At 41.7% G+C, this 144,179-nt stretch overlaps 2 protein-coding genes across 4 annotated transcripts; one reads left to right on the forward strand and one right to left on the reverse strand.

The window, feature by feature from the left end:
* Positions 1-7,874: 7,874 nt before the first annotated feature.
* Positions 7,875-32,260, reverse strand: Mterf3 (mitochondrial transcription termination factor 3). Of its 2 annotated transcripts, XM_028893770.2 has the most exons (9): positions 32,092-32,260; positions 30,464-30,524; positions 28,626-28,962; positions 26,883-27,035; positions 20,628-20,817; positions 15,545-15,692; positions 15,103-15,174; positions 10,662-10,823; positions 7,875-8,169 (listed from the first exon to the last, which is right to left on the reverse strand). In XM_028893770.2, the coding sequence occupies exons 3-9, from the start codon at positions 28,948-28,950 to the stop codon at positions 7,975-7,977; spliced, it is 1,245 nt and encodes a 414-aa protein (XP_028749603.1). In that variant the 5' UTR covers positions 28,951-28,962; positions 30,464-30,524; positions 32,092-32,260; the 3' UTR covers positions 7,875-7,974. The 2 variants fall into 2 exon arrangements, with proteins under 2 accessions (XP_028749603.1, XP_028749604.1); XM_028893771.2 differs by lacking the exon at positions 30,464-30,524.
* A 267-nt stretch (positions 32,261-32,527) lies between these two features.
* On the forward strand, positions 32,528-103,659 carry Ptdss1 (phosphatidylserine synthase 1). Of its 2 annotated transcripts, XM_028893768.2 has the most exons (13): positions 32,530-32,865; positions 44,475-44,566; positions 50,866-50,910; positions 53,870-53,994; positions 58,870-59,028; positions 66,534-66,685; positions 70,562-70,703; positions 72,946-73,058; positions 75,230-75,295; positions 90,603-90,702; positions 97,308-97,376; positions 98,404-98,473; positions 100,043-103,659. In XM_028893768.2, the coding sequence occupies exons 1-13, from the start codon at positions 32,687-32,689 to the stop codon at positions 100,150-100,152; spliced, it is 1,422 nt and encodes a 473-aa protein (XP_028749601.1). In that variant the 5' UTR covers positions 32,530-32,686; the 3' UTR covers positions 100,153-103,659. The 2 variants fall into 2 exon arrangements, with proteins under 2 accessions (XP_028749602.1, XP_028749601.1); XM_028893769.2 differs by lacking the exon at positions 97,308-97,376 and having other exon boundaries at positions 32,528-32,865.
* Positions 103,660-144,179: the final 40,520 nt, after the last annotated feature.

Genomic DNA, 144,179 nt, shown 5'->3' on the forward strand with positions numbered 1-144,179 from the left:
GCTCATCTAATTCCCCTTCCTAGGGCAATCCATGCGTCCCTTTTAGGGTAATCCTTGTAAGCTACCTTCTCTAGAGCAGTGGGCTGTAGTTTGGTTATCCTTCTTACCAGCTTTTCATAACTTTAAATTAACCCATCTGTCTTTTGCCTCTGAGCTTTTACCGTTCTCTATTCCTGTATACCCTTCTTTCTTATTCTGTTGCTGGTTGTATAGCTGGGTGGCTGGTCTCTGATGTCTCCGCTTTCTCTCACTCCTAGATCTCTTTTCTCCCAGATTTCTCCTTCTATTAATTCTTTCTGCCTGCCAGCACTGGCTATCCTTTCTCCATGCTATTGGCTGTTCAGCTTTTTATTAGACCAATCAGGTGTTTTAGACAGGCACAGTAACACAGCTTCACCGAGTTAAGCAAATGCAACATAAACCAAAGTAACACACCTTAAAATAATATTCCCCAATAGTTGAATGTCTTTCTCAACTACTCTTCACCTTAGCTTTTGAGATAGAATCTTTCACTGTATTTAGTGTTCACCAATTTGGACAAGATTGGCTGGCCAGCAAACCTGAGGGATTCTTCTGCTTCCATCTCCCCAGCATTGGAATTACGTGTGAACTGTAGCCCTCAGTTATTACATGGGTTCTGGGGATTAAACTGAGGTTCCTGTATGTGAGCAGCACTTGGCTGACTAAACCATAGCCTTAGTTAGCTTCAAGCTAGCCTATTCTGAGTAGATTGTTCATAAAGGCAAATGAAGTCCCCAGACATAGACAGACCAGGTAGGTCTGTGCCTTCTTAGCTGTTTTTTGTTTGTTTGTTTGTTTGTTTATTCATTTGGAGAACTGATGGAAACACACAACTGTGTCACAGTAACCAATGTATTTTTAGAACCTTAAATGTCAAATTAATAAGTAATAGGAAAGATACTATATCTGGTCCTGAGCAATCACCCACTTAGTCACTCACAGTAGTCTTTCAGGATATCCAATACAACATAGAACTCTGGTGTAAAGTAAACCACATCCTAGTTAAAACTCATTATGTCCCAACTTTGACTTGGCTGGGTGTTTCTGCAAAGACTGAAATACTCACACTGCTGGCTTTCCTACCTCACATCACTTGACATGCTGAAATGGCTGGATTTTTTTTTTAATTGTTATTTTGCCAGCCATCTTCCTCTCCACCCAGTTTCTCCGGCAATTGGTCTTCTTTATAGTTCCAATAATTATTCTAAGACTAGCCCTAATATATAAATGGTTTTCAAGGCACTGCTTAATAATGTTCAATGAGCCAAACCATATTGGCCCAGAGTCACCGTGGAAGGAAACTTTTTGAGCAAAGACATAGGGACCAAGTCACTTGCCCTGGTTAACATATAAATAGTAATTGGGGAAAATGTACCAGCTCATGCTATAAATCTTGCTGGTGCTAAGCCCAAGGTTTCTTATGGCCATCACTATGTCTCATTGCTTATCTTCAGATTTTCCTGATTCCCAGTAACTAACTGTGGACAATTTTAAATACTCATGCTCAGAGAAGGTGACATGATGGATAATCCCAAATGGTCTGTTAGAGTAGAGCAGGAGATACTGGATGAGTGACATTTCATGCTCTAGCAACTCATAACATTTCAAAATAAAAAAAAAAATCTGTAACAAAACTATTTTCAAAGACCAGTGAATGCAAAAGGAGAAAATCCTCCACTATTCTCAAAGCTTCCCAGGAATGATACATTATTGGCCTGTAGTAAATTTACTCCTTTTCTATAAGCTCACTATATTTTAGTTCTTCCTAGGAAGGATGATTAAATCAAACATAAATTAATTTACTGGAAATTTGTAAGAAATCCCTACCAAGGTATATGTCTACAAATAGACAACATCAAGAAATCATTTCTGGGATTAGAGAGAAGGATTAGTGGTTAAGAGCACTGGCTGCTCTTCTAGAGTTCCTGAGTTCATTCCCAGCACCCACAAGGCAGCCCACAACTGTCTATGACTGTAGTCCGAGTCATAGGATCAGATGCCCTCTTCTAGTGTGCACACATGCAGACAAACACCCATACATATAAAATACATAAATAAATCCTTAAAAGAAATCATTTCTAATGAAACCATCAGCTTACAGTAATAAAAATTTAAATCAGCTGGAATGATGGCTCAGCTAGTTAAGGGCCTGCTGCACAAGAATGAAGAACTGAATTCAAATTCCCAGCACCCATATAAAAAAGCTACCCACAGTGATACCACTAATAACCTTAGCTCTGGGGAAACAAAGGAAAGAATGTCCTTGGGGCTTGCTGGCCATATAGTCTTGTGGAATTGGTGAGCTCTGGGTACAGTGAGAGACTCTGTCTCAAATAAGTAGGTGGACAGAAAAGATATGACTTTGACCCCTGGCATTCACACACACACACACACACACACACACACTTTAAAGATTTTATATTCTACTATAGACACTTGCTTAGTTATGTTCATTGCCACTCTATTAAGTAGCTAGGAAATGGAAACAATGTCAATGTCCTTTAACTCATAGATAATTAAAATGTATATAACCACAACGAAATTATATTCAGCTGTAAAGCAAAATGAAATAATAAAATTTGTAGGCAAGTGGATGGAACTGGGAAATAATATACTGATTGAGGTGATCCCAACCCAGAAGACAGATTCTGTTCTGTTACTTGTGAATCCTAACTTTGAATCTTTAGGTTTGAGTGTACAGCCTGTAGTAAAAGCAGGAGCCAGGAAAAGAGAAAGGCATCCTGGGGCAATCAGCAAAGAAGGAGCTCTAGAGAGGGGATGGTAGGACAGAGATGCATGGAATGGGAATGGGGGACACTTTAACTGGGGAGGAAAGAGGAATTATATAAAATGGAGTTATTGCACATGGGCTGATAATGCTTTCAAGAGCCATAGACTACAAAAAAAAAAAAAAATTAGTGTCAGCCATAGAAAACCTCCCTTCAAGTTGTTGGTCAGGAGCCAGGAGACTACCCACAAAACAAAGGCTATTGCTGTTGCCCTAGGTTGCCTCCCATACTTGGTGGATTTTCCCTGTGATAAATATGTAATGTCCTTCCTGATCTCTTTCAAATGATTTTAGTTTGAAGTCTATTTTATTAGATATTAGGATAGCTACACCAGCTTGCTTCTTAAGTCCATTTGGTTGGAAAGCCTTTTCCCAGCCTGTTACTCTGAGGTAGTGTCTGTCTTTGAGGTTGAGGTGTGTTTCTTGTATGCAACAGAAGGGTGGATCCTGTTTTCGTATCCATTCTGTTAGCCTGTGTCTTTTTATAGGTGAGTTGAGACCATTGATTGATGGATATTAATGGTCAGTGATTGTAACTCCTGTTATTTTTTTGTGGTAGTGTTGTTTTTCTTCTTTGGTATTGGTTGGTGTGGGATTATCTATTGCCTGAGTTTTTCATGAGTGTGTCTAATTTCCTTAGGTTGGATTTTTCCTTCTAGTGCTTTCTGTAGGACTGGATTTGTGGATAGGTATTGTTTAAATCTGGTTTTATCATGGAATATTTTGTTTACTCCATCTATGGTGATTGAGAGTTTTGCTGGGTGTAATAGTCTGGGTTGGCATCCGTGGTCTCTTAGTGTCAGCATAATGTTTGTCCAGGACCTTCTAGCTTTCATATTCTCTATTGAGAAGTCTGTGTTATTCTGATGGGTCTGCCTTTATGTTACTTGGCCTTTTCCTTTTCGGCTCTTAATATTTTTCTTTATTCTTTATGTTTAGTGGTTTGATTATTATGTGGTGAGGGGACTATTTTTTTTTTTTTTTTTTTTTTTTTTTGGATCCAGCCTATTTGGTGTTCTGTAAGCTTCTACCTTCATAGGTATTTCTTTTTTTAGGTTGGAAAAGTTTTCTTTTATGTTTTTGTTGAATATATTTTCTGTGCCTTTGAATTGATATTCTTCTTCTTCTATACCTATTATTCTTAGGTTTGGTCTTTTCATGGTGTCCCAAATTTCCTGGATGTTTGTGTTAATGACATTTTTTGCTTTAGTGTTTTCTTTGGCGAACAGATCTATTTTTTCTATTGTGTCTTCAACATCAGAGATTCTCTGTTCCATCTCTTGCATTCTGTTGGTTATGCTTGCATCTGTAGTTCCTGTTTGTTTAGTCACATTTTCTATTTCCAGCATTCTCTCAGTTTGTGTCTTCTTTATTGTCTCGATTTCAACTTCTAAATCTTGAATTGTTTCCTTCATCTGTTTATTTGCTTTTTCTTGGCTTTCTTTGATTTCTTCCAATTTTTGTTTGTTTTTTCTTCCATTTCTCTTAAGGGAATTTTTCATTTCCTCTTTAAGGGAATTTTTCATTTCCTCTTTAAGGGCCTCTATCATCTTTTTAAAGTCATTTTTAGGATTGATTTCTTGTGCTTCTGCGTTAGTATGTTCAGGTCTTGCAGGTGTAGAAACACTAGGTTCTGATGTTGTCATATAGGTTTTTATGTTGTTGCCTATATATTGCACTGGCATCTATCTACTCATCTCTTCCTCTGCTTGGTGCAGGCAGTGTCTGTGTCTGAGGGTGCCTCTCTTGTTCCAGTTGGTATTCTTGGTCCACTGGGAGTTTTTGGTCAAATCGTTGCTGATGGGCTCTGTTTCTCCAGGAGCAGCTTAGTCCAATTGGTGTTAATGGGTTGTGTCTCAGGGAGCAGTTGTTCCCAATCAGTGCAGGGTGGGCTTATGGCTCCGCTGGTTGTTGGTGTCACATGGGATGGTTTTCTTGGCGAGGGGCAGGGAAAGAGGCCGTTGTCTGGTCCCTGGGGCTCCACTGGCAGGGACCAGGCAGCTGCTAGAGGGGCTAGAGATCTGGTCTGCCAGATGGGAGATAGGGCCTTACCTGTTCCCAGTCAAAGTAGGGTGTGCTTATGACTCTGGTGACTCAGTCTGGTGGCTGGACGGCTCCTTCTCTTGTGTTCTTGGGTCGTGCTTTGCCAACTCCTCAGCTGATCTTGTTTCCTCAGACTGCAGGCTTCTGAGACCTCTTCCTAATTGCCTTGCATCTTCTAGGTGATCTGTATGCAGGTTGCACTTAAAAAATGAAGGATTCACTTGACACCCTCTTCTGACTTCGTGTGCCAGGGTCATACAGCACCTCCCATACTTGAAAGAAAGCCTGTTGCCAGAGACACCACATGCTTTGGACATAAGACTTAGAGTAATGGAGCTGCAACTGACCTGGAAGCCTCCTCCCTAAGGACTGGTTCTTAACATACTGGAAGGTGCAATGAGATCTGTCAAGGGACAAACGCAATCAATAGTCCTACCCAGGTATAAAGCCTATGACTACAAAAATGATGGGCCTAGGAAAACACCCACAACTGTGGAATAGTGGGGATATCTTTAAGGGTAACCAATAACTTTCTATTTGGACTTAATTGTCCAATCAGCCTGCTCAATAGGCGGGAATGCATGCTTGCTACTGTAAACCTGCCAACTACCTGTTGTTGGAGACGACACAGAACCTAGAGAATCTACTATTGCCATTTTCCCAAACCAACATAATTTCTAACTGTATTCTAAATACTTATCCACAATCTATTATCACCACTTTACTAGAGCAGCATAACTACTTAACTTTCTAAATCTTATCCTTATACCTAGAGATAAATCTAGCTACTACCTTTCATCAGAAAAGCTTGTCTTTACCGTAAATGGAGACCATCACAGAAAACCACAACTGGATACAATGCAAAGATCAATGGATTGTGGCAAGTTCAGTCCCAATGGATACATCTACATCACAGCTCTTGCATGTATGACTCAGAGAAGATAGAGGAAGACAGGGCAGAAATATTTAAGAGCCAGTGTGGTGATATTTTGTTTGTGATCTAATCAATAAAGCTTACCTGAAGATCAGAGTGTAGAGCTAGGCCACTAGTTAGCCATAGAGGCCAGGCAGTGGTGGCACACACCTTTAATCCCAGCACTTGGGAGGAAGCAGGAAGTTCAGGAGTTCAAGGCCACCCTGGGCTATACAAGATTGATCCAGTCTAAAAGAGAAACACAGCCAGGGAGTGGTGGCACATACCTTTAATCCCAGCACTAGGTAGGTAGACACAGGAAGTGATATGGCTGGACAGAGAGAGGACTATAAGGTGGGAGGATACAGGAGCTCAGTCTTTCAGGCTGAGAAGTTCTCTGAGTTAAGAGGTGGTAGTTGTGGCTTGCTTCTTTTTCTCTCTGATCTTTCAGCATTTACCCCTACATCTGACTCTGGGTTTTTATTATTCAGACCAAATAAGATTCATGCTATAAGCCAGGACACTAAGAAGTCTACTATGAAACAATCTCTCTTAGAAATGGCTGCATAAATAAGACTGAAATGAATGGCAATACCAATGGACATGCCAAACATGGAAGGGAGAAATTTTTGAGGGGTCCCATCCCTAGACAAATAACTATAGGCAACTAATGACTACTGGCAGAAAAATTTAGCCTCTCTCTGTGATGAGCTTCTATATTGGTTGGTGTAGTATTTGAGTAAGATTAGTTACCAGGGAGTGGCACTATTTGAGAAGAATTATGCTATGGGATGATCCTTCTGTACACTGTTTATAAGTATTACTGTCATTGGTTAATAATAAAGCTGATCTGTAGCTGGAAAGCTTTTCTCTCTGGGTTCCACCAAGTCCTGCCAGTCCCAGAGCCCACTTATAAAATAAACACACAGATGCTTACATTATTTAAACTGCTTGGCCATTAGCTCAGGCCTATCATTGTCTAGCTCTTACTCTTTTCTCTTAATCTATACTTTGCCACGTGGCTCGTGGCTTACTGGTACCTTACATCTTGCTTGTCCTGGCAGTAGCTCCAGGCAGTCTCCCTCTCTGCCTTCCTGTTCCCTCAATTCTTCTATTAGTACATACTTCCTGTCTGGCTACCAGCCAATCAGTGTTTATTTATACAGAGCGATATCCACAGCACTGATCAACCTCCAGCAAGGCAGGATAAAGTTAGGTGGACAATCAAACTGAGGACTGGGAGGAAGAAGGGGGAGTCAGGAGAGACCCAAGCAAGCAGCCCAAGAAGCAAGACACCAGAGGATCAGTAAAGCCATGGCCACATGGCAATACATAGAAATAGGTTAATTTAAATGTAAGAGCTAGTTGGCAATAAGACTGAACTACTGGCCGAGCATTCTGTAATTAATATAAGCTTTTGTGTATTTGGGACCAGGAGGTCCGGACAGAAAAGCTCCACCTCCATTTACAGGATTAGGAGGTATGGACATATTGGCCCATGCCAGGCCCAGTCTTTTCCTCTCTGCCTATAGATTAGGATGTAGAACGCACAGCTACTGCTCCAGCACATATCTCCTTGGCCCATGCCAGGCCCAGTCTCTTCCTCTCTGCCTATAGATTAGGATGTAGAACGCACAGCTACTTCTCCAGCACATATCTCCTTGGGTGCTGCTATACTCCCTGTCATGATGATAAGGACTAATCTCTGAAACTGTAAAACATCCTCCAATGAAATGCTTTGTTTTATAAGAGTTGCCTTGGTCATGGTATCTCTTCATAGCAACAGAAAAGTGACTAAGACAGTTAGCCAATGCAGAATGATGAACCCTGAAACCGTATACACACAAGCAACAAAAAGACTCAGCAGACTGTATTTATATATTTGTGCATGCACATATATACATGTATACTTGCACTTAACAGTAATAAAAGGGAGCTATCAACTTGAGGGAGTACCTATGGGAAGTAGGGGAGAAAGTACCTGAGAGAATCTGGAGAGAGGGAAGGAAAGGGGGAAAGTGATATAATTTCTTCTAATAAAATTAATAATAAATGTAAAAAGCCAACCAAACCAAAACATTACCAAAAATGAGAATTATGAGAAAAATGTTTTCAATATTAAAAACTGAGGCATTTATTTTTAAAAATACACTGATTTATTCATGTATACATTTATTTTACAAGAATATATTTACACTTTCATAAAAAACTAAAGCGTTTTTAAGAATTTTTCAAAATCTTTTACTGAAGCTTTGGCAATCTCTTTGCAGAATACTTCATCAGGAACAGATACGAACTTGTCTAAAGAGACATAGTTAGGTTTTGCTGGATCATACTGCACTTTTCCCAAGTAGGTAAGAAACAAGTGTCTTTCTTTAATTTTAAATACTCTTGTATTAAATACCTGGAAAAAAAAGGAATTTACAATAAAAAGCTGAGGGGGTAGCTCGATTGAAAGATAAATGTCTAGGAGAGGCTCTGAGTTTGAGCCCCAGCACACACGTTAAGTATTAATAGATAAGAAATTATGAGTTGAGCATAGTGGTGTTCACCTGCAATCACAGCACTTGGTAAACTGAAGCAAGAGTAGAAGGTGTAGTGGTAGCCTAGGTCGTGTAGGAAGTTCCAGAGTAAGCCTGACATATTGAGCAGAAATCCTGGGCCATAGGGCAAAAGCCCATCTTTCAGAAAAATGAAGGAGAAGAAGGTAAATTATAATTTAAGAGGGACTAAAAACCAACACAGAATGATAATGAAAGAAAGCCTTTGCTGTGCAATGGTGGCACATGCCTTGAATCCCAGCACTTGGGAGGCAGAGGCAGGTGGATCTCTGTGAATTTGAGGCCAGCCTGGTCTACAGAGCTAGTTCCAGCACAGTTAGGGCAACACAGGGAAATCTTCCGTGTCTCAGGGAAGAAAAAAAAAGCCTTCAAGAAATACAGCCAACATGATGACTCTAGAGACCCAGGAGAGCATTGGAAGAGCAAATCCTCAGGTCTCACCCCCAAACCACTTCATCTGAAACTTGGAAATGAGGCCCAGAAATCTGTTTTAACTAGCTTTTTAGATTCTAGATTATCTGCCAAGTGTGAGAACCAACATTAGAGACCAAGATCTATGTCAGCACAAAGGAACTCATCATCTGTGTAGTGTTAAAGTGTCTCTGTTTTGATCTTTAAATTCTGTTACCCAACAAGAATCAAAGTAAAATAAGGCTGCCACTTTGGGGGGGAGAGGGTAAAAAGGGAAAGCATGCCTTTTCCTATTAAAATCCCCACTGTTGAAAAGTAACTTGCTTTGAGAACAGTGACCAAAGAAAGTACATGCTGCTAACTTGGAGTGACATTGGTATGCTTCTGGAACAATCCCTTTGTGTCTCTGCACTGATGGTCATGAGGTCCACAGAAAAAGAAACGTGAGACCGAATAACACGTAGCAAAAGGAGGCCTGTGTGGACTGGCATAAACCATCAGTGCTGGACTTGCAGACAAGATACTGGACTAGAAGCCCCCGTGTGATGTTATGGAGAAGAGTTAGAATAAGAAAAAAATAGACTTGACTGCAAAGAGACTGAGAGAACTACTGCTGGAAATTAACTACTATCAAGAGAGGCAGACTGGTACCCTCCAGACACACCTACAGCCTACAGATCTTCAAAACCCACTGCAGGTTTTAGTGAGACAGTGATTCCTGAACCAGTGGTAGACAGGAATCTCATTTTGTCCCTTTGTTTTCCTCTTTTGTCAAATAGGGATAATTGTTGGAAGATAATTGTTGGAAGAACTCAATAGGTATTATTATATCTATGATTTTCTCTCTCCTTCATACCAAATTAATTGCCCCATGAGCCCTCTACTAATATGTAAGCTTACTTTAAACCTCTGCCTCTCACATTAGATTACAAGCCACGTATGACTGAGTTCTGTAATCTTAAGTGCTCACACACATTCTAGCCCAGGGTAGATTGTCCATTTTATAATGAATTTCTGGACCCCACTTGTGGGATAACCTTTCTATACACTGTAAAGATGTGTCTCTGCCTAAATCACCTTTCGATTGGTTTAATAAAGAGCTGAACAGCCAATACCTAGGCAGGAGAAAATAGGTGGGACTTCTGGGGAGAGAAATGAATCTGAGGCAGGCAGGAGATGCCAGTGAGATGCAGAGCAAGTTGGGCATACAGAATGGGAGAGAGGTAAAAGCCATGTGGCCAAACATAGATTAATAAAAACAGGTTAATTTGAATTATAAGAACTAGTTGGGAACAAGCCTAAGCTAAAGGCCAAGGTTTCATAATTAATAATAAGTCTCTGTGTCATTACTGGGGAGCTGGTAGTCTCAAGGAAAATCCAACAAGAAAGATAGTTATATCCAATGGGAAGGTAGGAAGAGGTCAGATTCTCATATAACCCACTCTCAATTATCTAACGGTCTAGAAGACAACAAACTGTCACTGCTTTTTCATAGATTACTTATAATTATTCCATAAGCTGAAGTCCCACAATTCTAGGCCTCCTATACTTTATTATAATGAGCCAGCATCATCCTATATTAAAGGCCATTCAGAGTATGATGGGCAAATACACATCACTCCATGTGAAGGAAGTGAACTACATGTAATCTAGTTTTGAGAATTATTAAGATTATATATCTTTTCATATCTCTACACCATGAACAAAGGACTTAATATTTTTAAACTTAATGGAAAAAACCCCAAGAGACTGAGTTTTTTCCTGATTCCAACAGTCAAAGGTAGGAGTAGGTAAAAGCTACAGGGGTAGAGACAAACCTCAGGAGCCCTACAGCTGTGAACTTTCTACAAATACACAGCACCACACCTGGAAGCCTGAGAGCAGGGCAAGGGCAGCTGTCTGTGAGGGCCGGGAGATGTGTTACCTGTGGGAACTTGACAATGATGTGGTGGGGAATATTCATCACATTGTGTACATAATCAAAAGTCTCCGTAAGTTTCCTTTTGTTTGCAGTTAGCATCTTTGGGATTCTGGTGACCATATGTTGAATTTCATTATGTTTAAAACCAAGTTCAAGGCGATAAACCTACAAGAAAGTAAATTCCTGGGAGTTAGGAGTAGAAATGGTCTTTTGGTACTATGCTGGAGGACAAATTGATTCTTCTGAAGGTTAAAGTAATAACCTTTTAAAATTCAGGGGCATTTATACCAGTATGCCTCAAGGGATTACAGTTCACTTGTTGGGGTCACGCAAATTTCAAACCCCTTATCTGAGCAAGAGCTTTTCTGCACTGATGGTCATGAAGTCCACAGAAAAAGAAACGTGAGACCGAATAACATGTAGCAAAAGGAGGCCTGTGTGGACTGGCATAAGCCATCAGTGCTCACTTGCAGACAAGATGCTGGATTAGAAGCCCCCATGTGATGTTATGGAGAAGAGTCATAATAAGAAAAAAATAGACTTGACTGCAAAGAGAATGAGAGAATTACTGCTGGAAATTAACTACTATCAAGAGAGGCAGACTGGTACCCTCCAGACACACCTACAGCCTACAGCTCTTCAAAACCCACTGCAGGTTTTAGTGAGACAGTGATTCCTGGGCCAGTGGTGGACAGTAATCTCACTCTGTCCATCTGCACACTGTTATGCAGGGATTGTGCCATCTTGAGTGATAACCTATTATTTGAAACTGAGATATACTGGAGGCCTGAATTTGGGGAACAACAGGGTGCTTTAATCCAATCTGCAATAGCCTCAGGGTGAGAGAAAGCCTGGGGAGGTAGTTGGGGAGGCAGAAGATGAAAAGTACAGGTGGCAGGAGGCCTACATGGTGAAATGCATAGGGAAAAGTAACCCTGCCCTTGGTTGCCAGGAGCACGTCGGCCTCTGGAGGACCCATCTCTCGCTCACTGCTGTAAAGCCTGAAAATTGAAGCTTCTGTGGTGTACCTTGTAGCAGGAATCTTAGAAGTTTTTATTAATAAAATCAAACCTGTAAGCCAGGTATTGGGGTGAAGCTGGAAGATCAGAGATACAGAACAAGCCACAGCTACCTCACCTCACTGGATCCTCAGCTGGTTTTGTCTCCTCACACTGGAGGCCTCTGAGTCCTCATCCAGAATGGGTGTCAGCTGAATTGCTGCTCAAAAGCCTGAATGCTTAACCAGTCAAATGCTTAACCAGCCAAATGCTTCTAGTTTCTGATCCTCACGCCTTATATACCTCTCTGCTTTCTACCACCACCTCCTTAGATTAAAGGCTCGCTTTCTGAGATTAAAGGCGTGAGTCACCATGCTTGGCTGTATCCTTGAACACATGGATTTCTGCCTCTGGAATGCTAGGATTAAAGGCGTGTGCTATCACTGCCTATCTTAAGTATCTAGTGGCTTTTCTGTTCTCTGACCCCAGGTAAGTTTATTAAGGTACACAATATTTTGGAGAATACAATACCACCACAGTACCTGACATCTACTGCTATATCTCTCCAGCTAGCTGAATAAAACTTAGAGAAAAGTGTGAAGACAGGTTCACTGCCTGAACAGATCTCAATGTTGTGACTGCTTCCCACACTTCTAGTGAAATTGGGAGATAGGTCCAGCTGGAAAGTAGTCAACATAGGGATTATTAGCTGGGGAGTTTTCTGAGGGTAAGGGGACCTGCCCAGCTTATAGACTGCAGAGCTAAGTGAATAGAGCTATGGTGGAGCTTCCAAACAAGCTAAATCAAAACCAACACAGGACCAAGCTATACTACTCTTGAGTCTATACATGAAGAAATTAAGTCAACATACTGCAGATACTTGCATATCCATTTTTGTTGCAGCAGTAATCACAATAGCTAAAACATGGACTCAGTCTAGATGCCTATGAACAAAGGTAATGGGTAAAGAAAATGTGGTACATATATACAACAGAATTTACTTCACCTCTGAAGAAAAATGACATTAAAGGAAAATGAGGCTGGGTGGTGGTGGCCCACACCTTTAATCCCAGCACTCAGGAGGCAAAGGCAGGTAGATCTCTTGTGAGTTTGATGCCAGTCTGGTCTACAAAGTGAGTTTGTGTCAGGATGGCCAGATACACAGAGAATCCCTATCTCAAAAAACTGAAAAAAATAAAAAAAAAAAAAAAAGAGTAAAATTGGAGACCACTGTGTTAAGTGAAATAAGCCACACTAAGAAAGTCAAATACCACATGATTTCTCATATACAGACTTCAGACTTAAATTTAGACATAAATGTATCTATACCAGTGTAGATGCATGTAGGTCATGAAAGTAGAAAGGGGACTGTGAAGGGGTGGAAGAGATCTTAAAGGGGGAGGGAGGGGAAAAAAGAGAGCAATGGAATTCATGTTGACTTGCAGGCACAAGGGGAGCTACTTGGAGAAAGCAGAGTACCAACAAAAGGGGTGTAAGGAGATGGGGAGGGCAGCAGAGGGGAGTGAATAAGAACAAAGTAAAATAGCACATATATAGGAAACCATGATTTTATATGATAACTTAAGAAAATAAAACAAAATAAGATTTCCAAGGCAGTTTTTGAGCTTTTGCTCCCAAGCATATACACATAGTTGTCATGGGATAGAAATCCAAATTCTGGATAGAAATGATAGATGAAACGAAACATCCAAATATCATAGGTCCTCTCTATATGCTTTTACACTCTCTGAAACTGTCACTACACCCTACCCCACCCTGGCCAATCAATCCACATCATCACTTTTGACTATACTCCTTTAAATTCTAAGAGCCACGAGAACAGGGACTCCCTCCTCAGAACAGCACCTAGGTGGGAGGTTATAATAACACTTAAATGACTGAGTATGAAATACTTCAGCATCCCAGAGAATAGGCCTTACCTAACAATTTCTACTCCTAGTGCTGTTCTATGCAAACCACTGAACTGCTATTGGTGTCATACTACTCTTTTGAAAGAGAAACAGGAAAGTGTACTTGGCATGTTCTGTCATAGAAGTGGAGCTGACAAGTGACAACTTCACAGAAGTTTCCTTGAGTCAGCCTCTGTACTTGATACAAGGTAGAGTCATCAGAGGAAGGAGCCTCAGTTGAGGAAAGGTCTTGAGATCCAGCTCTAAGTCATTTTCTCATTTAGTGATCTGTTGAAGAATATTACTTTAACTATGTAAATATGTTACATTTGTTATGGTGTGGAATATTACTTTAACTATGTAAAGGTGCGTTCCATTTGTTTATGCTCCATTTGTTTAATTATGTAAAGATGTATTGCTTTGCCTGCCTAAGGCACTAGGTTGGTCTAATAAAAAGCTGAATGGCCAGGGCCAGTGGGCAGAGAGAATAAATAGGAGGAGGAACCTAGGCTCAGGAGGAGAGAGAAGAGAACGAGGGAGAAGATGCCTGGGGCCAGCCAGGCAGCTCAGACAGACATGGAAGAAGCAGGAAAGTAGGACATACAGAATGAAAGAAAGGTAAAAAGCTCCAAGGCAAAACATAGATGAAGAGAAACAGGTTAAAATAAATTATAAGAGCTAGTGGGGTAAGCATAAGATAAGGCCAAGCCTTCCTTCATAACTAATAATAAGTGTCTGTGTCATGATTTGGGAACTAGCTGGTGGCCCCAAAGAAAGCCTGAAAGTGATTAAAGGGCTGCTGGTCCTGTGTTCTATAAGGTGGGCTGAGCAAGCCATGGGGAGCAAGCCATTAAGCAGTACCCCTCCATGGCCTCTGCATCAGCTCCTGCCTCCAGATTCTGCCCTGTTTGAGTTCCTGTCCTGACTTCCTTTGTAATGAACAGCAATGCTGACGTGTAAGCCTAATAAATACTTTTCTCCTCAACTTGCTTTTTGGTCATTGTGTTTTGTAGCAGCAACAGAAACCCTAACTAAGACAGCCTTCAACATTCTCAAAACATAAATTCTCATGATAGTCAAAAGTGGTTTGTTTCACAGAATGAAAACACAGGCCAGGAAGCACAGACATTGCCTGTCACACCAAGTAATGAAAAGCCGTTTCCAGGTCCCAATTATACCTTACTGCTTCAGGATCATGGGTCCTAATGTCTACCAGTTATTGACTTAGGTAGAGTGGGTAGGTAGCATATGCAAGACAACTGGATAAAATAAACTGTCATTTCTGTCCTTGAGAAATAACTTCCGTTAAAAATCTGTTTTTTTCTTTTTTCTTTTTGCATGATGACAACAGCAATATTTAGTCTCTTATGAAAACTTGGCCAGGTGGTGATGACGCATGTACCTAATCCCAGCACTCAGGAGGCAGAGGCAGGACAGCCAGGATTACACACAGAAAAACCCTGTCTCGAAAAAAACCAAAAAAGAAAACTTAAGTACATAAAGAAATTAGCTTCTTATAGCTTGAAGATATGTTACCTTCATATTTTCTTTCACAGGCTCCAGACTTCCCGTCAGTAGCCTTGGAAGTCGAACAACCAGATCTCTAGTCTACAGTTAAAACATAATAGTTATCATCACTATACATGCACATTTAACTAGCTTGGAAAACTAAGGCATTACAAGGAATACCAAGCTAAAATTTAAAATATGACCCAATCAAATAACAGAAAGCTTGGAAATATGTATGAACTTAACATTATTTGATGAGAAATCCAACATGGAAACAGAATTTAAGGAAGCTATTTGATAGTCTATTATAAAGTGGTAGAGCCTCTTTTTTAATCTATCAGGCTTATTCATTTTTGTACACAAAGTATCATGCATTTACAGGATCTGCGTGGGTCAGGCACTTAGAAACATGACACTTAGAGGTTACTAAAAGAGGGAATACATTTCCTTACACTTTTTTCTTTTTTACCTTCTTCGTACTCAGTTCAAGTTCTTTCTGAAAAAATCCCAGTCTGTTATCCAGTCTTTCCACCGAGAAGCTCAAGAGAAATGGTGCCTGTCTGACCATCCGTGCGATATCTGCATTACTGAAATGTTTTGACTGTAGATAAGCTACTCTGGAGAAATAATAAAAAACAAACATATGCATGATAAACACTTCCTAGAGCAATAAAGCATATTATGTTACTTTCTGAAGTAATATCTAAAATTTTTTTGAGGCTTTGAGTACATACAGGAGTACTATTATTTACATAATTTCCATCCCTACCCTACTCCTGTGTCCCGCCCTCATCTCTTTACAATTTTTACTTTTACACATATATATTCACAATATGTATATATTAATAGAAACTTCTGAGTCTACTCAGGGCTAAAGTAACATTTTTTTTAAAGGATTCTATAACTTCCCCATAAAAAAGATCAATAAAAGTACTCTGTAAGCTGGGTAGTAGTGGTGAATGACTTTATCCCAGTACAGATAGGTGGATCCCTGAGTTTCAGGCAAGCCTGGTCTACAGAGTGAGATCCAGGACAGCCAGGGCTACACAGAGCAACTGTCTCAAAAACGTCACCCTTCCCCCCACAAAAAAAACCTCTGTAATAGCTAAAATATGGGTACATTTTCAGGAGAAGCACCTGATACATGTTTTACTGGTTTCCATTTACTTTGAATCAGAAAACAATTCTAATATACTTCTGGGTGGATCTTTAAATTAAATAAATTATTATTATATGCATATCATGGGAGACAGGGGACATGCACATGCCTTGGTGAACAAGTGGAATTCAGAGGGCAATCTTAGGGGTTGGCCCTAGCCTTCCACCTTGTTTTGGGACAAGATCTCCTATTGTTCATGGCCACATAAGCCAGTTTAGCTATGGTCTGAGCTCAGAAGATTATACTCTCTGCCTCCCATCACCAAAAGCCTGCTGAGATGGCATCTGGCTTTTTGTGGGTTTTGGTTTTGAGACAGGGTCTTATTACCTACCCCAGGCTGCCCTTGACCTTTTCATTTTCTGGGCTTAGTTTCCCAAGTGCTGGAATTACAGGTATGCATTTCCATACCTCACACAAAACAATATATATTTATATAAACTATATGCAGTTTATTCATTTGGAAATTCTACAAAGGACTTGCAATTTTACACTCTAAGTTATCTGCATTGAAAAGAAAATGAGTACATAAAATTAGTGCTATTATGGATATTGTAGAAAATAAGCCTACTATATCTAGCAAAGACAAAAACCAAGTTTTAATTAAATATTTTTATATTCTTGCCTATTCAGTAGAAACTCACTGTTTATCATATACCTTTTTGAGTCTATACAGACAAAATATCTACAAAGATTCTAATAAACATTTCTCTAGAAGTCAAGAGCATGTGGCGACTTGAACAAGAAACTTTGCTTCCTTCAAACAGGTTTCTTTCACAGAATTAAATGTAGGAAGATGCTATGTACAGTAAGCATCAAGACTCTGGAGTTTGGCCAACTTAGTTGGGATCCTAGTTCTGCCGTTTATACTGTGTATCTTGGTTAAATAACGTAAACTTTCTATACCTCATGCAATAATTACGGTGAAACCTCTCAAGTGATTCCTACTGCCTGACATTCATGCTTTCCTAGAATAAATCTGGACTAATGAGGTGCACTGGCTTTTAAATGAAGGAATCTGTACCTGAAGCCAGGATGCTGGGTCTGAGTTTCTTAGAATCACTCTTTCCCTGTGCCACATGATAGTTTGTATTATAGGACTCTATAAATCTCATGATGAGACAGCATCAGTCTTTTAAGTCTGATGCCTGGTCCAGCACCTTAACTATGTAAGATGGTGATATAAGAAATGCAGATTATTGAGTTTCATTTTTTTCCCTTCATTTTTTTCCCTAAGTCACAGAAAAGGAATTAGTGTATTAGCCAAGGAACTGCCAAGCCCTTAGCAGATCAATCCCAATGTGGAGAACAATCTACAGCAGTGGTTCTCAACCTGTGGGTTGAAATCTCTTTGGGAAAGGGTCAAAAGACCCTTCTACAGGGGTGGCATATCAAATATTTACATTATGAATCATAACAGTAGCAAAATTACAGTTATGGAGTAGTAATGAAAATAATTTTATGGTTGGGGATGACAACATAAGGAACCATATTACATGGTAAGCATTAGGAAGGTTGAAAACCACTGGTCTATAGGGTTTGGAACTGGGCAACAAGAGACAAGTGTGATCTTGGCAGGACCAGAGACAAAGTATCCTAGGCAGAGATTGAGAGAAATGTGTAGGCAGAAGTTTCTGTGTCCAGCCAGCAACTCCCAAATAGCCGGCAGCCACTTCCCAAATAATTGACTCTGAGGCTTATTATTTATGAATGCTCAGCTGGTAACTCAGGCTTATTACTAACTAGCTCCTGTGCTTAAATTAACCCATAATTCTTATCTATGTTTAGCCATGTGGCTTGGTACCTTTTCTCAATATGACATTCTTATCTTGCTTCCTCTGTGTCTGGCTGGCGACTCCTGAATCCACCCTTCATTTTCTCAGCATTGTTAGTTTGGTCGCCCTGCCTACACTTCCTACCTGGTTACTGGCCAATCAGCGTTTTATTAAACCAATTCGAGTGACAAATCTTTACAGTGTACAGGAAAATTATTCCACAGCAGAAATGTCCAACTGATGTGACAGGTGATTAAGGTTGAACTGAGGGGTCTTGGTGTTTCACTGGAGGTGGATTATTGTAGAATATTATTTTAAGGTGTGTTATTTTTGTTTATGTTGCATTTGTTTAACTCTGAGAAGCTGTGTTACTGTGCCTGTCTAAAACACCTTGACTGGTTTAATAAAGAAGTGGATAGCCAATAGCAAAGCAGGAGAGAGAGATGGGCTGGGCTGGCAGGCAGAGACAATATATCGGAGAAATCTGAGAGGAGGGGAAGAAAAAGATGGAGGAGTGAAGGAAGAAGTAGCCAGAGCAGTAGGAAGACTCCAGGGGCTAGCCACCCAGATACACAGCAAGACATGGAGTAAGAGTAAGATTTACAGAAGAGAATGCGAAAAGCCGTGAGGCAAAAGGTAGATGGGATAATTTAAATAAAGGAGAACTGGCAAGAAACAAGCCAAGCTAAGGCTGGGCATTTGTAAGTAAAAATAAGCCTCCATATGTGATTTATTTGGGAGCTCGGTGGTGGACCCCCAAAAAAGCAAGAGTAAAATCCCCCAAATAACAACAATGGATGCCAAAAGTTATGAGTGATAGTTGTGATTTGGGTAATAAGGTAAATAGAATAGTACTTCCACTCAGTGTGTCTGAGAATACACACGAACACATGGGAGACAAATGGTGAAATGAGAGTTAACCTAAGAACAGGGCCCTGTCTTGCTCTGTTATTCTTAATGTCTAACACATTAACATCTTATAGTAAACGTTTCCACAGATTAATAACTCTTTGATGAATGAAGTGCAAAGATGTTTATAAATGTCTATTTAAAGAAACGATCATCAACTAATCTTGGTTGTCAACTTGACTACACCTGGAATCAATTAAACCCAAGTTGTTGGATGCACCTGTGAGGGATTTTTCTTAATCAGGTTATTTGAAGGGTGAAGACCTACCTTAAATCCAGGTCACACCTTCTGGTGGCAGCCTGTAGTGCAAATTCTAATAGGTCTTAACAATAAAAATCCTGAGTCAGATATAGGGGTAAATGCTGAAAGATCAGAGAGACAAAGGAGCAAGCCACAGCCACTTCTTACCTCACCAACTCCTCAGCATGAAAGGACCGAGCTCCTGTCTCTGCCTCGCCTTATCACTTCCTCTCTCCACCCAGCCATATCACGTTTTTGTTTCCTCCTCCCAAGTGCTGAGATTAGTGTTGTATGCCACCACTGCCTGGCCTCTATGGTTAGAGTGGCTAGCTCTGCCCTCTGATCTCTAGGCAAGCTTTATTTGTTAGATTTGTTTGATATTTTGTTGTTACAAACAAAATATCACAGCACCCACATAAAAAGACCTCCAAGAAGGAAGCTTTTGGTTTTTGTCTGTTACCTTCAGTCTAGTTGACAAGAAGTTCATTTATTGTGTTGCTTTGGCTTTCCTTTGATGATATCAGTACCAACTTCTTGGGGTTTCTAACATATGCTGAGGACCACCTACACGCCAGGAATTCTTTGAGGTTCAGCAGCAATCTAGGTCTGCTGAGACTGAACAACTAGAGCATTCTTGGCCTTTTGGTCATGAGACAATCATTGTTGAACTAGCTGAATTACAGCCTGTAATCCATTCTAATAAATATATATTAAAAGGCTACCAGTTTTCTTCTTTAGAGAACCATGACTACAACAGTGGGAATAACCTTTCAATTTACAGAAAAGTATATTATAAACAATTTGTTCAAAGAATGCTAAATGTCTCCTATCAAAAATCAGAAATGCAGCCGGGTGGTGGTGGCGGCGGCGGCGGCGGACGCCTTTAATCCCAGCACTCGGGAGGCAGAGGCAGGCGGATCTCTGTGAGTTCAAGGCCAGCCTGGGCTACAGAGAGTTCCAGGAAAGGCACAAAGCTACACAGAGAAACCCTATCTTGAAAAACCAAAAAAAAAATTAGAAATGCTGGGTATTGTGGCACACATCTATAATTCCAGTACTTAGCAAGCAAAAGTAGGAGGGTTATGAGTTCAAGGCCAGTCAGGGCTACATAGTGAGATCATGTCTCCAAATATGAAAAAGTACGGAAAAACAGTAACAATCTGCCAGGCTTTTAAGTCTGCTTTTAGATAATTCAACTTCTTGTTAATAGAAACTTAAGAGAAAAATTTTCAGGTTCTGAAGAGAAATATTTCAATATTAACTTATCAATAAGTTGAAAAGAGAAATAATTGACAGTTGACAAAACAAATACTTAAAATATTCTATTTAGATTAAAAGTCCACAGCTAGAAGAACCATTCATACTCACTCAGCAGATCCTTGAATAGCAGACTAGAAAATTTCTCACACATACATAAGTAATTCTTCCATAAGCACTTCTTAGGTTATGTGGGAATCATTTCAAACTTTACCTTGTCTTAAGATTTTCAAGGTCTTCTGAGAAAATAGTATAATTTTTTGTCAGGAATGGTCCCAGGTGGTTATCTTCTAAACCCAAATCTTTAAGAAATAGGAGTATTTGCTTAATGTCCTTTTCAAAATCCAGTCTTAGAAGGAGGTTGGCTACATCTGGATGTCTTTCTATCTTAGACAAATCCACTCCTATAACAAATGAAAAGGATTAGTTAGAACTCAATTTGCTATTCAGCCATTAATTTCATACAGGAAAAAGTACTGACAATAATCTATTTAAGGGAGAAAAGACATAGACAAATGGAAACTTAAGGTATTTTTAAATAAAACTGTTTGCAGAAATAAATTTAAATCAATAATAGTATTTATGTCAAAGGTCAATGTAGAGAGGAAGACAAAACATTTGTGTTTAAATTTCCACCAAAGAGAAAGCCACTAAATCACACGGACAGCTACTTGGGAGGCTGAGTCAGGAGGATCATAAGTTTGAGGCCTATTTGGGTTATACAGTGAGCTCATGATCAATGGTCAAACTTGAAGAGACAAATATTTTAAACACAAAAATTAAATTAAATTAAAAAAGGCTAGAGAGGGTAGTTCAGTAATAGAGTGTTTGTTTAGTATACATAAGACTGTAAGTTCAATCCTTAGGACCACAAAACAAAAACCCATTTTCTAAAATTATTTCTAGAGGTACTTTTATATAAGTCTTATTTATAAAAGCAATGAAATAACATTTTTACCTAAAAGTATTCACACTCAAAAAAATCATCATATTCTCTCTTTGAGTTTGATTGAGGCCAGCCTGGTCTACAAAGTGAGTTCCAGGACAGACAGGGCTGTTAGAGAGAGAAACCCTGTCTTGAAAAACCAAATAAAATAAAATAAAAAATCATCACATTTACTCACCAGTTTTAGAAACAAATGCACACCTACCCACACCACACATGGAACAGAGACCAGAAACTAAAACAATTTTTCTACACACTAGTGATGGCATTTTATTTTATTTTGGTTTTTCGAGACAGGGTTTCTCTGTGTAGCTTTGCACCTTTTCCTGGAACTCACTTTGTAGCCTAGGCTGGCCTCGAACACACAGAGATCCGCCTGGCTCTGCCTCCCAGGTGCTGGGATTAAAGGCGTGCGCCACCACCGCCCGGCCTGGCATTTTAATTCAGTAAGAAAAAGATAATACTATTCCATTAAAGTACAATGGGATCACTAGTTACACTAAAATGTTTTTGTGTCTTATTTCCAGATTGATTAATAATCTAAATATGTGTTAGTTCTACACACAGAAAAAAATGTAAAAAATATTAATTATGGAAAATAAAAAGCCCATGGCTAGGTTTCCATTTACTTTGTAAGAGAAAGGTTTGGAAAGTTACTCAACAAACTGATAATAGTGGTTATACTTGGGGGCAAGGGTACCTCTTGGAATAGCTGAACTTTAATCAACTACATGTAATTCTTTTATAAGTGAAAAATAATACAAAATCAAGTGTAATTAATGAATGAATAAAAAAATCAGATGGAAGCCAGTTTCAAAAATCTATGCTAAATTAGGGAAACATAGCTTTAAAATAACTGAAAAAGACTTGGACTCCAAGTGAGTTTACACATGTGGGAAGGTCTTGCTCAGTGTGAGCTGTCACACCCTGGCTGTGAGAAAATGGAAAGCTGCTTTTTAGTAGCAGTGGGAGAGCAGAATCCCATCAGGAGAGCACAAGGCTTACATAAGTCACTCAGCTCACTCAGGATTCTACTAAAATGAAAAGCCAGACACTGGCTGCCCACTGTGGACCAGATACTTTTGCTAAGTACTGGGAATAGAAAATGAACAATATATGCTGTAACAGATATTGACATTGAATCTATTACTGTTACATATATTTAGTCATCAGTGAGATCTGCAAAGCAGTAAATATTATCCTACAGAGCTCAAATAAAAAGAAATGTAAGACAGTGGCATGAGCAGAACTAAGTGGACACACAAAGGCTATCTAGCAGTAGAGATAAGGAGACCAAGCCTTTTCCGGAGCTCAGAGGGAACTGTAAACTATTAGGGAAGTGCTGCAAGATAGGAGCTGTTGCCATGGAATGAGCAGTTAGTTATAGGACATGGAGAATGAAGAAATGACCTGACCTGGCCCTTCTGGCCTTTATGCTGCTCTGGCAGAAGCTGCCTAGAAGTCAGGTAGCATAGGAGCCTCTGTGCACAGGACTGGCTTCCTGGGATATAGAACAAGCAGAGAAAAGAGGAAAACAAACAGAGGAGGACCACAGCTTTATTACTAAAAACAGTGACAAGCACCAATGGACCCTCTTAGTTACTGCCATTTACAGTTACTTCTAAGACACGCTGTTGAGGTTATTAGCACATACAAAAAAGGATATCTGAAAGCTCTAAGTATACTGTAAATTATTTATAGGTCTGGACCATGTTGATCCTTTATCACCCTGAGTAACTGCTGTAGGCTAGGGAAGCTGCTCTGGAAGGAAAGGTAACTTACTCTCCTGCTCAAAGCAGGTATCAGATGTCATCTCTCACCTCTGAACTTACTACAGAAAGTCTTTTAAGCTGTGTACATTCTGAGGTTCAACAGATGTTTAAGGTATATCTACACTGTTTAATGATTAAACAAAGCTAATTAACCTATCACCACATGTACCATTTTGTGGATATTTAAAACACACTTAGAACTAAGTATGGAAACTCAATACCCTCCCACCATCATCTCCCTATGGTCACCTCCGCTACCCCAAAGCCACTATTCTTCTCTCTCTCTGCTTCTAATGTGACACGCAAGTCCTCGAAGTCCTGTTGGAAATGACAGTACTTCACTCTCGCTACTGGTGACTAGAATTGCATTGTGTATATGTGCAGCACACTTCCTTTAACCATTCGTTAACTTATGGATGGTTGGGTTAATGAAAGAGCCTTTATTTGTATTTCTCATTTTGGACTTCTCATTTTACCTCCATCTTCATCTTCCAGATCTTCTCAAATAGGTATTTGTAATCCTGACTAGCCTAGAATTCACTACATAGACCAGGATGGCCTTGATCTCAGAGATCCACTATTGGTTTAAGTATTAAGGCAACTCCATGTAGTTAAAAGGGAGGTTTATTTTGTAGGGTAACTTACAAGTGAAGGGATAGGTAACAGGGTCTGGGAAAGTGAAGTGCAGTCCAGCGGTGTTCTCTGGAGAATTCTGTTCGGTCTACCTCCAGTGTCCAGGATCCAGAAACCAAGAGAGCCGGCCCATTGGGATCTTGGGTCTTCAGGGGTCCTCTCTTGGATCCGCCTTGTAGGCATGACAGTTACCAAAGCCTCAATGGGGGTGGTACTTCCAGGTCAGAGCTGGACCCACTACATCTCACCTATCTCTGGCTCCACATACAGGGATTCAATGCCTAGCCTCACATGAAGCTTCGTGAGAACACAAGTCATTTCCTACACATTTGGGTAACATCTGGCTAACTAGGTCCCAAACAAGAGTGAAACATTACCATATACTGTCATTAGTGCAGGCATAAAAGCAGGCAGAGTGGAACTCAGAAGGGTCACTCAGATGGTAGGGCCAGAGAACACATATCTATGGTGATATTTTAATTATGCTTAAATGTGGTGATATTTTATCTGTGCTTTGATAAATAAAGCCTGCCTAGAGATCAGGGGAAAAGGCCAGACATTTTAAGTAAACAAAGTCAGGCAGCACACACCCTTAATCTGATCACTTAGCAGGTAGGGTCTCTGTGTGTTCAAGGCCTAGGGAACAGAGCCAAGCATGGTGACACACACCTTTAATTCCAGTACCAACCATAGAGACCTGGAGGTCTGTACAGACAGACAGTGACAAGGGAGCTGGGCTAAGAGCCAATGAGAGGGCAGAAAAGCAAGGCATATAAAGGTGTGGGTAGACAGGAAGTAGCTTGCATTTGGAAACTGCATTGGTGAGGTAGCGTTGGCTGGTGGCTCTTCCTATTTCCCTGATCTTCAAGGTTCTCACTCCTATATTTGGCTCCGTGTTTTTTATTTAATAAGACCATTTAGAAATCCGTCTACACATATCAGAAGCTGCTTGAACTTGAGATAAGTTCTCCAAGAGTGAAGTAGGCAAGAGGAGAGGCTGACAAGATGAGCAGGATGAAAGCAGGGAGAACTCTAAGGCCTTGGAAGGCTTTGAAGATTTGAAGCAGTTAACCAGTGCTCTCAATTGCCAATTTAGAGGGAACACTACAGGGAGTTTTCAGGGCCAATACAGTGAATAGGAAGTTATCAAGTTAGGGGCTGGAGTTAGGCTCAGGAAGTATAGTGTTTGCCTAGTAAACATGAGAACTTAAGTTTGATCCCAGAAGCCACATTTAAAAACACCCAGCAGGGTGGTGTGCACTTGTAATCCCAGCACTGGGTAAGTGGAGACAGATACATCTCCAGGGCTCACTGGCCAGTCAGTTTAGCCTATTTGCAAGTCCAAACCAAGGAAAGAACCTGGCTTTTGGCCACATTTACACACACACACACACACACACACACACACACACACACACACACACACACACACACACAAACTCTCACACAGGATTACCAAAGTAGGAGGTGCCTACCTGATAATTCAGTGACAAATGAGTTCTAAAGAAGGGTAACTACAGGATAAGAGCAAACTTGAGACATGGACTTGTAGCTTAAAGTCCTCCTGTGTCCACCCAGCTCCTGTATCCTCCTGGTCCTACAGCCTCTCAGACCCAAATGAACACAAAAGCTTATATTAATTATGAACTGTATGGCCTATTGGCTCAGGCTTCTCACTAGCTAGATCTTACATCTTAAATTAACCCATTTTTATAAATACTTTACCACATGGCTCATGGCTTACCGGTGTCTTTACAACTGGCTTCTCATGGTGGCGGCTGGTCTCCCTGCCTTGTTCCTGTCTCTCTGTGAATTTCCTGCCTGCCTTTAAGCTGCCTTGCCATAGGCCAAACAGCTTTATTTATCAACCAATCAGAGCAACACATATTTGCAGCATACAGAAAGATTCCCCATCAGGACTATGGAGGATAAGGTTCTGAACAGATGCTAAGGAAGGAGGAAGGAAAGAAACAAGGACAACCCCTAAGGGTTGTCCAGAGATGGCATGGCACAGGTATTCTTTTCCCTTTTCTGATAAACAAAACAGCTCTCCAAGACATGAGGAATGAGAAACAAAAGGGAGCATCTTTGGTGAAACAAGATTTATCTATATCCCCCAAACATAACATATAAAAACAGACTTATCAGAGAGAATAAGAAACTGAAAGGCCCACAAATAGGAATTCTAATGAAAGATGCCAGTATGTGAAACACTGAAAGTTTTAGAATTTGGACTTTTTGGGTTTTGGATGATCAACTGTAAAGTCTATGCAAATATGCTGAAAAATATGAAAAAGCCTCAAATCTCAAACACTCCTGGTTCCAGGTATTTTGGATAAGGAGAGGTGGTGTGAATGAAAATGACTCCCACTGGCTCATAGGGAGTAGCATTATTAGGAGGTGTGGCCTTGTTGGAGTAAGTGAGGCACTAGGGGTGGGCTTTGAGATTTCAAATGTTCAAGCTAGGCCCAGTGTGTGTCAGTCTCTCTTCCTGCTACCTGTGGATCCACATGTAGAACTCTCAGCTCCTCTCCTGCACCATGTCTGCCTGCATTCTGCTATGCTTCCAGCCCTAATTAAATGTCTTCCTTTATAAGAGGTGCCGTGGTCATTGTGTCTCTTCACAGCAATAGGAACCCTAACTAAGACAATATTTAACACCCATTAAACAACAACAACAACCAGAAATTGGAGTCCCTAGAGATTAAGAGGTGCAAGATGAAGTAAAAACTAAAAACGGGGAACTATGTATGGCTATATGTGGAAACTTTGATTCCTCCATCTCTTACCTATCCAATTCCTCTTAACTCCCCAGGGTCATTACTGAGAAAATCAAGTCGAAGTGCCAAACCAGACTCAAGGAAGACAGATTCAACAAGGTTGCTAGATTACAGATAGGACCAAAGGAAAAGTGTGCAATGAACAGCTCTAGCTGCCTTTAATTACCTAGATTCAAGGATAATGTACTAGCCAGCATATTGTTATGCAGGCTGAGAGAACAATCCGGATGAGGTCAGTGGGTTCCAGGAGGAAGTTTAGGAATAATATTGCAGAGAGCAGTGCACCATGGGTCAACAAACTAACACATCACAGGCTGACTGGCAGGTTAGAAACTTACCAAGCTGCACTAGCTGCTGCAGAGTCTTGGAATGATCTACGTAGTCTCCAAGTGTGAAGGAGGATAGGGGCAACAGAGGGTGTGCAACAATCTGAATAGCTTCCTCCTCTGAAATTGGTTGTATTGGAGACAATGGAGGTAAGTCATCCAGTTCTTTGCAGGGAGTCATGAGGAAAAAGAGAGGCAAGTTAGCACTGTCACGCACATTTGGAAAATTATTTCTATAAAGGGGCTATAAAAATGGCTCAGTGGTCAAGAGTATGTATTGCTCTTGCAGTTTGGATCCCAGCACCTACATCAGGAAGCTAACAATCCTATAACTTCAGTTCTAGGACCTACCATCTTGTGGGCTCCATGGGCACTAATACTCACATGTACACCCACATATACGTATGCGTAATTAAAAATGAAATACACCTTAAAAAGAAAACAACCCAAAAATTCCATAAATATTATATCTTCTTTAGTTTGTGTCTTTCACTGGTTAAGTACTAAGGTCATTTCAGAATTAGATGCTTATGAAGTCTAAGCATAGAATAATGGTCCATACCTGTAATCCCAGCATTCCACTGGGCAGGCTGAGAAAGGAGAATTACAGCAAGTTTGAAGCCAGCATGGCCTAATAGTGGCAACCCACACACCACAAAGGTCTAAAAATATCCTAAGATTTAAGAGTACCCAGAGAGACTATTCTCTCTTCAAGGTAAGAAGTTTGTTGGTAAAGTTCAAGGCATTCAATCCATTTTTGAGACAGTGAACACAACCCAGGCAATCCTCCTGCCTCAGCTTCCTAAATGCTAGAAATACAGGTATGAGTCACCTTGTCTGGGTAAGGCACAAAACTACTTCTCTACACTTTTCATCAACAGGTAAGAATGTTAAAGATCTACTGCTCTTCAACCACATTCTGAGAGACATGGTTTGTGAACATGGCCAAAAGTATGACTTTTTTAAGTACCCCAAATCCACATTCTAAAGTTATGCTACCCCGAATTTATTCATTTTCATTCAATGCCCTCCTCTGCAAATTCTCTTAAGAGAATTTCTATGTTCCTACCATCTGCAATCCTTTGCCAATCCTCTATTCAGCCCTGATATGTAGTTCTTTGCTGTTGTTTTAATACGACTGGTATGAAAGATATTTGAAATTGTAACTTGAAGGACCCCAGACTATGATCTCTTATTGTTTTACCTTATTAACAATTCTTTCTCATTTTTCACAGCCAGCTTCTCCTCCCTGCCTCCCCTTTTAGCAATCATTCACATTTCCTAGTGGAGTATTATCATACCTGTGGCATAACAATGTATTCCCATATCAAGAGGCATGGAAAAAAGTGGGTAGACCATACAGCAATCCAAGGGAAATTTGAAGTGTAACTCACTGTTCCCATTTGGTAATTATTACACAATAAATATATGTCAAAACTGTATACCCCAAAGATAAGTATCAATTAAACCCTAATATTTCTAATTAATGCCAAAAGGACACTTTTCAAAAAAAGCTACAAATTCAAATATGTAGAAAGCAAATGTTTTATACATTTAGCTATAAAATAATCTGACACAAATTAACCTAGGAACTTACTAAAATAAAAGTTTAATAGAATTAAATGAATACAACCGACATTGTTCCTTTTCCTGTCTGGTACAAAGTAGGACATGAAATGGGTGAGTATTGTCTAAATATATAGCATGATCAAAACTAGCCCTGAAAAGGGGACTTTACTCAATGTCCAGAATTACCTTCAAGAGGCAGCTCAGAGTCAAAACTGGGTATCCTGTCTGGCTTTTCATTCACTGAAGGAAGCAGAGTGCTTTGCACAGAACTGCTCTCTTGTCCATTGGAGTTGGCAGAATGGAAACTATTCCAAGATGAGGAAGTCCTATAAGTCTTAATTCCACACTGGAGTAAGCAATTGTCAGAGGACAACAGAGCCTGAGATGAGAAGCCACTTGACAATGTTTTTCCTGGTCTTGCAGAGTGTTTTGTGATTTGTGCAGGTTTAATGAAGCTACTCAGTTTAATTGAGTTGAACCATCTGGGTATCTGTTGGGCTAATAGGGCCATTTTTTTCTTAGTCTACAAAAGAAAAACAAAATCATCAAAAGAAGAAAGATTAACTTACTCAAATGTTTAAAATTGCAGTCAAATAGCAAATAAATAGATAATAAATTACTTCCTAAAATAAAGAATTTAAATAAATATGTCCAGGGTAGGCAAATGTTTCTTATATATGAAAAGCCACAAGCAAAAGCAATCTCAGCTACCAATCAAAAACAGAGACTTATGAACTGGAAAAAAAAGATATGCCTTACAATTTAAAAACAAAACAAAGAATCAATTTAAACCAAACAAGTCTGTAAATGCTCAAATTACAACAGACCCAAATCAACTGTTAATTTGCTCTTCACAAGGAAACTGTAACAGTGATAAAATGAAATGTTCTTGGAACTTGGTTTGAAGTCTACATAGGAAATATATTGCAGATTATAATGCTGAATTATTAAAATGTATTTTATACATATAAGTTAGTCACAAAGTAAACAAAAAGAAATACTGTTGGGGAATATTATTTTAAGGTGTGTTACTTTTGTTTATGTTGCATTTGTTTAACTCTGTGAAGCTGTGTTACTGTGCCTGTCTACAAAACCTGATGGTCTAATAAAGAGCTGAACGGCCAATAGCAAGGCAAGAGAAAGAATAGGCAGGGCTGGCAGGCAGAGAGAATATATAGAAGGAGAACTCTGGGAGGAAGAAGCAGCCAGAGGAGGAGGAGGAACTCCAGGGGCCAGCCACCCAGATACACAGCAAGCGACAGAGTAAGAGTAAGATTTACAGAAGTAAGAGAATGGAAAAAGCCCAGAGGCAAAAAAGGTAGATGGGTTAATTTAAGTTAAGGAAAGCTGGCAAGAAACAAGCCAAGCTAAGGTTGAGCATTTATAATTAAGAATAAGCCGGGCAGTGGTGGCACACGCCTTTAATCCCAGCACTCGGGAGGCAGAGGCAGGCGGATCACTGTGAATTCGAGGCCAGCCTGGTTTCCAAAGCGAGTTCCAGGAAAGGTGCAAAGCTACACAGAGAAACCCTGTCTCCGTGTGTGATTTATTTGGGAGCTGGGTGGCAGGTCCCCAAAACAGTACAAAGAGTAAGAAAACAAACAACAACAAAACCCACTGTTTTAAATGAGTCATAAATAATATTGCTAAATAGAGCACTGAAACTGTTGACAGATCTGATATCCAGTCATTCAAAAGAGACTTGAACAAAGGTGGTTTGGTAAAACCCTGCTTCAATAAAAAGAACAGCTTTCAAACAGAAAGGGTCAAAATAAGGAGCAGCTGGGCATGGTAGTGAATGCCTCCTGTAACCCTCTCTTGGGACACAGAGAAAGCATTAAAAGTTTAAGGCAAGCCAGAACAATGTATTTGAGGCTGTTAAAAAAAGAGAAAAAAAAAAAAAAGGACAAAATCCAAACAAGTAACAAACCAATTCCAAAACCAAAACAACAGAAACAAAGAAGTGACCAGCAGTACTTAAATATTAATTAAGATAATACATATAAAAGTATGGGGGGTCATACCTGTAATCCTAGTACTCAGTAGCCTAAGGCAGGATTGCTCAAAGTTCAAGGTTAGCATGAGCTACAAATGTGAGACAGATTCAAATAAATAAATGAGAAAGGCTCAATAAATTTTATCCATAATTACCAACTAGACAGACAAAAAATGTTAATTATGAGTTAACTCTTGCTTATACCTCTGTATTTTCTATGTACAGTGGAATTCAGCCTTTTTTATGCCCTGAATGGAGGGTCTAATGTCTTGGAGGTTTGTAGTTTGGGGACAATGGCTAAGAGTTATACAAGAGTACATCTCTCTCCTTCTGAAGTGACCTGAGGAAGGATGTGTTTGTAGTAACTTTGTGGGATAGGTAACTTTTGCTATATTTTAGTTGGAAAGGAACTTCCAAACCTGTCAAAATTTCACTCAAATTTCTTCTGGTCTCCACAGTAGTTACACCAAAGTGGTGTATGTTATGTCACATAGAGAAGACCAAATTTCTAGGGGAGGTACAGTACAGCCAGGCAGGTCCTATCCACAAGTGGTCAAGGACAGTTATGAACGGTGTGGCTTTCTTAAAACATTTTCTGTCATGGGAGTTGTAACTCGACAGCCTGGTTCTTGATGTGAACTCTCGGCAACGTCAAGACTGGACATGCCATTCTAGCCCATGATGATGGAGGCCCAAAAACTGTTCTCTACATAATGCTTTTATGTGTGCTGTGTTGGAGAAAACTCACAGCTACAGTTTACCCCGGGCTACACGCTCAGCTTCAACTACGTTTCTATAAAGGTAGAGAATACAATAAAACGATTTGTCTAAGCACTTTGTGATACATTCAAACCAACTCCCAGAACCCCAACTTCATTCTGGAGTCTATCCAGAATCTAAAGCAATAACTTGCCCACAGCTAGTGGACTCACTGTTAAATTCCAGTTGTATTCAAAAATCTGAGTGCTAAAGGCTAGTTTTTCCCCCTCCCCCTTTTATTTGCCACCACACTCCCTCGCATGACCAGTGTCTAAACCATCTGAACAACCCGCTAAAGGCGAAGGAAAAAGCAGAGCTCCGCCCCCTCCCTGGACCCACCTTCTCAGGGACTTTTCTGCACCAAGCTAGAACCTTGAACGTCAGAGGGTTCCAGTTTATTGAGTGGGAGTGAATACAGGTCAAGTGCAGGCACACACAGCACTCAGAAACGAGTGAAGATTTGCACTTGTGTGTAATGCCCTGCGGTGTGTACATTAGGAAGACGAAAAGAAGAAAAGGTCCTTAACATCTTTCAAGTAAATCTTAGGGGATTCCAGTTCTCGGCTGTATCCTGTACTATTTTGTTAGGAACAGGAAAAAGCGGAAACAGGCTTTTCTGGGTTCAAGATCTCTACCTTTAACTAATCCTGACCTTGGGAGGTGAAAGGCGCACTTCGTAATAAAGGACCTCTAGATAGCGTGGCCGCTCTCGCGCGGGCAATTTAACCAACACTCTTTAACCAGCGTTCAGTCAGGACACCTTAGAGTCTCTAACAAAACTCCACAGGAAGCCAGGACACTCTCTGGGCCCCCTTCTAGTGCTGGTAAACAAGCCCTGCAGTGTTCCCATTACAAAGTTCAGGGAAGCACCCCCTCCCCGGGTCACCGAGAACCTACCAAGCCGCGAGGCTCCCAGATGCTGGCTGCAAGCAGACCGGCCTCCAACACCGCCGGGCCGCGGCCTTGAGCTCCAGCTACACTTGAGCCAGGTCCGCGGCGGCGCAGACCGAGTGCACCGTCCGCACCGCCCGGTCGCCCAGCAAGTCCGCGATTCGCCGAGCCCGCCCCGCGCCGCCACCTACGTGAGCTGCGCTCCGAGTGGGCGAGACCATAGGCGGCGAGTGTGGAGGGGACGCCGCGGGGGGTAGGTAGTCGGGAATAACTGCCGGGGTCTTGGAGGACCTGGGGCCGATCGACGCGCTCCTTGAATCCGAGGCTCGGAGGCTCTGTAGGGAGGATGAGTGCTCCGCGACGTCGTCCTGCCAGGGCCCGCCGCCGCCAGCTGAGCTCTCCCCCCACCCCAGGCCGCGGTGGTGGCGCCGCGACCCCGCCCTCGCGCGTCGGCCCTTCCCTCTGCTAGCACCCTGCTCAGGGCGCCAGACCCAGTCCCAGCGCCAGGCAGCTAGCTACAGTACGGCGGTCCGTCACTGTCGGGGTCCCAGCCTTCGCGGGCCGGGGCCTCCGCTGCCGCGGCAGGACGGGGAGGAGGACCATGGCGTCCTGCGTGGGGAGCCGGACTCTGAGCAAGGACGATGTGAACTACAGGATGCATTTCCGCATGATCAACGAGCAGCAAGTGGAGGACATCACCATAGACTTCTTCTACCGGCCGCACACTATCACTCTGCTCAGTTTCACCATTATCAGCCTCATGTACTTCGCCTTCACCAGGTGAGGTGGGCCTGGCCGCGCGCGGGGCGCCTGAGAACAGAGGGCAGTGGTGGCAGGGAAGCTGTGACAGGCAAGGTGGGCCGGTGTGACTGGTGGTGAGGAAGCAAGTAGCTGCTCCATGCGTGCAAGCTCATGGACATACAGCCCACGCAGTTCCTTTGCCCACCGCGTGGCTTACAATTCTCTCCGCCTACTCTTCCACCTGCTACCCCTCACCTCCAAATCTCATCTCTCACATTCGGTGTCTTGGACCACAGCAGGAGCTCATGCAGGTCACCTAGCCGGGTCACCCACATCCCTTGCTCTGCATCATTCACCACACGTCACTACCGGGACGCTCTGCTCCGCAACCACTTCATCCGTGGTCTGTTCCTAGCACACCGCATGAATCATTTCATGACTGCACCACTTTTAGGACAAACTACACACATAAAACACATCATACGCAGGCCTGGTATACAACTAGATTCCCAATGAACTCCCCTGGTATTCAGTATTTCCAGGCACACACAAACACAAATGCATACACCGTTTTTTCCAATGCAACACCTATTATATGCATTGCATACAATCATCTAACATAATCTTTACTCCGTCTCAAACATCACCTCTATGCCACAGCATCAACAGTCGCTGTTGACACACATCCCAGTGGACAACTCCCATCAAGCACAGCCCAGTATCCACCAGCTCCAATGCACTGTACTGCATAGGCTACAGCTCATCACACATCACATAGGGCTGACCCCGCCCCGTCATCCATCTCCTGACATACATGCTGAAAAGAGATAATGTCGAGCAATTGTGTAGTACTTGGAGACTACTAAACCCTAACTATAATAAACAGAACACATAAAATATATACAACATAACACAGATCTCTTATTCCTCTAAAATAATATGCATATATTCAAAGCACTTCTAGTAATTGCATATGTTCATACTTTTCAAGGGTACTGTTCCTGTGGCCCCTTGACCCTAGCCAAGGAGCTAATGGATTCCAGAGCACACACACTCCATTTTTATTTATGATTTATGTTATCTGAATTACATCTTTTTAAAGAGAGGGGAGTCATATCCTACCCACCACACCATTATGGCCCCAAGAGTGACTGAGAGAGACTGTGGTTTCAAAATTGGCTGTGGTTTTAGTGAAGTTACTTAACTTTGTTCTGAGTATGAGGGTCCATGCCTGCGGAATGAATAAAATGTTTGTATTCACTTTAGGGTTATGAAGACTAAATGAATATGTGCAAACCTGTTGTGTAGACTACCTGGTATATGACGCCCCATTAATGGTACCTTTCTTGAGTTTCCACCCCTTTCTTTTTCTTTGCGAAAGGATTAGGCAGTATAGCCCAGGCTAGCCTTGAACCCTCACTCATCTTGCCATAGCCTAGTGTTGTGACTATAGACTTATACTACCACACCCAGCTTCTTCTGATATTTTTATCCAATAATCAAAGTCTGGGGGAAATGTGCAGAGGTAAGTTGACCAGTCACAAGTATTGAAGAAACTTCCGGTATTTAGTAGAGGAGAGGACAAAGGCATGTAATGCTACATGGGACAGTATTGTATCACACAGACTAGATTGCAAATGTTTATGTTATGAATCACTTCAAAGATAGAAATAGTAGGTAACAGTTATTCTTTCTTAGGGGTGCCACTACCATCACTGAAAAGTCTACCAATATTTTGCAGATCAGAACTTCCTTCCTATAGTTTCTAGTTTTGGAGAGAACTCACTCTTGAGACTAGTTACTGTCAGCTCATCATGTCATCTGATTTTACCACATAAGATATGTATGCTCACATAATGTGTTCAGCCCCAGTTTCCTCATCTATATGCAAAGTGAAAATATCAGTATTAACACCTCATAGGATTCAGCTCAGTGCATAGCACTGAGCTAAGTGGCTAAGAAGCAGGATTTCATTGTTTGATAATGCTTTCTAAATTATATTTGTTACTGAATAGGCTATAGTTTGTTCTGGAATTGGGAAAAAAGGTAGAGGCATTGGAATATGGACTTAGTAGAACATACCTACTCGTTTCACATTAACTTCAGCTAATAGGTGGGTTTGAAATGACAGAATGGTGAGGGGGTTCTTTTGAAATGAGAAAAGCAACAATACCATCTAATGATGATGAGAAGCAAGAATCAACCATATGTCTTTAGTATTATTGCAGATTATTTCAAAATAGATCTGTCTTTCTCCTTTCTAAGGCAGAAAGTAATGTTCTGGAATTTAATTTTATATGTCATATTCTGTCTAGTGGATGCATTGTAGCAGTGAAGTGCGAAAAATGAGTGAATTTTAGCAGTTTGTCAAAGATAATTAAAAAAAAAACATAATCTGAACCTTGGGCTATAGACCTTTCCAGAAGTTATAACAATTTTATTTGTTATGCTAATTTCATAAAGAAATCACAATGAGGAACAAATCATACATTTTACCTTACATAAAATCAGAAGCATAATTAATAGAATCAGGAGTTACTAGTATCTATTTTTTGTAATAACTTATGATTCATGTAAATGGGATATTATAAAGATAGCTCAATTTTACTCTATGAAGATTGAAAGTCATGTTTGTTTTTTTCAAATTTTTATTTCTTTTTATGGTGTTTTGCCTGCATGTATGTCTGTGTGTGGGTGCCAGATCCTCACACAGGTGAGGCTTACAGACAGGTATGAGCTTCAATGTGGGTACTGGGAATTGAACCCTCATCCTCTGGAAGAGCAGTGAGATGACTCTTTTTTTTTTTTGGTTTTTCGAGACAGGGTTTCTCTGTGTAGCTTTGCGCCTTTCCTGGAACTCACTTGGTAGCCCAGGCTGGCCTCGAACTCACAGAGATCTGCCTGGCTCTGCCTCCCGAGTGCTGGGATTAAAGGCGTGCGCCACCACCGCCCGGCTAGTGAGGTGACTCTTAAATGCCAAGCCATCTCTCCAGCCCCAAAAGTAATGGTTTCTAAAATGAAAAATTTTCACACCATGCTCTTTTGTAATGACTGTCTTTAGTGCCTTATATGAACTTATAGTTAGATAATGTTCAGTGCAATTCTCTCAATCAAACTTTTAAAATATGGCTTAATATTTGTTTTGCAAAGGCTAGTTATCTAACAGAATAGAATATTGGGGGGGGGGATTGTATTACCAGGATGTAAGAATAGTGCCTGGTGAGATTATGTGCTATGAATACCCTGTAAGAATTTTGGAATGTGAAGGATTTGATACCTCAAACAAAAGTCTGAGGTAAGGTTGGTTGTCCAGGAGTTCTTCTGTTAGAGTTCTAGTGGGCTGGGTATTACTCAAGAGTCCTTATTGATGGGAGGTTAAGTACAGGATTGCTATTGGAAGATGGTAAAATCATTCAGAGACAGTGCCTATTGGTAGATCCTCATGGTCACTGAGGGCATGTGCTTGGAAGGTTGCTTTTCTATACCTCACCCCGAAACTTCACTAGAAAAGTCTTACAACTAGAGGAAACCTCTTCTCTCGTCCCTACTTTAACTACAGTTATTTGACATATTGACTTTCTAGCAGCCAAGGCTACATAGTAAGACCCTGCCTCAAAAGCAAAACAAAACCCCCAAATTGCAATCACACATGGTTCTGCCATTGTTAACCGTGATCTGAAGGGGTGGAGTGAGTTGGCAGCCCTGTTAGAACTTGCCAACAGGAATTGTTCCTTGTCTAGATGAAATTGCCTCATTGAAAATGGCTGTACCTATGTGGTTATCCGTTCACTTGTTCTTGTTTTCTCCAGATATGGAACTAAGAGGATAGAGGATAGACAAGGGACAGAGGAGTGGACAGATGTTTGATTTGTTTTTAAGTAATGGTTTTTACTTAATTTCCTTTTAGAAAGTATACTTTTTCATTTTTCCTTGAACCATATTTCTAGCTCTCTCTCTGAGTCTAGGGGTTTCTCCCAGCCTTCCTGATTTTTCCCTCAAGACCATATAAAGACCCACTAGAAAATGCCTCCCAATACTGCCATTGAGGTTGTCTTGGTTCTGCTTTCCTATATTATATCTTTTTTCTCTATATAACAGAAACCTTGATATCTCTGGCACCAGCAATATTAATTGATGGTTTGTAGTAATGGCTCAAGAAGTACATAAATGAGGCTAGACCAACCCTAGAGATAGACAGAGTACTGTTAGGCTATATTGTGTTAGGTTGCATTTGAAGGCCAGTTAACATTGATCCTCACTATTTCTCTTTCTCAGTTATTTGAATCATTTTAAAATTAGAATTAAATAAGCATCTTTCTATATTTTTTGAACTTCTCTTTTTTTCTTTTTCTTTTTCTTTTCTCCTAATAAAATTGTAAACTTATTAAAGGGAAAAGCTGTATGTTTCTTTGAGGTCATCTGTAGTGAATAGGCCCTTGGGTGACTCAGATATTTATTTGGTTTCAATGGTGCCCTACCCTAAAGAGATTATATGTCAAGGAATTACTGCCTCTTGGGCTTCTCTTTAATAAATGGTGCTAATTCAGGTTGGTCCTTTCAAATACTTGTTTATTGTTTCCAATATAGCACTGTTTATCTTTTGATAGTATCCTGGTAGCTCTAGATTGGTGTACAGGAATCAGATGTTTTTACATTTCAGCTAGTTCTAAAACCAGGATTGCTTCAGTCTGCTTGTTCTGCCTTCTTGGTCCTAGCTTTGTGTTCAGTGCTGCTCAACAGCTGAGCAATCCCTGTTCCATTCAGACTAACTCTTTGCCATCCTGGGATTCACCTGGCTTATCTTTAGTAGATCTTTTGGACCTTTCTTAGCTGTTCTTCTTTGATCATTTCAAGCTTTAGCTCAGCAAACCATCAGCCCCTCAGAACAGCATACCCTCAGGCTCATTGGCTGTTAAACCAAAACTGTGATCCTGCCTGCCCCCTGCTTGATGGGTAGCTGTGTGCCTACCACCTGGGAAAATGCAAGCTGGATATGGAGGCTCTACCTTGTGGAGTTGATTGTGTTTTCTAACTTTTGTTCCTCCATGTCTGCACACAGCATACTCTTCAGACACAGTCAACTCCCTGGCTTACTCCAGTACTGCTGTCTCTCTCATGGCTCCTCTTGCCCACTCACAAGATCACAGCACCTCACACAGCTCCTTTGGATGGTTCTTTTCCTGAACATCTTCATGTTCTAAGAACCACAGAGAATGACTTGTGTTTATAGTTCTCAATGCCTTTTAGTATAGCTTCTCTCATTGAAATATTTGTTTCCTGTCATATCATTAAGGCCCTATATCTTTCATCCTTGGAAGGCCCAACATCTTCCATCAGTGAAAGGATGAAGAATGTCCTATGCAAACTTGAAAGAAGTTCTTTAGTGGATCTTTGAACAAATAATTCTTGACCCAGCTCTCAAATTCCTTTAAGGTAGAATGAATGCATTGTGAAAACTATGACATCTGGGTGACATGGAAGTGTCCCTGGTTGTGACATGGTTTATCTGATTCAAGTACTCAAAGAAAATTAGAGGAGAGTAGGTACACATAGCCTAGAGGCCTAGATCTTGTCATATTTCTGGTTCCATGGAGAAAAGCCTTGTCTAAAGGTCATGAATGAGTGGTTGCCTAGTCTCCTGAAGACTATACTGCAGTTGCCATAGATGTCAGGAATGGAACTGACATAGAATCTGAGTCCCAAAGCTCTCCTGATTTGTCCTTTTCCTGCTCTGGTTGTCTTCACTCTGGGTGGTTTCTGCACTACTAGATCCATGTTCACTGAGTGGAGGTATTTGAAAATCTTACTAGACTACCTACTGTAGTCTCAGCAGGTCCCTGCAAGTGACCCTTTGCAGGAAAGTCTGTCAGTGGACTCTCTATGTTGGGCTGGGATCACCCTCATGTTATCCAAGTCCCACTGACTCTGCCGTATCATCTGGAACATTCTTGCCATCACCCCCACCCCCACTATATTGCACATGCTTCCTATAAACCTGCTGTGAGCACTGAAGGTCCCTTGACAGAACCAGATGGGCTCTGTCTGTGCCTTTGGGAACTTAATGACAATGTTCACAGCTGGCATCTTTGCATTGCCATTGTCTGGCCAGTGCTCTTTAGCACAGGTCAAGTTTAGCAGAGAGGGGAGAGGCAAGAGGGAGAGAGGGGGAGAGGGGAGGAAAGGGGAGAGGGAAGGAGAAGAGAGAGGAGAGAGAGAGAACTTTGTACCCCCACGCCCATGTGTTGGTGAATGAGAAACCTTGACCTAGAACCTGCATTCCAAAGTCCCCCAACACAGCACCAATGAAGCAGCAAATGGAAACAACAGAAGAATGTTCAGACATGTGAACTAATGAGAATGGGCCATTTTGTGCTAAGTCATTTAATCTTCATGAGAACCTCATGAAGTAGAGCTTATGACTAGTCTTTATTATTATTAATGGAGGAGGAAACAGGCACATAGAAGTTAAATAATCTGCCCAAGGTCATACAGCTGGCATTTCAACTAGAGACTGTGTCACTCATCACCCACTGTGTGACTCCTACAGAGGAGACAGCTTGGGACCAGTCCTGGGACCAGGACCCATCGATAAGATACAGCTGTGATCACCTCCCATCTATGTGTTATGGAGACTGAGTAGGTGGTTTACTCACAGAGCCTGTAGTTTGCTCAGTGAGGCACAGAACACAGTTGATAACCATACATAGAGTCTGGGTCTTGCCTGTGAGTGGGATTGCTGGGATAACTAAGTATAGCCCTTTCTGCCAAATTCCTTGTTATGAATAACTGGAAACTATCTGTGCACCCCAATCCAAGGCTAAATTTCTCAATGACTTGGAGTTTAGAGAAGATGGACTCATAGCAGGCCTTGAAGTCTGGCCTTGTGTACTCAGGTTACCATGAGGCTAGATAGGCAGCCCTGCAGTGTTTGGGTCCTGCTGTGCATTCACACCTGTGCTCAGTGCAGGAGACACCATATCTTCTCTGTACCTAATGCATGCCAGATTGTGAAGGTGGGGCTGTGGCCTGACAAGACTCAGATTACCAACTTCACCTGTCCCCCTCCTAAAACTCACTACTGAGTTTGATTCTCCTGTTCAGGATTTTTTCTAATTTATTAAAGTCCTCATTGTCTTTACATTTTTTGCTAATTAGGCAAATACAAAACTGCCATTGTTAGTGTTGTTTCATCACCGTTTTTCCTGTCAGACATATTTGGTTTTGCCCAATAATGTTGCTCAGAAATTAGAGGTTACAGGTTTGTTTTTATTATTAATCATTGCCATCATAATAATTACTGTTAATAACAATAATAATTACTATATTATTATTTATTATTGTTATTGTTTTGAGATAGGGTATCTTACTTTGTTGCCCAGGCTGACTTGAAACTGCTGTGTATCCCAAGTTGGCCTCAGTATTGATCTCAAGTTCTTATGTTGATGTGTATTTTCAAGTGTTTTGACTAGTCAGTAATTATTTTTGAATTAAGTAAAATGGGTTATTGTGTCTATGTAAGAGTGTGTGTGTGTGTGTGTGTGTGTGTGTGTGTGTGTGTGTGTGTGTTGGGGGAGTTTATGTATGTGCTGAGGTCAGAATACATCTTTGTGTATGTGGAGATCAGAATGCATCTTTGTGGAGTCAGTTCTGCCTTTATGTGAGTTTTAGAGATTGAACTCAGGTTTGCACATAACCCTTTATCGACTGAGCCTTCTCACTTTCCAGTAATTTTAAATGGAGATTGATTTGCTGATTTCTATAGACATTTATTCACATTGTTTGAAATCCAGGTTATACCAGAGGTTTGTGTAGGGAAAAATATTTCCCAATAACCTCTCTTTCAGACCCTAATGTTGAGTAAAGTCTATTTCCCTGTTTCGTGGGTGGTTGTGCAGAGACATTTTAGGTGATTGCAAGCACAAATTGTAGCTTATATTTCTATACATATTAACCCTTATTTGTACAAATCATTGCTTATCAGACTTACTATTCCAATGTTTGTTTACTTCATTATGTCTTTTTAACTCCCTGGAACAATTTAATTTTTAGAAACTTTCATTCTTTTTTATGGCTGCCTAGTTTTCTAGACTAGACTGTAATTCTGTCTTGTGTCTAGTCTTTTGAATATATATAAAATTTTACAATGAACAGCCACTTCACATTTACAAGAGTGTGTCTGAAGTAGAGGTTCCCAGAGTAGAATGGCTGAGCCACAGGATATATGTGGTTGTAAGTGTAGAATGTTACCTAGTTACCCTCCATAAAAGCTGTAAATTCATACAACTGCAATAAATGCATAGGGTGCCTGCTTACCTGTTTCTTCATAGCCTCCCCTGCTTAGACAATAAAAAAGTGGTCTCTTGGTGTTACTTTAATTTGTTCATCTCTTCCTATGAGTGTCTTTCATTTTCTGCCCATTGATAATTTCTTTACAACTCTTTTCCCAATTTTCCTGTTGATTTTGCTATGCTTGTTATGCTTTGCTAGTTGATTGTTGAAGGAATGCTTTTCGTGTTAGAACACCTAGCTCGTTGTCTTCATATGAACCACAGGTCCTTTCCTCACATATAGATCCTCTTGGCTCCCATTACTGCTTTGGTTTCCTTCACTTTATTGCTGTGCTGATTTATTATTTGCTCATGGTTTCTGTGTGTTGTGCTGTACTTTAGGAAACTTTCCACTCTGAGGTGGTTGACTTGTTTTCAGTTAATCAAATTTTCTAGTACACACCCCCCCTCTTAGTTTCTAATAATATATAATATTTTGGAGTAAAGTGTGAATTATGAAATCCCCCTTTTTTCATACAACAGTGATTAATTTTACCCTGGAGTTTAACTTGTAGCATATATATAATGCGCCTGTCAAAGTCCTTCCTGCCAACTCTTTGCCTCTGTCATGACTCACACTGACTTCCTGGGTCAGGAAAAACCCTCCCAGCAGCTGGACATAGGGGAAGCGTCATCCTTGGGATCTAGCAGCCCTGGTTCCCGTGCCAACGCTGCATCTTCTAACTTCTGCAGCTGTGGGAAAGTTATTCAACCTTTCTGAGCAATTGTGTCATTTTTAAGATGTGGTTGATAATATCTATTTTGCATTTGGCTGTGAAAATTAGCAATAGTGTTAATTAACTGTCAAGTGCTTAAGACACACTAGATTCTTGATAAAGAGGAGCTGTTGTTGTCACCATCTCATAGCAAGGGCAGTGGGGTGTTATTTTGAATGAGGATGTTGTCTTCTTCCTGTACAGCCATTCTTCAGTGAGACCTAGTACCCTAGAAAGAGAATATGGAGCCTCCTTGCTTCAACCAAAGGGCATTGTAAGTCCCCTTATAAGGACCAAGCTGGCATTTTTTTTTTTTTTTTCGAGGCAGGGTTTCTCTGTGTAGCTTTGCGCCTTTCCTGGAGCTCACTTGGTAGCCCAGGCTGGCCTCGAACTCACAGAGATCCGCCTGGCTCTGCCTCCCGAGTGCTGGGATTAAAGGCGTGCACCACCAACGCCCGGCCCAAGCTGGCATTTTTAAGGTGACGTGGTGGTCAGTAAATTATTGGGGTGTCCATTAAAATAAAATTGCACAGTGCTGGCCTATGAGATTCGTTGGCTTCTGAGGTTTGGCATTGGAGTATGCTCTGTGAAGGAACTGGCGTTTGTTACACTACTCGGCACAGAGGACAGTCTAGGAAATACTGTGTGATCTCATTTCAGAATCTGTGCTCAGCCCTGTCCTAACTCTAGAAGCTGATGACTTGCTGGCAGAAACTTAACTGCCTGCATAGAAGCTGGCTTCTAACTTAACTTTTGTTTTTTAAACCAATATCAAAGGACTTGGTCCTTATCAAGGTAACTCATTATTTCATTCCGTGTTTCTTCATGTTCTGATGACTCAGACTTGTTTTTGCGTGAAAACTTTTTTTCCCTAAAATTTCTAAAATTTATTTATTGTGTGAAGAGAGAGAGAGAGTGCACGCACACAGTGTATGTGGGCTTGTGTGCCACAGCATGTATGTAGAGACTAGAGGACAATCTTGATCTCTCCTTCCATCTTTGTACAGGTTTGGGCATCAAAGATTTGCACACCAAGAGCCTTTTACCAACTGGGCCATCTTGCTGGTCCTTCTAAGATTTTTTTTTTATCTCTTATTTTTCCTTCAGTAATGCTTTTCACTATATAAATTCAGCTGCTGCTGTTTCTTTCTTCTCTCTCTCTCTCTCTCTCTCTCTCTCTCTCTCTTCTCTTCTCTCTCTCTTCCTTGAGACAGGGTTTCTCCATGTAGCCCTGGCTGTCCTGGAACTCACTGTAGACCAGGCTGGTCTTGAACTCAGAGATCCACATGCCTCTGCCTCTGCTTCCCAAGTGTTGAGATTAAAGGCATGCACCACCACTGCTCAGTACAAATTCATCATCGTTTTTTAAAAATCAATTTTAGTTGCTTGCTACTTGTCTCCTTGTCTTTAAAATATTGCCTTCCATTCTGTTTCATGTCGTACTTTCTGCCTACTCATTCTGAGTTTTAAAACTGCAGTGCTGAACTTTCTTCTCCCAAGCTTCTCAGAAATTATCAACAATTCAGGAAACCTCCTTCTTGTCTTATGTTTCTATTCTCCCTTTGCATTTGCTTTTCTTGAGTCCCACATATGCTGCCAGTCAATGTCTGTCAGTCTGTCTGTTTTGCTCTTTCAACATAAAGTGTCCAACATTGTGTTTGCATAGTAGCTCTTCCTTATAAACTGTCAGTCTGCAATATCTGTTGAGTGTGTAGCATGTGTCAGGTCCCAAGAACGGAGGGAAATAAGTCCCTATTTCAAAGTATTCTCTGGCAAGGTAGACAGGGAACACATCGACCACTGAAGGGACCAGGCTAATCACTGGGATGATGGGGCAATAGACAGGTGATGTTAGAAAAGTTGTGCCTGGGAGGAAGGGTAGCCATTTCCTTCTTTCTCATTCTGCTTCTGCTCTGATTTTAAATCTTGTGGGTTTTTTTTCTCCTCCTCTTGATTTCTTTTTATGGGTCACTTTCCTGTTACCTGTTTTCATGCCTCTTTCTACATGCTATAAATCCCCAGCTTCCCATTTTCAAGAGTAGTTGATATAATCTTGTTACATTGCTGCCTTCCTGGTGATCTCTTGTTCCTTTCTGACTTTTTGAAAATTTTCTTGCCCCTTCCTGTATCAACCAAGTGCATCTTTTATTGTTTTTGTCATCAAAAGACATTTCTCAAAACGAACCTCGTGTTTTCACATCTTGGGTTTTCGTTTTTGTCTTTGAAGAACAGTGAGTCTCAAATGCATGTTTGAATAGAATGTATGTTGGTGTTTAAGATGATTGGTTTTATTTATATATTATTTAATATAATTTTGGTGTTGGAGACGAGTTTTCTGTGTGCTAAATACTCACAGCACTGCTGAGCTGTACCTTCAGCCTCCAGTTGCCTTTCCTGTAAGAACTAGGCAACTGTTCTTAACATAATTTAATAAATTATGAGAGTGTTGGTTTTAGGAAGTGACACTAAGCAGTAAACTGTGTGTAGTGACTTCGGTCAGCAAACGAAAATCTGCAGTCTCCAGGTGTTAGACTGTGGAAAGCATACTGCTGTTTGGTTTCCTGCTTAGATCTGAGAATGAATTCTCAGTGTTTTCTATTTTCAGGGATGACTCTGTTCCTGAAGACAACATCTGGAGAGGCATCCTCTCAGTTATTTTCTTCTTCCTCATCATCAGTGTGTTAGCATTCCCCAATGGTAAGTAATGTCCTGAGCTGTTGTAGTTCTCCTATGCATCATGCCCTCCTGACTTTTTAAGATGCAAGTCATCTATAAGATGGGTTTTGTATAGCAGTCATGGGCACAGACTCCGCAGGCAGACTGCCTGTTCTGCCTCCTCTCAGCTCTGTGCCCCTCCCCCCCTCCTTAAATGTGTTTCAGTTTCTCTGCTGTGTGATGGGGATAACAGGAAGATATTGTGAGAGCTAACTAAATTAATAAGATTAAACCCATGTGTTGGCTTGTTTTTTATTGGTATAAAAATACTTAGGACTATATACGTCATAAAGAATGGAGGTTTTGAAACTCACAGGTTGGAAGCTGAAGTCCATTCTATATGTTACTGACTTTTGGTGAGGCTTCTTGCCTTTGCATCATAGTGCATTGTCTCATGACTTCCCACTAGATCCTGCTTCCTACAGCTTTCACTACCTTTTAATATTCCTACACTGGGATCAAACATGAACCCTTGGGAGCCAACCCGGTGCAAACTCTGATGCATGCTAAACTCTCTATAACTGTTCTTTTTGTTTGTTTGTTAGGTAATTGTGTTTTGGGGTTGGGGGTAAGATCTCTGTATGTATTCCAAAGCTGTCTGGAATTGGCTAGATAGCACAGGGTGGCCTTGATTGCTTGATCTTCCTGCTTTGGCCTCCTGAGTGCTGGGATCACAAGTGATTACAGGCATACACTGCTGTGTCCTGCTCAGCTGTTCTTTTCCTTGATTTTTTTTATTATTAACAGCTGTACAGTACTCAGTTACTGTTTTTCTTTCCCTCTCTCCCTGCCTCCCTCCCTCCTTCCCTCCCTCTTTCTCTCTTCCTCTCTTTCTCTCTCTCTTTTCCTCTCTTCCTCTTCCTCTCTTTCTCTCTCTCTCTCTCTCTCTCTCTCTCTCTCTCTCTCTCTCTCTCTTTCTTGGCAGAACTAGCTCCAATGAGTATTTATTACTTAAGCAATTTGGCACCTGCTATCACAATTATCTTTGCTGATTGTGCATTTGGATTGACCAGAAATTTGATGATTCTGGACCTGCTCTGTCAGGATTAGAGAAAGAAAGAAGCAAAACCTTTCTTGCATTCTTCTAATTAACTCATACCTTCCCTCTGAAGTGTTCCTTATAAATTGCTATATTTTGTTCTTAATTCCTTTCCATACCTCCTTTCTAGAATATTCTGTGCTTGTTCTCTGAACCCATTTCTTTCTTTCTTTTTTTTGAGATGGGGTTTCTCTGTGTAGCTTTGGAGCCTGTCCTGGAACTCACTCTGTAGCCCAGGGTGGCCTCGAACTCACAGAGATCCGCCTGCCTCTGCCTCCCGAGTGCTGGGAATAAAGTCGTGTGCCACCACAGCCTGGCTATCTGTACCCATTTCTAAATGTTCAGTATATTGTATTTTTCTCACACCTCTGAGCTTTTGGCAGTCTTCCTTATGGGTTATGCAGCAGATCTTCTCAGATTTTAAATGGTATCCTTCAAGATGTATTTATCATGTGGGTGCCCATGCTTCGGTAGATTGCTATGTATGGCATAGGAATCTCATTCTGAATGATACTGCATGCTATTGGACATGGTCTATGACAAAGACCTTTAGGTTTCCCAAACTGATGGCAATTGAATTTTGTTTTGTTGTTTTGCTTCTCCTGTGTAGCATTGTGTTTATAAAAATATGCTAGTTTTTGCTGGTAGTATAGAAGTCAAGACAGTAGACCCACAACTCTGAGTTTCTCCAAGAAGGAATTCTAAGTGGCCCTGTTTCTTGGAAGCTGAGTTTAACTTTCCTAACATTTTAGCATGAATTTGTTTGCATTTGTGTGTTTGTGTGCTTGTGTGTATGCATTCACAAGTGTATGTGTGTAGAGTGGAGGCCAGAGGTCAATGGTCAACATCAGGTGTTTACTTAGATCACTATCCATCTTATATAATGAATCTGGTCTCCCAGTTGAACCCAGAGGTTGCCAATTCCTCCAGAGATGCCCTGACTCTACCACTTGTGCTGGGATTACTGGTAGACCATCATGCCTGCCAGGGAGCTATGTGGGTGCTGGGAATCTGAATTCTGGTCCTCACACTTTGGGGGACAACTTCTTTACCTGCTGAGCCATCTCGAAAGCCCCAACTTCAGCTTTTAAATTAAATTAGCTTTAGTGGAAATCTTGCACTATATGCCTACAAACCTTATGCAGCTATAATAAATTTTCTTTTTCTTGATGATTGATGGTTCTAACTATTCACAGTTACTAGGATAGGAAGACAAGATGTACATTATTGACCTGGCTGTAAAATTTGCTAAGAACAGTCCCCGACTGTCAAATGTTTTTTTTTTTTTTTGCTCTACCAGCTTTCCTTTTATATATGTATTATTCAAGGTCTTCGGATTTTAAGCTTAGAAGGAACCCTTGGTCATTATACAGCCACTTGTTTCCTTCAAGGGTGCCAAGTTAGAATGTTGTTGAAGTAGCCAGCTGTGAATGTCTCCCCTGTTCTTTGAGACTAATATTGTCATTCAAAGGTAGTATAAAAATATAGCTTAGTTCTCAGTGGTCACATTTTCATGTCTTGACATTTGTTTGTGTGTTTTCTGGTTATTTTGAGTCTAGAGCTTTCTGAAAATTTGAGGTGAGTCTCAATAGCACTGATTTCCAAGTGTGTCTTTCCTGGTACTTCTTCAGTAACTGGGCACCAGGGTTTTTTTTCAACGATGCCAAAGGCATGGAGGTCGAGAGATTAAGTCTATTAGAAGTAACATTTGGTGTGACTTCTGGGTTTTCCTCCATTCTCCAGTAAAGCCCTCCAGTTGTGCCCTCCCTCCTCATGGGACTATGCTTTTGTTTTGATTTGGGAAGGTAAACCTGTGCTATTGGTCCCTATCTATGACCTTATTTTTAGCTAAGCCATGCAGACTCTATAGTCTATATGAAGAGAGGAACACCAGTCTAGAGCTCATCTAGTTCAGCCCACTCAGTTTATAGATGAGAAAGCTGAAACCTGTAACCACCAGGGTCATCATCAGAGGTCACCTGCCTGGCCCTGTCTGCCTGGCTTTCAGGCCTGGTCTGCATCTTCCTTCCTCAGCCTTGCTCCAGTCATCTCTCTTATTAGGTGCATTATATGGGGCCTTCACCTGGCTGTGTAATATGTTCCTCTTCATTCTGTTTCTTTTCTTTACTGTCAGCTTTTCTTTTCCCATAGTGTGGACTTGGTTGACCTATGCATAGCATGCTTTGGATATTGCAGAAGGCAGGTGAAGGTTAGGTGTGGTGCTACTCTGCTACCTGCAGATGGTCTATGATTGGAAGAAGCTAGAAGATTGTTCTGAACTTCCCTGTGAAGAGATAAAACAGGAGATGCAGATGTCTTTATAATAACCTACACTTCAGATAAATAACACAGGCTCAAACCCATTAACTAATTAATTAACAATAACTAAATAACTAAAGAGCTGCATTAATCATCCAAACACCTCTTAAATTCCCCTCTTCCCAACACCACCACAGCAGCAGTCATCCAAGGAAGCAATCAGGTTTCAGCATGCATTTCCAGAGCTTCCAGGGGACAAAACTTATCAAATCATATAGCATCAGGAAGGCAGGCTGTGGGATTTTCTTGAAGCCATGCTTACATAGCACACATGTTTACATAATTTGTTTTCTAAAGGTCACTTGTTCACACTTTATATAGGTTGTAAAACTCATTTTTCCATGTGGAAGAATGCTTTAGAAGTAGCCTAGAGTCTCGAACAATGGTTCAGTGGTTAAGAACATCTGGCTGCTCTTCCAGAGGTCATTAGTTCAATCCCCAGCAACCACATGGTGGCTCACAACGATTTATAATGAGCTTTGGTGCCCTTTCCTGGCCTGTATATAATAAATAAATAAATAAATAAATAAATAAATAATAAATAGATAGATAAATAGATAAATAAATCTTAAAAAAAAAAAAAAAGAAATAGCTTTGGGGGTCCCTTCAGAGAGTTTGCAGCATTTCCCTGAGCTCCAGCTTTCAGGCTGCTGGCCTTCCCAGAAGGCACCATAGAAGGGTACATTCTCAAGCAGAGTATATATTACATGACTCATCTCTGGCTCTAGTGTTGTTACCTTACTCTGTTCTTCTTACCCTTGTCTCATGTTCCCAAGTGAAGTAATGAAAACGAATGTGAGAATGGGAGTCCCAAACTCATGTTTTCCTTCAAAGACATTTGGGGACATGCCTTCAAGTATAGCATACCCCTTCATAGGCATTTGTCCTTGACCTATGAAAAGCTGTTCCAAATGCTTGTATGTAAGTCAGTCTGTGTTCATGACCATGTGCTTCATCTTGCATTTGTGAATTCAGATACGACACCAGTGTGGTAGTTTTGGTCTACTCTTATGGACAGGGCTCTGATTTTTTTTTTTTTTTTGTAGGGCCTGAGTAAATTGAGTACTAGAAAACCCTCCTCGGAATAGCTTAAAGGATAAGGGGATTGTTGACACTTACATAATGTTGAGTTCAGAGAGGCCCTTGAGCTTGGATAATGCAGCAAGTGGCTGTAGAGTCCCAACTGTCTTTGTGAGTGGTTAACCTTGGGCCTTTCCACATGGGTGGTCTTCAGCTGACACTCAGGGTGAGTACTGTCCAGCAGCAGATGAGCTTAGGTGGTTTTCTATGTTGTTATGAGTGAAACAACTTGTTTTAGATTTTCAAAAATCTTTGTGTGTGTAATGGGTGTACATTTATGTGCCCTTGTTGATATGGGTGGGTGCAGGTCAGTGATAGCCTTAGGTGTTGGCTCTCTTTGTTGTTCACCACTGTGTATGTCAGGGTATGTGGCTTGTGAGCTTCTGGAGATTCTTCTGTCTCTGTCTCCCATCTCAGCATTGGAACCCTGAGATTATAAATGTATGCTGTTGCAATCAGCTTTCTGGGATGTGCATTTAGGTCCTTACATCTGCCTAACAAATGGTTACCCACTAAGCCACCTACCTAGCCTCCTGCTTTTGATTTTTGAGACATGGTCTAGTTATGAGGCCCAGGCTGGCCTTGAATTCCTAATCCTCTTGTCTCTACTTCCTGTGCTCTTAGACTATAAGCTTGTGCCATAACACTGAGCTTGAAAAATTATTTCCTAGAAGCTCTTTAGTGTACTTGTTCTCAAGTCTTTTGGGTTAGAATTGGGGCATATAATTCTCTTGCCTAGTCCTGAGGACAGGGATTTATAATACCCAGAGGCCAGTGGGCATACAGATGTCTAATAGGTGTATACTGACTGAACATTTTCAGGGGACTAGGATTACCTCTGGTGGTTTAGGGTGCACCTGAGTTAAATGGGAGAGGGGTGGACACTCACGGGAATCCCTTGTCAGTGGGTAGGTGTGGCAGGATTCGGTTCCTAGGCTTCTTCCTAGCCCTGTAGGGAGACGTCATTCTATAAGGAGGTGTAGTATAAGAGCCCTTGGGAGGTCAGGGAAGGAGGCGTATGGTGTCTACTTCACATCCCCTACGGTGCACCTCCTTCTTTGCTAGTTTCCATTCTTCTTTGTTTCCTTTAACAAACAAACAACAACAAAACCTGCAGTTAGTTATGAGACTTCTTAGAAGAGGACCTTCCAGTGACTCTTCTAGCTTTTGTGGGCCCTGGGTATATTCTGTAATAAAGACCTTCCCTTGACCTTGTGATCTCTCATGACTGTGCATCTCAGTGACTCTAGACCTGATTGAGAAGCTTCAGAATCTAACTGTACTTACACTATTGGCAGACTGTGTGGCTGAATGCAGACTACTTCATCATTCTAAGCCTGTTTCCTCATCTTGTTGTTCCTCAAACCTGCTTACAACACCTGCTTGACATGATTGTTTTGCTCATTGGATATTAAACAAATAAAACCAGGTTGTACTCTGCTACTTCTACATTGAACCCTACTTGGAGCCATCCTTGCCATGACCTTCAGTTCCCATGTGAAGATGCCACTGACCAACACTACCTGTGCTGGCTGGAGCTGGAGAAACACCGAAGATAGCTGTGGATCCTTCCCTGTTTTGTCACCAGCTCCTGGGGTCAGTTCCAGCAGTGGGCAGCTGAAGGTTGATCCTATGCTGTAACAGGCTGGGAAGAATGTCCTGCCTGGCATCTCCCTTTTGGCATGTTTTTCAAGGTTAAGAAGACTGTTTGAAAAGGTGTGGGGAAAGAAAAGAGAAAATTAACAGTGGAGAGCCTTTTTTATTGTTACCTGTATGTAGCTCAACAGAGCTTTCTTTTCTGGCTCAATCCAGTTTATTTTAACTTCATGTCCTCTCTTTGCAGGTCCATTTACTCGACCGCATCCAGCCTTATGGCGAATGGTTTTTGGTGAGTCCCATTAGTAGATGACAAAATTCTTTCTACTTTAAAAAATTTTTTCTCACCAGGCAATGGTGACACATGCCTTTAGTTCCAGCACTTGGGAGGCAGAGGCAGGTGGATCTCTGTGAGTTCAAGACTAGTCTGGTCTACAGAGGGAGTTGCAGGACAGCCAAGGCTACACAGAAAAACCCTGTCTCAAAAAAACAAAAACAAAACAAAACAAAAATCTTTTCTCTGTGTATCATGATAGTGGTTTTATATTGTAGCTTAAAAACAAAACAAACAAACCAATTTTTTAGTGTACCTAATACAAAAAAATGTTGCTAAGATTCTTTGATCAAAAATAAGTGGTTGGTGATAGCACAAATTCTCACACATAGATAGGTACCCTTTCCATGTGCCTGCACTAATGCTTTTATTTCTTATTTCAGAGCTTGACTTCAGCAAAGGCCCCTGTTTTCTGACTTGTTTCCTCTACTAGTGCAAGCTCAAGGTCATGTTAGGAACACGTTTGTCTTATCTGTGGAAGTCCAGCAGTGCAGTTTCTAGGAATTTGGAAAAGAGAAACCTCTTCTGGTATACAGAGCCTTCATTTGGTCTGGTTTTGTTATTAAGCTTATAAATATTGAGTCTTATTGTTACTTGATTCTGAAATTCAGAAAGTCAAATGGCCTGAGTGAGCGTAAGATAAATTTTTAATACTTAGAATATTTTTCTTCAACCTGCCCAAGTAAGCCATACAATAAATTATTGTAAGTTAAGGCAGTTTAACCATGCTTGGAAATGTAAGAGGATATTTTGCTAAACTTGCCCTCCTTATTACATCCTTCAGCTAGTAAAGGTATCTCTTCATCTTTGTTTTTTGTTTTGTTGTTTTGAGACAGATCTGTGTAGTTCTGGATGTCCTGGACCTCACTATGTAGATCAAGCTGGCCTTGAACCTGTAGAGATTCCCTTGAGTGCTGGGGTTCTCTTCATCTTACCAGCTCTGTTCATTGAGTATGTGACAGATTTGAATACCTAGGCTATCCAGGAGAATAAGACAATTAAGACCTTGTCCTTGGGAACTTCTCTTCCACCCAAGGACCAGAGGACAGCAATAGGGAGTAAACTATTAATAGTCAGAAATTGTTACTAAGCACTAGCTCGTTCAAGCTGGGTGAAGTGACAGTGACCAAGTGGCTGCTTCCACTGGAGTAATGAGGGGAGGCCTGAGGGGGTGACTCAATCTAAAATTTGAATGCAACTCAAGGTCTGTGAATGTAGCACAATGGGGGAGCAGGGCCTTAGGTAAAGAGGCTGCTGAGGTGGTCTCATGGCTGGAAGTACTTGGCATTTTACAGGCTCAGGTAGGCAGGGAAGAACAGTGAGCAAAAGAGCAGAGAGCCAGCATAGATGGAAATATTCAGGCTTGTGGGTGGGGTGAAGAGTGTGGTGCAAAGGACATCAGGAACATTTTCCTAGGATTTTATTTACTACTTGAAAAAAATATTCCTGGGGCTACAAAGGTAGCTCAGTTGATAAAGTGCTTGCTTCACAAGTTTATGGACCTGTTTACCCCCAGCACCCCAAGCCTTCCCCAGCATGCATGCACACACACACACACACACACACACACACAATTTTTGCTGTAGTAGCCATGGTTTCATAGTCCTCAATGCCCAGCCCCAAACTGTAGTCTAAACATTTCTGTGTCATAGGTCGTTTTTTCTCTCTTAAAAGAATTGTTCAACAAAGATTGTAATTTTAAAACATTATAGTGTGTGTGTGTGTGGGGGGGGTTCATTAAAGATGAAAATTTATAAAACTGGTATATAAATTGCAAACCCAAGGTAGTTCTCATGTATCAGAAAATTTATGTTCCTTGGCCCTGGGATGTGTGGCTGTGTTGGCCCTGCTGGAGGCCTCAGTGCAGTGTTCCCCTTGGTGACTGGAGAGGGGCTGAGCTAGAAGGCTTGGGGCTGCAGCCCTTGTTATGGATTCATTCCGGATATACACATCCTCTTCTCCGGGGTGGCTGTTTAGAGATCAGAGCTAAGCCAAGTTTATGATTCCAGGTGATAAGTGTGACAATGTCGGGATGCCCTGCATCACCAATCTAATTTCAGTAGGCTTAACAGAAGAAATGGCAGTCCCTTCTGGTGACGGGGTAGGGAGTATCAAGTCTTTTAGAAAAGTAACATATAAGCTTTTGCCTTGTAGTGTATTAGTGGCTTCACTTTTTTGTTTGTTTTTTGTTACTTGTTTGGTTTTTTGGAGACAGATTCTCTGTGTCTCCCTGGTCATCCTGGAACTCACTGTGTAGACCAGGCTGGCCTCAAACTCACAGAGATCCTCCTGCCTCCGCCTCCCAAGTGCTGGGATTAAAGGCATGCGCCACCACTGCCCAGCTGGATTTACTTTTTTAAATGACATGGTGTTTTGTTATTTAGGATAGTAATTATGATAGGTATGACAAGAAAATAGTACTTGTCAGGGCTAATGTGAAGGATAAGTCTCAGATAGAATATGAAAGTGTGACCCCCTTGTAGTCTGTTCATTCACCTTCATAAAACATTGTTTTGTTCATCTTTTTCCCCATTGACCTTGGAAGGAAATTAATCCTGTCACTTCAACACCCCTTAGTTCATCCCCCTCTCTACCATCACCGCAGCCTCACAGTGAGATATCTCTCTTCAGGGACATATTTTCATGGCCTTTCTCGACTTCATGCTCCCCCAAACCCACCTTACACATTATCTGGCTGCTGGTCCTTCAAGGCTTAGCTTAAGTAGCATTTCCTCAGAGAGAAGAATCCCTCTCAACCTGAGTTAGGACTGTGTGTCAGATCCTCTCACCCAAGAAAATACCTGGCTATGATAAATTCTCAAAAGGCTACATTGTGATATTCATGCATACTCTAACTCCAAGCCACTTGGTCTAATGTATGTCTCTCCTAAACTTGACCTTATTTTGTTTCCATCAGGCCTCAGTGTGCTGTACTTCCTCTTCTTGGTCTTTCTCCTTTTCCTGAACTTCGAGCAGGTTAAATCCTTAATGTATTGGCTAGATCCCAATCTTCGATATGCTACAAGAGAAGCGGACATCATGGTATGTACTTGTTAGTGGCCCTGTTGTGAATTTGGTAGGGTCCTGGGTACAGGATATAGAGTCCACATTTTAAGTTGATCCCTTTCCTTATTTCCTGGGTGTATAGCTAAAAACTAGATCTTAGGGTGCACTGTTATGTGGATTTTCCAAAGCAATGTCATCCAGGAAAATGAAAACCTCTCATGAAACAAGGGCGTATGCTAAGAGGAATACACATACTGCACACACTCCCATCACATGGCCTTGGTCCTGAACTCTGCTTGTATCACTTATCTGTTCTGCAAGGTGAAAATGTTAATGCATGTGGTAGATGGGAAGGGCTTATTATGAACTGAACAGAGTAATGATATCTAAGCATCCCACAAGACCTGCACAGTGCTTGGCACACACTGGTCTCTTCAGCTACTGCTGTACCAGTCAGGGTCATGCTTAGTACTTCTGCTCTTGTGCCTGAAGCCTGATGGTATAGTCCTTCTTCCTGCGTGCACAACGGGGCAAATTTTGTTTGTTATGTGTTTAGAACACGCATATGTGAACCCTTTTTAGTGTTAGCTAAAACAACTATTTTTTTTACTTTCTTTTATTGATAAGACTATATATTTGGGAAAAAAAATCTTTATACTCACAGCAATCATTTCTGTGATGAGATGTGGTTTTTGTCCAAACTATTCAGTTCTCCATCTTTTCTGACACCAACCACACTATGTTCATGAATTGTTAGTCCCAGTAACTAAGAAGTCAGTCCTCAAGACTGTATTTCATGTGAGTCACAAGCCTATATTGCCGCTTGTGTTTCTGAATATGCAGCCACACATAGAAGCATTGCACTGTCTTCATGACTTCAGCCTGCAGGACTCAGGGATCCATTTTACCAATTTATTTAAAGGGATATGGTATGAGATGCAGATGAATGGCAAGAGAAGAGGTACTTGATTTGATGGCTGGCAGGGTTCCAAATGCAGCAACTTCAGTCCCTTTAGAGGTAAGGTATACCACAGTCCCAGCATGCAAATGTGTCACTCTCCTCAAAGCTCTCCAAACCCTACAGTTGAAGGGCTTTCATGGAGGTTTTGTCACAGGATGCAAGGTGGGTCTGGAAATTTGGTTTCTAATACTTCTTTGTCTTTTAGTACTGAGCTCTCACCTGCCCAGGAGCCACCAAATATTGACCTATTAGAGTAGGAGACACTCCAACACTCTGAAGTTTCCGAGGCATTAGGAACTCCTTCTGAAACAGGTCAAAGACCACTAGTACAAAAGATCTCAGTACCCTTTCTACTCAGAAAACTGCAAGGGAGTCAGGGGCTAAAACCAAAGTCAGTAGCTATTGCTTTTTACTCTGACATTGTCTTTTAGTGTTTTGAATGCCTACTACCCAACACAGGTTGAAGGAAAAGCTGTGGTATTCTGGAGAAAGAATAGGCATTGGAGCACAGACATTTGCTCTGTCAATTAAAAAATAACAAAGAGCTTAAAAGATCAGGAAGTAATCATCATCACAGAATGGCTCAACCTTTTTGGGATGATACTTCTAAATGTTTATCTTAACTTTCCTTGGGTACACAGCGAAAGCAAAAACAAGAGGAGAAATTATTTAGAAGCCTGGTTAGGATTTCTCACTCTCCAGGAAAAGAATAACAAGGATAACTTAATGGTTTGTGATGATGATGATTATGTTAACTTTCCATTGTGATTACAAAACATCTGGGAGAGCTGGATGTGGTGGCTCAAACCTTTAATCCCAGCATTTAGGAGGCAAAGGCAGGCAGATCTCTGAGTTAAAGGCCAGCCTGGTCTAAGTAGTGAGTGGTAGGACAGCCAGAGCTATGTAGTATGACCCTGTCTCTATTTATTTTGCTGTTTCTGAGGTTTCAGTCTGGTTGGTTGGCCCTGCTGCTTTGGGCCTGTGACAAGGCAGAGCACCATGGCAGGAAAACTGTTTACTTCATGGTAACCAGAGAACAATAAAGGACCGACATCCCACAATCCTCTTGGAGTACATGTCCCCAGTGGCATAAAGCCTTTTTCTAGGCTGCACCTCTGAGAGTTTCTGCCACTTTCCAGTAGCCTAAGTTGGCAACTAAGCCTTTAATGTAAGAACCTTTGGAGAATATTCAAGACTCCTGCTGTAGCAATAATTCAAATGATGATTGTAGTTTATTCTGCTAGACACTATACTGGACATTTTCTATATTCAATATAATCCTCACACACAGGTCAGCTATTCATACCATTTTACGGAGGAGGGAAGAGAAACTTTAATGCTGTCTTGCTCAAAGCACAAAGCTCTTTGTGCTTCAAAACCTGTACTTTTCATTCTGACTGTGCTTCAAGTGTAGCATTATAGTAAGGATGGTCATGCTCATAGCAGTCTTAGAAGTGGAAGAAAGGTATATTGTACATAAAATATTATTATGGTCAATCCACGTGAGTCTATTAAATGGGAAACAGAACTTATTAAGATATAAATTGAGCCGGGCGTTGGTGGCGCACGCCTTTAATCCCAGCACTCGGGAGGCAGAGCCAGGCGGATCTCTGTGAGTTCGAGGCCAGCCTGGGCTACCAAGTGAGCTCCAGGAAAGGCGCAAAGCTACACAGAGAAACCCTGTCTCAAAAAACCAAAAAAAAAAAAAAAAAAAAAGATATAAATTGAGGAAATACACTCACAATTACAGAACAGAGTAGACAGCAGAGGTCATCATCCTGTGATCTGACCAGGAGCGAATCCACCTTGCAAGCATGAGCAGGGAGAAGGGGCATATGAGCCTTCTCCCTTTCCTTATAAGAGGTCATGTACAAGGCAGGAAGCACCGCCTCCTTTGGGCCATATAGCCCAAGGTAATGGGCAGAGCAAATACCACTATAAAATATTTTCTAAGGCAGCTTTTTTAGGCTTGAGAAAAAGAAAGCTGACTCAAAGGAGGTTGTGTTGATGTTTCTGTCACAGGCCTCATGGCCTTTGGGAGCAAGTTGAATCCAATAATGTTTGTGACACTTCTTCAGAAATCTAACACCACAGTCATAGCTCCACAATAGCTGCAACTAGCTTTTACAATCTTATTTCTAGTGCTGTACCAGACAAGGTGTGCAGCTGTTTTCAGATTCCAGAGGTCTGGGTAATGTGGCCCCCATAATCTCACAGGGAGTGGCACTTTTAGGAGGTGTGACATTGTTGGAGTTGGTATATCCTTGTTGGAGGAAGTGTGTCACTTTTGGGGCAGGCTTTGAGGTTCCTATGCTCAGGATACTGCCCAGTGTCTCAGTTGGCTCCCTGTTGCCTGCAAAATGTAGGACTTTTAGCTATTCCTCCAGCACCACATCTGCCTGCATGCTGCCATGCTCCTTGCCATGATGATAATGCATGGAACTTCTGTAATTGTAAGTAAGCCACCCCACATAAATGGTTTTTTTTAATAAGAGTTGTCATGGTCATGGTATCTCTTCACAGCAATAGAAACCCTAAGACAGATGGGATGCCACTCTCCTGCTCCATTCTTATTGTGGTGCTACATCATAGTTAGTGCCATTTTTGTTATCATCCATTGTTCAACTAACTTCAGATCAAAAATATTCAGAAGGGAAAATTACCACTTTACTAAACATGTACAGGCTATTTTTTTTTGTCATTATTCCCCAAACCATTCAGAACATTTGTACTTTGTTAGGTAACCTAAAAATGACTTAAACTATTTAAGAGGATGTGCATAAGTTTTATGCAAAAACTCGTTTTATATGAGGGATATGTAAATTTGGTATCCTTTGTGTATTCTGGGACCTATCCCTTGGGAGAGAGGAGGCAGCCAATACCCTGAAGCAAGGACCTCTGGGGTCTCTGGAAGTGATTAATTGAGGGCCTCTGGAGGTGATTCATTGGTTAATCTACTCTTTAAAATTCTAATGCCAGGATATGCAACTTGGCTCTTTATAGTTTTTTTTAACTGTCTTCCTGTAATGAAAGCATAAATGTATGTTCAAATCCCCCAGAAGCACTTCCAGCTTATGATTATGCTAAGAGTGACCACTGAAAATAGACACTCCCAACCTAGGCCCTTATCTAGTCCTAAGCAGCCTATTGCAGAGTAATCACAGGGTGAGAGGTTGAGGAATCCTGGGCTGGTGGCACCTTGTCACTCTCCTTAAATTAATAGACAAGTGGCTTTAGCCCCAGGTTTTTTCTCTGTCAGCCAGGAAGACCTTGTAACAAGAACACATTGCTGCAGGATCTGGGAACTTGCCTCTAGGATTCCTGCAGTGAATGAAGAGCTTGAAAGGACTCCAGCACTCATACATTTCCTGTTCAATTTAGAAAAGTCTTTTATAGCAAAAGGTTAGAGTAACTTGTCAGTTCATAAGTGAGTTGGTATAAGGAAGGTTTTAGTTGGTAGTTTCTAAATGACAGTTGCAACACTGATAAAATGGGAAAGAAAGTAATTTGGTAAAGCTTCATCATATCTTTAAAAAGTGATGTCACATGTACCTGGCCACTGAGAATAAAAGCTAGCAACGAAACATAAGGAATCAAGTACACTTGGAAATTTAAAAACACTTTCTAAAAACCATGGGCTGAAGAAGAAATCATGGCTGAATATTTGTAAATTCCTAATGACAGTGAAAATGCTCAGAAGATACAGCTGAGGAAGATAGAAAGCCTGAATTGCTTTATTGGATAAGAGCTGACCTACTCAAAGGGAAGAGACTCCACCCCAAAATGTATTCAGTATCACATAAACTCAAAGCTAAAAGTTCTCAAGCACTTAAGAATATTGGTTCCATTTCTACTTTTAGTTTTGAATATATTGTATATTTCTAAGTAATTTTAAATCTTATATTTGTTATGCAAGCAGTTATCATGTTTGAACTTTTTATGTTAACCAGGAATATGCTGTGAACTGCCACGTGATCACCTGGGAGAGGATCGTCAGTCACTTTGATATATTTGCATTTGGGCATTTCTGGGGCTGGGCCATGAAGGCCTTGCTGATCCGTAGTTATGGGCTCTGCTGGACAATCAGCATCACCTGGGAGCTGACAGAGGTAAAGCATGGATGGGGTTTCCCCAGGGCCATGCAGTCACAGTGTGTGTAGGGGAAGCTGTGAGTTGTCAGATGGAAGTCAGTCATTTCATCCTTCAGCCCCTGATGTACAAATTAAGACTTATACCATCCCTTGACAATACTGTATATTTTTGCTTAAGAAGCAAAAACTAAACAAAACTCTGTGTTCTTAAGGACTTGTGCTCCTTTGTGGTAAGTCTTAACGAAAAACAAATGATACCTAGTTAACAAATGAAGTTGGTGTCCAAAGTGAGAGAAAACGATATTAAAGAGGAAATCTGTGTAGGAGTGAGTCACTTGCTCACACACCAGCTTTCTTTTTGAGATCTGTGGAATCGGTATTCTGTATTACTAGAGCAGGTGTGTCTCTGATCATGGTTTCCCAGTAGAGCCCATTACCTGTGATCCAAAGTTAGTGCCCATTAATTAATGAGAGGTACCCCCTGAGAAACTATTAACAAAATGAAAGTTGGAGAACTACTTCCAATTAGTTTTAAATTTATTAATCATTCCCAGCACACATAATTTGGCTATGTGCACAGTGTATTTCTCAGTGCTAGCCACTGCTGATTTGAACTTCCAGAAGCATTCCAGTTAGGTAGGCTTCTATTAGTATACTCTTGGTTTGGGAGGCCAAAGTCTGCAGTCAAGCTCTGGGCTGGGTTGCTCCTTTGAACACTGCTCTGGCCATCCTCCCAGGCCTCCCTCTTAAGAGCCTTTGCCCACTTGTTGCAGTCTTTAGCATTCCTTGACTTACAGATGCATCACCCTGATCTCTGACTTCATCTTCAGTTAGCCTTCTCCCTGTGTGTCTGAGCTTTTGTGGGCTTTTTTTTTTTTTTTTTTTTTTTTTATAAGGAAATGAGTCATAAATGGATCAGGTCTTACTTGACTCTTCTTAAGTTGCTACCTCTGTAATGACTTCAGTTCCAAGTAAGTGTGCTTTCTGAGGAACTGGAGGCCAAGGCATGGGAATTCTGAGAGGATGAGGCTCTATTCATCCATTGAACTGCTCAGTCCCTTACATCCCATCAAGAATTCTCCTGAGGACTGGGGAGAGGCAGTATGTGTCTATTTCCATTGTACAGAGAAAGGAAACTAAGTTTAGCCTGACGTTGTAGAAGAGCCATTGCAGATGTAAAGCCTGCCTCCCTTCCATTGTATCACATGCTACCTGGGTAAGCATCATCCTTACCCAGTTGTTCTGTGACTGTGTAAGGCAAATGGCCTTTGACTCCTTTACTTTTCTTCACCTGCCAGTGGTGTTTTCTGCTCTTCTTCGCTGCTCCCCAGCATCCTGTGGTCCCAAAGTCCTGGAATCCATTCTGAATAACTGTACAGCCACTGAAGTCTTTCATCCCTCTTCTACCACTCAATGTCTGATCCAATTTTTGCTGAAGTGTTTTTCTTCACACTGTTGTAAAAGTGATCCTTTCCAGTCATTCATCATATCAAGACTTCTTCCTACAAACTCTTTAGTTGTCCATTGCTCTTTAGAGTCAGCTTATGAGTCCCAAGAGGAACTGACTGCACATCCCAGCCTGGCCTCACTAAACCCGTCTCCCCAAGCTTATGGTGCAACCATCTTTGTTATTTGTATTTTTGAAGATCTTCTTCCTCAGAGCCCAGGCCCAGTCCTTCGCTCTTCTCTATCCTCACCCACAAGCCTGCTGTTTCCCTGGCCGTACCTGAAGGAGTGTCTTCTTATCCCTACACTACTAGTGTTCCATGTTTAGACACAGAAAGAGCACCTCTAAAATACCACTCACATTTAGACCTTTCCTAGGCATCTCTTTTCTGCCATGTCTGCATGTCCTGCATCCAACTTCTATACCTTACATATCACAGGTGCCCCATAGTTCTGTTGTGAGTGAGTGAGTGAAGGTGTCTCTGCTCTCAAACTCCATCTCTCCCCAGAATCTTTTACCTTCCAGAAAGTTCCTAGGCTGAAGGTTATCTTCCATGCCCACTCATGGCCATAGTTTTGTTTGTTTGGCTTTTGTAGTTTCTTCCTAATCTTAGGACAAGTGCTCCAGCTCTGCCTGGTAGCTCACTGTGGGAGGAGAGCCCCCACATTTATTTACCCGAGGGACTCTTGAGGAATAAGGGATAAGAGACTTAGGTAGAAATAAAGAGGGGAGAGAACAGAGAAACACAAGATAGTCTCGGGTGGGCCTGGATCTTTATCCACCAGCTCAGAGCTTTATTCCAAAGGGCTATTTATAACAATGCCAAGTGGAGGGGGAGAGAACCTCCTGCTAGCTAGGTACAGCCAAGTGTAGACTCTTACAAACACCTGATACTCAGGCCCGTAGTCCAGTCAACCTCTTACGCAGTCCTGCTGGTTACAGCCACTAGGAAACCTAGTGGCCTTCAACAGGTCTCTCTTCTTTATATTTTAAAAGAAAAAAACTTGATACAACAGCATCAAACTTAAAGACTCCCTTAGCTTCATCATTAACAGATTAACATAATTCTAACATAAATATTGTTATATATAGTTATAATTCTCTCAATCTAATATCTTAAAGCAAACTTTTAATAAAACAATTTGAATTTCTTGCTAACAAAACATAGGATAAACTGATGTATTCACATCAAACTTCAATACTTTCTTAACTTCACCAAACCATGGTGCATCAATATCAATAGGTTAACATAGTGACTCTAACATAAACATTACTATTCATAATTATAAATTCTACAGACCTACTCTCAATATAACCATTAACACTTTCTTACAAACCTACATTCAAAAAACAATTTCTTAATAGAACTATATAAAGCAAAACATTAATTCACTCAAGTAACATGAAAATATTTTTTAAATTAAGTAGACTGAGGAATATTAACACTCCCCCTTTTCTTTATGTTTTAAACTAAATCTCAAGCCAAGTTATAAAAAAACCCAAACTTCTCTATATAAACAGTGACATTTTTAAGCAGTTCCATTTTTATATAAACAGTTCCATAAATCATCAGTGTTGATAGTCTATATGCATAAGTAAATTCAAACTGCCCCATTGTAATGAAGTTACTACTGTCAATTTCATTTCTTAAGTCCGAAAAGTTCAAAAAGAGTACCAAACTTCTATTTTCAAATCTGAAGGAATGTTTCTCACAACCAAAAACTTTCTGCAGTTAACAATTTCAGCCCAAACAAGTATCTCTGTAACTTTTGTTTAGCCTTTTACAGCTTCTATCGTCCCGGTCTGTCTGTCCTCCCATAAGCAGGCCGTTCCCGGATCCTTATGTCTGCTAGGAACTGAGCCTTTCTTTCCCACAGCAACTCTGGCTCTGGGAAAACAACCCAGCTGCTATGAACTGTGGCTTTCTTGGGCTCCGTTACCTATCTTACCATGCTCAGTATCCTGGATCCCGGAATCCTCTGTATGCTGCCCTGTTGTATGCTGTCCTGTTGCACAGAGGAACGTAGCCCTAGGGCAACTCCATGATTCCAGTCACATTCTGCTGCTGGGAGCATGGGCCGCATTCAGTCTCAGCAGTTCCCACAGAGCCCTGGTCTGGCTGTTCAGCCTGGAGCATTCAACAGTTTTCGTAGGGCCCCTAGTCTGGCTGTTCAGACTGGACCACAACTCTCACCTCCATAGCTACCTGGGGTCCAGGACACTTCAGCTGCTTGTCCGGTATTGACATTGCTTCTCTGGTCCTGGAAGCAGTCTGGTCTCTGCCATCTCTGCTGTTCACTGCTGCTCACTGTTCACTTTTCCAGCATTGTGGCATCATTGCTGGGCTTTCCAAGCTGCTGCCTGCTGATTGCCTTTCTCGAGGCATGGTTTCTCAATTTTGCTCCTCAACACGGCTTTTTCATGGCAGAAAGCTTGCAGACTCATGCTGCTAGTGCTGGCTCTGCTTCCACTGGCTCTTGGTGTCTGCTGCTTGGGAAGCTATGACACTCCACAGGTCTCAGCTGTGGACACCTGGCTGCTGCTTTCCGAAGCTGGCAGTGTCTGAAGCGGCTTTATTCTGGAGCTTTTGAAGTCAACTCAGACTGCCAAGTTTGCAGTCTGCTATGGACACTGCTTTTTGCATCCCAGGTTGGGAAAACCTACTCTACCTAAGTGTACCTAAGCCTTATTTAGGCCTACACAATATTTTTATACCTAAAGCTTATTCTACCTGAAAATATCTAAATCTACATTTCTCAAACTAAACTTATGACTTATTTAACCTTATATTCTATAGGACTACTTTATAAACTTATAATTTAACTACATAATAAACTTAATCTATAATATAAACCTTACCTAAGTCTTACACTTCTTTTTTAAACTTACATTCTGTAGGTCTGCTTTATAAACCTTAACTATTATCACTTTACATAGAACTAACAACACTAAAGCAAACATCTATAAGATATTTTTTAACATCTAGAAAAGGTTTTTTTTAGCTAAACTATTAACAAAACCAGAAGTTTGCAAATCATTTCTAAAGTTCAAAGTTTATAGTAAAGTTCAGAGTTTATAGTCAGCTTTGATACTATTCTAAAGGTTTTTGAGAGTTTGAAACAAGAACCTAATTTGACAATGGCTCTCTTAGCCCTGGGATTTTAGTGAGTACTGTCGCTATGGGCTTGTAACACTTGTTGCTAGGGGGTTGTAACACTGTTGACAACACCACTCTCCAAAATCACCTTTCCCACGGAGTTCTCTCTGCCATTCTGGAACAGGCAGAGATGTACTCAGTGGCAAATGGTTTCTCACCAGAGGCAGTCCCTTTACCCAAATTCATCACAGCTCTCCTAAGTACTTCAATTCAGACAAATGCCATTGACTTCACTCAGTTACCACAGAAGCCTCGCCTCAGGGCGAGGATGAAATTCTCTTATTGAAGTGTTATAAAGCTCTTTGCAAAAATCTCTTGCACAGCTATTAGGCAATGAAAGGTATTTTCTCAAAGGAGCCTGCATTGATACTCCATTTCCCAGGCTGCCTTTTGAGTACACTAGCAACCTTCTGGTTCCTTTTACAGGATTTCGCTTTTGCAAGAGGAGATTTTTCTTTTTTTGCTGGAGGCAACAACCCTTTAGGGCTTCACTCCAGGTCAGTGAGGGAAACTGAATGTGCTGGAAACAAAGCTTTTCAGAAAGCTCTTTTTCCTGATAGAAAAGAGAGCTTTTCTCCTGGATAGTTCTCTGTCCTGTCCTGGCTCAGCTCTTCCCCAGACAGAGATTCTGATGCTGCTGCAGCTGAGAGGCGTGGCTTTACTGCTTCCCCCATACCAGCAGTCCCTCCCATCAGGAAGGAATCTGCCTGCATTCTCATCAGGCCCTTTCCTTGGGATTTTCCCATAGAGGTCCAGGTGAATCTAATTTTGTCCTTACAGAAAGCAAAACTGAGAATGAAATTTGTGAAAAGTTTTTTTTTTTAAGAGAAATTAAGTTTTTCTCAAAGACCACCAAATTTTCCCAAAACTTCTCTTCTCTAAACTTTGGCTTGAATGGCCAAGAGGGAACTAATTCAGAGGATACTGTGTTTCCATACTGTGGTAGCATCAGCAGAGTGAAAGTACTATTTCACCTGCATTCAAGAAAAATTCTTTCCCTGCCACTTGGGACCAAAAGCTTCCCACAGGAATCTTTTTCTCACCTTTAAGCTTTTTGATAGATATTTTTTCTTCTGATTTTTCATTCCTATCCCCTTAGTTGGAAAATTAAGGACATCCTACTTTCCTTACTTCCATAAGTTTTTCCTATAGTGTATTTCTATTTCCTACTTTCCTTAATTTTGATAGATAGATAGATAAGATAGATTAGATAGATAGATAGATAGATAGATAGATAGATAGATAGATAGATAGATAGATAGGGTGAGAGAAAACCTAGATCGAGAGAAATCTAACACCTTAGCCTTGAAGCATTTCACTGCCGCCCTATACACCTGAGAATAAAATACCATTGCCTTCATTTTTCAGTTCCTTATTGGTATGCCTACACTCAAAACCCCCCTTCATTCCCTTCACCAAGCCCTACTGTTATTTTTTTCCTTTGTCTTTTTCTTTGTACCTGTTCAGTGGCCCCATCTGTGGGGGGCTATCCCCCACATTTATTTACCCCAGGGAATCTTGAGGAATAAGAGATAAGAGACTTAGGTAGAAATAAAGAGGGAGAGAAACACAGGATAGACTCGGGTGGGCCTGGATCCTTACCCACCGGCCCAGAGCTTTATTCCAAAGGGCTATTTATATCAATGCCAAGTGGAGGGGGAGAGAACCTCCTGCTAGCTAGGTACAGACAAGTGTAGACCCTTACAAACACCTGGTACTCAGTCAGGCCCGTAGTCCAATCAACCTCTTATGCAGTCCTGCTGGTTACAACCACTAGGAAACCTAGTGGGCTCCCACAGCTCACAACCTAGAAAAGCACTTCAGTGGTAATGTCAGCCCCTCCTTAATGAAGAAGCATAGCAGCCACAATCCTGGCATGCAGTAGTAGTTGTACTGTGGCCTCTCAGTTGTAGGCACATCAAGAAATGTGTTTGTGTGTTGCTGACTGACAGAATGTTTAATTGCACTGCTGTAACTTCTTAGGATTCATTGTTACCAGTGATGACATCTGTGTCTTGTCATTTCACTTTAAGCTGGATCTTCTCTCAGTAGGGTGTGGTACTTCAGACACAGCTCACATACCCTTTGTTTTGGATACAGCAGTTTCCCAGAGACTTCGTCTCACTCTTTATCTTACTATGGCCCCCTCTGGAATGGCTTATTTTTCCGTCTCTTGAACTCAGTCATTTCTGTTCACATCCCTAATCCAACATGGTCTCCTCCCAGAAACCGTCCCCAGTTGCCCTCAGTCAGAGTGAGCCCATCTCATCCCCACAGTCCATTGATGCCACCACTGTAGCACTTGTCCAAGTCTGGTTTATCTTGGGATTCAACCTCCCTGGATGCTCAGCCTAGACTTTATGTTATCTGGCTACCGTTCATACCATGATGCCTATTGGAAGATGGCATTGTTGGGTACAAATAGTTTAAATGTCCTGTTGAGTCTCTCAGTTTCCTTCACTGTGCCATCAACAGCCAGCCTTTCTGCTTTTACAATTACTCACTGATTGGCCACCACACTGGAATTGTTTCCAAACACATTCTCATGCTTCTCATTTGAGGATTTTGCAGCACTTCGTTGTCAGCTTTGAAACATTTCTCTATTCTCCTTGAAGGTACTTCTGTGTGTCATTAGCCAATGTGACTCATTGGGGCTGTGACTCTGGCAACTGTTCTTTGAAATCCAGGTTTTTGTTTTCTTTTGTTCGTTTTTTAAAGGAGAGCTATTTGGGTAAATGTTGTTTGCAAACCCTTCAATAAAAAAAGCAAGAGCCTGTTTCAGACTTTGTTATTGTTGTTTTTATATACATTAGGGAAAAAGGAAACACATTTTCTGAAACAGTGTGTTATTATAAAGAATGTATATGCATGATACCCCATTGACAGTATTTTTCAACCGTCGTCTCTTGTGTTCCTCAGCTTTTCTTCATGCATCTGCTGCCCAACTTTGCTGAGTGCTGGTGGGACCAGGTCATTCTGGACATCCTATTGTGCAATGGTGGTGGCATCTGGCTGGGCATGGTTGTTTGCCGATTTTTGGAGATGAGGACTTACCACTGGGCAAGCTTTAAGTGAGTCGTCTCCTTTGGAACCTTGGTCACAATTTTAGTATGGTTTGGGCTTTATTACAAATGGGTTTTAGTATGATCTCACAATAACAGATGAATGATACATTGGCAATTAAAGTACAGATGATTATAAATCTGGTTTTAAATATCCCTCTAGAAAATGCTGCTGGGTGTAGTGATTCACATATGCCATCTCAGCACTTGGGAAGCTGAGGCAGGAGCATTATGCAAATTCAAGGCCAGTCTGGGCTGTCAAGTGCCTTTCATACCAGCTTGGGCTACATAGTCAGACCTTGTCTTAAAACATGAAAAATAGCTATAGAAAATGCTAAATCATTTATCGTTTTATCTTTGAGCATCCTTTTGTTCAAAATAATTCTCACAGCCACTCCTTTAATTCATTTCCACAGGCTAAATCCAAACTCATCCGTAGATTAAGTGGTTTGTCTCTGGGGATGGCCTTTCCAATTTTTATCAGACCGTTTTTTGAGGGAGTTCTTAAAAAACATTAGGTTCATCCTGTCATACACCCTGTCTTAGGGATTTATTGCTGGGAAGTGACACCATGGCCACTGCAACTCTTATAATGAAGACATTTAATTGGGGCTGCCTTACAGTTCAGAGGTTTAGCCCATTATCCTCATGGTGGGAAACATGGCGGCAGGCAGGCAGACATGGTGCTAGAGAAGGAGCCCAGAGTTTCTACATCTGGATGGGCAGGCAGCAAAAAGAAAGAGTGATACTGGATCGATCTGCCTTGAGCTTCTGAAACCTCAAAGCTTGCCACCCCGCCCCCTTGTGACATACTTCCGCCAATAATGTCACACCTACTAATACAAGGCCACACCTCCTAATAGCGCCATTCCCTGTGAGCCTATGGGGGCCACTGTTATTCAAACCACCACACACGTCTGTTGTGGCTTCTTTAGTCTTAAGTACAAATTGTCATCCACAGACTGGGAGGGAAGACCATTCTCCATGTCCCACCAGGTACCCAAAGTCCCATAGCCATCCACAAGCTCCTTCACTGGGGACTTGGTCTGCATTCCAGAGACTAGACTAGTCCTACTTTCCCTCGCTGACCCTAATGACTTGTCACCTCATCAGGGAAGCTTACCCTGACTCTAGTTTGAGTGTAACACCCCCCCATCCCCACCCCAACCCCCACCCCCGCTCTGTGTTTGTTCGAGGGCAGTTTATGTCACCACCATTGCTTCATTCTGCTTCATTCATTGCTTCTCAGCTTGTGATGAGCTGAGGTATGATAATGGAGGTAGATGTTTTCACTGCGTAGAAAGTTTATATTACAAAATATGAACATTTCGCCGGGCGGTGGTGGCGCACGCCTTTAATCCCAGCACTCGGGAGGCAGAGACAGGCGGATCTCTGTGAGTTCGAGGCCAGCCTGGGCTACCAAGTGAGTCCTAGGAAAGTTGCAAAGCTACATAGAGAAACCCTGTCTCGAAAAACCCAAAAAACAAAACAAAACAAAACAAAAAAAACAAAATATGAACATTTCTCCAAGTCAGCCAATATTCTTCTAAAAGATGATTTTAAAGGGCGTTTCCATATATATCTCAATTTATAGACAAACCATAAAATAGTAACTGGTTCATGGTTCATTTAGTTGTTTCTAAGGTTTTACTGTTATAAAAGCTACAGTGAAAATCATGACATGCCTGTGTATCTGTGCATTTCTAGTCCTTGCTTTCTCTCTTTTTAACTGACAATCTTCTCACAACTAGAGTGCACTGATTTACAGCTCACCCATCCTGAATGTGTACATGTATTCATTCCTGTTTCCTTGAATCTATTTTTAAACCTTTCAGATTCATTCTACATTAAATTGAAAGGATTTTTGCCTATTTCTTCTGGAGTTTTCTTTTCACTGCCGTTTATAGATCAAGAATGCTTGCATGTTGCCATAAATGCTTTTAGCTTTCCATTTTGACATACCTACTCCCACCGTAATTGGAGCCCAGTGCCTGCATATGCTAAGCAAGTTCTCTACCACCAAGTCATACTCAGCTCTCTTTCCGTCTCCAATCACATTAAATTGCTGGGGTGGCCTTCACCTCACTCTGTAGCCCAGGTAGACCTTGAATTTATAATCCTCCTGCCTATTAGTAGCTGGGATTACAGGTATGCCTACCAGGTACCACTTTTTTCAGTTCTTTGATTAGAAAAAATATATTTGATCTATCTCAGAGTTTTTGTTTATTGTTTGGCATTTTGTTTTGTTTTCCTTGTTGGTTTTTTAGATGGAATCTGCTAACATAGCTCAGGCTGACCTTGAACTCCATCCTCCTGATTTAGCCTCCTGCATGCTGGGATTATAAACCTACACAACCATGTTTAACCTAGGTCAGATTTATATTGGTATGTGGTACAAAGGAGAGATTTTATACCTTTTGCCATTAATTATCTAGCTTATCCTCTTTAGCTTACTAATAATCCCTTTGCCTATTGACTTGAGGCCTTTGTAATTATTTAAAGGTGATCTACTGTGTAACAGTATCTGGGCTACACACTGCTCCAAGCAAGTGGAGCAAAGTGCCACTTTAGAGCCTTGCATCAGTCCTGAGGATATGCACTGCTCCTCTCTTTGGAGTGGTAATAATAGTGAGGCCCTGGTTTAGTAACTTGCCTAAGGACACATGGGTCACTAAGCAGTGAAGTGTAAATTTATACCAAGCGGACTCAAATACAGCCAGAGTACTTCCCTGTATTTATGCATTATCCTTCCGAGTTCAACTTGGAATCATTTTGTCAAAATGCCAGAATATAAGCCCACACTAACCAGAGGCTTAGTATTTTCAAAGCCACATTAAATATAAATAAATATAGACTATTTTAAATTAAATTAACCTTTTTCACTGCATTAAATAATCTGTTTCTGGATTGTGATGTATTTCAATTTGTTTTGTTACATTTGACATTTTGAAAATACAGGACCTTTGCCATCCTTCTTAATTTGGGCAGTCTCTGTTCTTGTTGCTATCATACCTCCAACCTTGTTGGGATGTCCTCCCAGCACATCCTTATGCTGGGAAGACACATAAGGTGGGTGGATAAAGGACCTGACCTGCTTCCCTTCTGCCTTCTACTCCTCTTCCTGTGGAAGGAAAGGTCTGGAATGTTGTTATTTATGCAAGAGTCCTCAGTATAAACCTCTGTTGAATTAGACTCCCCACCAGGTATTTAAATGGCTTGGTTTTGGCTTAACTGGGCTAGTTGAAAGGTTCATACCCAGTTCCTATGTTGACAAAGCTGGTCTGCACCATCCACCTACTCTTTGAACCTAAATCTTCTCACGTGTAAGATACATTGTGACATGAGACATTTGAATGAGTAATTTCTAGGATTAAACTCATGAAAAGTTAAACATCATTGTCACCACTAACTCTGGGGAAGGATAGAGGGAAATAAATGTTGGTGAGCTCAAGAACATGAAACATGAGCGCTTTTACCGCAGCACCCCCTTAGGAGACAGAGTGGGAGGGAATAGTATCCTTGCTCCATCTACTTTCTTCCTGGGTGCTTCCAGGTTGTGTCTTTAATTCCTGTTAACTTCTTTTGACAACACTTCACAAACTTAGCCCTCTCATATCTCAGCAGCACCCAGATCTCTGATCTCATTGACATTATTGTACACTTCCCATCATCCCTGAAGCCCCACCCCCCATCCAATGTGCTCCTGTGACTTGTGCTTGAGACCCTTCCAAGAGAAAGGGTCCTCTCTGCTCTGAGCACTTGCTAGAATATCATCAGTGTGTGTGTGTGTGTGTGTGTGTGTGTGTGTGTGTGTGTGTGTGTGTGTTTTCCTTTTTCCCTCCTTTTTACTTCTGGATTTTCATGGTTTCTATTCTCTTCTTCCAGGGATATCCATACTACCACAGGGAAGATCAAACGTGCCGTGTTGCAGTTCACCCCTGCTAGCTGGACTTATGTCAGATGGTTTGACCCTAAGTCTTCCTTCCAGAGAGTGGCTGGGATATACCTTTTCATGATCATCTGGCAGGTAATCTAACAGATGCCCATTCTAAGGGGGTGGGGGGAACAAAACATGAGTCTTCCTGAGACTGGAATTAAAGGCAGGTTACATTCCGTGTCAGCTGGATATTTTGGAAGAGATTTTATAGCTGGCATATAGGGTGATCAAAATCGAGGCTACTCTCTGAGGAGTTGATTCAGTGTGGAGACATTTTAAGAGTCTGAATTACAAATTAGAAACTGATTTCCTGGAAAAGGTCATATTTAGTGCCCATCACCTAATGAATTAGGTGTAACACCATTCTGAAGAATATTTTAAACACCAAAGGAACTATGGGAAGGCTTTTTTAATTTTTAATTTTAAGCCGGGCGTGGTGGCGCACGCCTTTAATCCCAGCACTTGGGAGGCAGAGGCAGGCGGATCTTTGTGAGTTCGAGGCCAGCCTGGGCTACCAAGTGAGCTCCAGGAAAGGCGCAAAGCTACACAGAGAAACCCTGTCTCGAAAAAACCAAAAAAAAAAAAAAAAAAAAAAATTTTAATTTTAGTTTTTGCAGTGCTGGGTATAGAATCCATAGTGTCCAGGTAATGTCCTAGAACCCATCCTTAACAGACACTAGGGGCTGTTGCTTATAAAATCAAGGCAGTAAGTGGGTTGGCATTGAGTTTTGTCTTTTCCTTATTAGAAGGAAGCACAGCTGGGTTTTCTAGGGTCTTGCACATGCCAGGCAAGCACCTTACCACTGAATCTTTTCTTATATTCCTAATTCACTTTTGGTATACAAAATTGTATCTCAGCTTTTCCCAGTTTGTATAATGTTCACAGAGCTGTCTCAGCTGTGGGAATGGGACCCTTCCACAGTGTGTATCTTGAGGGAGAGAAGCATTCCAGGTGGAAGAAATCTCAATTTTCCTGGGGAAGTATTCTCATGCCTCAGGTTTTGGAGACAGACTTTTTTTTTTTTCTGTTTTTGCTTTCTGTCCCCAGAGGTTTTCACAGCTTCTGGAAACTCACCATGGGAAACCACATTTTGCTTAAAAGTTCTTTCAGAATCATCAAACATAAAATTTTAGGACCTTTCTACATGCAGTGTGTTGCACATGTGCATATACCACACACACAATAAATATATAAATGTATGGGAATAAAACATTAAAATAAAATGGAAAAGATCAATGTGTATCACTTTTAAGACTCAAAAATCTTGTTCACACATGGAAAGCAATTCCTTTCTTTTTTTTTTTTGGTTTTTCGAGACAAGGTTTTTCTCTGTGTAGCTTTGAGCCTTTCCTGGAACTCACTTGGTAGTCCAGGCTGGCCTCGAGCTCACAGAGATCCGCCTGGCTCTGCCTCCCGAGTGCTGGGATTAAAGGCGTGCGCCACCACCGCCCGGCGCAATTCCTTTCTTAATAGATGGAGTTTATAGTTACAGAAGTGCAAGTGGGTAAATCATTACTGTGGTTTGGAGAAGTCACTCTGACTCTGTATCTCCAAGGTCCATATCTGAAGATTCGTCCAACTATAAATAAAAATACTTTAAGAAATCCTTATAATCAGGGAGTGGTGGCACACACTTAATTATCCTAGCACTCAGGAGAGTGAGACAGGTGGATTAGTGCAAGTTCAATACCAACCTGGACTACCTAGTACCAGGTGAGCCAGTACTGCGTCACAAGACTGTCTCAGAACACCACCAACAAAAGTTGGATCTACCCTGAACATACACCTCTCATGCCTCTGGTAGTCAGCTCTCAGATGGACCTCAAGTGTCTTTAGGTCAGTGCTGATTTATCTAGAGTTGGACTTTCTTTAGACTGTCCTAATTTCTATAGGACTGTAGAAGTACTGATTTGTATAGTTTGTCCTGGGCTCAAAGTCTGTTCTGACTATCCCAGCAGATCACACAGAGGAACCAAGTGGCAGAAATGCAAATCAGGAAACATTTCAAATAGGTGATGACCAGAGATCATGCACTACCTTTCCACCACTCTAGTCATACATGTGCATGTACATGCATGCGTGAACACACACACACACACACACACACACACACACACACACACACACACACACGCAGAGCAACCTGCTCCCATTTGGTCTGTAGTTATATACTGTCTGTTACTACTTTAAGTATCAATCGCTGGGAGACCCCATATATTTTTTGAGAATGCTTTGGACATACTGGCCATTTTTAGCTCTAGAAAGCCTGTTTAAGGAATGTATGCTCATGATGTAGTCTGGCACAGGGTAACTGATCTCTCTTCTCTTCAGCTGACTGAGTTGAATACCTTCTTCTTGAAGCACATATTTGTGTTCCAAGCCAGCCATCCCTTAAGCTGGTGTAGAATTCTCTTCATTGGCTGCATTACAGCTCCTACAGTGAGGTAATTCTGTCTCGTCCCACTGCCATTTATTGAGGACATATACTTGCTTTGTTTTTTCTTCCCTAGCATAAGGACTGTCACATCAACTAACAGATTTTCTGTGAAAATGTTATGCTAAATAATTGTCTAGAATATGAAAAAAATGTTTTGATCTGAGACCTCAGTACAACAGTGAGATTTTTTTAAAGTGGTTACTTAGTGGCATTCCCCTACAATGGCCCTTGTTTTCAACACCTGTACATGCTGTCGCTGCTGGTTTTCTTACATCCTGTTAAAAAGTAGTAAAGGTGACGGGAGGTTTCCTAAAATGGAATTATTGTAAGTAGAAAAGTTTGAAGTCACTAGTGGCAATTTGTTTTAGAATGAGACTTTGTTGAGATTCAGTTAAGCTGACTCCCTTTTTAAATGCCCTGAAAGTCCTCCAGGACAGCCATGGTGAGCCTAAGTGTCCATGCCAATATTCTTCTGCATTTATGTAGGGCCAGAAGAGGGACATCATTCACTGCCCTTCATGGATACCCCCAACGGGCAATTTCAAACAGAACCTTTTCTTTTGTCTTAGTTTTCTATTTAGAAATGGCATTTACACGGTATAGCTCATAAAGAATGCAGTAGCTACACCAGTGATCTGCAGAAGGAGCATATACATAGAAACTAAGCAGTTAAAGGAGTTGCTGCCTTTTAAAAACCATAGAATTTATTTAGCTTATCCACACCCCCACCCCTTTTTCACATTTTAAAATTTATTTGGGGTATAGGTGGGGGCCTAGGCACATGTGTGCCATGGCACTCCTGTGGAGGTTAGAGGACAACTTGCAGGAGTCTTCTCTCCTTTCACCATGTGGATCCCAGGAATGGAACTCTAGATTGTCAGGCTTGGCAGAAGGTGTCTTCACCTGCTGAGCCATCTTGCTAGCCCCATCGCCACTTTTAATATGCATTTGAACCACACAGGTGGAGGGGCTACCTTACCAAGGAGAGGAGATATTGTCGCCTTGTTCAAAGAGACTTTCCCAACCATTGCCTCTTGTCATTTGTTATTACCCCAACACCAGCTAACAAAATTAGAAAAACTATTCTCTAGAGGGTAACATGTCGATCTAGTAAAGGCAAATAAGGTAATAAAAATGTGGGCAAAATGAGAAAACCTGATTTTTTTTCACTAGAGACTTTGAGGTAATGAGGTCATAGTTCATGAATGAATGTTATATAGTGTCTGAGTCCCACAGGGTTCAATGTAAAATTTGTGTGCATATATTATATTTTTTTTTTTTGCCACAGTCTGTCAAATCCTCAAGGGAACCTGTAACCTCCCCAAAATGGTGAGCTCCTGGTTCCCTTACCTTCTGTAGGCACAGACAGAGCTCAGGAGTACTTGTGAGCTCCAAACCACACTGTTTTGTTTGACACCCACTCACCAAACATAGCCAGTCCATACTGAAATGTGTGGTACATGTATACACACATTTTACATGAGTTAATTCAAGAGCAATACAAAATACCTCATTCTTGTATTTTGGTATAGTTTATATATTGGTCACTTTATTAAAGTGACTTTTATCTGTCTTTATCTTCGTGTGACAGCTGGTAACATCTGAAAGGTATCACTGACTCATATGTAGTTCTGTCAGTGGGTGCTGCTGTGAGCACTAGAACACGCTTTGCTAATCTTGTCAGCGGTGTTCAGAGTCCTGTCATGCAACTAAAGTGAAGTGCAGCTGGGGCCCCTCCAGTTTCAGCAAGACAAAGATGTCTCTGTTTTACCTGTACAATCAGCACCTAGATTGTACACCCAAGATGCCGTAAGAGGCAGTTGAAGAAGCCCAGCGCTGATCCTCTGGAGTGGTCTCCACTCGACAGAGAGGCTGGATCAGGCCCAGGCTGCCTTGCTTAGGGCTGTGGGAATGGTGCTGGGCCAGTGTTGTCTTTGCCAACAGTGTGATCCTGTGAGCTGGGCTCCCTTCGCTCCCACCCAGCCCAAGTTCAGAATCCCTTACAGGAGTGTTGGAATAGCCCTAGCTGGCTGCTCCCTGAGTACAACTAGATCAGGCAGCTGGAATATGGCAAGCAAGCAAGGCAGGGCAGGTTTTTTATTCCTTCTTCAAAGAGATGCCATTGTGTAGAATCTTGGCCTGTAGAGGTGCTCATGAATTCCAATTCTGCTCTTTCAGACAATACTATGCTTACCTCACCGACACACAGTGCAAGCGTGTAGGGACACAGTGCTGGGTGTTTGGGTGAGTATCTGTGATTGCAGGGGTTTCAAAATCATTTGAGCCTCTAAATTTCTTTGAATATTTCTTGTTCAGAGTCTTCCAGTGTAATTCCCCATGAAGGACATTGATCAAGGTCAGAAACTATTTCCCAAAGAGAGTCCTTGCTTTACAAAACAAATTAGATCCAGTATGGATCAGTTGAATTTTGTGAACATGTTTGAGTTTGGGACATCATTTTGTCCTGAGCTGAGCCACACTTCATGTTATTTCAAACTTAGAAGGCCCCTGTGAAACAACTTACTGCATACCGAAGTGTAATTTTATTGCTCCAAGAATGAACACAGCCACATGGTTACAAATTGTGGGTACAAATGCTGTTAGCTAATATACTGTTTACTGTTTAATATTCCCTATTCCCCCTCAAACCCTCTTATGCGTGAGCCTCTTTTATGTGTGTCAGGTAAGTCATTCTGCTGTGTAAACACCAATAATCTACATTCTTATTTCACATCCAGAGGGGCCTGGGCAAATCTGTATAGGAAGATGAGTCCCTGAGGTAGCCTAGGTTCAAGACCTAATCTAGGTTCTAATTTGAGTGTGACAGTCTAAAATAAATGACTTCAGGCAGAGTTAGAAATCATTGCACACATGGTTAAAACTTCTAAGCAAATATAAAAGAAACTGTCATGCAAAATCCAGAGATGATTATTGTGTTCTTCCCTCCCAAATTCTCCTGTGTGTGTATAAACATGCTACTATAACAAAGATTCTAAGAGGTCATCTATGGTTTTAAAGAATAAAAATTTAGATACCCAAGTTAGAATTCAGTGAGTTCTTCTCCACCCCAAGGAAACAAAGGGCCATTGTCACTAGTTTCTCCTGAGTCTGTGGGTGAGCCTATTTTCCTGCCCAGGTGATTGAAGCTTCAAGAGTAATCAGATAGATTAAGTTTCCTTTGTTCAGTGCTGTGTGGGAAGAAGGAGAATTCACAGTTCTGGATTCTGATGGACTCTGACAGAGGAGGTCCTCTGACATCATGTGTTCAGTTCTGGAAAGGAGGGGTGTTAGCTGTTCCTCCTCATGTCGATTGAAGGAATCTTTCCAGCTGTGAGCTCTTTGTTCTCAGTTAGGGATTCCCCGCATGTACTGTTTTTCCTTCATGTTTAAAAGTCTTCAGCAAAGGTCTTCTCCATAAAAGTATATCATTTTACTAGTGGAAGGAGACATGGGTCAGATAGGTGGGTGGTGATGTGACAGTTTCCTTCTAATGGCATATCCAAGAAATACAGTGCAGGTGAGTAGGAGAAACAGCAAAGTTAACAAGGCTAAGTGTGGCAGAAAGGTACGCCTTACTGGACAGTGATTAAAATTAAGTTCCAGGATCTAGAGCAGTGGTTCTCAACCTTTGGGTCACAATCTCTTTGGGGAGGTCAAATGACCCTCTCACAGGGTTTGCACATTAGATATCCTACATATCAGATACTTACTATCCATAACAGTAGCAAAATTACAGTTATGAAATAGCCACAAAATAATTTTATGGTTGGAGGTCACCACAACATGAGGAACTATATTAAAGGGTCGCAGCATTAGGAAGAGATAGTTCATCATTTAAGAGATCAGCGCTCATGTTGGCAGCTCACAACTGCCTGTAGCCTGTAACTTCAACCCCTGGGGATGTGATGCCTCTGGCCTCCTCGGTCACCTTCACACACACACACACACACACACACACACACACACACTTAAAAATAATAAGTATAAATTTTTAAAAATATGAAGTCAGGTGCAAATGTGAGCTGTTTGGGAACTGAGAAGTGCTGGAACCCAGACTTGGAAGAATTAGGGGCCAAGCTAAAAATGAATCAATCAATCCCTCTTCATAAATCACAGGAGGACCCTATGAACACCAAGTAGGACCACCTTCAGTGAGGTACATACCAACATCTGGGAAAGGAACAGAGCCTACAGGCACTGAGTGTTCACCCCACGCCAGGCCTCCACTTCCCTCCCTTCCCCACTCCCACTCCAGTTGCCCTTACATTATTTCCTCTCTCATAAAATCAAAAAGCACTGAAGTGTCTGATTTCTTTTAATAATTAGTAACTGTTGGTTAAACGCCACATGGCTCGTGGAGGACCGCCGCCTGCAGCGGCCATGCCAGCAGAGGAGAGTGCTCATCGGAAGAATCATAGGCCATGGTTACCTTTTTAGAGCTTTATTGGAAGAGAGGGAGAGAGGGGGGCAGGGAGAGAGAGAGGACAGATGGAAGGAAGGAGCAGAAAGGAAAGAGAGGGATGCACAGAGGGCCCACCTGCTTTTTAGGTGAGGACACAGTCACAGGCTGATGACGTAATTAAGGACCAAATCCTTACAGTAACTGCTTTATATTTTTTTGTCACTAATTTAGGAATGACTCCAGGCTTTAGCAAGATGTAGAGGGAGAAAAGTATCTACATCCCATCATAATGACATTTTATCTTTTAGAAGGTGGAAAAGGGCAGGGCAAAGGTCAAACAGGGCCGCCTGCCTCAGGTTTCCTTTCCACCATTTCATACATTTTTCTCCTGAAAGTGATACTTTGTTCTTATAAATATTTAACACTCAAAATGCTTCTGTGAATTAATTGCTGAGTTAGCTAACTACAGACTTGCTGTATCATCTCCCTCAGTTGAAACAGGTCTAAGTTGTTTTGTTTTGCTTGTGTGTGAAGTGCATTTGCATGTGTGTGTATTAGAATATGTGTTCACATCTGTGTGTGGGTGCATATGAGCTTGTGTGTATGTACACATGCATGTGGAGGCTTTGAGTTAGATGTCTCCCACAGTCACTTTCTACTTTATCCACTGGGGCATCTCTCAGGTGAACCCAGAGCTCACTAATTGGGAAAGTCTGATTGGTCAGCTTGCATCTAAGGTTTTCCTTGTCTCTGCCTTCTGAAGGCTGGAGTTACAGACAGGCCACCGTGTGCTCAGCACTTGCTGGTCTGGGACCCAAGCACCAGTCCTCACGCTTGCACTGCAAGCATTTTATCCCCTGAGCATCACCCCATGCCAAGAGCTGAGCTTTTCAGAAGTTTCTCATAACTGTGCCATTCTTCCTGGCTCACAGCCTGTTGTTTCCTGTTTACAGTCTGCCAGTCCCCATTCCTCAGCATAAGAATACCACTCTGACATCTAGAACTTTCATGCCTCAGTTCCAGTAGTAATCCCCACACTGTCTTGCTCCATTATCTGAGGAACTCCTCTCTCACCCTTGGCCCTGTATTAACAACACCCTTTTTCTGCCCTGTTAGCTAGCTGCCAAAGGCAGAGCTGAGAGTGAGTCAGCACTCCTGCACTACTAGGTTATAATCTCCAGTGCCTGCCTCTAGGCAGAGGGCCTCAGGCAATTCCAATGTTTATTTGCCTTTTAACCTTGCTATATCTAGGTCATGGTGGCAGCAAGCATCAAAGATTCAGAAGGGGGAACTTTCTGAGATCCATCCACTGTATTGTCTGGCTACCTTGTTCAGCCTGGGGAAAAGCACAGGTATTTACATTTGAACTGAGTAAAGGGAGTGTCTCAGAGCCTTGCAAAAGGGAGATTCCTACCTCAAGGGTTCTGGAAATAGGTGGGGCAGTTAAGTGGTATCACAGTGGACAGGCTTCCTGTGTGCCAAGCCTTTGGATTTAGCCCAAACTAGTGCCATTTGAGTCTTAGTAGGAAAGCTATGCCAACCTTTTAGAAGGTTGCTGTTACTTAGGAATCCATCCAATGTGTTGAAGACAGTGGCTGGTGATTAAATGAGTTCCTATGATTATTTAAACTAAATGCATCCCATGCTCACTACTTCCCACCACCTCTTGCTGGTCATCACACCTGGACTGCAGTGGTTGCAACCTTCAATCCACTATCCTTCATACTATAGTTTGGCTCAGCCTCCAGAATGATCTTATTAAAATGTAAACCTTCTTATATTAAACCCTCCCTGACACAAAAAGCCAAGCCCTAGTAGTAATGCAGATTCCTCTGGCTTCAACTTTACTGGTTCCCTTTGTTCCCTTCACTTCTGGCCCTTACCCATGCCTTGCCCCTGCCAGGCATTCATTTGACCACCCACACCAAGAGGACCCTACTAAGGAGTTTCTCTGCCAATGCAGTATGACAGATCAAGCCAAACTGAAAAAGTATAAGAACAGGTGTATTGAGCAAAGCAACTCCCGGGCTGGTTCACTAGCCTCAGAGAATGAGGCCAGAGAAGTCACCAGACCAGGGCAGGAAAGTTTTATAGATTGTAAGTAAGGGGTGATGATGCATCCACCACAAGGTTTGTGCCCAAGTATGGTCAAAAGCTGAGCACTTAGGCGGGGACTTGAGAAGCTGGCAGGCAGCATTACTGGAGGAAGCTACAGTAGTCACCAAGAATGCAGAACTGGGCTTTCTGGAGCCTTTCCTTTCTGAGCAGGTGGGGTTTTGGAGAGACAGAGAGAGACAGAGACAGGCAGACAGACAGACATGGGAATGGAGCTTTCCGGACCATGCAGGGACACCGGAGGCTAACACTCACAGCTGGTCTATTCCAGTCTTTGCTATGTGAATCTCACTAATTGAGAATAAGATCACTTCCACAATTTTGACCCAAATTCGAAGCAAGCTTGATTTTACTGGGTTGCACACAAGAGCTGTCCAGCAGAATGCCTTCTAAGTTGGGTTAAAGAGAACAGCCCAGGTCCTTTTCTTGGGCTCCTTTTAAGAGTAAAATCATGAGTACTTGCAAAGCAGGTTTGCAGAAGACAGACAATGGAGCAATAAGGAAATACAGAAAAATCTCAAAAACCACCATGTGGTCTACATGTGGACTGAGGGTTAGGGAGGGTCAAACAAGTCAAGGGCATAGGTTAGGCCAGGTCAGGCTCCAAGAAACAGACTTAAAAGTAATAGACCCCAGACCCAGGGTACTACCTTCTTGGGTGGGTGCCCCAAGAACCCAGACTCTGGTCCAGTTGATAAAAACAGCAAGAGGTTTATTGATGCGGCTGTATAGTCAGGCTCCTCTCCTCAAGAGCAAGGGGAATGTCAAGTATTTCCCCTTAGATGCTGGCCCTTCCTGGGTGGAGTCAGCTTATGGCTTTTCCTGGGGATGGGTGGTACCTACCAGTAAGCCTGTCATGGCAGCTGTGTGGTCAAGCTTTTTGGGCCCCCACAATCTCAGTTCTCCCATTTCTTGATTAGTTTTGGCTAATATTTCTACTGTAATATTAGTAGCTTTTGAAATTAGACCTGCTATTTTAGAAACCTCTCATTGTAGTGCTAATCCTGAAATTTGCCAGAAAGACCAGTTCCACCATTTTGGCTGAATTTAAACAAGCTTTTATTAAGATATTAAATACTATCCAAGATGGAATTTTATCTAGACCATCACTTTCTAGGTGAGTGGCCATGAGACATGTGTTGACAGAGCTTATATGGGCAAAACCATAGGCCACCATACTTTCCCATGAGGCTTTGACCTTAGTTTCCAAGAACTCCAACTCCCAGAATCCCAGGAAGTTATCTATCTGGTTTTTGGGCAGGTGTTATCTTTTAAGAACTACAGTTCCCAGAATCCCAGGAAGTTACCTGGTCTTTGGGCAGGTGGGGCTTACAGGTAAACTTTGGGTCTAATAGTAGTCCAACAAAAAGCTCTGGGATAGGTAACAGAAAGGCCACAATAGCAGCAACTGTAGTGGATCTAATAGATGTAAGGAATCATCTCAATTTTCAGGAAGAGCTCTTGTAATTCTATTAATAGATTGTAAAGATTTGCTGAGTAAAATAGGTACCTGTACCACATAAGCCCTCATATCCTTCAGGGAGTACAGAATAAGTATTATTTTCACAGAAAAAAGTCCATCCTGAGGCCAATCGTTTACCAAAAGGGAGAGTGTGATAAGAAGTGGAATTACAATAGGAAGAGACATTTGTGCAGTCAAAACATAGACATTATCAATGGGAACACCAGCTACAGCTTTTGAGACATTAGTGGGGCATGTTCCATTTTGTCCTCTGTTATCCTTGTATAATTTTCTTGAGAAACCCCTATTCCATACAAATTTCTTTCTTAGAGCCGGGGAATAGAGGAATCTTTTCTGACACAGAAGGAGTTTTCTCCTTGAGTTTTTAGTGTTAAATGGACCCAGACATTTTAAAGTTATAGATAGGGTTACTCTGGGTATGTTAAATTCAATTGAAGTAATTAATGAATCATCCCTTCCCCTTCTTATTTTACCACATCTGTAATTTCTGTTATCAGAAAATAAAACTGTTAGCTAAAGGACAATCTTGATGCAGATTCTAACAGCAAGAACACAGTTTAAAGTTTGTGACAATCAAACTTTAGGAAGTTTGATTTTTTTAATGGCCTTTTTTCATTCACTTTCTACCTCTGGGAGCTAGGCTCCTCTTCTGTGGGTTCCTTGGGTGCCTTCTTGAGATGTGAGTGATGAACCCAGGAAGGAATACCAGCAACCTCAACAGCAGTAGGCATCCAGAGAATCACAATGTAAGGTCCTTTTTGGTCCTTTCCATCTAGGTTGAAGTTGGCCAGGTTTGAAGCTGCAGATCAATACAGTTACTCTGGGTTGGAATGGGTGATCTGGTGGGCAGTGCCTAACCAGTTGAGCATCCTGGACCTGAGGGAAAATCTTATTCAAGGTTAATTACAATCCTTTTAAGGACTTAGAGATTGGAATGGGGCAATTGCTAACAGTAATGTACCCGAGGGATCATGGGAGATGGTCACCCATAGACTATTTCATGTTTGGTGAACTTTTCTCGATAGGAGGTACAACATACCCTGAGAAAGTTGTAAGGCAAGAGGTTATCAACCCAGTTATCAGTCTCAAGAGTATATTTAGTTAAAAATCTCTTTAAAGTTCATTCATTCTCTCTATCTCCTGAGCTCTGAGGATGATATATACAACAAAGTTTCCAATTTATGTTAAGAGCCTTAGAAGACAATTGAGATAACTTAACTGTGAAGGCTGAGGCATTATCAGACCCCAGAAATATGAAGAGGGCAAATCTGGGAATAATTTCCATTAATTTCTTAACTACCGCTTGAGTAGTTTCCTCTCAGGATGGAAAGGGCTCTACCCAGCCAGTGAATATCAACAAAGATCAGCAGATATTTGTAGCCATATAGTCCTGGTTTGGCTTCAGTAATGTCCGGTTCTCAAAAGTCACTGGGTAATGTACTTTGACTCTGTTGACCTAGGGGAAGCATGTCCTTCTTTGCATTTACATGGGCACAGATCAGGCAGTGATCTGAAATGCTCTGACGTTTTTCTCAGTGTCCAGGTAGCCAGACAGGAAGAGAGATAAGTTCTGAGATCTTCTTAGGTTACAAGTGCATGGTGTGATACAAGGCCATTAGCCAGTTTGGGCCCAGTACTTTTGGTATGCAGATTCTTCCATCAGGCAAGATCCGTCATCCATTGCAGCTCTGAAAGCCCCCAAGTCAGAATATGACTTGATTTCTTCTGGATCATACTCAGGAACATCTTCATTGAGGCAGAGTGGGGGCTCTGGGACAGCAGATGGTTCTAGTGCAGTTTGGGTTCCCCCAAAGCAGACTTGATCTGAATGGTTGTCGCCTTGAGTTTTATGGGGTTTTGTCTTTGTGTTGTTCTGGCCAGTGTATTATGGCCAGTTCAGTTGTCGACCAGATGGCCTCTATCAAGTATGCAATTTCATGTTTATTTTTAATAGTCTTTCTCTCTGAGGTGAGTAAGCTCCTCTGTTTATATATCTGTCCATGAACATGAGCTGTGGCAAAAAGCATATCTGCTGTCTATGTAGATATTCACCTTTTTTTCCTTCAGCCCATCTTTCCTACTTTTTTGTTTTGTTTCGTTTTTTTTGAGACAGGGTTTCTCTATGTTAACAGCCTTGGCTATCCTGAAACTGGCTTTGTATACCAGGCAGGCCTTGAACTCCCAGAGATCCGCTTACCTCTGCCTGCCAAGTGCAGGGATTAAAGGCGTGCAGCATTACTGCCTAGCCCTTCAGCCCATCTTAAAGCCTGGGTCAGAGCAATTATTTCTGCTCCCTGGGCAGATGTGCCCCTGGGCAAGGCTTGTGCCCAAATGAATGCCTTCTGGCCTGTGACCACCACTACCCTGGCATACTTGGTTCCTTCTTCCATTGCTGCCATCCATGTAGAAATCCACATCTTTTGGTAAGAGCAATGTCTGTCGGGTTTGGTCACATACATTGGATGATGTCCAGCATCTCCATGCAGTCATGGATCATTTCCTCAGTATTGTCATCTGACAGCAGGGTGGCAGCATTGATGGCCAAGGGTTTATTGAAGGTCAGTCAGTCCTTATCTGAGTCATACTGGCATTTGACATCCACTGATTGGAGGTTTTCCTCAGCAGGATTTCCAGAATGTGTGAAGCTGTTACAGTTAGAGTCTGTCCCAGTGTCAGCCTGTCAACTTTTTTTTTTTTTTTTTTTTTTTAACAAGAATTGTGGTGGCTGCTATTCCTCTTACACAAGGTGGTCATCAGAGGCTATATGATCCAGTCTCTTTGAGACATAAGTTATGGTGTTTTCCAGGGACCCAGGGTCTGAGTCAGGACTCCCTTGCCAATGCCCTTTCTTTCATGGATATTAAAATGAAAGGGGTTGGAGAGTTAAAGTGGGGGCCTGTATAAGGGCCTCCTTTAAGTTCTTAAAGACCTGTTCATGTTCCTTAGTCCATTCCAAAGGAGAAATGTTGTCCCTGGCCATAGCAGAGTACAAAGGTTTGGCAATTTCAGCAAACCCAGGTATCCAAAGACAGCAATATCCAACAGCTCCCAGAAATTCCCTAACTTGTTTCTTGGTGGTTGGAGGTGGGATTTGCATTGTGGCCAACTATGTGGCCCTAGGACAACAGTCTTTTCCCTACTTTTAGTTCATAGCACAAGCAGGTAACCTGGAGTGAGTGAGCCAATTTGGGCTTCTTTTTTTTTTTTTTTTTTTTTTTAGAAACTCCATAGCCTAAATGGGCTAGAATTTCCACAAGGTCTCTAGTAGCTCTCAAACAGTCCTCCTCATCTTTAGTGGCCAATAGTAAATCATCTGCATATTGAGGCAAGGTTATCTCAGGGTTCTTAACTATGGAAGAGACTTAAATCTGGTTGAATGGTTCATTGAGGATGGTGGGAGAGTTTTTGAATCCTTGAAGCAGTCTGGTCCAGATTGTCCCCATATCCCCAATTCAGCATTGGCCCTTTCAAATGCAAAGATGGGCTGACTTAATTCTAACAGGAATAGAGAAGAATTCATCTTTTACATCCAATACAATGTAAACTTTATGCTCTGGTGGTAATAAACTGAGCAAAATGTTAGCATTTAGAACGTTGGGTGAATGGATTCTACCCATTTGTTTATTTCCTTCAAGTCTTATACTGGTCCTTAGTCTGAGTTCAGACTTTGGGGCATGCAATAAGGGGGGATTCCAGATTGTCTGGCAAGGAGTAAGTATGCCTGTTTCAAGAGGGACCTGATGAGAACCTTGATCCCTTCCCTGGCTTCCAAACTGATGAAGTATTGCTTGACTTGAATAGGCATTGCTAGTTGCACTATGACAAGTGGCACGTTTTGCCAGGTCAGAAGGATGGATGGTACTCCGCCCAAACTGTAGGAGTTTCCTGGATTAACAACTTTTTCCATTCCCCTTCTAGAGACTAGGTTGGATTTTGGAGGAGCAGATATTCCTCACTCATTGGGCAGGTTATAGTTAAAGCCTTAGCAGGGCCTCCTAATTGCAACCTAGGAGTATCTTCTGAGAACGATATTGCTGCTTGGAGCTTCTTCAAGAGGTCCTGTCCCATTAAAGGGTAGGGACATTCAGAAATAACAAGAAAAGAATGAATCACACAGTCCCTTGTTCTAGGTTAGCAGTCCTGTCGGTGGTCCATTTATATTCTTTGATATCCCCTGTGGCCCCCGTTACTTCTATTGTTTGGTAAGGGGTCCTAGGGGCTCCCATAATGCTGAATGAATAGCCCCCACATCCCCCAGAAAATTTACAGGTTAGCCCCTATTGGTGAAGGTAAATGGGCTTCTGGGGGCCTTGTTCAAAGGAGTCGTGGCCTCACTAATCCTCCATAGCTAGGGTTGGCTTGGGTTTGGGGGGACCTGTTTCTGGCATGGACATTCATTTTTCCAGTGGCCCATTTTTTGTTTTTTGTTTCAATAGGCGCATTGGTCCTTTTTTAAAGCTCTCCCCTTTTTATCACGGTGTGCATGGGCAGAGTTGAAAATGGCTGGGGCTTGTCACACAGCCACAGTGGGATGCCCCATCTTGTTTATCAAAAGACCTTCTTTGCTATCTCTGCCATCAAACACCTTCAGGCTCTCTCTAATAGTTCTGACCTGTTCTTTCCTGTAAATCCATCCACTTTTTCTATCTTTCCTTGTATGTCAGGGACTGACTGAGCAACAAAGGCCAGGTTAATCGCCTTGAGATTTGCCAGGTCCTCTGGGTCTATAGGGCTATATAGCTGATAGGTGTCCAGGAAAGCTGAAGGCGATTCATCTGCATCCAGTTCCACATATGCTAACTTAGATATGTTAGTGGGCTTTTGGGATGCCATTTCGTCCCTTCCAACAGAACCTGGTGGTATTCACTGGGTGACCTCCTACCTTTCTCTGTGGTGTAGTCCCATTGGGGTCTCTGTCTTGGCAGACTGTTGTTAATTGCATTTACCCTCAGGTTATCAGCCACTGAAGCTGTTTCAGGGAGTGCTTCAGCTGCTTTTGTGAGAATCTATTCTATTCCCTTTCTTCAGTAGTAAAAAGGGTATGGAGAATCTGCTGACTGTCATTTCACATGGGGAGATAATTAAATGAGATCGAATCAATTAGAGAAATTAAGGAATCAGGGTTAGTACTGAAAGGGGGGTTCTGATTCTTCTAGAGAATCTTGTAGAGATCTGTAGTGGAGAAAGGGACATACAAGTAGTGATTTTTAGTGAAAAGCTATAGAGGAGCAAGGACCAAAGGAGATGCCACTCTAGAACCAGAATTGGAGGAGGAGTCAGGAGGGCTATATTGGGACCCCTGGCTTGTGTGTGGAGGGGAAAAGACATGAGGAGGTAGGGAAGAGCCCGGGGGAGATAGGGGGAGGTAGAGAAGAGCTGGGGGAGGTGGGGAAGAGCTAGGGGGAGGTAGGAGGAGGTAGGGAAGAGCTGGGGGAGAAAAGATAGGGAGGTAGGGAAGAACTAGGTAGTGGGGTAGGAGTAGATGTGGATGGGGGGCAGAGTGAGGCTATGATGGTAGGACTGGGGCGATAAAGGTGGAGGCTGAGGTGAGGAGGGGATCGAGTGGTAAAGTTATATATGGAAGGAGGAGAGATTCTTCCTTCTGCGAATTCTGCAAAAAGGTTTTCAGAGGGCTCCTGCGTCTCTGCTACAGACCCTCAGAGAGCCAATTTGCCAACAATCAGGGATTGGCCACCTTTCCCATTGTGAACCATACAGACCTTCATGAGGGGTGGGAGGTTGGAAGTTGCTTCAGCCCAAGGCAAAAATGTATCAATCCAGTCTGATCTAGGTAGCCATAATTACCAAGGGTGACATCTGAGAATCGAAAGTGCCCTGGTTTGGCCAGTTAACCCCGAATGTGGGCCATTCAGTTTCACAGAATGTTCAGAGGCAACTCTTAGTGAGAGGATAATCATAATTCTCCTTTACTAGAGGGCGCTAAATTTGTCAGAATTCTTTAAAACACAGGTAGAGGGCTGTCAGGCTTATTATCTATTCTGTCTGTTTAGTCACCCCAAGTCCAAATAAGCCGATTAACACAGAAAGTAAAACGACAGAACAGAAACAGTAAACATGAAGCCAAAGACAAGACAAAAAAAAAAATGGGACATGAAACCAGACCTCAGGTGGATGGTGCTACATCTCGCTCTTTGTCCTGGGCGGGAGAATATTGAGGTTCCATTGAACACCCTCACATCCTAGATCAGGATCTCAACAGACCAGACTGTGGCTGACCAGGGAGGCCTCTAGAGGCTTACTGCTTTTCTTGCACAGCAGTTCACTCTGATAGTCCCTGAAACTGAAAGCACGCCTCAGAGTCTTGGAACCTCTCAAGATGTGCACTTCCTGAGGTGACCCTTCAGCCCTGGATTTCTGGAGTGAGGGTCCAGCTTTAGAATTTGGGTGGATGATCTGATCTCGCTGAGGCCTCCAGAAAGTGTTAATCCCATTGGGCAAGGATAAGACCACTACCACAATTTTGAGCCAGATTTGAAGCAAGCTTGGTTTTTATTGGGGTGCACACAAGAACTGGCTAGCAACTCCTCCTGAGTCCAGTTAAAGAGACCAGGCCTTAGTCTATTTCTTGAGCCCCTTTTAAGGAGTAAAATTATGAGTAGTTGCAAAACAGGTTTACAGAATAGAGATGATGGAGCAATAAGAAAATAGAGAAAAATCTCAAAACCACATATGGTCTCCATGTGGAGGGGGGTAAGGAGGGTCAGGGTATTTTCAAAAAACAAGTTAAGGTCATAGGTTGGGGCATGTCAGGCTCCAGGGAACAGACTTAAAAGCAGTAACTCAGCTTTTATGGTAAATGGGAACTTATTTTTAACAATACAGCATAATGGTTCCTTCCTTAAAATGGAGTCAGGCAAGTTCCTCAACTCAGCTGTCACTTTCTTATTGAGATGTGTCCATGTATACAGATAATGGCATAACTGAGGCTTCTTATGTCCTGGAGATGCTGGTGTTCAGAAAAATCTGTAGGTCTTTATGAAACCCGTTGAGTAGATCCTGATCAGCATTTAAGTAGAGGACTAGAGAGATGGCTCAGTTGTTGCTGGCCACTCTTTCAGAGGACTTCAGTTTGTTTCTTATCACCTACACTAGCTCATGACCAACTTGTAACTCTAGTCCCAGGGAATCCAATGCCCTTTTCTGGTCTCCACAGGCACAGACATACATGCAGGCAAAACACCTATACATATAAAACAAAAATGAAGGAAAAATGAAGCAGAATGGAAAACCATCAAAGTAGGTGTCAAAGGACATATTACAGTTTAGTTAAAGATTTTAATTGCTCTTATTTTCTAGAATTGGGGAACACTTATTCTGTAAAGTAGGACAGATACTCCGATAAACTGAGGAGTATGTAAGTCCATTTTAATGGAGATTAAAGGGTGGGGAGAAAGCAGAAACAAAGAATAGAAAGATTATCACAGAATTATGCTCCTTTAAGATAAAGATAAAGAAACAGAAGCATAGACAGATAATTTACTGCTGGTATTAGGTTGCTTCAACTTACTTCCTTATAGGGTTAGATAGAAAGAACTTCTTTATGCCTATGAAATTGGCCTGTTTGGCACATAGTGTATTTTTGTAATCTCTAATCCCAGTTTCTTAAATCAGATAAATACTTTGGTTTCTGCTTGGTGACAGAAACTTCTTTGGTTTGAGTGACTCCATCCTGACTTTTAGCCTGCTCTGACCTGAGGCAAGAGTTGTTGAAAACAACTGACCTACTGTACTTTTTATTTAATGAGGGTTGCAATTAATTTATGAGGCTTTTGTTTAAATGGTGTGGGGGGGGGAGGAGAGGAGAGGAGAGGAGAGGAGAATGAATTGGAAATGCTTTGTTACCAACTCTACTCAGCTAGTCCTGTGCTGTGACCACATGACTGAGAAAGCATCTTGAAGGAGAAGGGGTTTCCTCTAGCTCACACTTTGAGGATGCAGCCTGTCATGATGGGGAAGGCAGGGAGTAGAACATGTCAAGGCAGCAAGCGATCACGTCTCTATGGACTGGGAAGCAGAAAGAAGACATGAAGTGGAGCTATCTAAAAACCTCAGAGGTCCACTTCCTCCAGTGAGCTCCATCTCCTAAAGGTTCCATATTCTAAAACAGCACTACCAGCTAGAGACCAAGTATTAATATATGAAACACAAGCTTCTTGAGGGGACATTTTACATGTAAACCATAACACCATGCTTTTGAAAAGGGACTCAAATCGGAATGAACAATCGGAATCTAGTACTATGCTTAGGATATTTTGATGACTGAAGTGAAGATACTCACACTTGTGCCCTGACACTTGTGTCAGCTTCGTTTTTTGTTGTCCCAGCACAAGAGTGACTCTGTGACTCTTACCAGCACCACAGGCTCAAGCTGTAAAAGGCAGCTGCCATCTAGTGTTAAATCATGGCCTAGACTCCAAGATTGCAATACTAAGTCTTTTGTAAGGATTTATGAGTTTAAATGATGCTTAAGCAGTGGCTTTTAAGGAGGTGGTAATTAAGGAGCAGTGGTCTCCAATAATTCCAGATGGCTACAATTTAACTTTGGGTGCATACAGAGAAAAAGAAAGTCCCAAGCTCTAGAAGATAGTATCAAAAATACTTTCTGCTAATTTTTTATGATTTTCTGAAATGGGCCTAATTACAAATACTCTGTTGTTTAGAACCAGCCATGTATCTGATGATGGCTGTGATTTTTGTCTGCCTGTGGACAGAGGATTAAGGTCCTCACACACCAATGATTGACTATCTGGATTCTGTTCCAAGCGTAGACTCTCTAACGTGGAATTATTCAACATTGTATTCTTCGACCATCTTTCTAGCCCAACTCATAACCCTTACCTCATCCATTCTTATCTCCAACCTCTGAGCCTTAATAAAGGCCTAATACTTTTCTTTAATGTTTTAATTAAATGGAACTCATGAATTATTTGCATGCGTGTTAACATTTTTTTGTTCTTAGCAAAATTGCTTAAGAGAGGATAAAAGGATTATATTGTCAGTAAAATAAAGGCTATTTAGTCATGAGACTCTTGAAAGACTAGGAGGGAATATGGTTGATGCCTTCAAGTATTGACAGACTCCATTAGAGGACTCTAATGCTACCTGTATATGCCAAAGGTTATGAGAAGACAGCAGATGAAGGGTAGAGGAGGCAGTCTCTAGCCCATAACAACCAGCCTGTAGCAGCTGAACTCTGACCAGAAAACTGAACCAACTCGCAAAGATAGTGGATTCTCTGTGCTTCAGAAGGTCTCCAAGTTGGCTTGAGGGTCCACTCTCAGGTGATGATGTGTGTTCCTAGATAGTAAAAACAAGTGAGTCAAGATTTTAGAGAATAGAAAAGGAGAAAAATGTTTCCAGAAAAAGTGTGGTAGGAAAGAACTATGTCATTTTGTAGAGGACCTGCTTCCAGTGTCTGAAGCAGGAATCTTGACCATCGGCTTTGGGACTCATCTGTTGCATGTTTCTGGCAATGAATACGCTCTAGTAAGGTGAACTAACATTGAAACTCTTGCTCCTTGTTTGCTTAGGGTCATTGGTTTCCTGGAGGCTATTGTTTGCATAAAATTTGGACAAGATCTCTTCTCTAAGACCCAGATACTCTACGTTGTATTTTGGCTTCTTTGTGTGGTAAGTCATTACTCTCACACCCCAGAATGTTAGCAGAACTTCCTAGCTATCTTTAAGGAAACTGAAATACAAAAATAAGATTCTCTTGTACACTAAGTTTCCTTAGAAGTTCAGAGGCATTTTCTTAATAACTTAAGATTGGGCACTAGTCTAAAAGTTTGACTAAAATACAGCCATACAGCAGCTTAATTGGGTCACCTTGGCCATTTCCAAATAGATGCCCTCAGCAGGTACACCACCTATGTGATTTCTTTGCTTCTGGGAATGTGTCTACATGAGGTGAACTAGTAAGGACTTTGAGGAAGCAACAAGTACATTTTCCATGCCCTCTCCTTCATCCTATCACTGTGACTTTTATAGTATAACATACATGGGTTTATATACAACTTGGCATCACAGAGTAGGTTTTGGAAGCAATCAGACCACAGGTGTTCTGCTTTGTAGGCCACACTTCTACCCCAGAGAGGGACCTACTCTGAAGAGAAGAGTTTAGTGGGGAGTCAACCTAGAGCTCCAGCCTTTTTTTTTTTTTTTTTTTTTTTCCGAGACAGGGTTTCTCTGTGTAGCTTTGCGACTTTCCTGGGACTCACTTGGTAGCCCAGGCTGGCCTCGAACTCACAGAGATCCGCCTGGCTCTGCCTCCCAAGTGCTGGGATTAAAGACGCGCGCCAACACCACCCAGCCGAGCTCCATCCTTTTATTTCTGTCCTTTACTCTCACCTCTGAAACTGAAATATTGGAATGTTGGCTAGCTTGATTATATTCGGGTCTTGTGCAGAAACCACGCCTGCTGTGAGTTCATGAGAGCAGTGGTCTATCATGTCCAGAGACACTGTTTCATTCATGCTTCCCTGAACTTAGACTTCACGTTTTTATAATTTCTTTGAATTGCTGCCCACCCATCCCAAGTAGTTGTCATACTTGTCAAGTCTCTTTTGCTCTATAGCATTCCTTATGTCTCTAGCTCATCCTCCCTTGCTGTTTAAGGGAGAAAGCAGCTCTTCTGTCCTATAGATTTTCTTACTGTCTTTCCAATTTCATCCTCTCCTGTAATTAAACATGTTTTTGATTTTCCATAAGGTATTTTTGCTTTGTTTTGTTTGTTATTTTTGCAATGTCTGTTTTTAGGGTTGTAGGTTTGAAATGCCAACTACACCAGCACCTTTCACCAGCTCCTTGATCTTGAGCAGTAACAGGGAATGAGTATCTCCAACGTAATTAAAGTACAGAATTAATAATTAATTAAAGTACAGAATTAATTATTTTTTTCTATCCTAGAAAGATTAGAAGAAAGAGTTGGTGTATTCGGTGTATGTGATATTTTGTTTCTGATTTTCTTGGATTGTTCTCTGACATGGTCACTTCAGGTTTGGACTGGAATATGATCTGCTGCATGGGTAGAGGGCTGCTTACCTTACCTGCTACAGGAGAGCCATGGGACCACAGCAGGATAAGCCAGAGTGCCCCCCAGATATGGTAGAGGATACTTCTTACCACAGTACATCATGAGCAGGTCACACACGAGCAGGTCATACATGGCTGTTCTAGTCCTAACCCATGTAATGGAATTGATTTTGTTTATATCCTCCTTTCACAATATTGAACTTTGTGAGTATAAAGAAGTTTAATCATCCTTTTGCCATCATTGTCATGAGCACAGAACCTGGCATATAGGAATCTCAGCAAGGATGTAAAGAATGAGTTGGAGAGGCAGAGACTACAGATATCCAGGCCAAGGGATCAGCTTGTACAGACATGGGACTGTGAGAGCAAAGAGGGAACACTGGAGAGGATAGGAGTTGCCTGTATAGGAAGGGCTGTGCATACTTATAGTTGGGTCTTCTAGGAGTTGTAAGTAGTCTGATTTTTGTCACAGAGAAGCACTGTGCAGGATGGGGTCTCTAGGAAGAATGTTAGAGTATGTTGTTTGGTCCTAATTGACAAGTGACAGGTAGAAGCAAAGCAGAGTCATTGGAGGGCAAGGAAAGGGCTAGCTAGGTTTGTTAGTTGTTCTAGAGATGTTTGCATAGGACACTTGCCCTGTTATTACACAGAATGGACTTGAAGATAACTCTGGTGTTTCTAGACTGTGGTAGTAACAGGGCACATGAGAGCAGCCTATAGCAGTTCTGAGTTGAGGTTAAATTTTTAGATGAAGATATCCTATCTCATCATCTGCCTCACTGAATTCTTCATCTGCTCAGTAACATTGGATAAGGCTTGCTCAGGGGTGACCTGACGCAAGATGTCCCTATGTAGGACCAGGAGAAGCCATAAGATTATAGGAAGAGTTAGAAGACACCCAATAGGGACTTGAGATGCTGGCCAAAGATGGGATTCCATGGAGCAGCTGGATTTAAGAGGCCAAGTAGGGCTTTTGTGACAGCCATAAGATGACAGTGAGACTCTGAAGAGGGCAGAGTCCCTGACTGACATGATCAGGCATGATACATGGAGAGGACTCTGTGTAAGATGAATCTTAAAAGGTCTTATTAATAAAAAAAAACCCAGAGCTAGATATTGGGATGAAAACTGAGAGATCAGAGAAGCAGAAAGAAGCCAGCCACGTTTACTGCTAGGAAATCCTCAGTCAAAGAGAGAGCCACTTGTTGTATACTCATGCCTCTCTCTACCCAGCTTCCCTTTTTTGACCAGCTCTGTCACTTCCTGTCTGTCTGTACAGACCTCCAGACCTCTATGGCTAACTAGTGCTGGGAATTAAAGGTGTGTGCCACCACACCTGGCTCTGTTCCCAGTGTAGCCTTGAACTCACAGAGATCCCGATGAATCCCTGCCTCCTGAATGCTAGGATTAAAGGAATGTGCTACCATTGCCTGACTTCTATGTTTAATATAGTAGCTGGCTTTTTCCTCTGATCCCCAGATAAGGTTTATTGTGGTACACAAATAAAATATCACCATAACTCAGCTTGAAAAGAGGCCACTGAACTGATCAGCTTCCATTCTTGTAACAAATACCTGAAGTCAGTTCAAAGAGAAAGGTTTATTTTGGCTCAAGGTTTATTGAAGCCCCCCTCTTCAAGGGGGGCTTCAATCTACAATCATTTATCTCCATAGCATTAGCCCAGTAAGAACAAAGCATGCTTGTGTGATAGCCGGATGTGAAAGAAAAGACTTTGGCATGATCCTTTATATCAGCAACATTTGCTGAGTATCCTCTGAAGTCAGTGTCCTCCTAAGATCCCAAAAGAAAAGAGTCTCAGCACTCCCTTTGGCACCCCCTTCTTTACCAAGGACATTGTAATACAGACATGGTAACAAGAGAACATGAAATCCAATCCATATGCTAACTAGCAGGTCTCTACACGATGGAATTTTACAGAATGGGAAGGAGAGACTCATCAGCATTTTTCAGAGAAGCCACCTACGACCTCAGACCTTCTACTGGGCTAAAACCTTCTACTGGGCTCTGCTGTTTAGAGGTTCCTACCACCTCCCAGTTGCAGCAAACTGTGAACCAAGGCTACCATGGACCTCTGGGAGACATTCAAGACCCAAAGCATAGCAAGTCCCTGCTGCTGCCTTGTGCGTTTCACAACCAAAAAGAATGGAAACAAGATCCCAACACTTTTCATACCATGGCCTTTATTAAAGAGCAAGACTGATCTCCTTCTCAGAAGTGAGACAATCATTATTCAATAAGAGAGCAGTAGGTTACACCGTGCCTACCATTGTACTCAAGAAACAAAGACCCCAATTCTTTCCTTTGCTTGGCAAGGCATCACATACAGAATTTGAGATTAATATGAAGCAAGCATCTCATGTGCTGCCTAATAAGGTTGTTGAATAGCCATCATACATTTTAATGTTTATTACCATATTGTAAAGCCAAGGTGGATTCTGCATGCTCACTACTGCCACATCCATGGGCACAGACTGCCTGGCTTTCATCCCACAGAGTTTTCAGTTCTCCCTCCCTCATCTCTCTTTAAACAAAATCCATGCAATTACTATTTTAAATCCAGACCTTGACATTTTAAGTGGACATTTGCCTGGATTTCCACAGGTATGATTGCAAATCCATAAATTACAAGCTTTTGTCTCCTGAACCAAGTAGAAAATGGGCCTCTTTTACCTAGGTAAAGTGGTACATTTGGCAACCACATTAGGCCCTTTGTGTGGTGATCGTGATGATGAGCACGTTTCTTTTGCCACCTGCCTGTATTTTCCTGGTCCTTCTGTGAAGCCAGCTGTCTGCTGATTCCTGTTGGAGAAAGCCCCAGCTGCAGCCGGACTGCACAGGCTTGGAGATGAGAAAGGAAAGAATCTGACCTCTGGTGGTCATAATCTGCAATGGCAGGCCAGTGGCGGCATTACCTTCCTTCTCCCAGGCTCATTCCATAGCCAGTACTTTGGGAAGAGGTGCCTAAGCTCCCCCTCCCAGTGTGAAGTTTAGGACATCCTGCTGTGCCCTTGTAACACCTAACACAATGGAGGCTCACACACACATGATACATTTCTACTTGTGGCTATTCTTTCCCTTCCATGAAAAATGGCAAATTTAATGTTGATGTATGTTATAAAATTTGGACAAGTATTAGAATATGCTGGAGGTTAGAAGCCATTTACATTTTGTAACTGTAATATATTCATTCATTGCATAGTTCTTGTTGTGAGGGAGTGTGAACTTCTCTTTAAAACTCCACATGTAGAGACCTGCTGGTTTGCATATGGATTGGGTTTCATGTTCTTTTGTCACCATGCCTCTGTCCCAGCCTCCTTGGTAAAGAAGTGGGCAGCTAGCCGGAGCACTGAGATTCTTTTCTTTTGGGTTCTTAGGAGAACGCTGACTTCAGAGACACTTAGCAAGTTGAGGACATGAAGGAATGGGCCAGAACTTAGGCTCCAGGCTATAGGGATAGGCTCACAATTCTGCTGCTCTTGTCTGTCTGCTGTTCTGTGAGGCATTGTTTTTCTCAGTGGATGGAGGAGCTCCACAGAAGGATGGTGATAGGAAGTTATAAAGACATAAAACCAGTATCTGACTAGAGATCAATAACCTCTTTAAAACTAGGACCTGGTCTGTTCCAGTTTTTCCCCATGTCACCCAAGTCCCTGGAAGCCATTCACTGCTATTTTTCCTCTTCTGTTAAGTGGGAAGATAAAGAATCTCTAGAGTGGCCTTCTAGATCTAAAGCTCTGATTCTCAGAAAGAAGTAAAATTATTCTCTCAGGAAGAGAAAGTCCCACCACGATTTCATACTGGTCCCCATGGTTAGGATGAGATGATAGGTAGCGATGTACCCAAGTGTCTATAGGAAATAGTGTGAACTCTGGGTATTAGGGATGGCTTAGTATAAAGTGTTCTTGAGAATGCTGTTTTGTTTGATTGCTTTTGTTTACTTCACTCACTCTTTCTGGCCCCTCCTTTCCCCCTCATACCCCCTTTCTGCTGACCCTCTTGTTCCCTCTGCCCTTTGCTACTCAGTCTGGGCAGCCAAAGACTTTTCCTAAACCTGTTTTTTTTGGCACATTTTGAAATTTTAGATTCTCACTATCCATGAGAGATGGGTTTCATGCCCCACCTCTGGGATACAAAAATCCACTAGCTATCAAGTCCTACATTCTTGTTGACATTGTGCTTGCATAGTGTATGCATGTCCTCCTGTAGCATTTAAAGCTTATGTATATAAAACATAAATACTGTGTAACTTGTTTTTTAGGGAAGGATGATGAGCATTTTAAAATCTTTATTTTGGTACAAATACATTTTTGTTCCCTCAAAAATTTCTAAGCCAGTTTGTCGACTCTGAGGATGGGAAGCATCTGCATGCAGTGGGCCAATTGTCTATACTGTTTTCCTTACACTGAAGTTTAAGGTGTGATACTGGCTTCTGGGCAGCCACTCATCTCATGCAGGTTGTTACCAAGTATTTTCAGTCTCTTTGTTTTTCTGTCCACAAAAGCAACAGCAGCAGGGGTCAGAGTGGAGCAACTGCCTCTGAAAAGCCAGGGCGGTGAGCTCAGCAGGGCCCTCTTGCTCAGTCCTCCCTGATGCCTTCCCAGGCATTGTTAAATGAACTTTTCTGTCCAGAAGTTCTCTTTTTTAAGCTGAGTTTGTGGCCTTCTTAGCAGTGGATGCCAGGTAGATCCATTTGTCTGGTCTCACCATAGCCCTTCTTACAAATGGAGTATCTATGACCTGCCCAACCAGTCCACCAAACCCGTTCCTGCTCATCTCTGACTGTCCCATCTCAGCCACATCCAACCGTTTTTTTTTTTTTTTTTTTTTTTTTTTTTTTTTTTTTTTTTTGTGTGTGTGTGTGTGTGTGTTTGTTTGTTTGTTTTGTTTTTCGAGACAGGGTTTCTCTGTGTAGCTTTGCGCCTTTTCCTGGAACTCACTTGGTAGCCCAGGCTGGCCTCGAACTCACAGAGATCCGCCTGGCTCTGCCTCCCAAGTGCTGGGATTAAAGGCGTGCGCCAACACCGCCCGGCCATCCAACCGTTTTGAAGCCTTGTCCTGAAGACAGATGGCAGAAAGGCGCTGAGCTATCTTCTGGACTCTCCCAGGATCCCAGTTTCTGGGAAGTGAAGTGTGTGTGCACTGTCATTTATAAAGGGGCTTTGTGTCTTTTTGTCTTCCAGGCCTTCACCACGTTCCTGTGTCTGTACGGCATGGTTTGGTATGCAGAGCACTATGGCCACCGGGAAAAGGTAGAGCAGAAACAGAGGTGGCCTCCATTTAAAAGACCCAGCGGGTAGCGCAAACACGCAGAGGGGAAGAGATAGCATAGCAGTTTAGGGAGTGATGCCAGTCCTGCCGTACAGGAACTTAACATGTCAGAGGTGCCCTGTGACACAGCTGTGCTTGCTTGTGGCTGGCCTGGTCAGTATCTGTATCCTCCTTTTGCAAGGGCTTTAAATCTTGGTTATTTAAATAAAATTTTAAAAATTAGCTAAAACAAGTGTAGAAGTGGGAAACCCCTGAACCCATTCTCAAGGTTGTCTTATATTCTGGCTCTTTTGCCTTTTCAGACCTTTTTATATGTCCTACTCCAGGCTTCCCACCTGTATTGCCTGTTTCTTACAGTCAAAGTAGAGAATGGTTTGAGTGCATTTTAACACTAGAGTAATTCTGGGGATTATTGTGTTTGGTGTGTGTGTGTGTGTGTGTGTGTGATGTGTGGGCTTGTTTATGTGTGTAGGAGGGTGTCAGGGAGGATGCAGGTGGGGGAAACTTTTATGTGCAGGCCAGAGGCTAACTTCAGATATCATTCCTCTCTGTGTACTTGTCCATTGTTATTTTTTTTATTTTTATTTTTTAGCAGTCCCTCTCACTGATTATGATAAGCATGAGCCACTGTGCCAGGCTCTTTGATTTAGGTTCTGGAGATTGAACTTAACACTTTACTGACTGAGCTATATCTCCAGTCCTGTCTTTGTTTAAATAAAGATAATGCTGTCATCCTTCATTCATAACTTTGAGCTTGGCTATCTGTATATGTATGTGATATCATGATCAAATCTAGGCCCTTGCCCATGCTGTATCCCAGCCTCAGAGCTAATGCTTTCTAGAAGGTTGATTCTGTGTGTTCTGGCAGGAGATCACAGGCTTTCTAGCTGAGAAATACAGGGTGAACCTTTTCACACTTAGCCTGGGCTCTCCCTCCCCTTTTTCCATCCTGCCATTCTTCTCAGGACTGACCTAAAGTTTACCCATTAAACCTGTGTCTCTCTCTAGACCTATTCAGAGTGTGAAGATGGCACTTACAGTCCAGAGATCTCCTGGCACCATGGGAAAGGCTCAAAAGGTAACAACTGTCTTGCTCACTGTTTAAAGCTTTATTGAGTCCTCTGAACCTCAGACCTACTGTGGAGACTTAGGGTCAGTGTTCATCCTCTGAGCTTCAGTAGAGACTCAACCTACTTATCACATCTTTCCTGTCTACTAAGAAACACACGGTTCTCCAAAATCTAGCCAGAAGCTTGCCTTGTGAGATGAGGCTACAAACTGGGTTCTGCTTTCCTCAGGCAGGAAGTTCTACACTGCCTCAAGCCCCATGGTGGGAGCACTCCCCGTCTTGGCTTTTATAGTGGGTGAAAATGCTCAGAGAGTGCTGTGTGCCCCTGAGAGAAGGCCTTTCAGAAGAGGTTGCTGAATGTGATGGTTTTTGTTCTGGAAGCAGAGCTGTGTGAATGGGACCCTCAGCTAGCCTCTCTCTGGGAAGCATTTTGTAATGATCTAGGGTGACTTGGTTATTTGAAAAATTTAAATTTATGGAGCATTGACAGTGAAGAGGCTTCGCTGGCCAGTACTTTTCAGTTCTTGTCAAAACCAAGAAGCATGGCTGAGGGAGCAAACCGTGAGTCTGAGAGACTGAGCTCGATGTGGCCTGTGGTAAGGAAGACTTGGGAGTTCTTTAGAAATTGTGCCGAGAGGTGACCCTGGGGAGCTGGTGGCTAGGAACTCTGCTTAGTTCTCTGCCACCCTGTAGACTGTTGTCATGTGTGGGCAAAGGGAGTCATCAGACTGACCTCATCTGGTTCCATCCAGTTGCATATCAGCCCTGGGCACTCTTGGTTTTCCAGTAGAAAGGATTCATGAGTGGAAGAGATACCGCTTATGAAGAATAGTTTTAAAAAAAAAAATCAGAAAATTTTGGACTGTGACAAATGATACTTAGAATGAAGACAAGACTCTGGGTCTTTGGGGAGTGGGAGTAAATGGCTGTCTTTGGTAGATATTTCTCATGAAACTGAACCAGAACTCTGTGGGAGAGAGGGAGTTTATGCTTAGCCACTGCTGTAGAGACTGGCCACAGGCCCTATCAGAGGAAAGAGTCAGCCCAATGTTACAATGTCACCTCAGGCTCCCACTCATGAGCAGCAGAATTGTAAAGATGTTGACCTTTCTGCTCATAGTCTTAATTTTATGAAGTCAAGAATCTGTTCCAACTGAGAGCTTACAAAGCCTGTTTAACAGTTCACTGTGTACAGCTTGGGGAATCGGTACTGTTGTGAGCATAGGATGGATATGGATGTCGTCTCTTGTTTGTGCTCTCATTTGTGCTCACCCTTCTGGTCTTCATGACTGTGCTGTGTCCAGTCTATTTTACATACTGCCAGAGTAAAAATTCCTCAGGGCCCAGGTCTTATGGTGCATTTGCCTTGTATACATGAGGCACAGCCAGACTGTCAGGTTCACGTGGCCTTAATTTATCAATGAGGCCACTAGAGGGAGAGCAAGTGTCAGTGTTGGGTAAGAGCTGGCTTCTAGATGGCAGGCTAGGGCAGGCTAGAAAGGGAGAACCACAGATCCCAGAAGCCAGCCGCAAAGTGCAAAGGCCCCCGGTGATGATGTGTTGGCTTCCTTTGGGCAGGTTCTGAAGACAGCCCACCCAAGCATTCAAGCAACAGTGAAAGCCATTCTTCCAGAAGAAGGAACCGGCATTCCAAGTCCAAAGTCACCAATGGAGTTGGAAAGAAATGAAGAAGCCTAGTTAATGTCAGATGTTCCAGAGAGTGCTTAGACCTGAGAGGGCAACAGAACATCTTCGGGTCTTCCTATGTGGAGATCAAAATGTACAGAACATACAGAAGGAACAGAGGGGGCTTTGGGGATCAAGATTTGAGATTATAAGTCTTGGCTTCCATAGCCCTGAACACACATTAGGCTGGTCATGACTTGGGGTTCTTTGCCAACAGGAGGTGTCTCCTAACTTCAGCACATGGCCTGTGGTTGCTGGTAGCTATATAGTGTGCTGGTAGGACAGGATAGCTGTTTGTTCCTGCTTGCCAGCAATGGCTCTGTGTTCATGTGTCTTGTGGACGCTGTATAAATATCTTCATTCAGATGATTTAACCAATTGGTTAATGAACTGCTCACTGGGTTTTATTTTTATGAATCTGCCTTTCCATTTGATTGATTGTTTAAGTTCAGTTTGCTTTTCCATCTTTTACTTCCTGTTGTCAAGTTAGAGTGCTTAAAAGCTTCCAGAATCCATTGCTGAAATTAGGGTTCCTTCTAGAGAAACAAAGAGTGGGGGGAGCTTTTGTGTCCCTGCTTAGCATACTCAGTCCCTAGCCACATGACATATGATCAGCAGCCTAAGTTTGAAGGAGGCTGGCTGCTTGCACTGGAGTCTCAGATTGGAACCTGTTCCATTCCCAACGCTGTTTGTCCAGACTGAGTGCACAAAAGCAACCCTGCCCGAGGAGCTGGGGCACTGCAGCTCCGCTCCTGCCAGGTGCCTTTCCCATGGGCTTGGTTTTCCTTCTATGGTTTGTTGCCTACTTTGTCTTTCTGTCTCATGTGAGGTGCTAGTGAGTATTAATTAACTTTCATCTGTGCCATGTTCTCCTAGAACATTCTCCCACCGTGGATCCTTGTTTTAAATAAACCAGTTCACACAAAAGACTCCTCAAATATCTGTCTGTTAGAATGACATTTCTTCGTTATCTTTTTGGTCTTTCAACTGTTTATAAGCAAGCTTGTATTTTACAATTGACTTTAGGATAATACATATGTATATGTGTTCTATATGCTGAAGAGAAAAAAGAAACATTATTTTTAAAGGGCTTATGATATATGTCCTAGTCTGAATCTTCCAGAGTAATCCACAAGAAGTGGAAGTGTAGCCATTGTCTGTTACTATGGTCATGCTGACCAAATTGGATTTTCTTCTTCAAACAAGTGGCCTGTACACATACAAACTTACTAGCCCTTTCCCTTATTTCCTGGAGCACAATGATTTCTGCGTCTTTGCTGTCTTAAAGGAAATCTTTGAACTATAGAAGTTATATTTTCCTTCTTTGAAAAAAAGAATTCTCAGATGAGAGGGTTAAATGAATCATGAACAGCCAAGGTCACAGTTAGTGCCCTGAGTGACCACTTGATCTAGAGCTACCTACAGACATGCCTCTTCAGCCAGACTGTTCTGAGAAGATCAGCAGCAGCAGCTAGCCCACACTGGGAATCCAGGACAGGTCATAGCTCTCAGCTTCCTCACCGTGTCCCATGATTGTGTTTAAAGGGGGGCAGAGCAGTGCATGCTGCATATACTACCTGTCATTCCCCATTCCTTCTTTCATAGTTCTGGAATTGAACCCAGGACCTCTTGTGTGCTAGACAAGAGCTCTGCCTCTGAGCTTTGGCCTTTCCTCACATTCCATCAAACAAGCTTTTATGAATGTAGTTATGACTTTAAAACATCCCTCTGCTTTGCAGATTGGTGAGTTTGTTTTGTTTCTGTGCAATTTTGGTGAGCCCCAAAATTTGTATCCCTCTTATAGGTTCTATGCCATGCCATTGAGGGTTTCCAAGGTCCTTCTCCAGAAGAGCTGGGTCTTGTGCTGAAGGACTCATGTAGTGGGTGGCCCAGCCCCTCTGAAGGGGCACAGCCCATCTTCTACAACCAGACAGTTAAGTGCCTGTGGAGTTGATGGTGAATTTGACATTGCTGTGGTGTGCGTAAGAACCAAAGCACACATGAGTTAATGTTTCCTCTCTGGCTTTGTAGGAAGCAGCTAGGAAAGCATTAAGTTCAGACTTTCTATTTCCCCTTTGAGTAAGTGCTCTTAGCTGCTGTAATGACCAAACCAACACTTTCCGTGGCTGTGTTACCATTACTCCTCCACACCATACCACTGGTCCTGGCCTACATTTCCAGGTTGATGGAAGTAGAACACATGTTCCAGAGGCATCCTTCAGTGGGTGGTGACTTTAAGTCACCTCATGACCCCTTTGGCAGATTGCTGTCTTTAAAGATACCACTATTGAGGGTATAAAGCAGGAGGAAATTTTTTGTGTCTTTCTCCCTAATTCACACTGCACTGAGTGTCAGACTCTCTTTCCTTTTCATCATCCTTGGACCTTACAGGTCTCTGCCTTCCCTCTTGTTCCTTTCACCATTCATAAAGAAGCCTTGACCACCTGCTCTCCCACCCATGCTCAGATGTTTCACTGCCCTGTTGAGCATTTTGATGATACCCAGCATATGGTAAATGCCAGTCTTCACTGGGACTGCCCTGGAAATCAGGTTCTCACCCAAGAAAATAAAATTGCTTACATCAGTCCCAGTCTTCTTAGTCCCTACTCAGAAGCCACTTACCTCAGAGCATCCTGAGAAATGATACCTGCTTTGTTAAGGCCTGCATTTTAGAATTGGATTTATAGAATGTTTGGGTTACATTTCAAAGCCCTGACAGAGTGACTAATTGGGAGGCTGGGTAGAGAAGGGAAGGCTTACTACTGGATGAGAAGCAAGAAGTGGGGCCTTTGGGAGCAGACTGAGTGTGTCCTTTAAACACTGTGTTTAACATCCATTGGCTGTGCCCAGGGACTGTCATAGGACTGCTGGGCATATCACAGTGTTGACCAGGTGAGTGTGACTTAACATCCAGAAATCCACAGGTGGACTATTGTGCCTCTATATTTCCTATTTCTCTGATGGAGAAAGGCCTCTGGTTCCTGCATCTCACCACCCAATGGAACACCTCTTTATGTGTATGCATGTTTCCATGATTACATTTGAGATTTGGTTCTTTGCAGTCAGTATTGGAGTGACTGATACTGATGGGCCACAATCTTACTGCTCATCCGTAATTAAAGATGTGATTTTTATATCTTTTATTCTGAACTTTATGGTAAGATGGTCACAGGTAAAGCTGTAATATTTTTTTTAGTTTTGCCCTTATGTGAACTTAAAGCAATTTGTTACCATGTATTGATTGTACAAAATAATGGGTTTCATTCTGACATTGTCACGTGTGTGTATACAGTATGCTTTGATCATATTCCCCATTACTCTCTTTTGTCTCCCCTGCCACCCAGATGGCCCCTTTTCTCTTCCCAAATAATTTAAAGGAACTATTATTGTCTACAAAAGAATAAGAAAATAGCTGGACTTGAATTGTTTAGTTTGTAGGCATGCTGAGTTGTAAAATATCTTCCTTGTCTCTGATGTCCACTAAAAATGCCTTTGGTCCACTTTAAAAATGTCACCTGTGGCTTTGTCTACCCTGCTATTACTTTTCTTGCAATGTGTTGGGTGGATTGAAAAAAAAAAGGGGGGAGGGGAGCCCAAGAGTTTTCTATGTAGCCAAGCTGGCCATGAGTTCACAGAAGTCTTCTTATTTCAGCCTTCTGCGTGCTGTGATTATAGGCATGTCCCACCTCACCTGACTTGTTGGGTAGAAATTTAAAGCTTCCTGACCTCTAAGGTGACATATTTTACCACACTCCCACATTGTTCAAAGGTTTACTATGGTCCAAGGTCCAGGTCCTGTCAAGGCTTCATGTAGCTCAGCTTAGCTTACAACTCTTTGTAATCTGGTATCTCAGTATTCATGTTGAAAGCTGGTCTTTTCGTTCAGCGTACCTTACTAGCTAGAGAAGTGGGTGTCAGGCCAGCTTCCTGCCTACAGTCCTAACAAAGACTTCCAGACCCCCAGCATTCTGCCTTCTTATGGCGGAGAAGAGGATATTAGCACATCCCTTTCCCCAGAGCCTAATAAAGACAGAAACATCACTGGGAAAATAGAATTTGCTGGAGGGCTTTGCTGCCCAGCTGAGTCAACCAGCTTGGGGGTCTCCTTAGTTATCTGGACTCATACTTAAATATTGTAGTATGATCATGTGTTAATTACTGCATTTTCTTTGGTACTGAATGTTACATTGCTATTAAAACTATAAGGATTGTGGGCTCCAGTGGCATCCTGAGACAGCAGGAAGGTTTTCTTAATTACAGGCAGGACTTCTGAATGCTCCCTTACTAGAAATATGTACTGTACTCCTGACTTCGCCCACTGGCATAACAAAGGGCTACTTGCATTTGCTGTCACCAGTCTGATTGTTCTATGCCACAGGCTGATGAGGTCCTTTCTAGACAGATGCAACTGGGAAGGACTAAGTTATCTAGTTTGCCTGGATTTTTAGGATTCCCCACCTTCTCAAAGAGTGGAAATACCTAGATCAGCTGCAGGAGGGTAAGTTTTGTAGCACCATAGAGAACAAGTCTTCAAGACAAAGATGCTAGGGACCTCTGAAATAACTTTGGATGTAGCTCTCAAAACCCCTATCTTCCCAACAACCTCCAGAGCACCAGGCTTGCTTTACTTGTACACCAGAGTCATAGCCCTATTCCAGAGGAAAGGTTGTCCCAGATCTTCACATATACGTATGTTCTGTGAGTCCTGTCAGTTCAGTGGTATCTGGCTGTTTTCTGGAATGAGATGGCATGGAGCAGTTGAGCACTTGCCTGCAGGCACTGGGCCAAGAAGGAGCTGTCAGGTCAATCCAGGACCCTAAGGCTCTTGTTCCAGATGTCTGGACATAATGTTTATTTATGTTCCTGTCCTGTTACTCCATCACCTGACAGAGCTTACTTGTCTTTACCCATAGCACTCCTATCCAGTGTCATCGGATAGCAGATGACTGGTGGACAGTCAGATCTTTGGAGGATCACACTCTTTATGTACCCCTCCTCCATTCAAAGGGATTCAGATCTCAGGGCCTCTGGGGTTGCCCTCATTTGAGATGTTGGCTGCAAGAGTGGTACTGGCAATTAGGTTCTATCCACAGCTTTTCCGTCCCTTTGTGCCTATGATCTGAAGTGGGCTAAGATGCCATCCCTAGACATGGTTCTGCCTCTCTACTGGAATTCTTTTTCTGGATCGTTGATGTAGGGTGTCAACCTCCAAGGCAGTTTGTTCCTGTTATTAGCTCCCTCTGCCTGCAGGAATGTGATTTACAATCTGGAGTGGCCCTAAAGCCCTTCCCATCTAAAAAATAGCAAGTATGGGAAAGAATGTAAATTATACATAACAAATTCCTATGGTCAGCAATAATGGGATGGCTGGGGTGGGTTATTTTTTTTAATGAGGGATGCATATGGCTTTAATTTGTAAGGAGCCCACCATATTTTTAGGAAGAACAGATAACAGTGCAATGTCCTGCTGAGATACAGTGTTTTTCCAAAATGAAAAATAGCACTTCTTGGATGACTCACTAAATACTTTGAAGTACCCATTCTACACCGATGGGGAAGGGACAGTAGGTGGCAGTAATATTTGTAGGATTAGTTGTCTGGTGTGAGCACTCCACCCCCCTCCTCCCCCAGCTCCCAAATTTTACTTTCCAGGAGGTTTGGCTAGAATAGTTTTGTTTTCTTCTTTACTAGTTTGTTAGTGGAGATTCTGTTCAAGGATCATACTGCTACTGTAAGCAGGAAAAACAGCCACAAAGTTGTCCTGAAGCATGGTGGGTCAGCTCAGGCTTTGGTTTCACAAGCTGGGCAGCAGTGGCTCTTGACCAGCCAGGAAGGGAGGGAACCACTTGTTGCCATGTGTATTCCTGCTTCTGGGATCATGAGACCACAGAAGCTGGGGTAATGTTGGCTTTACTTATGTTGAGCATTTTCCCATTTAGCCCAGTCTTCTGGTTCAAAGAGGTATGTGAAAGCTGAAAAAACATGCAGAGTTCAAACTTCCCAGGCTACTGTCATAATAGCCCATCTCTGCCAGAGCACCTATTAAAGTCAGCATGCATCTGTTTTTCCTTGGTGTGGTCAGTGACTGCTGACAGCAGAGCAGTGTGCATAATGTGTGTGTGAATATGCTGCTTAAAATTACGAACATACACAGAATATCCCCATAAACACCCATTCACTCACATACCCCCTTGCCTTCCTGACATTTTATTTGAGCCACATTTGATTCATAAAAGGTTAGCCTCAGCTGGAGTGTGAGGTAGCCAGGCCCACATAAGGCATGAAAGAGAAGGACCATTGTGGTCTCCCAAAATGTCTGAGTTAGTGTGTATGTAAATGTGTTGGCCACCCAAATCACCTCAGCTGAGGATCCCTTATTTAGTACCTTCTCTGCTAGAAATTTGTGTTTGTGTATATCTAAAAATTCAACAGGAGGAGAAAAGCCTAACGGTAGTAACAACGGAGAATATGTATGTCAGTCTCATATTTGGTTTATAAGTTAAATGTATGAAGGGAAATGACAGAGAGGCATGGAGATAATGGCTCAGCAGCTAAGAGTACTGGCTACTCTTACAGAGGATCTGTGTTCACCCAGCACCCATATGGTGGCTCACAACCATCTGTAACTCCAGCTGCAGGAGATCAGGTGCCTACTGAGTGCTGTGGCTACCAGGAACACACACAATGTGCAGACATGCATACAGGAAAAACATTCATACACATAAAATTTTCAAAATAACTTTAAAAAATAGAGGGAAATGACATAATCAAAGGCCTGGGACCATGTGGAAAGCTCAGTTAGTAGAATGCTTGCTTCATGAAGACTTAGGTTTGACAAAAGTTGGGTATGGTGATGGATTTGCTTAGTCCCATCACTGCAGGGATGGAGACAGCAGCTCACTCACAAGTCAGTCTGACCGAATTGGTAAGCACCAGGATCAGTTAGAGACCCTGTCTCAAAAAATAAAGATAGAAAGTGATGAAGACACTTGATGTTGCCCTCTGGATTCTACCAGCAGGAACACACAGAAGTTCTGGAATAATGGCTGCTTTAAAATGTGTTGCTGTATAAGTCAACTCACATTTCCACTGGTTTTTCAAACAACAATGCTCTGAACAGCAGAATTACCCTTTAGGTTTTGTTCAACCATGTAAGCATAACTTCTCGTACTCTGCTACACAACTGGCTGACATCATGACACCCAAAATGAGTGTTACAGAGTAAGCCCAAGAATGGAAACAAAAATCTACAGCATTCACTGCCTTCAGTTCCCCATTTCATCTATTTCAGCCCTTGATTTGATTTTTTTTTTAAGTTTCTAAGTTAGTTACAGAGGTAAAGAAAATTCTTAAGTGTCCAGCTAGCTGGTCAGATTGAGAAAGAAAGGGAATATTCCCATTTCCCAAGCTCATTTTGTTGTATTATTAAGTTGCCAGATTTTACTATTGAGTTGCTGCAGTGACTAGCAAGGGCTGCTTTTTGCCAAAATAATATTAAAAAACTAACACTTGAGCTAGGGATGTGACCTGGTTGGTAGAATGTTGGCCTACCGTGCATGAAGCCTTGGTTCAATCCTCCTGCACCACGTAAACCACAGTGTGATGCATGCCCACAGTCTCAACACTTGAAAGGACAAGCAGAAGTTCAAGGTCATCCTTGGCTATATAGTAAGTTTGAGGCTAGCTTGGGTTACATGAGACTGTGCAATTCATGAATAAAAGTGAAAGCTAACAGTCAAGTTGGAAATATAGATCAGTGGTAGCTAGTATGCATGAAAGCCTAGGTTCAAGTCCCACTACTACAACAGTAAAAAATTTAAAGCTAATACTTAGGCTAACCATGTACCAGGAGCTGTGCGTAGTGATTCCCATGGGTCATCTGACTTAGGTTTGAAGAAGTGACTGTAGCTAATTCCATACTGGATTTAGAATCACCATGGAAACAGACTTCTGAATGTGTCTCTGGGGGTGTTACCAGAAAGGTCTGACTAAAGTGAGAAGACCCACTCTGGAGGTAGGCTGTATGTATCCCATGGGCTGAGGTCCTGGACTGAAGACAATGAAAACAAGTAGAGCGCCGTCCCTCATCTCTGCGTCCTCTCCTTGGACACATTGTGACCAAACTGCCTCACATCCCTGCCATTGTGTGTCCCTTCCATGGTGTTCAAAGTAGGAGCCAAAACAACCTTCCTCTAGTTGCTTTTGTCGGGTGTTTTGTTAAAGTAACAAAAGTAACTTTAAAATCAAGGCTGATCTCGTTTCCCTTGGTTGTACAGAAGCCCTTAGTCCTCTAGCCTGGGCACTCAGGCCTGTGTCTGCTCTGAGTTTTGCTTCACTTCCTCAGCTGCCACATTTAACTGTGCCCCTGAGCCCCACATCCTGCGTTTTGGAGGGCCATTTTGCTCATTTTGTTTTCCTATTAGAGTTCAATCAACCATGGAAATTGATAGCCTTTCTTTTACTTCGTGCTAATTAGAAAATACATTAAGCTAGGTGTGGTGGCACATGCCTTTGATTCCAGCACCCAAGAGGCTGAGGCAGCTCTCTCCAGGTTCCAAGCCAGCCATGCCTACATGATAAGACCCCATCTTAAAAAACAACAGCCAACAGAAAAGAAAATACCACAAGGTATCTGTCCGTTGAAGATAACTGGAGACTACTGGTAAGTCCTCAGGGCACGTGCCAGGAACATACCTTCCAGAACAACCCTTCCACCTTAACAGTTTGGATATTTTTGCCAGACCCCAAAGAAGGTCCTGAGTTTCTCCTTTAGCTATGGGTTGATGCATATCTCTCAAAAATTCAGGCTTTGTGGGGCCCTCTACTTTGGGTTTACAACCTTGAGGTCTTTTCTATGGAAAAAAAGATACAAAAAGCTCTTAGGCATAATGTTTCATAAAAAGTAATGCCATGTGGCCTCATTGTTAGGCTACCCCTGGGAATCTTGGAAAAGCCCCCCTTGCCAAAGGAAAGGACTTAAAAGCATTGGTTTCATTAACTTCACAGAAAACCCCCCACTAGCAACTAAAATAACTCACTTCACCTGGTTAGAGTTCAAACAAGCTACATCTTGTATTTTTTCCCTCATAAATTGTGCAAACCCAAGATACCATTGTCCACAGGAAATGTAGTATTCCTTTACCCTCCAGCTTTCTAACCTGCCCAAATTTTCGGAATATGGGTCTGATTATTTGTTCCCCAAGGCCAGCAAACTGACTAGTCCCATCAGCACATTCCCACTCTGAGATGCTCCCATTCTTGCTGGCACAGCAGGAGGCATCAGACAAATGGTCTGCTCTTCCTCCTGGACCAGACTCAGCCCTGTTGCTTATGGAGGCAAATCTGCCATCCAAGCACTCTCTTTCTTTGTGAGGAACCTTCCTTTGGGGTCTTAGTATGTACCCATCACTGTCATGACTTACTCAATCCAAGAAAATACTATAAGGGCTGTTTCCAAAAGGAAGGTGTGACACTTTGTCTTTTTCCTCCCCATTGGTCTGCTGGCAGATCCATCATTTCCCTTCTGGGCTTCTTGCTGATGGGGAATGTGGCTAACAAGTATCTTGCCAGGCCCACAAAACAGAACTGAAAGGTTCTGTGGCTGCAGTCTCCCAGCTTCCAATTTTCTTGTTCCTTCCCCTTGAGCCGGCAGGACTCAAGCCATTAGACCTGATGGTTTATAGAATTCCTGTTCCCATAGAAGTCTCTTTTCTCCTGGCGGGACCAGTAACCACTCTGGTTTTCAGATGGGGACCATGGTAGGGGTTCCAGAACTTAGATGAGCTGCAGAATCTAGGATGCCAGGAGCTGCATCTGCTCTGTATCTAAGGAAGATATTCTCTTGCAAGACTGCTCATTGCTTTAATGAGTACAGAACTCACAAGAAAAGGTGCTTCCACTGGTGGTTGTACCCAAACTGAACTAATTATCTTTCATTTCACTAACTCTCCTGCTGGGACCAGTTTAGTTTAAGGAACTATTTTTGCCTTTGAACACAAATGTTCTTCTTTCTTGCATCTATTTACCACAAGTTTACCAGATAAGTAATAATGGGACACTATTAGTTAAACGTTTCCTTGTGAATAATAATGTGTTTGTTTTGTTTTGTTTTTGAAATGTGATTCCCAGAGAAGACCATTCTCACATGCAACATCCATTTATGAGAGTGTCTATACTACATGGACTCTAAGGTAATGGAGCCAAGGAGAAATCACTCATCTGGCCTCAGGGAGAGGCCAACCCTCCATTCTGCAAGATTACTACCCTGTAATCACCCCCCCAACCCCTACCCCCTGCCCAGTTCCTTATTATGCTGATAGGAACCAGAGGGTTAGGCTGTACTAAAAGAAGGCTGAGGAAATGAAACAGAATCACACGTTTTCACTCCCTCTCCCACCCAAAGAAAGTTGCTCCCAGATGCTCTGCCTGTTATGCAGTTTCTGATTCCAAATGGTTCAAGGAGGAGGAGTTAGCCTGGGTGGTGCAAAGCCCTGTGGAAAAAGTCATAGGAACAAAAGAAAGAAGAGCCAGTGGAAAAGTCTGGGGAAGCAGGGTACTCCAATATTTCCTAGGTCAAGACACTGAGGCTCAAAATAGTTAAAACACTAGGTCAGAGGTGGGTTCCCTTCCATCCCTGCTCCTTGGATTCCTGCCCTATGTGTGGTGTTCACCTACAGTTGCCAAAGGTCTGCTGTTGCTTGTGAAATAGGAGCCACTGTCTTCTCAATCAGACTTCTTCCTCTCTTCCTCGACTTGCACATGTCTCACGTCCAGGACCCAGATCTGTTCTATCAGGGCTTCTATCATCAAGCATTCCAAACTTTAAAGGTAATATGCAAAAAGAAGTATACTCAGATGAGGGTACACTGTTAGTTACTTTATTCTTGCTATGACCAAATTCCTGATAAGCGATGCAAGGAAGAAGGGTTATTTTGGTACAGTGTTTGAGGGTATAGTACACCATGGCAAGAAAAGCACAGTGGCTGGTCATATCGCACCCTCAGTCAGGAAACAGGGAGAAATGAATGCTTGTACTCAGTTCACTTTCTCCTTTTTTATTCAGTCTGGGATGCCACCCATGCAGTGGTGCTGCTCACATTCAAGATGAGTTTTCCTTCCTCAGAGACACATCCAGAGGTGTGTTTCCATGATGATTCTAAATCTAGTCAAATTGAAAATGAAGATTGAAAATCAGAAGAATGGCAGACACCCCTTCCAAGTGAAGCATTGTGGATGGCCATATATGAGGTGACCTGTGGTATTTAGAAAATGCAAAAGGAGGGCCAGCAAGATGGCTCATCAGGTAAAGGCATTTTTTGTTGTTGTTGTTTGTTTGTTTGTTTTTAATTTTATTTATTTTATTTTACAATACCATTCAGTTCTACATATCAGCCATGGGTTCCCCTATTCTCCCCCTCCCACCCCCTCCCCTTACCCTCAGCCCACCCCCCATTCCCACCTCCTCCAGGGCAAATCCTCCCCCCCCCCAGGACTGCGATCAACCTGGTAGACTCAGTCCAGGCAGGTCCAGTCCCTTCCTCCCAGACTGAGCCAAGTGTCCCTGCATAAGCTCCAGGTTTCAAACAGCCAACTCATGCGATGAGCACAGGACTTGGTCCCACTGCCTAGTTGCCTCCCAAACTGATCAAGCCAATCAACTGTCTCACCTATTCAGAGGGCCTGATTCAGGTGGGGACCCCTCAGCCTTTGGTTCATAGTTCATGTGTTTCCATTCATTTGGCTATTTTTTTTCAATAATTGAGTAAAACTGAAATTTATTAGAAGCCACAGTCATCCTAGGGACCTCCATGCTATATATATAGCCTCCATGGTTCTATGGGTTGTGGTCTGATTGTTCTTTATTTTATATCTAGAATCCACTTATGAGTGAGTACATACCATGACTGTCTTTCTGGGTTTGGGTTACCTCACTCAGGATGATTTTTTCTAGTTCCATCCATTTGCCTGCAAATTTCATGCTTTCATTGTTTTTCTCTGCTGAGTAGTACTCCATTGTGTATATGTACCACATTTTTTCCATCCATTCTTCCGTTGATGGGCATCTAGGTTGTTTCCAGGTTCTGGCTATTACAAATAGTGCTGCTATGAACATAGCTGAGCATGTATCTTTATGGTATGAATCAGCATTCCTTGGATATATGCCCAAGGGTGGGATGGCTGGGTCTTGAGGTAGTTTGATTCCTAATTTTCTGAGAAACCACCATACTGATTTCCACAGTGGTTGTACAAGTTTACATTCCCACCAACAGTGGAGGAGTGTTCCCTTGCTCCACATCCTCTCCAACATTGGCTGTCATTGGTGTTTTTGATCGTAGCCATTCTGACAGGTGTAAGGTGGTATCTCAGAGTCGTTTTGATTTGCATTTCTCTGATGATTAAGGATGTTGAGCATTTCTTTAAATGTCTTTCAGCCATTTGTAGTTCTTGTTTTGTGAATTCTCTGTTTAGCTCTTTAGCCCATTTTTTAATTGGACTGTTCAGTATTTTGATGTCTAGTTTCTTGAGTTCTTTATATACTGTGGAGATCAATCCTCTGTCAGATGTGGGGTTGGTGAAGATCTTTTCCCATTCTGTTGGCTGTCTTTTTGTCTTATTGACTGTGTCTTTTGCCCTGTAAAAGCTTCTCAGTTTCAAGAGGTCCCATTTATTAATTGTTGTGCTCAGGGTCTGTGCTGTTGGTGTTTTATTTAGGAAATGGTCTCCGGTGCCAATGGGTTCAAGAGTGCTTCCTACTTTCTTTTCTATTGAGTTTAGTGTAACTGGATTTATGTTCAGGTCTTTGACCCACTTGGACTTGAGTTTTGTGCATGGTGACAGATATGGATCTATTTGTAATCTTTTACATATTGACATTCAGCTATGCTAGCACCATTTGTTGAAGATACTTTCTTTTTTCCATTGTATAGTTTTGGCTCCTTTGTCAAAAACCAGGTGTTCATATGTGCGTGGATTAATGTCAGGGTCTTCAATTCGATTCCATTTGTCCGTATGTTGGTTTTTATACCAGTACCAAGCTGTTTTTATTACTATAGCTCTATAGTAGAGTTTGAGGTCAGGGATGGTGATGCCTCCAAAGGTTGCTTTATCGTATAGGATTCTTTTAGCTATCCTGGGTCTTTTGTTTTTCCATATGAAGTTGAGTATTTTTCTTTCCAAGTCTGTGAAGAATTGTGTTGGGATTTTGATGGGGATTGCATTGAATCTGTAGATTGCTTTTGGTAAGATTGCCATTTTTACTATGTTAATCCTACCTACCCATGAGCATGGGAGATCCTTCCATTTTCTGATATCTTCTTCAATTTCTTTCTGTAGAGATTTAAAGTTCTTATCAAAAAGGTCCTTCACTTGTTTAGTTAGTGTTATCCCAAGGTATTTTATATTATTTGTGGCTATTGTAAAGGGTGGTGTTTCTCTGACTTCTTTCTCAGCCCTTTTATCATTTGTGTATAGGAGGGCTACTGAGTTGATCTTGTATCCTGCCACTTTACTGAAGGAGTTTATCAGCTGTAGGAGTTTTTTGGTAGAGTTTTTGGGGTCACTTATGTATACTATCATATCATATGCAAATAGTGAAAGTTTGACTTCTTCCTTGCCAATTTGTACGCCTTTGATCTCCTTTTGTTGTCTTATTGCTCTAGCTAGAACTTCTAGTACTATATTGAATAAATATGGGGAGAGTGGACAGCCTTGTCTTGTTCCTGAATTTAGTGGTATCGCTTTGAGTTTCTCTCCATTTAATTTGATGTTTGCTGTTGGCTTGCTATAAATTGCTTTTATTATGTTTAGAAATGTTCCTTGTATTCCTGATCTTTCTAAAATCTTTATCATGAAGGGGGTGTTGGATTTTGTCAAAGGCTTTTTCAGCATCTAAGGAGATGATCATGTGGTTTTTTTCTTTCAGTTTGTTTATATGGTGTATTACATTGAATGATTTTCGTATGTTGAACCATCCTTGCATCCCTGGGATGAATCCTACTTGGTCGTGATGGATGATTGTTTTGATGTATTCTTGGATTTGGTTTGCCAATACTTTGTTGAGTATTTTTGCATTAATGTTCATGAGGGAGATTGGTCGGTAGTTCTCTTTCTTTGTTGCATCTTTGTGTGGTTTGGGTATCAGGGTAATTGTAGCCTCATAAAAAGAGTTTGGTAGTGTTCCTTCTGTTTCTATTGTGTGGAACACTTTGAAGAGTATTGGTATTAGTTCTTCTTTGAAAGTCTGGTAGAATTCTGCATTGAAACCATCTGGTCCTGGGCTTTTTTTGGTTGGGAGACTTTTGATGACTGTTTCTATTTCTTTAGGGGTTATTGGTCTATTTAAATGGTTTAACTGGTCTTGATTTAATTTTGGTATGTGGTATTTATCCAGAGAATTGTCCATTTCTTCTTGGTTTTCCATTTTTGTGGAGTACAGGTTTTTGAAGTATGATCTGATGATTCTCTGGATTTCCTCGTTGTCTGTTTTTATGTCTCCCTTTTCATTTCTGATTTTGTTAATTTGGGTGCTCTCTCTTTGCCTTTTGGTTAATTTGGCTAGGGGTTTGTCTATCTTGTTGATTTTTTCAAAGAACCAACTCTTTGTTTCATTGATTTTTTTTGTATTGTTCTCTTGTTTTCTATTTCATTGATTTCAGCCCTCAATTTGATTATTTCCTGGTGTCTATTTCTCCTGGGTGCGTTTGTTTCTTTTTGTTCTAGAGCTTTCAGTTGTGCAATTAATTCACTGGTATGGGATTGCTCCATCTTCTTTATGTGTGCATTTAGAGCTATGAATTTTCCTCTTAGCACTGCTTTCATAGTGTCCCATAAGTTTGGGTATGTTGTACTTTCATTTTCATTGAATTCTAGGAAATCTTTAATTTCTTTCTTTATTTCTTCCTTGACCCATTGATGTTTCAGGTGGGCATTATTCAGTTTCCATGAGTTTGTGGGTTTTCTATAATTTTTGTTGTTGTTGTTGTGGTCTAACTTTAAGGCATGGTGGTCTGATAAGATACAGGAGGTTATTCCAATTTTTTTGTATCTGTTGAGATTTGTTTTGTGGCCAAGCATGTGGTCAATTTTTGAGAAGGTTCCATGGGGTGCTGAGAAGAAGGTATATTCTTTTGTGTTAGGATGGAATGTTCTGTAGATATCTATTAAGTCCATTTGAGTCATAACATCTGTTAGGTCCTTTATTTCTTTAAGTTTCAGTCTGGTAGATCTGTCTTTTGGTGAAAGTGGTGTGTTAAAATCTCCCACTACTAATGTGTGGGGTTTGATGTGCATTTTAAACTTTAGTAGTGTTTCTTTTATGAATGTGGGTGCTTTTGTATTTAGAGCATAAATGTTTAGAATTGAGACTTCATCTTGGTGGATTTTACCTGTGATAAATATGTAATGTCCATCCTGATCTCTTTTGATTGATTTTAGTTTGAAGTCTATTTTATTAGATATTAGGATAGCTACACCAGCTTGTTTCTTAGGTCCATTTGCTTGGAAAGCCTTTTCCCAGCCCTTTACTCGGAGGTAGTGTCTGTCTTTGAAGTTAAGGTGTGTTTTTTGTATGCAGCAGATGGATGGGTGTAGCAGGAATCTTAAAGTTCTTATTAATAAAATCAAACCCAAGGCCAGTTATCGGGGTCAATGCTGGTAGATCAGAGAGACAGAACAAGCCACGGCTATCTCACCTTGCCAATTCCTCAGCTGGTCCTGTTTCCTCAGACTGGAAGCTTCTGTGTCCTCATCCCAATGGCTCTCAGCTGAACTGCTGCTTAAAAGCCTGAATGCTTAACCAGCCACATGTTTAACCAGCCAAATACTGAACCAGCCAAAACGCTTCTAGTTTCTGGTCCTCACATCTTATATATCTTTCTGCTTTCTACCACCACTCTCTGGGATTAAAGGCTGGCTTTCTGGGTTTAAAGGTGTGAGTCACCATGCTTGGCTGTTTCTAATGTGGCCTTGAACTCACAGAGATCCAGAGGGATTTCTGTCTCTGGAATGCTAGGATTAAAGGCGTGTGCTATCACTGCCTAACTAGTGGCTTTTCTGTTCTCTGACCCCAGATAAGTTTATTAAGGTACATGATATTTTGGAGAACACAATACCACCACAGATGGGTCCTGTTTTCTTATCCATTCTGTTAGCCTGTGTCTTTTTATAGGTGAGTTGAGACCATTGATATTGATGGATATTAATGACCAGTGATTGTTAATTCCTGTTATTTTTTGTGGTTGTGTTGTGTTGTCCTTCTTTGGTGTATGTTGGTGTGGGATTATCTATTGCTTGATTTTTCATGGATGTGTTTAGCTTCTTTGGGTTGGATTTTCCCTTCTAGTGCATTCTGTAGGGCTGGGTTTGTGGACAGGTATTGATTAAATCTGGTTTTATCCTGGAATATTTTGTTTACTCCGCCTATGGTGATTGAGAGTTTTGCTGGGTATAATAGTCTGGGTTGGCATCCGTGGTCTCTTAGTGTCTGTATAAGATTTGTCCATGATCTTCTAGCTTTCATAGTCTCTATTGAGAAGTCTGGTGTTATTCTGATGGGTTTGCCTTTATATGTTACTTGGTCTTTTTCCTTTGCGGCTCTTAATATTTTTTCTTTGTTCTGTATGTTTAGTGTTTTGATTATTATGTGGCTAGGGGACTTTTTATTTTTTTTGGATCCAGCCTATTTGGTGTTCTGTAAGCTTCTTGTATCTTCATAGGTATTTCTTTCTTTAGGTTAGGAAAGTTTTCTTCTATGATTTTGTTGAATATATTTTCTGTGCCTTTGAGTTGGTATTCTTCTCCTTCTTCTATTCCTATTATTCTTAGGTTTGGTCTTTTCATGGTGTCCCAAATTTCCTGGACGTTTTGTGTTATGACTTTTTTGTCTTTAGTGTTTTTCTTTGACTGACAAATCTATTTTCAGGTAAAGGCATTTATCACCAAACTCAATGACCTGAGTTCAATCCCCAGAACTCACATGGTAGAACCAAACCAATTCTCCCAGTTGTTATATGACCCTGTAACATGTTCTGTGGCATGAAAGACACACACACACACACACACACACACACACACACACACACACGCACGCGCACACACACACACGCACGCGCGCACACACACACATCACTTAATAAGTGCAATTTTTATAAAGAGAAAGTACTAACGACTGAAAAACAAGTGCTAAAGTCAAGGCTTTCAAAAGGTGCATGAAGGACAAGAAGGAGAAATGAGAATGGGTGTCCATTGTCTGGGGAAAGAGCTTAGCATGCTAGGCCTTCCTGCTACAGACCCTATGATTGCACTATGTCTTTTCTTTATCTTCCTGCCCTGAGGATAGAAGCAGGGCCTGACACATTTATGAAAGTGCTTAGCCAACTAGGCTATATGCCCAGCCTGCTCCATACTCTTCCAGGTCTCCTCCGTCAAGTTCTAGCCTCTATTTGCTCTGGTAATTTTCTCTTTCCATCTCTGCCTCTGGCCGTACTGGCCTATGATTTTTATCCCATGAAACTGCATTAGGGCCTCACTAATTATGTCCTGTCCCACCCACCAATACTAGGCAAGTTGTCATCTTGGAGGATCTCCCTTCCCTGAACAGCAGGGAGTCTCAAGGAGGGACAATTGGTGTGTCTGCCTTGACCAGGAACCTTATTTACTTAGATTCCTTTCATATGGTCTCAGTCAAGATAGTACTCTTTAACATGGGAAAGTTAGAACAGAACTGAAAAACAAGATGGCCTAGCTTCATTTTAAATACCACTCTGAGCTCCTGATCAGTAACTGCCATGCCCTGCATCCCAGAAGTGATATGGATTAAACCCAAAGACACAAGAAAGGGTTACATCAGCATCAGGAGGTAGATTTTAAAGACTAGACAAATAAACTTGGCATTGGTTCTCAATAAAATCTAGAGCTCTTTCTAAAAGGGAGTGTCTAGAACCATCTTTACAGAGGAAAGCAAGGATCATTGGCATTAGCATGGGTTCATTAAGAACAAACCATGGGAACTGTGGGTGGTGGCATACTCCTGTAAGCCCAGAATTTGGGAGGCAAGAAGATCAGGAGTTGAGGGCCATTCAGGTTCACATAGCAAGTTTGAAGCTAACCTGAGCTACCTGAGACCTCACTTTAAAAAACAAGCAATAAAAAGAACAAGTTTGAAAAACTAACCTGGTGTCATTTTTACACATGATTATCAGGCAATGAGGTCAAGAGAATGTTTCAAATGACCAAAATCCCAGAGCAAAACTTCCACTTAAATGAAAAACAAAAGGTAAACTGTCCCACTCTTCCAAGCCCCCTAACACTCTACCACAGATTTGAGAAGCAGCAGACTAGTATATGTCCTTGTGATGTTCAGTGTTAGTGGTCAACTTGACAGAAAATAGAATCCCCTGGGAGACAAGCCTCTGAGCAACCTATGGAGGGTTATCTTGTTTATGTTAATTGAAATAGGAAGACCCACCTACTGTGGGTGGTACCATTCCCTGAGTCTGAGATTCTAGATTGTATAAAGTCGAAAAAGCAAATTGAGCAGGATGCATTCATCAATCTCCATATTCATTGTAGATGTGACTAGCTGCTTCAAGCCTCCCACCTTGACTTCCCCACCATGGACTATGAGCTAAAATAAACCCCTTCTCCAGGCCAGTGAGAGACCCTGTCTCAAAAACCAAGATGTGTACAGAACAAATCCCAAGGTTGACCTCTGGCCTCCACCAACATGTGCACACATGCACCTGCCCTTAAGACTGTCACCATAATGTAGGCCATATACTTGTCCATCAGCTCCAAAAGCTTCCATCCACTCCCATTTTGTAGTTACTTTTCTATTGCTGTGAAGGGACACCATGACCAAAGCAACTTATAGAAGAAAGAGTTTATTAGGCTTATAGTTTCAGAGGGTGAGTCCATGGCCATATCACAGGGAATATGGTAGCAGACAGGAGGCAGGTGTTCTGGAGCAATAGCTGAGAGTTTATATCCTAATCTGCAAAAATAGGAGACAGAGAGAACTAATTGGGAGCAGCATGGGCTTTTCTCTCTTTCTATCTATCTATCTATCTATCTATCTATCTATCTATCTATCTATCTATCATCTATCTATCTTTCTTTCTTTCTTCCTTTCTTTCTTTTTTAAGATTTATTTATTATGTATACAGTGTTCTGCCTGCATGCCAGAAGGGGGCACCAGATCTCATTACTGATGGTTGGGAACCCCCATGTGGTTGCTAGGAATTGAACTCAAGACATCTGTAAGAACAGCCAGTGCTTTTAACCACTGAGCCATCTATTCAAACCTTTAAGTCTGCCACCAGTGGCACACCTCTGCCAACAAGGCCATACCTTCTAAACTTTTCCAAACAGTCACCAACTGGAGACCAAGTGTTCAAATATTTGAGCCTATGGGGGTCGTTCTCATTCAAACCACTATACCCATTATGTATGTATGCATGCATGTTAATTATTTTTCTTTTGTGATTAGAGAATGTAATGTATACAGCTTTTGAGTGTACATCACAATACTGTTAACTGTGATTATTATGCTGTACAGTAGTTATCTAGAACTTACCTGTCTTGCATAACAGAAACTTGCCCTGATCAATACCTTCCCATCCCCCTCCATAAGCTCTTTACAAGAACTCTCCTATGCTCTGCTTCTACAAATTTGACCAATCATTCCTCTTAAAAATTGGATCATACAATATTTGTTCTGGTGCCTGGCTTACTTTTCTTAGCATAATCTCTTCCAGGTCTAACCATGTTGTCACAAAGGATATGATTTTCTTCTTTGTAGTGTGGAATATTGTGTTGCATGGCTGTCCAATGTTTTGTTTATTCACTTATAAACTTTTAGATTGTTTCATTGTCTTAGCTAATATGATAGGCATCTGAAAATACATATGTCTGAGATTTTGACTTCAGCTCCTTTCAGTACATATTCATAGATGGGATTGTTGGATCATATAGTAATTTTGTTTGTTTTTTTTTAAGGAAAGTTTATATTACTTTCATAGTAAACACCATTGGAATTTATATTCCCAATTTTTACCAACTGCACAAGTGCTGCATTCACCTGTTATTTTTTTAAAATATTCTAACACATATCTGATTGTTGTCTTCATTTTCATTTTCCTGATAATTAGTTACAGTGAGCATGTTTTGCAAATTTAATAGCCATTTGTATGTCTTCTTTGGTGAACAATAATACACATCATATCTTCTGCCCCATATTTAAAATCATATCACTTGGGTTTTGTTGCTGTTTATTATTGGGTCTTGGATTTTCTTATAATCTTTCAGAGAAAGGATTCTGGTGGAAGCTTTTGGCCTGTGGGCATTGATTTGGGACAGTCCAGATCTGAGCCCAGAGAAGCAAGGGGGAATTGTCCTTGAGGTGGACAAAAGCCTCTGTTCCATCAGCAGTGCCTGAGAAAACTTTCACTCTGTTGATGCTGTCACTGTATGGAAACATCATACCCTCAGAAATAGTTCCCTGTTCACCACTGAAGCCAAAGTTTAGAGAGCAGAAGTCTTGGGAAAACTTGTTGTTGTTTCCCTCTCTTGGGAAAAATTTAATCTCTCTCTAAAAAAAGCCAAAAAGACTTTCAGAACTTTTCTCAGTTTTTCTTTTTATAAGAGCAAATTAGTTTCACCTGAAAGGGAAAATCCCCCAAGCCAAGGGCCTGATGAGAAAGCACAGGGCAGCTTGAGGAAGCTGCTGGTGCAGAGAAGGCAGGGAAGCCAAGCGTCAGAGACACTATCTGGAGAAGGAGCCAGGACAGGACAGGGAGCTATCCAGGAGAGAAGCTATCTTTTTTCTATCAGCAAAAGGACCTTTCTGGAAAAAAAAAATGCTTTTGGTTTCCCCCATTGACTTGCCTCCAGCCAAGTGGAGAAGTACACCTGTTAAGCAGAGGCGCAGGCATCCTGATGCAAGTTTAGGAAAGAAAAATCTCCTGTTGCAAAAGCAAAACCCTGTATAGGGAACCAGAAAGTTTGCTAACGTACTCAAAAGGCTTTCTGGGAAATGTAGTGTCAATGTAGGTTTGAAACAGTGTCTTATATTGTCTAATATCTGAGCAAGAAGTTTTTGCTAAGAGCTTTATGGAAGTTCAATATGATGATTTCACACTCAGCCTGAAGTGAAGCTTTCTGGTAGAACAAACTGAAAGTTCTGCTGTAACAGAAATGTTTGTCTGAATTGAAGCACTTAAGGGAGCTGTTATGAATTTGGGTAAAGGAACAGCTTCTAGTTAGAAACCGTTTACCGCTGAGAGCGCATCCCTGCTGGTTCCAGAATGGCTGAGAGAGCTCATGGGCAAGAAAGGTGACTTTGGGAAGTGACATTTGTCCTGAAAGTGTTACAGCCCCCTAGCAACAAGTGTTACAACTCAATAGTGACAGTACTCACTAAAATCCCAGGGTTGAGAGAGCCATTGCCAAATTAGACTCTTGTTTCAAACTCTCAAGAATAATATCAAAGGTGACTGTAAACTCTGAACTTTACTAAGGCTTGAGTAGGACTTATTTAGGGTTTGTAGAGTAGTCCTATAGAATATGTTTATTATGTAAGCTTGAATGAGACTTGGGTAAGGTTTATAAAGTAGTCCTATAAAATGTAGGTTTAGAATATACAGGCTTTAAGTCTAGGAACATGGTGAAGGTTGAATATAGTGATTATATGGTGAAAATGTAATAAAAAAAGTAATTTAGAGTATATTTTCCCAACCTGGGACACAGAAAACAGCATCCCTAGCAGACTTGGCAGTTCCAAAAGCCACCAATAACAACAAAAAGCAGCTCCACAGACTGCCAGCTTCAGAAAGTAGCAGCCAGGTGTCCATGGCTGAGACCTGTGAAGTGTCATAGCTTCCCAAGTAGCAGATGACAAGAGGAGCCAGTGCAAGCGCCAGCCGCCAGAGGTTCTCGGAAGCTGAGACCTTTCAGGTATCAGTGCAGAGCAGGTGGCAAATGCCTGAGCGTCTGTTAGCTTTCTGCCATGAAAAAGCCTCAGTGAGGATCAGAATGGAGACACCATACCACAAGAAAGGCAAATGGTAGGCAGCAGCTTGGAAAGCTGTGGGAAAAATGAACAGCGATCAGAGCAGCAGTGAACAGCAGAGACGGCAGAGAGCAAACTGCTTCCAGGACTAGGGAAGCAGTGTCAGTGCCAGACAAGCAGCTGAGATGTGCTGGAGAGCAGGAAGCTATGGAGGTGAGAACTGTGCTCCAGTGTGAACAGCCAGACCAAGGCTCTGCAGGAACTGCTGAGACTGACTGCAGCCCAAGCTCCCAGCAGCAAGGCAGCCATGCAACAGGACAGCATACAGAGACTTCTGGGACCTGGGGTGCTGAGCACTTGGATTGTCAGCAAAGCAGGTAATGGGTTTTTCTCCCAAAGAAAAACTGTAGAAGAGCCACAGTTCAGCTCATGGCAGCTGAAGGAGCATTGAGCCTGTGTGGCTGTGAGGTGAAGCTCTCTAGCCTGGTCTGGGAATGGCCTGGTTACAGAAGGCTACAGACTGCAAAACACAGCAGTAAGCTGAGAGCGAAAGTTTCAGAGAGACTTGCTTTAACTGAAAAGTTTTGGTTATGGGACTTCTCGTATTTGGAGCTGTTTGCTTCAGAGTCATTATGCCACAGACTTAAGGGCAGCTGACAAGCCAGGCCCTGATTTTGAGCACTCAGAGGAACTTTTAGGCCTGGTACAAGAACTCCTTTTGAACTCAAGACAGTAATGATTTCATTACAATGGGACAGTTTGTATTTACTTATGCATATAGGCTCTATCAAAAGTGAGATTATTAACTGCTTATGGAACTGTTTATGTAAAAATGGAACTGCTTAAAAATGGAACTGTTTAAATAGACAAGTTTGGTTTTTTTTTTTTAAAGAAAAGGAGGAGTGTTAATATTCCTCAGTCTATTTAATTTAAAAAAAATATTTTCGTGTTACTTGAGTGAATTAATGTTATGTATAGTTCTATTAAGAAATTGTTTTGAATGTAGGTTTGTAGGTTAAGAGTAGATTTGTAGGAATTATAATTATGTAAGATTGAGAGTAGTTTTGTAGGAATTATAATCCTGTATCCTATGTTTTGTTAGCAAAAAATTCAAATGGTTCTATTAAGAGTTTGCTTTAAGATGTAAGATTGAGAAAATTGTAACTATGTATAACAATATTTATGTTAGAATTATGTTTACCTGTTAATGTTAATGATGAAGCTAAGGGAGTCTTAAAGTTTGATTCATTTGCATCAAGAGTTTTTTCTTTTAAAATATAAAGAAGAGGGACCTGTTGTAGCCCACTAGATTTCCTAGTGGCTTTACCCAGCAGGACTGCATAAGGAGTTGATTGTACCATGGGCCTGAGTATCAGGTGTTTTATAAGGGTCTACACTTGACTGTAACTAGCAAAGAGGAGGTCTTTTGCTCCACCCCTTGGCATTGTTATAAATAAACCTTTGGAATAAAGTTCTGGGCTAGTGGATTAGGATCCTGGCCTACCCAAGTCTATCCTGCATTTCTCTCTTTCTCCCCTTCTTTATTTCTAACTAAGTCTCTTATCCCTCATTCCTCAAGAGTCCCTGAGGTAAATAAATGTGGGGGCTGGTCTGCCACACTCTTGCTACCCATGTACATCCAGGAAGCCATTGCCAAACCCAATGACTGGAACCCCCACTTTCTGTTTTCTGGTTTTTTTTTTCTTTCTGAGTTTTATATTTAATGTTTTCTGTGGTTTTGGTTTGTTCTGTCTCTGAGACAGAGCTTCTCTGCTAGTGGTTTGTGCCTAAGGACAAACGCAGCAACCCTATGACTTGCTTTTCATCCCACCAGCTCCATTGCCACACAGTAGGAATCTGTAGTTCTGTTCATTTCTGGACAGAGACAGGTTTGCTCCACTTAGTGAATATTTGGGTTCAGTGAAGTGGGGCTGTCCAGCCCAACAGCCTACCCCCTACTTAGCAGGGCTGTACAGGATGCGCTGTTCTGATCCTCAAATGCAAGAAAAGCCTATTTTCAGACACCACAACATTTAATGAGCATCTTTCTTGTGTTGAATTCTGTGTCAGTTGCTTTAACATGGCTAATTCCACTTAGTCTCCTATCTAAATAGTAGGGAAGCATGTGCTGACTCAGAGAAAACATCCTCAATCTGGTTCAAATGTGTTATATGCACAATGTCACACCAAGGCAGCAACTAGTAGAATCATCTACCATGGAGGGAAGATGCCTTCTGAAATGGGAATATCAGCCAAAGGCTCTAGTTACTGGAGGTTGTTATTTTTAGCTCAGCAACAGTCAAGACTCAGAGTTACTTATGGTTAGTGAATCACATTTAGCCAGCAGGTGAATGTTTTGTTTTTGTTTATACTATTGTATTTTTTCCAGTGTTAGAACATATTTTTTTTTTTTTTTTTTTTTTTTTTTTTAGACAGGGATTCTCTGTGTAACAGTCCTGCCTGGCTGTCCTGGAACTCGCTTTGTAGACCAGACTGGCCTCAAACTCACAGAGATCCACCTGCCTCTGCCTCCCATGGGATTAAAGGAATGTGCCACCAACGCCTGGCTGAACATATATTTTTTTTATTGATTCTTTGGGAATTTCACATCATCAACCCCAATCCCATTCATCTCCCAGTCCCTCCATATCTGCCCTTCACTCATGTAGCATCCCCCTAAAAGAAAATGAATAAAGCAAACAAATAAATAAACAAAAATTAAAAAATAAAAATATTAATTTTAATAAAGCAAAACAAAAACCACTTCACCCTCATCTTTTCTGCCTCTTCATCACCTCTTTATTTATCATAGTGGCACTGGGAGCTGTGGTGTGTCATTGAAACAGTATACCCTTTTGTCTAAATAGCTTTGCTTGCAAATATTCATTGTATAATGAGTTGTTGGTCTGGTTCAAGGCCTCTGGCTTCTTGTACACCATCAATATTGGACCCTCATTGAAATGCCTCTTGGATAAACTGTTGTTGCTCCAAGTCATGAAGACAGTCCCTTCACCCACTCCAGTGGGTCATAGATAGGGTAGATGTTAGAAGGGTTCAACTCAAAGTCCTAGATGTATGCCTGAGTGGTAGCTGAGATGGTCAGTCTGAGGTGGTAGGAATACCCTGCCCCAAGGCAAGGGGCAGAGCCAGTTCTCTGACACCTATTGTAAGGGGTGGGGCCAGTTCTCCCATGAGGGTCAGGGTCAGTGAGGGCCAAGGCCAGCTCTCCTAGGACCAGGAGAGGACAGGGCCGGTTCAACACTGCCCTTATATTTCAACATGTATGGTTTGTGTGGGCCCCTGTGGTAACATAAGCAATAGACATTGACATAGACCCCTGCTGCAGCAGGACTATGGGCCCAGCAGCTTGGGCCCATATGTTACCATGGCCCTGGTGGCAACGCAGGCCACCCAGATCAGCATGGCCTCAAAAGCAGCATGGCCGTCAGACATCAACAATGGTCTCAGGTAGTGGACAAAACCTGAGACATCTTCACAGCCTTCAGTGGTAACAGGAGCCAGGAACATCAAAATAGACTACAGATTGAGACATGGCCTTTAGCAGCAGCTCGGGCATGGACAATGACATGGCCCCAGTTGGCAGCACAGGCCACTTAGGTGGTCATGGCCTGGGCAATGACATGGCCACAGGTGGTGGCCCAGCCCCCAGGCATCCATGTAGCCTTTGGTGGCAACATGAGTTATGGACATCAACACAGATCCTGGCTGTAGTAAGACCACAGACCCAGACATGGTCCTTGGCAGCAGCCCAGGTCAGATGTCTCCATGACTCTGAGTGGCAATATAGGCCACTCTGATGGGCATGGCTCTGGCAGCAGCACAGCCCTTGGACACTAACACAGACCCTGGGCATCCACATGGCGTTCTATGGTAACAGGAGCCACAGACATCAACACAGACCCTGGCTACAGGAAGGCCACAGACCCAGACATGGCCCTCAGCAGCAGCTTGGACCTGGATGATACCATACTTCTGGTGGCAGTGCAGGATGGAATCTTATTTTTTAATTTAAATTTCTTTTAAAAATCCCATATACTAGTACTGTATTTACATAATTTCTATCCCTCCCTTTCTCCACTCCAACTCCACCCATACTCCCCATTCCCTCTCAAATTAATGACTTCTTTATTATTATTGTTACACACACACACACACACACACACACACACACAACCTACTTGAGACCTTTTAGTGTTGCTTTTATGTACATCTGTTTAGGGCTTACTACTGGGGACTGAATGACCTATCACAGAGAGCTTATCCCTCCATAAAACTGATTATTCTTCTCTCGGTACCCATTATTATCTGTAGCTCTTCAACTATGGATAGGAGCTTGTGAGATTTCTCTCATTCATGATGGCATGTCAACTGGTATTGTCATTGTGCAGAGATTGTTTAGGCCACCATATTGTTCAGATTCCAAGGGTGCAGTTTCCCTATCATGTCTAGAATACACTGTTTGTCAGTAGGAATCCTGGTTCTCTGATCTCTATAATCTTTCTGCCCTCTCTTTTATGATTTCTCTGAGCCTAAGGTTTAGGGGATGTCTTGTAGATCTATCAGTTGAGGCTTGGCTTCCCAGCTACTTAGTCACTTAGTTTCTGCATTTGACTAGTTGTGCAACTCTGTAATTCCCCCAGATAGTTGTTTGTGAGCACCACTTTCAAACCAGTCTGCTAGGAAAAGGATCTGCTACAAATCCCTATTCAGTTCTTTAAACCTTGATAATGCTCTGTATGCAACAGTCCTATTGACATTACCCTTCATAGAGAATGACCGAGAGTTCCAGAGGTTGACAGTGAGAAATAAGACACAAGGGAAACCCATGTTCTTTAACTTTGTAGAGTAGGCAGAATCCAAATGCAAACCACATTTCCCAAAAAGATCTTTCCCCTTAATTCTCCAATCCATATGGACTACATGAAAAATCTAATCCGTATGTTTCTTTCTCATTTACACTTACCTCATCAAAGCATTTCCTCTGTAGAATTATTTGATGTCCAAGGAGACTTTAAAGACTTTTTTCTTTTAATGAGCCTTTGTTCTTAGAAATAAAGAAGCTGCTGAAGTTGTATAGGCAAAGAATAAATGAACTTGAACTCCAGAAAGGTCAAACTTTGTTTCAAGTAGGATCTATATTTGGAAGAAACAATTTTGGGAGTGTGCTCTTTTTCCTTTGAGAGATTTCTCCTCTTATTTATTTTTTTTTAAGAGGAGTTCCTTTTTTTTTTTTTAAACTGGCAAAGTTTATTAACTAAATGTGGGAAAACTTCATGAAGTTTGAAAACAGAGTTAAGAATTTTGAAATGAGAAAAGTAATACAGAAATAAAAATATTTGTAAAATTATAACCCCTAAATTTGCAAATGGAGCAAGAGTATAATTTTATAGATGCACATCTCCACAAACGCAAACACAAGAAAAATTGAAAGGAAACCGAAACACAACAAAATTTTTTAAATTATGCTCAAAGATTAAAAATATATGAGAGAAAAAGATAGATTATATAAAAAGTATTAAAGATTTCATTCATACCCCTCTAACAGAAATGATAAAAGGAAGACAAGCCCACAGATACACCTCTTTAGTACCCAGGAGACTATAGTTAATGGAAATTGCACAAAATAATTTTCCTAAATAAACATGAAACAGATCCCTTTTCTTTTTTTCTTTATTAAGAATTTTTCTACTCACTCTACATACCACCCACAGATCCCACCTCCTCCCCCTCCCATCTCCCAGCCTTCCCTCCCAAGCCTACATCCCTACATCCCCCAAATCAAGGGGGAGTCAGCAGAGCCCAGCACACTGAGCCTAGGCAGGTCCAAGCCCCTTCCCACTGTACCAATGCTGTGCAAGGTGCCACACCACAGGCACTGGATTTCCAAAAGCCTGCCCATGCACCAGGGATGGATCCCGATCCCCCTCCCTGGGTGGTCCCCATACAGTTCGAGCCCAGCAACTGTCTTCCGTATCCACAGGGCCTAGTCCAGTCCCCTGAGGGCTTCACAGCCACTAGTCTACAGTTCATGAGCCTCCAATAGTGTAGTTGGTCATCTCTGCACTTCTTCCCATCATAATCTCTATGTCCCTCACCTGCAGAATCCCTCCTCTATCTCATTGATTGGATTCCCAGAGCTCAGCCTGGCACCTGGCCGGAGATCTCTGCATCTACCTCCATCAGTCACTGGACAAAGGCTCTATGATGATAGTTAGGGTATTCGCTAGACCGATCACCAGAGTAGACCAGTCCAGGCACGCTCTGGACCACTGCCAGCAGTCCAAGGTGGTGTCCTGAGAGCCTCCCCAGCACCCTGCCTCTTCCTTTTCCCATGATGTCCTCATTTATCATGGTGTAAAGAGGAGTTCTTAATGGATAATTGGATTTTCATGCAAAAACAGTTTTCTCTCTGGATGATGGTAGATATCATTAGGTGAATAAAGTCCTTCTCCTTATGGGGCTCTAAGGTGGTATTCAGCTTTTAGGTAGAAGAGAAGGGCATCTATTTTGGCTTTTGAGAACTTGTGGCCAAATCTACTTCCAGGAAGTTGCTTCCTCCTAAGACCCTAGCCTGTCTATGCTGGAAAGAGCAGAGTTCTCTGGTGTGAAAAATGTCATGAATCCATAGGACTGGCTCAACTCCCGTTCTTCTCAGTCCTGAATGCCTCCCTTCATTTGCTAACATTTCTCTCCTTGACTCATGTCTGAGAGGAACTGTGTACTGAAGATTTAAGGGATAGGAAGGGGTGGAAGATGCTGCTCTTGCTCTTTAGAGATTAGCAATTTACTGAGAAACAAAGCAACCAGCATGTGTTGTCAGTTACTCAGTATTTAGGACTTCTAGGAAGGAAAGGCTGGCCAAGATCTGTCAGAACACGGGAGACTTCCTTCAGCAGGTTACCCTGAGGACCTAGTTGTTGCAGCCTGCAGATTAGCACAAATTTCTCAGCTACAGGTACTTGGAATGCCACCAATTGGACACTCTTTCAAATAGATGCATTAATATTTTTGTTTGGTGTTTCCATGCAGAAGAGAGTGTGGAGGGCATGCAGGACCAAGGATGGTGGGATCCAAAGTCTCTGATGGTTCTATAATTGTGCACTCCTCAGCCAAACCCAAGCTGTGTCAATTAGTTGCCAGGACTGCACTGTGACCATCAACTATTATTCTTCAAGCCACTTGGGAGTCCTATAACCCACCCCAAATGCTCTCCTTATATTCTATAGTAAATACACATTTCTTCATCTCAACACATTTCTAGTGGGGTTTCAGTTCACTTTGTATTGTATTCTGGGATGTCTGTCTGACAGAGGTGACATGATGTATATGCTAATATGCTAATATCTCACTCAGACTATAAGAAAGAAAACAGAAGGCTACGGGAAAATATGGTCTAAGGACGCATTTTCTTTGTTTCTCCTATAGAAACATTACAAAAATTGGTATTTTTTCCCTGTAACAACTCTACAGGGCAAACACTGTGATAACCATCTTATAGATGAGGAAGGAAGTATCTCGAGGCTGACTCATTTACCCATGGGTAGTCAATAAAGAGAAACCTAAGACAGGCTTATGATATATGATAGGCCTTTCTGGGTATTCTTTTGGGCAGCATATCTTCCAGCCAGAGGAAAAGCAAGGTGTTGAGGTGTTTACTTTGGGAAGATGTACGAAGAATGTCAGATCTGAGAATGGAGGCTGAATGTTGATGCTGTGGAGGGTGTATATAATTCACCTTTCAAATAGGGGTGGTGACAATTGGAATCAGGAGAAACATTGAAACATCTGAGAAATATGAGCAAAGGGTGGGACAGGGAATCTGGAAGCAAGAGAAGTGAGAGTGGCCATGGCAGGGGGAAGTGGCTTTAGTCACTGCCATATAAAAGCATCAGAGGTAAAGGTGGAAGGAGAGGGAGAGGACATTCTGGTCCTGAGAAAACATTGATGGCAGTGAAACCCAAGGAAGGGCACAGGTTTGAAGGGAAAGACACTGAATGTGTTGTGTCAAAGATTTTGGGGGAGCATCTGTAGTGCAGGCTTCTAGATCAGACTAGACCAGAGGTCTGTCCTCATGTTGAGTTGCTACAGGCCAAGATGGGACTTATGGATGGATGGGACTATTAGTCAAGAAAGTCAACCAGCCCACCAAACACTGATTCTTGGGAATCACCAGACTTTGCCTTTCAGACACAGAATTGCTGATTCTGAGGAGGTTCTTCTGCATCAAAGCAGGAATTCTGGAAAACAGAGAGGTGTTCAATCTTAAGTACCAGTGATAGGAATGTTGTGACCTCCAATGGATATGTAGGTACCCAGGAATACATGATTCTCTATCAATAGTGTGATTCTTACAATGAAATATTACTCTGGGGTCAATTTATTTCTTATTATCCCAATTGGGCATTTATTTAGGTTCAAGAAACTATTTGGAAGTCTCTGAGCCTAGAACCTAATTACAATTTCTATAGATTTTTATATTTGTATTCCATTTATACTTATAATAATTTTCATAATAACATGAGCATATAAATAGAAAATTCTATTTTATTTTATTGGAGCATATTGAGGTTTTACATTTTAGAAAATCACATCTCTGATGGAAATACTATTGCTAGCATCTGAGGTATTGTTATGCAGTAAGTGGTGATTCCCTGTACCCATTCAAGCATCTGACTATTTGAACTTCAAGTATTTATGTTTAAACATAACATGAAATGCATTTCCCTTACAGAGTCCTTTCCTTTATCTTTCGTGTTACAGTAAAGTTATTCTACTCTTTGTGAAAGTTTGTAAATGTAGATAAGTGATATGATTTATGAAATTCACTTTAGGAGGGCAAAGGTGTGTTTAAAAATTAATTTTCATAAAGGAGGTTTGGGATTAATGGAGTTGATAACCAATGATTTTAGGTTATTGCCATCCAATAGAAATGTAATATGAGACAAAAGTTTAAATTTAAATTTTATACCATTTTAAAACAATTTAAAAAATGGAATAGAATTTATTTCAAAAGGGAAGTAAGCTCTGTCACATGCTATAGCACAGATGACTTCTGAGGACACTGTGCTAAGTAAAAGGAGCCAGTAGCAAAAATACAAATACTGTGATTCTATTTCTCTGTGGTATCTACATAATCAGTCATGTTTGTAGAAACAGAAAGTGAGGTGGTGGTTGCTAGGATTCGGGGGAAAGACAAATGGGAAGTTACTGTGTAATGAGCATGGAGTTTCGAACTTGTAAGATGAACTTCTGGATTATCTACAACAATGAAACTATATTCAACACTGCTCAATTACAACACTTAATAATAGCCAACATGATGAATCTTGTACTCTTTGCTTTCTTAAAACCACAATAAAGAGTCACAGTGAGTGAAATTAATCTTGGTAATAAATTTCTTTAACTCAATATGTTCAAAATACTTTCATTTCAATGTGTAATCAATTTGTAGAAAAATTATCAATGAGAAATTTTATGTTTGTTCTTGAACAAAGTCTGGAATCTCTATGCATCTTGTAGTTCATATCAGCCATTTCTAGTGCTGTCAGTTGCCTGTAGCCAGTAGCTGCAGTATTAGATAAGCTGACACTTATAGAGCAAACCTCAGGTGTCAGGCACTGCTGAAAGTCCTTTACATGGAATGACTCTTTATCTTTACCTTTGAGATAGGTGCCAGGACACTCAAGCACGAGAAGCATGCCTGAGGTCAAGAACAAAGCAGTCAAGTGGAGAACTGGACCCAGGAATTCTGGATCTAGAGCTTAGCCTTAACTACTGTGCTGCGGACACCTTTGTCAAACTCTTCCCTAGGATGCCTTTCTGACTAACCAGAGTCTGAACTTCATAGGAAGTTGCCAGAAGTTTCTTCAGTGGGCCTAGGGTAGCAGAGCCCTAGCTGGGCAGGCTTTAGGACATTGGGTATCTGTTTAGTAAGCTTATGTTTCCCTGATTCCCTGTGTGGGTTTGATAGCAGCAGAAAGAAACTTGTGTTTCTCTCTCTCTCTTTCTCTCTCTCTCTCTCTCTCTCTCTCTCTCTCTCTCTCTCTCTCTCTCTCTCTCTCTCTCTCACACACACACACACACACACATGTTCATGCACACACACCTGCACTATTCTCTATTCCATGTTTCCATTAGGGAGTTAGTGGATCTAGTGAATCAGGACAAAACACAGCTGTGACAAAAGACCCTGTCCTGACACACACATCTAATAAGACTTGCTAGCAGGTCCTTGCTTGTGAATTGCCTACATTCCAATAACTTTTTCTCCTGAGTGTTCCTTAATCAAGACAGATTTCTTCATTTCTTGGGGCTCCCTCAAGATTATTCTGACAATTTCCCATTAATTATCAAATTATGCCTTGCTGCAAAATGATTACATTTACTTCCTACCTAAACACCTCCCCCTATTTATGAAAAGTCTCATTTAAACTAATATGCTTTTAACTTGTTTAATTTCAACACCTCCATAGAGGCTCCTAATGAGCAGATTCTGTGCTTGACTGGTCCCTTGGCTCTTCCTTGTGTTCTGTGTTCCAAGACCAATTTTGATTCTGCTGCCCAGGAAAGGAAAGGACATGCTCCTGGAGTGTAGTGCTTGATTGCAGCTTTTCTGAGTGATGGGTAAACATAAATAAGTGACCTTGAGTCCAAACCACTCCCAAAAGTTGGGCTACATTCCTTGTTTTAGAAGTGTGAAAATGGGACGACAAGAGTAAAAAACATCCTCCCAGTTTCAGCTGGGCAGCTTAATGAGTCATGTGATTATACCCAGATTCCCTTTACAGGGCCCTCTTTATTATTATTTAATAAAGAAATGATTCCAGGCTATGACCCACAAGGCTAGCAATATTATAACCTCAGAGCTGGTGAAATGCTTCCTCCGGGATATTGTTCCCCCTCTGGCAGGGGGAACAAGGGACTTGAAGACCTCTCAGTCCTCCTTTATGGAGAAGAGCCTGTGCCAAGAGCTCCTCTTCCTGGCACTGTCTTCTCCAAGGTGTCAGCTGGGTCACTTTGGTGGAGTGCTGGGAATCAGGTCAGTCTGTTCCTCTGATTAACCCTGATCTCATTCTGTTGGCAGCAGTCAGTAACCAGATGCCCTGCTGTTTTCCAAAGACTCATGCCAGAGCACCTGGGAGGAGGAAGAGTAATGAGTGCATACTGCACACTGTGGGCCCCATTGGATTCTAAGAGCTTGCAATGCCCAGGGTCTCCTGAAGCTTTCATGTTAGTATCACTATACTTCTTTCCCCATTTTATAGATCAGGAAACCAAGGCACGTGGGTTAGTAACATTTACAAGGCCACATAACCAATCACTGGGAGAGCTGACTCATACTGGACCAGAGGTCTGTCTCCTAAGGGCTTGGTTCCTATGCTGTCTTGGCAAGGGTAATGGTGGGGAAGGAAATACTAGGCTATGTTTGCATGTCTAAGACTTTAATAGTCTATATGTGGACATCCATTGTAACCAGCGTTGGTGCTACATTATACTCTGGCTCTTCTCCATGAGTATGTGTACTCAGCCATGGTGACCTCACCCTACCCATAAGCCTTACACTAGACATGAGTCCATTATTCCTGCCAGACCAACATATCTTTCCTGAGAATTTTCAAATTTAAACTGAATAGAAATAAATGGGTGAAACTGGATACTGGATAAGTGTGAACCCCAGACTGCCCAGGGCATGCTAGAGGCTAATGGAGCAAACAATTAAAAAAAAAAAACCCAACAATAACAGAGAAAGAGAATTCCAATGGCATTTGAGTCCCCCATTTATCCCCTGTAGTGCAACTCTTATATTTCCTACAATGCAGATCTACAAGTCAATGATGCCCCCTTTACCTAAGCTAGTCCTAGTCATATTTCTGTCATTTATGATGAAAAGACTTCTGATGTGTCATGCTCTGGAATTTGATCAACTAGAGACAAACAGAAGTCTCTATGGGGCTTCAATCTGTGCTTTAGGAAGGGTAATGTGGTATTACGGCACAGGGCAGAAATGGAGTGCAGATCCTTCCTGTGGTGTCGGCCATGACACTGATCCAAAGAAGACATGGAGAAGGTCCTGCCCAAGGCAGATGGCTATGAACTAGCAGAAGCAAAATCAAAAAATGTCATTGGTAAGAAATTCTTAGGCTCAGTGACTGACTAAAATTAAAGATATGTCCAGGCATTCTGAGAACTCTTTGTCCACTTGACACAAACCTAAATATACCTGGGAGAAAGGAAATCTGAATTGAGGACTTTCCTCCATCAGGTTGTCCAATAGTGTCTGTGAGGTATGTTCTTAATTGCTAATTGATGTAAAAGGGCCCATGGTGAGCAGTGCTGTCCCAAGTTAGCCTGGACTGTATAAGAAAGCTGCACAAATCAGTAAGCATGATAGTCTCTGCTTCAGTTCCTGCCTCCAAATCCCTGTCTTGAGCTCCTGCCCTGAATTCTCTTGATGATGGTTTGTAAACTATAAGCTAAATATACCCTTTTAGTCCCTAAGTAGCTTGTAGTTAGCATTTTATTATTGTAGTAAAGAAGCAAAGTAGGACAGTTGCACATGCCTGAAATCCTAGCACTGGGGGGTTCTTCTTAGTAGAAGAGGGAAAACTAAGAATTCAGGGTCCTCCTTGGCTACACAAGTCTGAGGTGTGCCTGGGCTACCCGAAACCCTGTCTCAAAAACAAACACAAAATGAAATAAAATTAGACAAATGATGATGTCAGCAGTTGAACAGGGAACAGGTGGCAGAGCAGACTCAGAGGATGTACATGGCAACAGTAGGTGATGAGCTTGATTGCAGACAGCTCTGGTCCAGCCGGGGCTCCATTAAGCTAGCACAGTATGTTCTGAAACTATTACTGAGGGTATACTGTGCCATCACCTGCTGCTCATAGCCTCAGTCGTGACTACTCATCCTGACCTGTACCTCATACCTGGTTCTACCAGTTGCTAACTACTTTTACTTTTGTCTTTAAATCACCCTGCAAATTTGACTGGACAGGTATTGACTTCCTGTTAATACATGGGCACTTTTCCATGGAATCTGCTTCTTCCTGCTGCTCAGTTAAACTGGCCATCTTTGCCTACTCCCTCCTGGAATGAAAAGAAAGGACGGCTAGCACTATTAAAAACAAACACAGGACCATGCTGCGGAAAATGAGTTCCTGCCAATTTGGCTGTGTCTTCTCAGGAAATTCTTTTGTAAGATATCTAGAGCCTACCGTAGTTAAAAGGAGATACAGGTACTAAATCCCCTCTACTTCTGCCCCCATCCCAAGAGTATCGAACTCTGCTGCACTTACAGCTACCAATAAGCATCAAGAATGATTTTTCGCTTAAGCCCTAAACCATACCTCTATGTCTAACATATACTTTGCATGATGAAAAAATATTCTAGGAAAGGAATTCAGTAGATCTGCTGGTCAGAAGCAGGCAACAGAATCATGTGTTAGCTATTACACACACAACTAGGTGTCTAAGACTTAACAGACCATTAGAAAGGGTATAAGCTGCTAGACACGAAGAATTCATAGAGTCTGCTCAAATGAGCATGGAGAGCCCAAATCATATTTCCAGGCATCTGTAAAGTTCATATACCATTCTTGTCACCAAAAACTAATTTCTAGACTTATCATGCAAATGAACAAACCATTTATTGTTGAAGGGAGATGAGGATTGCTGAGGTCTGGAGTGAGGACTTCCTATTAGAGCCATTAAAAACTAATGAAACACTCTGGAGTGTGTGTTCCTGATTGGGGTACTTCACACATTGATGAGCTCCTATGGTGCTAATTAAGGCTAAAACACATTCCTTGACCCAAGCTGAAGTTCATAAAATGAATGACATGTAGTATTGTTCATATTCAGAACTTTTGCATAAGCTGTTCTCTGCATAAAATGTTCCCATCCCCTTCTCATGCATTTATCTGAATAACTCATACTCATACTCAATCCACACCTTAGCATGGTGATCACCTCTTCCAAGAAGCCTCATTTATTGGTCCTTCATCAAAGTAGAGTGTCATTCTCATGTATCCCTTTAGCATCTTCACATAGCTTCTTATCGCTGAGAGTCATTTGGTCTTGTCCTCTTCATGTAATTTTTACTTCTAGTTTTTGTATCTTTAGTGCCAAGCAGACAAAGGTATTCCATTTGTTCATGAAATTGATTTCTTTTTTTGGAGATATGGTCTTGATATGTAGTCCTAGCTGACTTGGAACTCATTGTATAAATCAAACTAGCCTTGAACTTGCTGTAATTAATCATTAATTATTCCACCTCTGCCTCCTAAGTGTTGGGATTTCAGGTGTTAGCCTACTTGCAAAATTGAATTAAGTTCAAAAGCAGATAATGTTTTCCTCATCCCTATGTATTAAAGGGGGAGACTGTTAGTAGGTGTGGTCAGCTGAAGATGAACCCTTCAGTGTGAGGGGCAATGGGTGAGACTATAGGTACACCACAGTTTCAGAATAACTTGAAAGTGAGTAAACATAGAAAACTTCTGCATTTGTTACCAGGGTAAACTCTGGAGCCAAATCTGTGGCAAGTATCTCTGGCATGAACTGGTTTTAAATTTTTATCCCAAAGAGAAGAAATTGGCCAGAAGCCTCATTTAGCCTATGCTTCCCTGTGAGTTGTGCCATTGCCATGGAGCAAATGAAGGCAAGGTATAGCCAGCCAACCAGAAAGCCCAACAGGAGGCTGCTGACCTCATTTTGTTCACCATCAACCAAATGCACAGACTTGGTTATGACATTTGCCAAGGTGTTGCTGAACAAATGGCAGTAAAATGGTATCCCACCTATTCAGTAACTCAGCTGAGGGGCTGAGAGGCTTTCTGTGTCTTGGCCAAAATAATAAGATATTTTCTTCCTTGGCAACTCCAAAATCTGTCATTTAAAGTACAACCAAGCCTGTGTTTCACTATGCTATATTTCATTTAAATAAGCCATGGAGAAGGTCAGAGGATGACGTGGACTCATGCATTTAAAATGTGTAAAGTTAATGTCTTGGGATCATGTAGGAAGTGCTTTAATCAACTGATGTCTGTTCCCTGGGGTCCCAGGAAAGGAACCAGGTCCAGAGAACAATGCATTTTCAGTTTCTCTTCTGCTCTTTGATTCCTAGCCTTTACCCTTCTTATCCCTAAGTCCAAGATTTTATGTCATGAAGTCACATCAGGTCTGCCATTCTGGGGCAAGGCACCATTTAGGAAAGCTAGACAACACAGAGTTGAAATCATAGTTTGAGGAAACACACTGGACAGTGGTCCCTAAGGATCCCCTGGCCTGCCTTCAATTAGAGCTGGACAGGTCCTGACAATATCTTCTTATCAGTGAGAAAGCCATCCTGAGATATGCTTTTGGTTATTCATATGAAGGATATTCAATGAGTACAACTTCAACTCAGTAGGTGATGTTCTGTGCTCTGGAAATTAATAACTATGGTCAGGGAATCATTAGATGTGTCTAAAATCCTTTGAAATACTTTCAGCACAGTCTGAATTCAGAATGATTTGATTCATGATCTTGGATCTGTAATCAAGCTTTCCACAGAAACTATTACCCAGCTTAGATTTTTAGGGGGAAAAGACTAGTTGAAAATTCACTTTCCACTTAGGAAGTCCCTAGTCTACCTACAGGTTCAGGGAAAATAAAAGGAACTCTCTCCCCTTTGGCCAGCATTTCTTCTTGGAGTTATTCTGACTCTCTGAGGATGTGATTTTGTTTCTCTTAACTTCTGCATTCTGCTTAAGGCAGCATGGGCTTCCTCACCCCTATTGATCCCCAAGATACGGAAACAGACAGAATAAGAACAGCTATGGTCTGCCACTGTGCTGAGAAGTAGCTTCAGTAAAAACCGACCTCCAGCACTACTCAGCTTTTATTAGGTTCCAGTAGTTGCTTAACCCCTGAACTGCCTCTTACTCAACTCCACCCCCCCCAATGAGGTTATATAAGATTGAAGCATATAAAATTGCTGACATTTGTGGTATGCTTGCTCTGTACAGAGTATTGTGTTAAGAGTTTGTCATGTAGGGACTTTTGACCAAATACACACTGCTCCTATTTTATAGATGGGGAAACTAAGGCTCAACAAAGTTTTACAGCAGAAGCAAGATTGTTAGTAAGTGCAGAGGCTGACTTCAACACTAAATCGCCTAACTCTGTTTTTATGACTCATTGGGGTGGATGAAATGTTTTGTAGGTTCAAGGACAGAGTTTGGGAACTGTGATGTCATGGAGTGATGATGGTGGTGCTAAAGAAGAATTTAAGTATATATACAACAAACATCTAGAACCTGAAGGAAGGCCATCATTGGGTGTGGTTATTGTTACCGATCACCAGCATATTGCTCTCCATTTCTCAACTTACGGATGATGTCCACAGCTCTCTCAACGTCTTTTAAAGTCAAGTCTCAAATATAAACATCATCTAGATTTTTTAAAATGTTGCCAGTCTCTCTTCAGTGTTTTCTATCAGTGATACAATAATGTCCTTGGAAACAGATGTACAGACTGAGATTTCTCTATAGACAGTTTGTTGGGAGTATTCTAGATGACCAATGGTAGGACCCGAAGGAACTGGCTTGGGCAGAGGAAAAGCACTTTGTAATATTGTTGCAACAAAGACCTCTTACTACTCCACAGGCTGGGCTGAAATGGAGGTAGTCTGTGGGGCCTTCTATGATGCCCACTCTCTAATATACATACTTACATATTATGGTTTTTTGTGTATCTGAGTCTTTTCTTCTCTCTGATGCTACTTATCAAAAGTATTAGAAAACCCCTTTTTCTATTCCCAGGCTTGGACTTAAAAGGGCAAGATCCTTGGTATATTCTGGTGTTGGAGACCCTCTAGGCACTAAGTCTTTTTGGTTCTTCCAGGCTCTAGGGAACGTTTCAATCTGGACTGTAATAGCCTTGGGACTATGATTTGAGTTGCCTTTGATTACTTTGTATGGGATGAGCAGACATCATAACCCAGTTCCTGCTTATCTAGGGCCAGAGCAGTATTTACTCAGTAAGCCAGTGCTAATATTGTGTTGTGTAATATTTTTTTTAACTATGTAAAGATGTGTTACATTTGTTTATGCTGTGGAATATTACTTTAACTGTGTCAAGGATTTGTTTGTGCTGCATTTGTACATTTAATTATGTAAAGACATGTTGCTGTTTCACCTTGCCTGCCTAAGGCACCGGAATGGTCTAATAAAAAGCTGAGTGGCCAATAGCTAGGCAGGAGAGAGATAGGTGAAGTTGATGGGCAGAGAGAATAAGGAGAAGGAGAAATCTATGCTCAAGAGAAAAGAAGAATGAGAAGAGAGAATAAGGGAGAAAAAGAGGGAGATGCCTGGGGCAAGAAGCCAGGCAGCTGCCAGCCAGCCAGAGCAAGCAGTGAAAGTAGGACATACCAAATGAAAGAAAGGTAAAAAGCTCTGAGGCAAAACAGAAAAAGAGAGACAGGTTAAACTGGTTAAAACAGGCTTTCCAAATTTGATTAGGTATGCAGCCCTGGGGATGCTATCTGAAAATCACAGAGGGATACCCTAGCCCTTAGATTCTCTGATCCTGTCTGCCACCACCTCAATCACCACCCCTCATTGCCAAAGACGGGGTTTCTTACAGGCCTACTCCACAAGAACAGCATGACTATCCACTCTCTATAACAGCTTCTACAGGATTCCATCTAGTCACAAGCCTGTTTGCTCCTGAGATATTTCTACTCACCTCAATATCATGGTGGCCTCTCTGCCTGATGTGTCAGAAACAATAGTGTGGTATCAAAGATAGGAAGACTAGCTTTGAGGAGTGACTTCAGGGTGGTTCTGGGGAGTTGTGGGAAAGTTCTGTGAATGTTTACTTGGTGGACAAGAGGTGTTCAGAAGAAAGACTTCTAATATTCAAGTGAGGGAAGAGAAAGACACAAAGACAAACAATAGATTGATAATTGTCAAGGAATTGGTTTTATGACCCTCTCTTATAACAATCCCTGTTAGTACTTATAGAAAAACACCCAGTCTTTAAGCAGGGAGTAGAAGAAGAGTCCTCCTCCCTGAACCTCATGCTTCAGCCCGTACTTTGAAAATCTCCTGTGTCTAATTCATTCAGTGAGAGGACAGAAGGCCCCTAGCTAGAAGACTGGGCTCCCTGCTCTGTGCTCTTCCATATGGGGACTCACTCTTGAGAAGCCCACACTTAGTATGTCTTATCTTTTTCCTGAGTGTCTATCTTTCTATTAACTTCTGTGGTAGTTTGAATAGGAATGGCCACCAAAAGCTCAAATATTTGAATGCATGGTTATTAGGGAGTGGCACTAATTGAGAGAAATCTATCTTTGGGTCTTGCCTAAAATTTATGTTTTAATAGAGGCTGTGGGGTATGCATATCTATGTAGACCTGGTCAAGGTGTAGTTCCCCTCATCATCATTGTCTCAGCTCTAGTCTCTACAGCAAGGTGTTCTGACAAGTGTCAGAACTAAGTGAAATCTCTTTCCTAGAGACAAGATCCCTTCCCCTCTGGTTGGTACCAGGCTTTAGCCTTTTACTTCTCTCAGCATGAGATTCTCAAAGGATACATTCTGAGTTTTTTAGAGGGTGGGGAGGAGCATTGTTTCAATAGTTCAAATGGAGGGGTACTTGTATCTCTTTAGAATATCTTCATTCCTGCCAGCCTGATTTCAAGGGAGTGAGGTATGGTAGCTGGGAAAGGGTTTAGGTTGGTCTGTGTTGACTGTCCTGCAGTAATGCTCAGTGATGATGGAAAATTGACAGAGCTGACACACATGGTCTCACTAGCAAGAAGCTTGAGAGGGACAACAAAACAGCAAGTGGAACCAAAACAGAAGGTGAAGGGATGCCAGGAAAGTGACAGGAACTATTCTGGATGGGAACATGGTGGTAGACGCTGAGAATATGTCTCTAGTTAAGTTAGTCTTTGGCTGTCCAAATTGCCCTGTGAAGTTTTTCTGGTACTTTCTCATAAAAGAGACCAAGCACAGACATGCAGAAAACTTATGATTTAAAGTGATTGTTTGAAAACAGAGATCGTCTTTTGACTTGAATATCAAAGGAAGGTTTCCTCCTGACTCAGGAATGGGACCAACCATTAGAAAACAAACAGATATTAGTGCACCACCTAAGTTAGAATGTTTTGGCTTATCTTTCTGTGTTGTCATCACTGTTTTTCAGATTTGGGACCATTCCTTCTTTCACTTTCTCACTTTATATTAGATTTGAATACAAAGAACAGAATACTGCTGGATTGAAAAAGACAGAGTATCTACTACACGCTTATTTTCTTACTGTTTAGGAAATTGTTTACTAAGAGATAAACATATTCAAATTTCTATGGATAAATGCATAGATGATAAATTGGCCAAAGATAACTCATTCTATGCCTTGAGTAATACCACTGATGCTGAAACAGAACCACTGATTTTAACTCTTTCTCTTGACCTTCCCCAAACAGATCAAGATGAAAATAGCAGAATATGATAACTAGGGCAGCCATGTAGTTTGTTACCCAAACTGGGACCATTTTCCAGTGGAAAGCAATGTTGACCATAGTTACTCTAGGATAAGACTCAAAAAGAGATGCATGGTCACCCTAATAGCATAGGAAATATTGTGTATTCTGGAGCCAGGTCTAGATTTCAATCCAAGCCCTGCATGCTTTCTCATCATAAGAGAGAGGACACATTACTAGATGCTTCATCTTCAAAGTCTCACTTTGTTTATGTAAAGAAAAAGGATGTTTGCAAGATTGGTATGAAGATCACATAGCACAAGACTGGCACTCCATATTTATTCATATTCCTTACTTTATATCCATATGCTAGTATTAGTAAGTTTGCTTATTTATATATTATTCATGCACCCATATGTAACTAGGAGAAGCATTTAATAAGTAAGGCCAATAGAGCAGCAGAATCAGTGATACTCCACAGGTGATGCTTAAGATAATTCATGGAAGGGCATTTGGTTGTCCTGGTGATTTATGTGTGTCTACCAGTACTCAGCAGAAGGGTGCCAGGGACACAGGGCATTTCATAACATACTGAAAAGTACTATATGATGAAAAATTAACTTTCACCCCTCACAGTCTCCCAGTGTCTCACGGGATATTTATATAGTTAAAACTATCTGCATTATTTTTTCAGCCTACAGACATTTATTTTGCATAAAAAAGCAACACAGTTTCGCAGCATTTTAATATTCATTGGGCTCTCCCAGAATGCATCAGCTGTATATATTAGGGAGGACTTCTTTGTTTGGATTTTCACTGAGAGTTGTTCAGCATCTCAGGAACTTTGTCACTGGCAGGGATACTGCTGCTAGAAATGGTAAAGTAAGAAGGATGTGGTAGACACTAATACAACACACCAGATACATCAACCATGTTAATCACCTTCATAGTCAAATAATTCTTCATATGGACATAAGCATTTGGTGACTATCTTAAGGACTTACATAATTAGTGTTATATCATTTTAATTATAATTTTTAAATCTCTTTTTTATTACAGAACATTATATTTGTAGCAGAAACTTCTATTTAATCACTGAGATCCACATTCTCATCTCTTTCTTGTCTCTTACAACTAGACTCTATTACCCAGTCACCTTTGCAGGTAGTATTCATGTGACTATGTTCTAGTTAATGGATGCATCTTCCAGGCCTGGAGCACAAAAACCTCCACACACATTCTATATGTCTCTTTCTCTTTGTCACATACTTATCTGCATGGTCCAATCAGAGGAACAGAAACAAACTTCTGTTGTGTTGAACCCATTAAATAACATAGGGTATATTTATTTTAGCAACTAACTAATGTGACATTCTTAATTAGAACTTATTTGTGAATTTCACTTTAAACTATTAAAAAGAACATTAAAACATTAGCTAAAAAGATCTTAGGTCTGATAGGGTTACAAATCGTTGATTTATACTATGGAAGATGCCTTAGGAACTGCAAGGAAGAGTAACAAGTAGTCAGTATTTAACTAAGTTTATAGTTCAGTGAACAAAGTACACACACATTTGCAGAGTTAATCATTAATCCAAGGAAATGTATGATAAGAAACAATACATACAGGCTCACCTGGCATCCTGCACCCAGAGCTGTATCCATGGCCCTACTGCAGCTGCAGTCTGTGTTGATGTTCATGGTAAGAGAAGGCCATACAGATGCCCTTAGTCTGGGCTGCCATTTGAGGTCATGGATGTCTAAGGGCCATGCTGATGTCCAAGGCCAGACTAATCTGAGTGTCCTGCTCTGCCACCAAGGCTGTGATGATGTCCAGGCCCAAGCTGAAGCTGACAGCCATGTCTAGGTCCATGGCATAACTGCACTTGGGATCTATGATGATGTCTATGTGTCGTGTTACCACTAGGTGCCACTGGAGAACTGGTCCCAGCCCTCACCTGTGACCTCAGCAAGAGAATTACCCCCTCCTCCTGGGAGAACTGGCCCCAATGGCATGGGTGTGGGACAGCTGGCTCCAATCTTCAATGGCCCTCGGAGCACTGCCTCTCCCCAGTGGGATGCCACAACAGGAGAGCTGGCCCTACTTCTTGTCATGCACCAGAGAGACGGTCCTTAACTTTGCCTGAAGGGGTCCATCCCAGTGGAGCCTCAGACTGACCAATTCAGCTGCCATGCAGGCCCACATCCTGGACTTTGAATTTGACCCCTCCATCAACATCTACCCCATTGATAACCTGCTGGAGAGAATGAAGGCATTGGTCCTTGGAACCATAGTCACAGGATCTCCATGACTCAAGACTTTGGTGAGGGCCCAGTATTGAGGATATACTGAAAGCCAGAGGCCTTGAACCAGACTAACAACTCATTGCAATGAACAATTGCAGGTAAAGCTGTTTGAGCAAGGGTATACTTCATGATGTATGGCCATTCCCAAGGACACTATGACAAAGGAATATGTGATGGAGAGGTGATAAAGATGGAGAAGAGAATTTTTTTGGGGGGGAGGGGTAGAAAGC

Source organism: Peromyscus leucopus, chromosome 20 (genome assembly GCF_004664715.2).
Source record: "Peromyscus leucopus breed LL Stock chromosome 20, UCI_PerLeu_2.1, whole genome shotgun sequence".
Classification (NCBI taxonomy): domain Eukaryota; kingdom Metazoa; phylum Chordata; class Mammalia; order Rodentia; family Cricetidae; genus Peromyscus; species Peromyscus leucopus.

What these genes read in the sequence shown, in the direction of transcription:
- Ptdss1 (XM_028893768.2), top strand. Translation starts at nt 32,687, where the DNA reads ATGGCGTCCTGCGTGGGGAGCCGGACTCTGAGCAAGGACGATGTGAAC. An exon ending in ATGTACTTCGCCTTCACCAG is followed by an intron (nt 32,866 to 44,474) that starts GTGAGGTGGGCC and finishes TTCTATTTTCAG; the next exon opens with GGATGACTCTGTTCCTGAAG. An exon ending in ATTACAGCTCCTACAGTGAG is followed by an intron (nt 73,059 to 75,229) that starts GTAATTCTGTCT and finishes CTGCTCTTTCAG; the next exon opens with ACAATACTATGCTTACCTCA.
- Mterf3 (XM_028893771.2), bottom strand. Translation starts at nt 28,950, where the DNA reads ATGGCCCTATTAGCCCAACAGATACCCAGATGGTTCAACTCAATTAAA. An exon ending in TTGAACTGAGTACGAAGAAG is followed by an intron (nt 15,175 to 15,544) that starts GTAAAAAAGAAA and finishes TTTTAACTGTAG; the next exon opens with ACTAGAGATCTGGTTGTTCG. An exon ending in CTGTGAAAGAAAATATGAAG is followed by an intron (nt 10,824 to 15,102) that starts GTAACATATCTT and finishes ACTTTCTTGTAG; the next exon opens with GTTTATCGCCTTGAACTTGG.